General features: G+C 32.8%; 10 protein-coding genes, 1 long non-coding RNA gene and 1 pseudogene across 16 annotated transcripts; 6 read left to right on the forward strand and 6 right to left on the reverse strand.

Annotated features, from left to right (window-relative positions):
• Nucleotides 1–5,983: 5,983 nt before the first annotated feature.
• Nucleotides 5,984–8,155, forward strand: LOC130817677 (uncharacterized). Its single transcript, XR_009043844.1, has 3 exons — nt 5,984–6,581; nt 7,355–7,428; nt 7,839–8,155. It is a non-coding gene; the product is annotated as an uncharacterized LOC130817677 (long non-coding RNA).
• Nucleotides 8,156–18,386: 10,231 nt separating this feature from the next.
• On the reverse strand, nt 18,387–30,809 carry LOC130817482 (sucrose nonfermenting 4-like protein). Of its 2 annotated transcripts, XM_057683209.1 has the most exons (13): nt 30,102–30,809; nt 29,922–30,009; nt 27,477–27,659; nt 26,923–27,048; nt 26,757–26,816; nt 23,433–23,522; nt 21,821–21,955; nt 20,734–20,878; nt 20,473–20,646; nt 19,439–19,502; nt 19,268–19,337; nt 18,857–18,974; nt 18,387–18,765 (listed from the first exon to the last, which is right to left on the reverse strand). In XM_057683209.1, exons 1-13 carry the CDS (start codon nt 30,227–30,229, stop codon nt 18,674–18,676), a joined length of 1,473 nt encoding a protein of 490 aa, XP_057539192.1. In that variant the 5' UTR covers nt 30,230–30,809; the 3' UTR covers nt 18,387–18,673. The 2 variants fall into 2 exon arrangements, with proteins under 2 accessions (XP_057539192.1, XP_057539193.1); XM_057683210.1 differs by lacking the exons at nt 29,922–30,009; nt 30,102–30,809 and adding an exon at nt 28,010–29,906.
• A 2,087-nt stretch (nt 30,810–32,896) lies between these two features.
• LOC130817504 (cyclin-SDS-like) lies at nt 32,897–39,599 on the reverse strand. Its single transcript, XM_057683241.1, has 7 exons — nt 38,631–39,599; nt 38,361–38,531; nt 37,085–37,251; nt 36,569–36,697; nt 36,299–36,479; nt 35,739–35,783; nt 32,897–35,254 (listed from the first exon to the last, which is right to left on the reverse strand). Exons 1-7 carry the CDS (start codon nt 39,444–39,446, stop codon nt 35,222–35,224), a joined length of 1,542 nt encoding a protein of 513 aa, XP_057539224.1. The 5' UTR covers nt 39,447–39,599; the 3' UTR covers nt 32,897–35,221.
• Nucleotides 39,600–39,778: 179 nt separating this feature from the next.
• LOC130817505 (cyclin-H1-1) lies at nt 39,779–50,626 on the reverse strand. 2 transcript variants are annotated; one of them, XM_057683242.1, is made up of 14 exons: nt 50,387–50,621; nt 50,261–50,311; nt 48,901–48,949; nt 48,695–48,813; nt 48,538–48,611; nt 48,158–48,278; nt 47,593–47,661; nt 47,433–47,474; nt 46,447–46,524; nt 43,090–43,148; nt 42,902–42,986; nt 41,983–42,071; nt 41,806–41,899; nt 39,779–40,601 (listed from the first exon to the last, which is right to left on the reverse strand). In XM_057683242.1, exons 1-13 carry the CDS (start codon nt 50,444–50,446, stop codon nt 41,830–41,832), a joined length of 966 nt encoding a protein of 321 aa, XP_057539225.1. In that variant the 5' UTR covers nt 50,447–50,621; the 3' UTR covers nt 39,779–40,601; nt 41,806–41,829. The 2 variants fall into 2 exon arrangements, with proteins under 2 accessions (XP_057539225.1, XP_057539226.1); XM_057683243.1 differs by lacking the exons at nt 39,779–40,601; nt 41,806–41,899; nt 41,983–42,071; nt 42,902–42,986; nt 43,090–43,148 and adding an exon at nt 43,156–46,030 and having other exon boundaries at nt 50,387–50,626.
• A 4,696-nt stretch (nt 50,627–55,322) lies between these two features.
• LOC130818613 (zinc finger BED domain-containing protein RICESLEEPER 2-like) lies at nt 55,323–56,315 on the forward strand. Its single transcript, XM_057684778.1, has one exon. It carries the CDS (start codon nt 55,323–55,325, stop codon nt 56,313–56,315), a length of 993 nt encoding a protein of 330 aa, XP_057540761.1.
• A 7,867-nt stretch (nt 56,316–64,182) lies between these two features.
• On the forward strand, nt 64,183–68,061 carry LOC130817631 (CAX-interacting protein 4). The gene is made up of 3 exons (XM_057683457.1): nt 64,183–64,371; nt 65,341–66,328; nt 67,738–68,061. The coding sequence occupies exon 2, from the start codon at nt 65,360–65,362 to the stop codon at nt 66,311–66,313; it is 954 nt and encodes a 317-aa protein (XP_057539440.1). The 5' UTR covers nt 64,183–64,371; nt 65,341–65,359; the 3' UTR covers nt 66,314–66,328; nt 67,738–68,061.
• A 1,095-nt stretch (nt 68,062–69,156) lies between these two features.
• LOC130817632 (40S ribosomal protein S15a-2-like) lies at nt 69,157–74,155 on the reverse strand. Its single transcript, XM_057683458.1, has 3 exons — nt 73,895–74,155; nt 69,645–69,805; nt 69,157–69,421 (listed from the first exon to the last, which is right to left on the reverse strand). The coding sequence occupies exons 1-3, from the start codon at nt 74,022–74,024 to the stop codon at nt 69,323–69,325; spliced, it is 390 nt and encodes a 129-aa protein (XP_057539441.1). The 5' UTR covers nt 74,025–74,155; the 3' UTR covers nt 69,157–69,322.
• A 1,185-nt stretch (nt 74,156–75,340) lies between these two features.
• Nucleotides 75,341–77,993, reverse strand: LOC130818105 (probable methyltransferase At1g29790; annotated as a pseudogene).
• Nucleotides 77,994–99,888: 21,895 nt separating this feature from the next.
• On the forward strand, nt 99,889–105,761 carry LOC130817767 (uncharacterized). 2 transcript variants are annotated; one of them, XM_057683644.1, is made up of 4 exons: nt 99,895–100,088; nt 102,069–102,585; nt 102,697–102,824; nt 103,588–105,761. In XM_057683644.1, exons 1-4 carry the CDS (start codon nt 100,086–100,088, stop codon nt 105,337–105,339), a joined length of 2,400 nt encoding a protein of 799 aa, XP_057539627.1. In that variant the 5' UTR covers nt 99,895–100,085; the 3' UTR covers nt 105,340–105,761. The 2 variants fall into 2 exon arrangements, with proteins under 2 accessions (XP_057539625.1, XP_057539627.1); XM_057683642.1 differs by having other exon boundaries at nt 99,889–100,088; nt 102,069–102,824.
• Nucleotides 105,762–112,296: 6,535 nt separating this feature from the next.
• LOC130818097 (F-box/kelch-repeat protein SKIP4) lies at nt 112,297–115,049 on the forward strand. Of its 3 annotated transcripts, none has more exons than XM_057684135.1 (3): nt 112,297–112,420; nt 112,878–113,387; nt 114,362–115,049. In XM_057684135.1, the coding sequence occupies exons 2-3, from the start codon at nt 112,894–112,896 to the stop codon at nt 114,957–114,959; spliced, it is 1,092 nt and encodes a 363-aa protein (XP_057540118.1). In that variant the 5' UTR covers nt 112,297–112,420; nt 112,878–112,893; the 3' UTR covers nt 114,960–115,049. The 3 variants fall into 3 exon arrangements, with proteins under 3 accessions (XP_057540118.1, XP_057540120.1, XP_057540119.1); XM_057684136.1 differs by having other exon boundaries at nt 112,304–112,420; nt 112,863–113,387; XM_057684137.1 differs by having other exon boundaries at nt 112,302–113,387.
• A 1,640-nt stretch (nt 115,050–116,689) lies between these two features.
• On the forward strand, nt 116,690–129,243 carry LOC130817601 (E3 ubiquitin-protein ligase JMJ24). The gene is made up of 14 exons (XM_057683404.1): nt 116,690–116,880; nt 117,700–118,313; nt 119,776–119,918; nt 119,998–120,097; nt 120,221–120,353; nt 120,452–120,506; nt 120,672–121,356; nt 123,265–123,594; nt 125,051–125,443; nt 125,537–125,609; nt 126,457–126,542; nt 127,126–127,245; nt 127,334–127,404; nt 128,740–129,243. Exons 2-14 carry the CDS (start codon nt 117,768–117,770, stop codon nt 128,837–128,839), a joined length of 2,835 nt encoding a protein of 944 aa, XP_057539387.1. The 5' UTR covers nt 116,690–116,880; nt 117,700–117,767; the 3' UTR covers nt 128,840–129,243.
• A 10,160-nt stretch (nt 129,244–139,403) lies between these two features.
• On the reverse strand, nt 139,404–143,241 carry LOC130818024 (psbP domain-containing protein 7, chloroplastic). Its single transcript, XM_057684048.1, has 3 exons — nt 142,609–143,241; nt 141,633–141,849; nt 139,404–139,851 (listed from the first exon to the last, which is right to left on the reverse strand). Exons 1-3 carry the CDS (start codon nt 143,015–143,017, stop codon nt 139,539–139,541), a joined length of 939 nt encoding a protein of 312 aa, XP_057540031.1. The 5' UTR covers nt 143,018–143,241; the 3' UTR covers nt 139,404–139,538.
• Between the last annotated feature and the right edge of the window lie 938 nt (nt 143,242–144,179).

The following is a 144,179-nucleotide window of genomic DNA, read 5'->3' on the forward strand; positions in this document are numbered from 1 at the left end:
TATTTTGTATACTATTAGAAATAGAAAAATAATAAAAGTTGGTTTTATTTTAAAAAAAAAAAAGCATATTAATATTCATTGTTAGTAATTGCGAAGAGCTTATTTATTTTAAGTAAATTACCCTTGTTCGTTGTTAGTAACACTGAAAAAAGTATTGGATGACTTTTCTTTCCTAGTCATTCAAACTAGTGGTTGTAATGTTGAGAGTAGTTATTTTGTTAGTTCTTAATAACAAAAGCAAACAAGAAATCTAATACTCCCTTCTATTCAGCTTAGGTGTTTCATTTCCTTTTATGGTCAAGTCACCTTAAATGTCTCATTTCTATTTTTAGCATGCATTTTTTACTATTATATACTTAGTACTTTATCCTATTTTCAATTATACTCTCCATTACCTTTACTAATTTTCCCTCCCTTATAATTAATCAACATACTTAAATCCTAATTAATAACCACCCATTTACACACTCCCTCCTAGGGCTGCACACGGTCCGGTCTGGTCTGGTTTGACAGAAAAATCAGACCAGACCAGAAATTCCGGTCTGGAAATTTTTCAGACCAGACCGGACCAAACCAGACCGTTCTAGAACGGTCTGGTCTACGGTTTTTTTTTTTTGAAATTTTTTTAATTGAATGAGAATCTAAGATAAACGATAATTTGTAAACAAAATACATCATCAAATCCAAAATACATCATCATCAAATACATCAGCAATATCCTCCATCAAATACATCATCAAAATACATCAGCAATAGACCCTAAACATAAACCCTAACAATTTTTCCAATCAAATTACTCTCAAAATGCTCTAAATCGCATAAATTTCACATAATCAATCACATAAATTTCAATGCATAAATTTAGAACCCTAATTCGTCCATAACCAATTAAACAATCCAACAAAATGTTGATTCTTCCAAATTCCAATACTGCAAATAAACAGAATAAAGATTAAGCAATCTTTTTGAAGGAAGTTGAGATTATTTCATTTAACATTCAACTGATAAATGGTGAGATTTCAACTGATAATCAATCACATAAATTTCATTTAGAACCCTAATTCGAATTTAAACAAAAACTGATAAAAAGAACCCTAAAAAATCAAAAAATCAATCAATATACTTACATTACGAGATTCTACACTTGATTCCGTGGTGAATGGTGAGATTGAAGAATGAAGATTGGAGGAGGAGCGTCGAAGCCTCGAAGAACCACAGAAGCAGAGCGTCGTCGATGGGTTGAAGCTTGAAGAGTTGAAGGAAGCGAGGAAGAAGAAGAGTCGATGGCGTCTCAGACCTGGGCTGCTGGGCACTAGGCAGGATGCGAGGAAGAAGAAGAGTCGATGGCGTCTCAAACCTGGGCAGGATGCGAGGAAGAAGAAGAGAGGAGGATGCTGGGCAGCTTTTGCCTTTTCTAATTTACGGCAGCAGGAGAACTAGGAAGAAAATGTTTGCCCTAATCCCTAATATTAGAGTTTATTACGGTTTATTGGTCCGGTTTGGTCTACAAATTTAAAAACCGGGACCGGACCGTAAACCGTTTAAAAGAAAAAAAAACCGGACCAGACCATTCAGACCGTAGACCAGACCAAATACTTAAATTACGGTTTGGTTTACGGTTTAGACCAAACCCTGTTCAGCCCTACTCCCTCCCTTTATAACCCTAAAACCCTACCCATTCCCCATTCCCCATTCTTCTTGCCGTTTTGTGATAATCCTGGGTTGAAGCTTCACCTTCTTCCTTATCTTCTTTCTTGTTCTTCTCTGAAAACCCTAAATTTGGGTTGAAGGTTCACCGTCTTCCTTAATTTCTTCTGTGTTGTTGTCTGATAACCCTAGATCTAGGTTGAAGCTTCACCTTATTCCTTAATTTCTTTCGTGTTGTTCTCATGGCGAACTCTAGTTCACCTTTTAAATCCCCCCTGAAAAATCCTAACTCGACAATCAACTCACCCATGAAAAACCTTAACTCGCCTACTTCTTTACTTCTGAGAATCCCCAAATCTCCTTACAAATCGCTTTCTAAGATAGACTTTAAGGGGTTCGATGATGAAAACCCTAGATCTGGACTGAAATCGTTTGAGGAAGAGTCTTTTGATTACTATGATGACTCAACTTCTGTTGAGACTGATCCTAAGTGGGGAAGAGAACTTGACTCTGAAGGTGAACCGATTTATACACCTGAGCCTGATATGTATCCTGATCGTGAATATTCTTCCATTGATGCTGTTTTTTCGAATACTGATTGTGAAGAAGAAGATTGGCTTGATAAGCTAGGTCCTTTCTCAAGTGAGTTTCTGTTCGTGTTGGTGCATGTTCATTTTGACTGATGATGATTTTTAATTTAAACGTTTTTGTATGCATTTTATTTCATTGCTCTGTGATCTGAAAGTGAGAGCATATTTAGCCACCATAAAATCGAACAAAGGGGGTTTGGATTGTTTTCCAACGTTTAATGCACAAAGATGTTCGATTTTCTACTCAATGATTTCAAAAAAAAAAAAAGTTTACCTGAGAGTACTAAAACAACCAAATTTTTCATTAATGTATATTTGAATAAAAATGTTTCATTGAAAACAACATAAAATTTTTGTTGTTTGCATCTGAAACATCCCATGTTAAAGATCCCAAAAATATGTCCAAAGTCAAAAGGAATTTACATTTCACACATGTTGCTGTGTTGGTTAAGGTTGTGTTGGCTGATCTTCTGTGCTGTTGTTGCTTTCCTCTGTGTCCCAAAAAATTTTGTTGGTTGCTGTTCTTTTGCTCATATGATGATTTCTGTTGCTCATGCTGAAATTCGTTGAGATTGGTTGTTGTTGTTTTCTGATATTTCTACATTCAAATCCCCTTCATCAATCCCCCTGCATAGCCAATGAGTTCCACAAGCTTATTCATTTTTTATGTACTTAGCTTTGTGAATAAATATTGAAGTGAATCAACAACCAATTGTTTGTCAATACTCAGGTAATCTGGTAAAGTCCCTTCCCTTGCTGCCTTTGTTTTGTTCATGTGAGGAATGTGATAGTCAAACCCCCCGTCTTTTCATGACCTCTATTATACAAGCTTGTAAAGTGATGAATACAAACCTTAAATATTGTGGACTTAGATTTTGAAATGCATTATTCACAGCCCTAAGTAATTCTTTAACATTGTAAGCAGATTTTTGATATTGCAAAGCTTGAATTGATCTAAAAAAACCTAGATCTAGCACGTTCATGTCAGGGGAATTTGGAAGTTGTTGCACTAATTGTATATTAAATCCATCTTTCATTGCCTCTTCTAAAAGTTCTCTGTCATTGTGTGCTATATGCGGTTTGGCATTGTCTTGTTGAATGTAAATATGCTTTGACAATTCTGCAGGCCATTTTGCTCTAATGGTTGGCAGCACATTAGTGATAAGCATTGCTCTAATGTGCTCTTTTTTGATTGATTGTATTGGTTTTGTTTCCAACTCCCCCCTTTTCCTGTTCTTTGAGCTTCTTTTTGCTGGCTCCTGTGTAATAAATGGCCAAATGCCTATCTTACCATCAAAAAAAACATCACCTTCAGTTGTAAATATAGGCTTTGTAACAGCACACATAAACATGATTTTTGGTATGAACCTTTTTGATTAACATTCTCTATGTGGTTCTACTTCACCGGGAGCTAGATAATAACTCTGTGTCTCTCGGGTTAGATAGAAGTGTTTTTCATCTATGTGAACAACGTTAGTATATGGCTTAAACTTGAATGCATCATTTTGTTCATCATATTCACATTTAGATAATGCAAAGCTTAACCTGTGTAACTTGTTGTTTTCATTCAAAGTCGGTTTGATTGCGTTTGTGTGCCTTCTTATGACTTTGTTCCTCTTCCACCTACATACCGTTGATTGTGACACTTCCATCTGCTTTGCTACTGAATGCTGAGTACCCTTGAGTTCATATTTGATGGCCTTAAATTTTTCTTCATCGAATTTTATTTTGTTTGCTGCTTCTCTGCCCCCTCTCTTACTGTTGAGGTTAATGACTGTGGTGTTGTTTGTCATCTGCTTCTTGACATCATTCCACAAACGTGTGATTGTTTTCCTACACACTTGAAACTCATTCGCAAGTGCATTGATTGTGCCTAGCATTGGTTTGCCCTTCTTATTTAATGCAGACAGCAGCTTCTGCATTATGTGTTCTCTTTGTTGTGTACTTAAGTTTTTTGCAGGAGCCATTGTTTTAGATGAATGTGTAATAAATGACCATTGTCATTGTCTATTTATGCTTTCTGTTTTTTCATGTAATGATTGAGTTTTTATTTTTGTTGGACATTTCAATTTTGGCGCCTTATTTCTGTTTTCTCAATTTATGCTGTGCTTTGAAAATTTGGTTGAATTCATGGCGGCAGACATCAATATGAAATCTTGCTTGGCGGCAGTTTCTGATTTCCTTTTGAATTCCTTATTTCTGGACATTTTAATTTGGGGTTTCAAATTAATTTGGGTAATGTGATGATTTTTTTTTCATTTTGAAAATTTGGTTGTTTATAAATTGGAGGCTATTTAAGAAATTATTAATGCATTTTTTTGGTAATTTGAAAAATCTGAAGTCAATGATCGCAAAAAAATTCGCACTCACATGATCAGTAACGACTGCAACTACCCCGAAGCTGTTGAAGAATTGAGAAGGCTCTCGGAGATACCGTAACTGATGTATTTAATTTTTAGTAATCTTGAGAAATTTATGTAATTTCCAAAAATTATTGTAAACGTAGGACTTAATTATGTAATTCAGGACTTAATTATATTATCGATGTAATTTTGGCGCAAAAAAATTTCAAACTTTTGGAGCCAAAAAAATCAGCTTTTAAATTGGGCTAAATTGGTGGGAATCATTAATTCCTTAATCCTTACAATTAAAAACCCATAATACTACTCTCTCTCCTACCCTTAGGGTCCCATTTTGACTTTTCTTAAAATCCGTGAAAAGTCAAATGGGACACTTATCCTGCATAGGAGGGAGTATTAAGAATTAGATTGTTTAGCTTCATACGATCCTAGCTCCAGTTTTTTCTCTCAATTGCTATATAATACAATTGTGCAGTGAAATTAAGATATATCTATAATTTTTTAATTAACCATTTTTGATAATTATTAAGTTTCTTTAATTATTAATTTGGATTACCTTTGTTACTTAATTTGATTTTTTATATTCTTTTTGTTTGGATGTCAAAGAATGATATTAATGGAGATAAGTGCTATTGAGATTATGAAGTTGAACATGATCGAAATTGGAGCGACTTTGATCTAGTATGTTATTTGTTGTGTGTGCTTTTTACATTGAAGAAGTATTTACCGTAAAATTATAAGTGATCACTTCAGCTTATAATTAGTTATTTTAATATTGTAAGCAGTTACTTTATGACCGTAAGTGTACATTGAGTCTAACCGGCCGGTCTAAAACACACCGTAATATTGTCTCATTTAAAAGTTTGTGAATTTGGTTTCTTACGAGAACAAAAGGCGAGTAGCTAAAAATAAATTAAGCACACAATGGGAGAAAAGCCTTTCAAATTTTGAACCCACATTTAGGTTTTTTATTCTCAAAATTGATTCGCTACCCACCCAAATACGCTAAACAACTCTACTAATTAAACGGACGAACATTATAGATACCAAATCAAATAGGAAATATCAATATTTAATTACGATGGAGGAAACTTCGTTTTCAGGGAATGTCTATAACATTTGAGGAATAATATTGTAGAATTGGAAAATTGAAAACAGATATTAAAAAAAAAAATAAATAATACTATCTCCTATTCTACCCATTAGTCGCATTTAGTTTTTTACACTTGTCGAGACAAAAATTTAACATTTAATATCTCTAATTATTCTTAATTAAAAATTATAAAAAATTGATATTAATAATTTTTGTATTGAGACGAATTAAACAAGATCTTACATAACTATGTTTTAACTTATAAACTAATAAAATACAAATTAAGGGTGATAAGTGAATAGTGAAAAAAATAAATGAGACTAATGTATAAAATAGGAGGTAATAATAGAAATCAGTTTTATGCTTTCCACTATTCATCATCTTCTTGGACACTAATATTTTTCAAATCCTAATTTCATGAACTTCAAGAATTGAAATAACTGCTTTCCTCCTCAAACCATTTGAAACCCATGCCTCTCATCCTGTTCTTCGTTGTCTTCGATTTTCGAAGGAAGACACAACCCTAACCCCATCTTCTTCATCTGATTTCGAAGCAACAATGTCCTTATTCATCTGATTTCGCTCCTTGTTTTTCTCTCTTCAAATCTAAATACCCTTTCAATTTCTAAGTTTCGAAACCCAAAGCAGCCGACTACTTCCTTCTCTTGATGAATCTCATCTCCTACCTCTGATGCTTTAAACAATCCTCTTCCCCATTTTAGTTTTGATTTTCGAAATCCACCATTGTACCACCTCTGCAAGGTTCTTGTTCCTCAAATAGGACACATCAGGGTAAAGCAAGCATTACTCATCTTCTACCTCGAATTTTCGCAAGAGACACAGCAAGTCTTCCCTCCAAGCCTTCGTTCGATTCTGGCGAAAAAGGAGCAGGTATAATTCTTTTCTGTGTTCTTTCTTTTCTTGCTTGGGATTTTCGAAGAACAAGGCTCCTCCCATTCTCTCCTCTGATTTTCGAGCAATAGCCATGTCTGTATCTTCTATGGCCGAATGTTTATAGCCATACCGTAGCTATATTACATTGTTTTGGCTTCTATTATCTTATTTATTTTGTTTTGTGTTGATTATTGCTGGATTCTTGGAGTATCGTGGATTGTAAGTTAGAGTATCTATCTTTGAGGCAAATGAAAATCTCTATTTGAGAATAAAGATGGTAGATTCAATTTGAAGAGATAGGATACATGACATCGAGATATGAGTTTTTGTTAAAAAATGTGGTATATTGGTGAAATATTAAGTATTTTGATGTTCATGATTGAATTAGGAGCTTCTTGTGAAAATCATTAATGGTGGGATAAATATTGGTTGTGTTATTGAATACTTTGATATTCTTGAAGGGATTATCAGATTCTTTGAGGACTTTTGAGGGTTGGTTTTGAATGTACACGTTAAGTTTAATTAAAAAATTATAAAGAATGCTGAAGGTGAGTAATCTTTACAAAATATGTAAACAAGTTAGATCGCGATTATAATATTTTGATGACATGTAAAGTGTTTAAGCTTGGAGTGCACAATCCTTGTATGATTAGAAATGTTAGAATATAATCCATGAGTAAGTTACGGTTTTAGGAGGAGATGTAATTGGTATATGTTAGTATTATAGCATCGAACGCCTTTTTGTTGATGTTGTGTTTGTTATGCTTCAGGATTCGACCTAGTTGAGGAGCACTTCTAATCGATAGCTGTGATTTAGATTCGACTCTTTGAAGCATATTTTGCAGTGAGTAGTAGCAGTTCCTTAAAGGATCTGGCCAGACTACAATTTTGAAATTTTTTTTATTAAAGTTGGTGAAATTATATTGTTGAGATAAATTTGTTATGAATGATTATGCTGATATTGACATGGTCAATGGATCGGGCTTACGAGCTGGTCATTGACGGAGTGGTGGGGCATTGTCTCCTATTCCCTATATTTGAGGTGAATTGTCATTCAAATATTGACTAGCCTCACCCGAGAGTGACATAACCTTAGGGTTATGGATGTTCCTCTCAACTAGACTCTCTGTGCGCATATAGATCTAGGAAATTGATGTTGCTTTTAAACTTATGATTTGAATTACTGTGTTTTGTTGTTTGGATTGTTACTTCTCATTCAATTTAACCTGACCCTCTGTTGTTTCCATCTTTTAGACTGTTTACAGATCGAAACCGGTCGGGAACGATGGGTTAAGCGGTGATGGTTAGAGTTACTTGGATATTAAAATGAGCTGAGTACATGAGAATTTGTAGTGTTGTATTAGGTTTTGATAAATGTATGTTGGACTAGATTGTATTAGTTATGTTGGACTTTCATAGTGGCTTTTATGATTACTTTGTGTTTTAGTTAAGTGTTTAGTTTGAGAATTAGCTGATACAGCTATGTCATAGAACTGGTGATCTCTTGCACAATTTTGAATTTTAAATTTGAGTTTCTTGGGAAATAAACTCCGTGATGACCCTGTTTACTCAGTCAAACGGTAAGTAGGGTTGTTACAATGTCATCACTAATACTAAGGATTTTAAGTAACTATGTGAAGAGACTAAATTAAATTAAAATATAAATAAATAAGAAAAATTCAACATATTAGTAACCAGATTTGAGGAAATGAAAGTAATAGCATTTTTTTTAATGTTTTTTTCACATAGTAACGATAATGTTTTAAGTTTATAAAAGTGGTAGCAAATTTCAATAAAAAATGTTACATTTCATTAATTTTAAGTTATTTTTATATGTTTTCCCTTTTTTACTTTCATAAATAAAAGAATAAAAAATTAAAACCCTTCACCCAATCATCCCCACTACCCAACCTAACCCGTCTCAACCCAGCCATCCCCACTACCTACCCAAACCCTATCTCAACCTAACCAAAACCCTTTTTTTTCCTCCACTAGACCTTTCATCCTAGCTAAAAAAGATGTGCGCCCTATTCTTTTCGATAACCACCCTAACCTGACTAACTCTCAACCCACCCTCATCCAACCTATCACCACATTATTTATTCATGCGGTCACCACCTAAATCATAACATATAAGACCACACCTAATATGTGGGTTGCATTTGATGGAGGCTAAAAATCTTGCTCGAACGTTGTTGAGGCTAACGACTGTGGTCGCGGTGGTTGGCATCGAGCATCTGTAGGTAGAGCTCGATTAGAGTTGGACTGGGTGGGGAATGGGATGTTTAAAGGGTGGTTTGTAAGGTATATAAGGGTTAGAGTTTGGACCGCAACATACACTACAAAAAACTATTGAATTGACGACACAGCTTTTCGTCGCCATTGCATAGCTAAATGATGAAAAAGTGACTCTGGCGACGGGATGGCGAGGGGATTCGTGGTGGTCGCCTTATCGTTCGTCGCTAACGTCAAATTGGACGCCATTTCGTCGCTATATTTTTTGATGAAATTGGTGACCACCCAGCGACAACATGTCCATCGCCAAACACGTGTCTCTTATGGCGACAAGCTGCTCCTCGCCAAAAGCTATCGCCAGTGCTGGCGACCAAATAGCGACGACATTTCCGTCGCCTCTTTGGCGACCAATCTCTGATAGCCATCTTGTCGCCTGCTGTTTTGCAGCTTTTTTGCAGCCGTATATATATATATATATATATATATATATATATATATATATATATATATATATATATATATATATATATATATATATATATATTAATATATAAAAATTATAATTATATATATTTTGTATTAGTTATAATATTAAAATAAAAATATATACACATAAAACAAATAAATTAAAATAAAAGAGCTGAAATATTATATAAAAAATTGAAGTTTATTACAAAGTCACAAAAATTACAAATATTTTAATCATTCATTGAGGAGGTGGAGGAGGGGGTTGATTCAAATTGAAATGCGATTCAAGGAATTTCATAAATTGTTCTCGTTCTCTTGTTATTTGTTCAGTCATCCTTTGATGATAGTCATAGGCTGTCTGAGCATTTCCTCTTCGTATCGATTCCAATAATTGATTATTAAACTCCATTTGCTGGGCTTCTAAATCCGCAAACCTTTGTTGTATAATGGCATCATAATCAGGTTGTGCAGGCTGAGAAGCCAGAATATCCGTTGGCTCAGGAGGATAAATATTTTGAGAGGCGTAACCAACCCCAAATACCTCTTTGGTTTTTTTGTTTTTTTTTGTTTGAACCGCTTTCTACGTTTTTAATAGCATCCAACCAAATTTGACTTGGGTCGCGAGTTGGATGCTACTCCATCAAAGAACGATATTCATCCTTCAATAAAACAAAGAAATCAATTACCAATAAACAAAGTATTAATTGATACTAAAATTAAATAAATAAACAAGTTTAAAAGATTATTATGTTAACTTTTTTTGACTTGCTATTCGTCCATTGGGAACAATCTCCTGTTTCATTGTCAAAGACCCCATGTGTTCGTGTAAATATTTCATAGGCCGTGGGTCTTTGACCTTTTGATTGTTCCTGAAATATTTAGAAAAAAAAACGACTTAAAACTAAACAAAAGATAATAAAAAAATTAAATATAATACTACTTAATTGACAAAATACTCACCAAATCCCGCATTGTTCTGGCGTGCGGGATTGAGCCACCTATATGGGTGGCTTCAGCTTTGTCTCTTCCTCCACGTCTATTGGAGGAATTCCTAGCCGAAACGGCTTTATTATCTGGGCGTTCCCAATCCGCCTTCCATCGCGCCCAGGTCTCATTATCGATGGAAGGAGGTTTAAATTCAAGCTTGCTTTTCAACGTCCTACGCCATTTGAAAAGCATATCCGCATAGCGCTTTGCGGCTTTTTCCTCCCACGACCTTCGAACGAAATGTTCGAGGCGAGGGTCCCATTTGTATTGTTTCTAAATACATAAATGTTTCATCAAATAAAATACTTAAAATAATTTATATATAACAAAGTCTAAAAATAAACAACAAAATAATAATTTTACCTTAAATTCATTAAAATAAAAATCTTTTGTGTGTTTTGTCACACCCTTCCAACTACTACCTTCGACATCTTGCCTATAATTGAAGGTAGCCCTTATTTTGGATGCAATGGTGTTTCCGGATATGGGATTAAATCTTACAATAATTAACAAAATTAGTTTATATTAAAATTTTAATATTGAAAAAATATTAATGATAATAAGATGATTAAAATATTTACTTGTTTATTATTGGTAGCCATGGAAGATCCGGTCGAGGATCGTCTCCATCATCCTCTTCCATATTTTGCACGGAATCACTTGGAGTATTTTCACTACTCCCTTGAACTCGGTTACTGTTGTCTTCGTCGTTATTGTCGTCGTGGCTACTCGACAAATTATTCAAGAAATAGTTGCTAGCCCAATCATTAGGGTCGCTGCTCATTTTGCCTATAATATTTATTTCAAATCCTAATATTATTTTCAACTAAAATCAATCTTATCTATAACATAAAATGTCCCAATTTTATCTACGTAATGAATTTTTTCATCTCAAACTAAACATTACTACATATACTATTAAAGCAAGTCGAAAATTACATTTAAAAATTACATTAGACATGCTCAAAAATTCGAAAATATTAAACAAAAAAAAAATTCGGAACTAGATAATAACAACATATTAAAAATAAATTACTCTATAATTCAAAAGTTACATATTAAATAAAAAAAATCTAGAAAAAAATATAACATAAAAGCTGCTCGTAGTTGGAAATTCTCCTTTCTTGACACATCAAATGTACAAATACCCTCCTCCCACAACATATTCAACTCTTGTATTAGTGGTTGAAGATATAAGTCAATGTTGTGCTTTGGATTACTCGGCCCAGGGACAATCACGGTTAAGAACATATACGGCTTCTTCATGCACATCCATGGCGGAAGATTGTACGGTGTTAAAATGATAGGCCACGATGAATACTGTTGACCCGAACTTCCAAATGGGTTAAAACCATCTGTACACAGACCAAGCCGCACGTTTCGAGTCTCCAATGCAAAGTCTGGATGAATGTCGTTAAATGTCAACCACGCTTCAGCATCGGACGGATGTATCATCTCTCCATCCTTAGTGCGGTGCTCTGCATGCCACCTCATATGCCTAGCTGTTGCCTCTGAAGCATACAATCTTTGTAATCTGGGCCCTAGGGGAAAATAATGAAATTGTTTCCGCGAAACCTTATCACCCTTACTGTTTCTTCTCCATCTAGAAGTTTCACAAATGTAACAGCAAGTTGCATTCGCATTATTCCCCCAATATATCAAACATCCGTTAGGACAACAATCTATCTTCTCAACAGGTAATCCAAGAGCAGCTATTTGTTTTTTTGTGTCGTAGAAGTTGTTTACCATCGTATTCTCTTCTGGTAACACTTCGTTCAGAATACCACAAATATCGTCGTAACACCTCTCAGTGAGACGATGGTCTGTCTTCAGGTTTGTAAGTCGACCAATAATAGACATCTTCGTGTGATTTTTACAACCTTCAAACAGAGAACTATTTACAGAATTTAACATTTCAAAAAACTGTTGACACTGTGGGTTTGGATTTTCGTCAACGTGTACTGGTGGTTCATTATCCACTGACTCTACATTATACTGTGAGGGAAAAAAGTGATGGTAATTGTCTGGAAACACACTAGCTACTGCATCATGCACCATCTGTGAGTATGAATTTGGATTGTTTGACGATTGCTCTCCGACTTCCGCTACAACATCAGATGTTGTTCCTATCTCTGTGTTCTGATGATATTTCCACTCATAGTAATTTTCAACAAACCCCCTTCTCATTACATGTTCCCTTACTTCATCTGCTTCCTTAAAACAACAATTTTTACACTTTTTACAAGGACATTTTATCTCAGAACTCATGCTTTGTGAACGAGCAAAATCTAAAAACTCTTCCAACCCTCTCATAAATCTTAAACTAAACTTTCCATTTTTTCGTCGGTTGTACATCCAACTTCTTTCTTGCCTAGAACTCATTTTTAACACCTAAATATAATATTATAACATAATTATTCAACTTATCAATAAAGTAAGTTAATGACAATAACAATATATGACAATAATAATATAATTATTCTAATAAAAACTACTAAAGCAAACTAATGTAAATAAAAATAAAATATAAAATAATAAAAAATATAAAAACTCAAGAAAATAACAATAAAAATTAAATAATAAAATTAAATCAAGTAAATATAAAACTCAAGTAAATAACAAAGAAAATAAAATAAATACTAATTAAATAATAAAATTAAATCAAATTAATGACAATAGAAACTAAAAATAAATAATAAAAATAAATAAAACTAACTCATATAAAAAAAAAAACAAAAAACTCACTAACCTCTTCAAATTCTTTAGCTTCCAAAATATACTACGATACACAAGGATCAGTTGGTTATTTATAGAATAAAATGGCGACAAGACAGCGATTACAAACTCATCGCCACTTTTGAATTCAAATTCAAAAACATGGCGACCAAAGGGCTACCAAACACTATATCGCCTGCTTTATGGGAAATGAAACGTACGAAATTGGCGACGATTTCGCGACAAACGGACTTGTCGCAAAAAATTTAAAATCAAAAACAAAAAGGAAAAATAATATGGCGACGCCGAAATCGGTCGCTAATGTAGTTTTTGCTTTTGCGTCCCAGCTTTCCCTCGCCTTGTCGTCGTCATTTTGCTTTTTGCTTTTGCGACCCTTCTTTTCCTCGCCATGTCGTCGCCACGGGCGACCAACTCTTCCCCTCGCCATTTTTCCATCGCTAATTCAAGAGTTTTTTGTAGTGATATAACATGTGGTAGATAGGTTTTTTTACATTAGTGAGTGGTGGCTAAGTGGGTGGGGGTGGGATGGTTTTTGTTTCTATTTTAATTTAAAATATATAAAAAAGGAAAAAAAAAAAGAATTTATTTGTCTTTTCATTTATTTATAACAAATATTTAACTAATTTTGTTATGTTCTTAAAAAATTAAAACCTTATCGCTAACATATGAAAAAAAAACCTTTAAAAAATGTATCACTCGTTTTTCTCTAAAACTTGGTTACAACCATGTAGAACTTTCCAATAAATAATTAATTTGAACTATTATCCAAACGAGAAAGCTCACTTAACCCAACTAGAAGCCTAGGCGAAAAACAATTACTCCCTCCATTTTCTTATGTTTTTCACATTTAGAATATTCCACTTTGTGGAGAGAGAAATTTAATTAAGATTTTCGAGCATATATAAAAGATAAAATATATCCATGTAATGTCTCGTTAGGTTCGCCTTAATGTATACTTTTAATAAAAAAAACCTTAATATTTTTTAAAATGCATATGTAAAAAGAGGCTTAAAATTTGATTTTTATTATACATTTTTATAATTTTTTATTTTTAAAAATGTCTCAATATCTTAAAGATATTGAGGCATTTGTAAACATATTGAGACATTTTTATCATCCATGAAAGATAATTTTTTATAACGCATATTTAAAAATAAAAAAAATGGAGAAAGTATCATTTAATTCTCGCATCTCAACTCGAGCCCAAAATCAAAGAAAATTCGCATTGACTTAACCTGCAAAATAGATAACAACAATCCAAAATCATTGAGGCGCTGCTAAACTATCATTTTCGATCATAAAACACATAATAAAATTATCTCTAGTTACAAATAAATTTAAACAGTTATAACCATTAATTCTATATATGAACCACTTTTAAAATCACGTCAACTTAAAAAATAATAAATAATGCCTTTCTTTGCTGCGGTTTTAAACCGCAACATTTAAAATAGACCATTTGCTGCTATTATTATTGCTTGGGGTCAAAACCGCAGCAAATGAGGTTTTTTCCACTAGTGTCTAAATTTTACTTAGTCAACAAAAAACCCCACTATAATATGTACTCTGCATTATGCAGAACACTGAACGTGTTCTTTACCTTTACCTTTTATCATTAAGGTTCTTAACAATATATGTGACAATGGTAAGTATATAGAAAAGAGATGTAGAAATTTAGTTTGGTTGGAGTATTGTAGATGAATGGATAAGATGCAATGAGAAGGGTAATTGAGAGTGTACGCCCAAAGGCAAACTTTTTTTAAGGCGGGATGGAGCTCGAACAAGTTGAGCCTTCTGAAAATTATTCTATTTGCTTATAAATGGTTATATTTCATCAAATATGTAGTATCGGAACTAACAATTCAAGAAAAAATGTAATTTCTACTTACATATAAAGAAACACTAATTATATTAAATAATAATTCCGTAAAAAAAACCCTACTTAAAGGTCCAGAGTATATATATCCCCAGCATGTTCTAAATTGTCTTTCGTATTAGTGGCTTGTAAAAACCTAAACAATGTTGAATAAAAAAATGACTAGATCATATATAAGCAAGAAAATAAAGTACACCAAAATTGTATAAATGACACTTATATATAGGAGAAGTCGTCATTGTGGGAAAAAATGACTAGGTCAGGTATTCGCTGTTATTAGTAGCAAAGAAGAGAAGAAAAAATTAATAATGACCTTAATTGTTGTTACTAACAACAAATAAAGAAACACTAAGTCATGAGTTAAAAGAACAAAAGAAAAAGAAATTATGTCTGTTTGCTTTTTGTAACCAAGAACATTCTATTTGTTGTTTTATTGTCCCTTCAATCGTTATGACATTATTTTTCTTTTGTTTGCTGTTAGCAACAACGAACAAAGCCATAGTAAATTTTTTCTCCTGTTTGCTGTTAGTAACAACGAACACTAGTCTTAGGCTCGGCCACAAAGACACTTAATTTGAAAATTAAAATTTTTCAAAAGTTGTTTTTTAATTTTTGTAAGAGTTTATCCAATTTTTCGTTGTTGTTGCCCCTATGCCCGAACACTTAAGGAATTTTTGAAATGGATAAAAGAATTTATATATATAAAAAAAAGCACGAAATAAGTCAACAATTAACTTATTTCAGAAAATAAGCGTCTAATTTCCAAACCTGAGGTTTAATGCTGCTCGCAGTTATTAACTGCGAACAGGTGCTTACTTTTTTAAAAAGGCAGAGAAGCTGTTCGAATAGGGCTGTTGACTTTTTTAACCCTGTTCGCAGTCACTAACAGGCTCATTATGCTCGATAGTGTTCGCAGTTAGTAACTGCGAACAACACCAAACCTCAAGTTTGAAAATTAGACGCTTATTTTTTGAAATAAGTTGATTGTTCACTTATTTCGTGCTTTTTTTTTTTTTTTATAAATTAGCTTATCCATTTCATAATTTCACGCTTAAGGCGATAGGCTTAGTGGAGGATTAGACAATGACAAAGAAAGGGCGAAGAAGAGAGAGAAGGGGGGGGGGGGGGGGGGGGGGGGGACCAGCAGTGTTAAACTTTGATCATGATTTTTCATCAATCTATATTTGAAAATATATTTATGTGAGATTATGATAGATTCATTTCAATATATATATATATATATATATATATATATATATATATATATATATATATATATATATATATATATATATATATATATATATATATATATTCTAAATATCAATTTTTTAAAATTGTTAAGAACTTACAATTAAAATTACTTGACTTTTAAGTTTGTATTAGAATCTGCGCAAAAAATGAATGAGAAAAACAAATGAAAACATATATAATAATTTATTTTCACAATATTTATTATCTTCTATTACGACTTAAAATAGTAGTATTAGGTGGCCATAGAAAATTATGTAGAAAAACACTTAAAGGAGAATGTAAGCTTTATTGCCATAGAAATGACTTAATGCTATTTTTAAAATGATAATTTCATTTAGAAATCAAGAAATAACTCAAAAAAAAAAAAAGAAAATTCTATTTTGAATTTGAGTCAATTCAACCATTATTTTAAAAATAGTTAATTGTTGAGAATTTAAAAAAAAACGTCTTAAACCTTATCATTCTCACATTTTTAATTTATATTAAAATAAAACATTCATTCCCAACAATCCAACATAACCTATTATAAACTCATTTCTCAATACCAAACAAGACTTTTGGGTTTAAAGAGTGGAGTATAAGGACGAAAGGAGGTCAGGAAGAGAGTGAAGATGAAGGAAGGAAAAGAGACGAGGAAGATAAAGGAGGTGAGGAAAAGATGATGATTGACGAATAATAAAAGTGAAGAGTTAAAAAAGGCAACTAGCAAAGAAGAAAGGGCGTGGAAGAGGGGATGAAAAGTAAATGGTCTTTTTGTTTTTAGAGCAAAGATAAGGATTTAGAAACATAGGTCAAAGGGAAAATTAGTTTATTGCGAATCAAATTTATATTTATAAAAATCAAACCTAAACCCATATCCATATTTCAAATAAAAGATCCATATTCAACTTGAATTATTTAGAAAATTTGAAAAAAATAAGATTATTTAACAACTTATTTCCAAAAATAAGCTTCGTGAAAACTTTATTCCCAAAATAAGCGTCCGTACATCCAAACTTAGGATTGGTGTAAAATCGTTGTTACTAACAGCGAAAAAAAAAATATAAGCATTAAGTCGCTGTTAGTAACAGCGACCTCTCGAACTAGGGATTATTAGGCACTCTTCGTTTCGATGCAATCTGTTCATTGCCTTCCCTTAAAAAACTAGCTCTTGGGTATAATTTTCTTTCTGAAAACATCACAGAAGATATCAAAAATTGTACTCAAATTAATACTTAGATTTGGGTAACAACAACTTTTCTAGTTTAATCCCTGATTTTTCCAGTTTAACCCAATTGAAATTCTTATACTTACAATTAAGTGGATATTTTGGGGTTTTTCCATGGAATTCTTTCATTGGAGATAACCCTTTTGATATTACTCCATTTCCTAAACAAATTCTTCAATTAATGAATTTAAATGTCTTACTTCTGTATAATTGTAGCATTTCTGGGCAAATTTCGTCAGAAATTGGAAATTTAACAGACCTAATTGATCTTGAATTATCACAAAATTTCTTATCTGGGTCAATTTCATTAGAAATTTCAAATTTAAAAAATCTAAAGTACCTTAAAATCTGGAGAAACAATCTTACCGGAATATTACCATTTGGGTTTAGAAATCTGACAAATTTGGAGCAGAGTATCAATGGAAGCATAGTGGATTTGAGTAAGACTACAAGGGAAAAGGAATGGAGAAAATCAACTTAGGCTTTTCTAATTTTTTTTTTGTTTTCGCTGTTAGTAATAGCGATTTAACACCAAACCTAGGTTCGGATGTACGAACGCTTATTTTGGGAATAAAGTTTTCACGAAGCTTATTTTTGGAATAAAATTGTTAAATAATCTTATTTTATTCAAATTTTCAATTATCTATAGGATCTCAAGCCTTAAATTAGCGTTAATCTGAGTCCATATAGGGCCCAAGATGATCACCAATGCAATGCCTAGCCCCAACGCCAAGATGATCGTTCTTTTCTACCCATTTCTTTCTACCCATTTCAGACTACGTCCATGATCTCGACGCATACTTTATTTGACATCATCATCAGCAAACACGCTGTTGCATATTTTCTGCTCATTTTGTTTTGATAGCATAACAAGGATAGCACATAGCGCAAAGTAGAAACACAAGAACCAAGAAAATTTCACAAACCGAACTTGTCAAAGACTTGAAATAAAGCCCGCTTTGCTAGACCGTGAAATGAAGGGTAAAGTTGACACTTTCATGTTACTTTCCTGTTCGTAAAGATGACATGAAGACATTAATAGCCAATGCAAAATCAACTGGACCTTGACATAAATTCTGGTTATAAAAAGGAGGAAAGGTGAAAATTTTCAATCTCTTTAATTTACAAATTCTTTTTTTTCTTTTTTTCTAGCCCTATATCCTAAAAACAATGGGGATCGAACCATCTACGCCCACAGGAACAATCAAGAACCAATGCAACTAATGAAGCCATCTGTCACATGTGAAGGCATGGCAGAGTAACATGGGGTGTTTACATTATGAATGAATTGGCTTCAAATTTTCTATGCCAAGATCAATTTGAGCGCTAGCCAAGCAAAAATCTGAATACATCGCTTAGCGTAATAATACCTTGGACACGCTTGCTACCAGCTTCCACAATTACAAGCCTCCTGACGCCTGAGGACAAGGATCAACAGCAAAAAAAAACCCTTAATATCAGAAGTACGAGCAGGAAATAGATCATCAAGTGAACATGCAGTACACATACCTGGATTTGATAGCCGCTCCATGATCTTGTGCAAGGGGTCTGAGGACAAGCACATCTGACATCTTTGTCCATTGAATACTCCACAAGGAGAATTAGCATCTTGTCCTAATTGAAGGGCCTGTATTGCAATCACAATTTACAAACAAGGGTGTAAGAGAGAAGTGCAATCTCAACATATGTTTGTTTCAATATATCTAATATAAACTTATTAAAGATCAGAGGGTGCACCACTCTCGATTTGAAAATTTATTTTCAGTGGGCGATAGCAGAACGAGGGTGTAAATTAGAGATCATATGGGCCACGGCCCAAACATCTAGTGAGATGATCTTGTAAATTACCATCAATTCTATTTGTAAAAATTGACTTAACATGGGAAATGAAAATGCTTTACTCCATAGCCTTGCATTTACCTGATGAATATTCATTTCATCAAGACGAATTTGTGCATACGCTCTGTCTTTTGCTAAAGAAGTAATATCACTGACAAAACGAAGGAAAGATTAGCAAAGATTAGCGGACACAAAAAAAAAGCCATTCACAACTGGATAAACTGTCTAAAGTCAACAGGTAACATCGGATACCTCCTAGAATATATATCCAGAAGTGAGTCACTGTCATCAACAATAGGAACTGAACTCACGTCCGCTGTAAAATGACCACAAAGCTAGCATTATATAGTTTTAGCAAACAAGAGATTTAAAGAAATATTCTCTTCTTGTACAAGATATAGAAACAAGTCAGAACCTAAGTAGGTCCATGATAAAGCTAAACTCAAAGTTCTGGAGATTCTCGCTGTTCTTTTGTACAGTGGCGGACCTATGTAGGCGCTTGGGGATGCCAGGCCCCACCATAGTATGTACTCCCTCTGCCCCCTTGAATAAGCAACACTCACTTTAACAAATATTTGGAAAGTGATGCGGTCAATTAAATTGTGTAGATAGGATTAAAAGTGAGAACGTGACAAAACATTTGTGGATAAAAATTAAAGAAAAGTGGTAAGGACATTACTCAAAATAAAAATATTGCAAAGTGAAACATTGAGAACTAAATAGAAATGTCGGCAGACTCATGAGAACCGAGGGAGTAATGTTAAACTGTTAAATATTTCAAGTGAAAAAATGTCATAGCCCCTCCAAACTTTTTGGTTTTTGTCTAATTATCAGTCGTTTCGAGAAATCTCGGATTTATCAAAATGATTGATAATTAGAAAAAAACAGAAAAATTTGGAGGGGCCATGACATTTTTTACTTGAAATATTTAATCGTTTTACAGTTTTTCTTAAGATATTTAGTAAAAATTAATCCCTCGATTCTTATGAGTCTGCCAACAATTTTATTTTAGTTCTCATGTTTCACTTCGCAATATTTTTGTTTTGCGTAATGTCCCCACTACTTTTCTTTAATTCTTATCCGCAAATGTTTTCTCACATTCTCACGTTTAATCCTTACAATTTAGTTGACCCCACCACTTACCTAATATTTGTACAAAAAGTGAGTGTTGCTTATTCAAGGGGACAAAGGGAGTACGTCTTATCAAGGGTAAAAGTCTGGGTCCACTACTGTTTGCACACGAACGATCCACCCCATTCAAGCATACAACAATAGGAGGCAATCACCTTGCACGAGCAAAGACAGGGCAGCAGCAAGAGTAGCATTTTGTCTCAACATTGCAAATGGCGGTCGACTTGATTCCCCAATCTTGGGAACCCAAGTACCTAAAGGAATTGAACAAATTGGTTGTTGAAGAATAGGCAAAGAGCTACTAGAGTGTTTGAAATGTCTGCAAATACCTGGAAAATAGGACAGTGAGCTGTAGGTAATAACAATCTAAAATGCAAAAAGGAGCAAAAATGGTGAGATGGGGACCTGAAACTTACACTTTAGTATCCCAGACAGAGAAGCAAGATGTAGCAGCTGCGGGAAAGAACCATCTGGTGATGAGGAATTTATAATTGGAACAGTGGATACTCTGTTTTGCAAAATCTTCATAGCGACATCTTTCAAGGAATCATATGGTCCAGCCTGCACATTAGAATGCTTAAACGTCAATCTAGGTAAATAAGAATGCTAGACCACCCAATTTAAGGGAAAAATAAGATAGACTATAAAACAGAGCACATCATACTTGCATTTTCTACTTCAAAAAAAAAAAAATCCATTCTTTCAGGGAAAAGAATGACAATTGTATAAAAAGAAAAAAGAATCAAATAATCAGATATCGATTATAAGTGGGAGATGAGACAGAAAAGCAGCAAAAATGCGCAATAAAAAAGCAACCTGATGATTTGTATCTAACCTGAAAGGCAAAGCACAGAGGCCATATCACACTTAAAACATAAAAAGTTGACCATAATTCAATCAAAAAAATGGAAACTAAAGTAAAAGTAACACAATTCCCATATTCAGGGTAAGGAGGACAACTGCTTACTCAGATTTCACAAAGACACAGGCCAGAGACACTATGGTATTACCACATCACCACTTGGTAATTTGGTAGTTGACCAGTGTGCAGATTTGATGTTTGGCATACAAGCCACAAATCAGAACCTGAACTATCACTGACATACACAATTTCTTGAATATGGAAGACTCTAATGGTCAATGATCAATGATCAACATTACAACCACTAATACAAACTCAAAGCTACTGCCAAATCTGAAAAGAGAATAGCAAAATTCCACGAAGCAGACAACCCAATCATAATAACATAGACCAAGAATAAACAACCAATTCTGTTCCACAAAAAACATACATTAAGGATTGTCTAAAGTCTTGGACAAATTCTCTAATAAGTCCTTTAATTACTGAATCCAAAATGAATATGCTTGTTGAAAACAGTTGGCCAAGAACAACTGCAAACCACAGTTAAGCCACATGCTTCAACAAAAAACTGTTTATAAAAGGGAAATCTACAAACCAGATTATCAGAGCCACCTTCATAAGCTCGAGGCAGCAGCACTTACATTTATAAGCTGTCTGGCATACGGCCTCCCGCTGCCCTCAGTTTGTCTATTGTGACAAACTTTTCCATCTTTCCATGCCAAAATTGTATGAGTCTCTAACTCCTCTTCTGTCAAATTTGAGCCATGATTCCCAAGCTAAAAATTGTACTTTGTTAATCAGCAGAAGCAACAAACACAACCAGATCTAAAGAGCTAAATCAACAACAGCAAACTTAATAAACCTATCATTGCAAGCATCAAATAGAACAATGCTTTGCCAAGGATGTACAGAAATATGTGAGGGGATGTATCAAGAAAACAGCTAGTCTAGTATTTAGAACATACTAAAATACTTCCTATGTTTCATAATGTCTATAACATTTACACTTTTGACACAATTTATTGTGAACTTTTAATCATACTCTTTCACCAAATATATAGTATTAGTAACATAGTTAAGAGACATCTTGTTAGATTCATTTCAATGTGAATTTTCAATAAATCAATTTGTTAAATTTTATTTCTAATGCACAACAATTACATTACCCCAATGCCCCTATGTGCTACGAGGAGAGGGGGTATGATTTCATTTCATCACCCAATGCTGCTTAGTATATGATAATGTGTAAGATAAATATTGCAAGACTTTCATAAAAAAAATGTATACAGTACCTGAGATCCAAGGAAAAAAACTTACTTTCTCCGTTTCCTTTACTTTCACATTTGCACCCAAGTACAATAGCACACAAGTTAAGATACCAGAAAAATAGTAGAATATTTCAATATTGCCCTTACTTACAATGACATTAAGAATAAACGGTAGGAATTAAAAAATTATATGTGGAAAGGATCATCACTTTTGTTTGAAAGTGGAGAAAATTCAAAATATCCCTTGCTTATTTGTCATTAAGCAAAAAATGGGCCACAAAAATAAATTAGTGAAGTTAATAAAAGTGGTTAAAGAAAAGGGTGCAAATAAAAGAGAACTCAAACAAGAAAAATGGTGAAAGTTAAAAAAAAAATTAAAAAAAAAGGGGGAGGAAGTATATCTTAGATATATTGTATGCCAAGTAGGATAGGACCAAACACCTCATTAAGCAAAAAAAATTTGAGGCAAAGGAAATAAATCACAATCGAATGCAAAGCACATCAAGTAATTATTTCAGAGTTCAAGAACGAAGAGTCTCTATATGTCATGTAAAGAATCCAGAAAAAAAAAAGCTTGCAAAACACATCGACAAAATCCAAAGGACAATTTTTGTCTGTCCTCGAAATTTAGTGAATTCCTTATCCTCCTCTTTCTCCCACATTGGTTACCAGCAGTTGCCAGTTAAGCACCAATTTCATCACATAACAGTGAGACATTAACATTTTAAACGTTTCAAAGTTGATTTATCAAGATGACTAAGCTTACACAAATCCCACAAGAATCATTACCAAAGAAGTAGCATCACAAAATTAAGGTTGATTTGTGCATTTAATGGAAAATAACGACAATAATAATTAGTTGTCGTGATTCATGAAAAGAAAAGAGAAATTGTCAGCAAAAAAAATCATCTAACATAGATGGGCACATTTAGCATTGGGGCAAAAAGAAACAAGTGAAGATGTCTGAAGGTAACTGTCCACATACCTCTCTCAAAATTAAAATGAAGTCAATGGCACTAAGAACTCCAACAAAGTGACCCTTGCCAAAATCCCACAAAGGAGCAGCAGGAACTCCCTGCAAGTAGATTAGATAAAATTGTAATCAATTATGTATAAAATCAACATAGAAATTATCGAAGAGCATAGGGTATGAAGGATCCAAAGTAAAACATACACATAAAAGAGAAAAGAGGAAACAAAGAGACTAACAACTAAAGTATTATTGAGCACAACAAAAATAGTAAGTGGTGGCCATTACGTAAGCTCTGAGATTAATGGAGAAGATAAGATAAGAATACATTACAAGGGGTAAGGTGAAAAAAGAAGGGAAAAGGCAACTTCACTACAAGGTAACCGGGGAACTTTTTTGTCAAATGTCCAACGGAAGGTAATGTAAGCTTTAGAGCACCTTAAAATGACACCCAAAAAATGAAAAGATAATAAAGTAACTATTTCCATTTACATTTAAGTTTTGATCCATTTTTCAAATCACGTCTACTCTATCCATGAATTCAGAATGTAGGTGGAACCATGGAACAAGTGCATTAAATACTTTACTCTATCTGAAAAAGAATGCCTCTTCGTATAATACAAAATGAGAAATAATTGTTGACGAAAAACGTTTTTTTTTAATTCTAAAACTCTCTTCTTAAATCTTTTTATAATTCTTTCTTTGTGAAGGCGTACTCCTTCACAGGCTCGAATACAGAACAGAAGAGGATCTACTCTGCCAAGGGAGACTTGATTCCTAGACCTCTAGACTCTAGTCATTCACTTAATTTTAATTACTCCTACTATGGAATTGCTAAAAAATACAAATATTATTCCTTGGTTTCTTCAACTCACTTGAGTGATTGAACCCCGCCATCAGGTCAGGACCAATAAAACACTGCCAGAATAATATGAAAAACACACCTGATAAAAGCCAGAAAGAGATGCAGATTTGGTAATTTACGGAAAAAAATTCAACATAGGGAGACTTAGTTCATAAGGATGCTCCTGATAGTGCCTCATTATCAGAAAACACAAGGTGAATCCCTAAAGTCCAGCTAAGGCATTAAGGTGCAACATGAGGTCCAAAGGAACGGGGCAAGACATGCATGCGCAATAAGGTTACTTCGAAAAAGTGTTTTCTGAATATCAGCCAGGAGGATAAGATGGTACATATGTTGTGCATAGTGCTCAGTGAATAGCAGCTGGCTGGCTACTCACAGGCAAAGTCTTTGATTATGCTGCCACATCAAGGATTTATTCAAATCTTATTGGTTGTCTTGGAAAGCAGACTAAGAATTTTGCAGACATTCCAACCCTACTTGAGTGCTAGACCAAAAACCCAATATATTAAACTTGAGTTTTATGGACCTTCCAACCCTACTTAAATCTAACATTCTTCAATGAATTTATGAAGCATAGTCATTAGTTAAGTCCAATCATTAAATCTAATCATAAATGTATTAGAGTAATAAAAAAGAGTCTCTCTTATAAATCTCCAACATTATAGACTTGCAAGGATACCATAATTGATCTAACAAGAATTAAACCCACTGCTTTAAAAAAGAAACAAAAGAAAGCAAACTCCACAACAGAAAGCTGCCTTGCAGGTGGGCCACTTCACAATAAAGAAGGCCAATGACCCTAGTCACCCTGTGATGTGTCCACTCTTCTTCTAAACGAGTAGACCTATCCCAATTCCCTATACTTGTATAGCTTAATACAAAGGAACAATTACCAACACCAGAATTTGCTGAAGCCATTAGAAGAAAACAAGGCTTATGATGGATAAAGAGCTTGAAGAGTTTTTGTCACTATTCCCTCTTTTTGTATATGAATCACAGCCCTTAGAAATAATCGTTTAAAAATTGACTTCACCATATCTGCAAGCAATCAAGTTCCATCATTAATCAGCTACTTTCACAATTCTTCATATAATTGCATTTGAATGGCTGCTTTTGATGAACGTTCTCCCAGAGATATATGTATGACACCATAAACTATTCCAACCTACGACCATTTCCCACCTTATGTTTCCTTCAATGGCTAAAACAATAAAATACATGTCTATGCCCATAAGCTAGCATCTTTCTGATGTTGGTGGTTCTTTTGACATGCCAATGGTAATTGATCTCTTTCTACATCTCGTCTCCAAATTTACAAAGAGACAAGTGCCACACTTTTTCAGATAACAGTCTCCCCACGTAAGTCATCATTTTTGGTAATTTTAAAGTACAATTTTTATATATCTTCAAGTTCTGGCGTTTGCTTCTGGCAAGGCAGCTTCACGTAAGTTTTCGGTTAGTAAGCAGGCATCATCCATGGCGCGAAGCTAGCTCTTTCTTAGCAGCTTTTTATTATATGCTCACAAATCAAAATCACAAATCTCTTTCTGCATCTTTTTTACAAAGTTACGAAGTAATACAAACACTTTACTTGTATTTAGATAGTTTTCAGAGAACAGTGTTCCCTCCCAATGGTTTCTAATTATTTTCAACATAAATTTTCCTTCATCCAAACCAAGAGATATGTTGTAGAATATATATAGGAGTCTAAGAATAGAACTTTGGCTGAGTAAATAAGAGAAATATAGTGCAACTTAAGACATAGCTCCAAAGATAGAAAGAACGGAGTTTTTTTATGAATAAATTCTAAATTAGAATAGAGAACAAGCCATAATATGATTTCAGCTAAAATTAGCAATTAGATTATTTTATACAAGATGAAAATGGATTTATTAGTCAACCCTTAGAGACCTCACATGGAACTTGGAAGAGGGACTCCATCTTACTCCCTTCATGGTATTAAATATCAAACTGAATGTTCACTAACAAATTGTATCATGCCAAGATTAGCATTTTTATTTTAAGTATTCTCTACATACAAGATGATCATTGAGACTATTGTCTTGGTTGAAGATTGGCATTAAATACAACTAAAAACAACCGAACAAAGTACAATCTTTCTAAGTGACAAGTTCCCATGCTGATTTGTTTTGGTTCATGAAGCTAACCCCATATTGTTGGAATCAAGACTTTGGCATTATTGTTGATTCTACGGGTACATAAACAAATATAAGAAGCTTTGAACATAGGGATAATAATACTAATGAATGGCCTTGATCACACTAATAATGGTTGCTCAAATCCTCTTTGCAAGAGAAGTAATCCATACTTACATGTCAGAAAAGTTTGATTGCAAGATGGAACATGTAATTTCAGTATTCAACATTTAAAAACAAACACTGCTAAGTCATGGTTTTAACGATTATTAAAAATATCAACATCTTCCCAAGAACAGCAAAAGGGATATATCAAACCTGCTCATAAAGAATATGAAAAGCTTGTTTAACCGGCAAAGTAACATCCAAAGCCACAACCTACATTGACAACACAGGCAAATTTTAAACAGAACTCATGTTAACTGGAATATGCAGATCTCAAGGACAGAAACTGAGTCTGTTAAAGAAGGGGATAAATCCAAACCTTGCCCGACTCTGGAAGTAATTCATATGCTGTATGTTGCGATAAAAACAAAGATATACGATGACGAGAAATCTGTACATCAGCCTCTGAAATTCGCTCCCGCAACATTCCATCAGGCGATGCCATCTGCTCAAATACATTGAATATACAAAGGAACTCACAAAACTCATTTGTTTAAGAGCTAAAAGAGAAATGGAAAAGAGGATGATGATCTCATTATAATATAAAAAATTTGCACCCTCCTTTTCAAATCATTGAATACGATGAAAGATCAAAACTGTCGAGCCCTTAGGATAAACAGGTATGAGAGAAAGGACTATGTTTTCCATCAAATCAGATCAAAAAATAAAAAGACATACCATAATTCTAACTAACAGTAAGAGTACAGTAAACAAGTCCCCCCTCTCTTCTCCCAACTCCACAAAAAGGAACATAAATCAAAGATTCCTCTATGAAAAAGGAAGACATAGAGCCAACATTTTAATTACAATAAGCAGCATTGAACAACTGCAGAAGTAATAAACTAGTAATAGAGCATTAGACATAAAACTTACTGGACGAACAAATGTGTTCTCGTCCACCTCCATGTTGGATCTACCAGGAGTGTCAGAATTAAACATAACAGAACCAATATCAGACTCCCTTGGTATACGCACATTATTGACAACACCATAAGCTCCACTCACAAAAGGCTGATGTTCATCATAACGCCATTCTCCATCAACATTAAATTTGTACTGCATGTAAACAGACAGTTGGTGGTCAATTTTCCATGAAGATAAAGTCTAAACTTGATTTATGCAACTTAGATGGATAAGAAAATGAGTGCAAGAAATTCATGGTATAGACTATTGAAACATTTTGATTCATTTTAAATCAACTTTGACAAAATGCTCAAAAAGAACTATCACGACAATTCATCGGGTTAGCTATCAATACAATGCATATAATTACAGCCCCATCACTGGTGAGCGAATAGTATACACTCTAAAATTAAACTAATTGGAGATATGAATACTTATTATCATGGATATGAAGTAAAATTTTAGATAAAACAACCAAAGAAATAAGAATGGTGAGAGAGGACCTGCAGAAAAACAGCTATGTTGTAATCACTTCTCTGATCTTTCTAATAAGCACTCACCTCAAGTACAACCTAAGCAGAAGTGACACTTCACTTGCAACAAATGCTTGAGTGAGTAAAAGAATAAGCATGTCACGAAGTAAAGCCCAATTAAACAAAGGGAAAAGAGGGTGAGATGCAACAGGTAATAATGTCGGATGAAATGAACTAAACAACTAATCATATTGCGTTCCACCATCAGCAATAGTAGGAAAGGAGGGACGAAAGCAGCCATTGAAGAGAAAATATACAGCAAACACGGAAAAAAGCATGCTCAACAGTTTATAAATTATAACATTCATAAAAATCACTTCATTGCTTACACTAATGTTAAAAGTAATAATAATAAGGGAAATTATCAATGGTGCCCTTGTACTATTGAAAAATTACAATGGTACCCAACTGCATTTCAGTGGTACCCCCCAATTATATGCTAATTACAACCGTGACACTATTAATCAATTTTCCGTTAAGTTGCCGTTAAATCTCGAATGACTTAACCATGGTTAGGTTCTTCTTCTTCTTCCTCCCTTTTCCTGCTCTCCTTCCATGGCAGCTTAGTATGGAATCTAAGAGACGGATACTCCTTTCTTCAAACCTTTAAGATGAGCTTCCAGTATTAAACCCCCCAATTATCTCACCCAAAAACTTCATAGTTCAAGAAAAAATTAAGAAAAAGCTTCCAAATTACAAGACAAGACAACTCCAGCATAAATTGAAAAATTCAATAATCTAACTGGGTATATTATTGGGTATTCTTCAAATAAAGTCTTGGCTTTAAGTATTGTAAGTTTTGTGTTTTACAATGATACTCTTTCCGTAACCAATTAAATCCCTTCTACTTTGCAAATGTGTTTTCAAGAATTGGAATTTTATAATCTCAACCCAGAATTTCGCTTCTTTACACCTCAAAAATTCCCCTTTTTCTGATTATCAATCCATTCTAATCAACACAAAAACTTTCTTACTGTCATTTGATTTTGAAAATCATCAAAATCATCACAAAATTTAATTCATTTGAGAAAAATCAACTCAATTTTCTAATATCTTTTCAATGGTAGCATCAAGCCATGGATTAATCTGCTTAAATTTTGAAACTACAAATCAAATCCAAATCCCATACCCTCAAATTTCGGGTAAACCCCAAATTATCTAGAATTAGTCTTGAATTGATTGCTGATTATTGGGTGTGTTTCTATATGCAGCAGTATGAAGCTAATTTCCAGAAATTTAATGCCGAGAAAGAGCTTGTACTGGAATTAGGATTACACTGAATTAGAAGGAATTGTGGGGTTTTGTAAGTGTATTTCTAATGCAAAGATTCAAAGACTAATTCCATACTAACCATGGAAGAAGAGCTGCCATGGAAGAAGAGCAGCCATGAAAGAGAAAAGGGAAGAAGATGAAGAAACTAACCATGGTTAGGTTAAATTCCAAATTTAACGGAAAATTCATCATTAAGGTTACGGTTGTAATTACCATATAATTGGGGGTACCACTGAAATGCAGTTCGGTACCATTGTAATTTTTCAATAGTACAAGGGCACCATTGATAATTTCCCTAATAATAAACAATCCAGAAAAGGTACAAATGATATACTCCAAAAATGAGCACAAATACAGACCACAATGACACTAACATCAACCCAAAATATTTTATCTGCTTGCACACATCAAACGCAACCACACCAAACACTATTCTCTCAAACATAAGCCCGTCCTTAAATGAAACTCACATTCACCAAATTATAAAACAATCTGGCCAAACGATTCACACTACATAACAATTCACACATCCCACACAAGTTCAATAATAAAAAAACAATTCCACAATCAAGCAAAAGCAGTAAATAACCAATTTAAGCTCAATAGTGACCTGATGATATCCTGGTGTTAAGTTACAAATAACTTGAAATGCAGTAGGAGTCCCCTCCATAGGAGACATAAGTATATGCTCAGTCCACCTGCATAAACAACAAAGTCGAAAGGAAAACATCATGATCAATTCGCAATCAATAAGTACACCAAAAGTACATTTAAAAACCAAAACTCTTACCCAGTAAATGAACCACTTAAAAAAACCCGTCTTCCTCCATGAGGCCAAACAAAACGAGTAGGAAAAAATATATTTCCAGGAAGTCCACTGTTAGTATGAGTACCAGAATCCGGATTCGATCCAAACATTTCCAAAATTTAACCTAAAGTCGGCACTTTTAGCTGAAATTAAATCCTAAATCTCAAAATTGAAACTAAAAACTCAAATTACGAAAATACAATGTCCTAATCTCTAACTAATTCATCGGTCGATTCAACAAATAATTGACCCAAGCCAATACCTAAAATACAAAAAATAAATGATATGATTATCCATCAATTCAAAGGATCAAGCTAAAAGAACCCTAATTCCAAGTACCGGAAGAAATCAAGCGAAAATGTGTACAGATTGCGGATAAATTCTCACATCAAAGGAGATTAAAAATCCCTAATCTTGAAGAGAGAGAAAGAAGAGAGACAATATGTAAGCCACCAGATAATCCGCTGAAGAAGGAATAAACGACGGTGGATATAAGACGGAAAAGGTTTATATATTTTTGGGGGGTTGAATTTTTTTTTTTATATCTTTAAAAGGCAAAAAAAAAAAAAAAGAGGGAGAGAGATAAAATTGCGGCCGGCGGCGAAAGAAAAATACAAAAGTAACGGAAGAAGGAGATGGAGATGATGAAGAAAACCGATCTCCCGTTAGAAAAAATTCTTGCTAAATTATGAAAATAAGAATAATTGTAATAATAATAAAAATAATATGTATTTTTTTTGAAGTAATATGTGATTTGTTTTTGAAATAATAAAAAAAAATATAGAAGTATTATCATGTAATTTAATAAGTAACATAATGAACTTTGGGCAAATTTTTTCATTCTTTTCATTAGTTTTCATTTGTGTAAAATTACTGTTGATAATAATAATAATAATAACAATAATAATAATATAGAAAATTATCATGAATAATAAATCTTTAAATATTTTTACTACAATAATATCAACTATTAATTAATCATAAATAATAAGACATTTGAAAGATAATTCTCCTTAGCATCATTTGACTTGTTAGTAACCTACAATTATATGTCAATGGTCAAAAATAAAATGGAAAAAAAATCTCTCATTACCCTCTAACAACTTCACCACCACAATCTCATCTACCTTCCTAGCGTCAGCCCACTATTTTCGGCGACTTACCACCACAATAGTTCCCCAACCCTTAAGAAAAACGCCTACATAGTAAAACACCCTAACCCCTTAACTTACCCAACCCGTGAAAACCCTAAAACTCACCCACCTCTATTCCTATTCACACCTGCAATTAACAATCGAGGGGAGGTTTTGCTATTGGCGGCAATGGAGGAGAGGGTTTTGACGATTTGAAACCAAGGGGTTGCAATTTATATGTGATGGTGGTTGGATGGTGTCTTGGTTTCGGCCATGGGGGAGGATGGTAGCAATCTCAGGGGTTGCGATTTGCAGATGGTGGTGGTTGTTTTTTTTTTTGGTTGGTGGGGGTATTGGTTGTGCTGGGGTTGGGGTGGGAATCGTGGGGACATTGGGCCTGCGATGGTACATAGTAGGGGTAAGACGAGGGGCGAGATGAACCAGATGGTAATATGGTACAGAGGTGGGAGAAGAGCGTAGGGAGTGGGGAACTCAACTCAAAACTGGTATTATTCATTATTAATAATCAATAGTTGATATAATTATAGGGTTACATAATAAACAATCTACAATATACTCAATAAACTAGTTGTCAAATGACAATCATACAATATAATCAAATAGTTGTCAAATGACAAAAGTCATGTTTACAATGTTTTGCCAAATCATGAACTAGTAGTATGACATTCTGTTTTACATAAGATTTCATGTCTGCATAATTTCAAAAACTGTATAACCTTATTAAGATATGATTGGAAGTTTTTGCACCAATAACAAGCAATTTATGTAAAGTTTTGGAAAATAATTTATTACATCAATATAGATTTATATTATTAAAAGTAATTATTACCCCAAATCAACCTATGAACTAAAATAGTTGTACTATTTGTAATACTTTACAAAAAATAATAATCACATCATGCATTGTTATAGAAAAAAAAAACACTTTTGAATTACTTTTATCAATTTATAGCCCATCTCATAAACTTTTATCAATTGGTCAAATGACAAGGGAGATAAATTGTATTGTTCAAATGTTTTTTCGTGGGGTGTATTGGCCATAATGCTTATATAGGAGTGACTATTATATGTCGTAATGAAAGAGGTAGATTGTATTATCTCGATGAGGTGCCTCAAAAAGGTAAGCTTGCTTATGTACCTACCAAACAACAATTATAAATATAGCATCACTGCATCAGCGGTTAAGAGATTCTTTCTTAGGGTATTTAAAACATTTTTTTCCTCTCTTAAAACCTTGAAAATGTCTTTAGAGTGAGAAAACTTATGTGCTTGCCACAAGTTATAAGCCGTCATATTTATCTAGCTCATCTCATTCCGATAAACCTTTTGTTCTTTTATTCTGATGCACGAGGTCCTGAATTTAAACACATGTTTTTTTCTTACTTTGTGTTATTTATAGATGATTACTCGTGTTAGTTTATTCTTTAAAACAAAATCTGAAGTTTTTAACGTATATGTCAACTTCAATAAAATGATTTAAACCTAATGTAATACACAAATTCACATTCAAAAAACAGATATTGCGCGCGCGGGGATGGGATAAGGGGGTGGGCATATTAATCTTGACATAGAACATTTCATATCAACAAATGGCCTTATCTATCAAACCTCTTGTTCAGATACTCCACAACAAAATGCAATATACAAATGAATGAACAGTATCCTTCTAGAACTAGCAGAGCCTTATGAGCGAATATAAAGTGCTAAAGCATTTTTGGGCTGAAGTCATTGTTATCTCTAATCATCTCACAAATTGTTTTCCCACAAAGAAACTTAAATAAAACTCTTCTTGACTCACTTAGATCCTCAATATCCATCCACCTATTCTCTTTATCGCCCCGTGTCTTTGGAATCACGATGAATGTCCATCTTCGAAAACAAAGTCAAAATAAATTATAGCTTATGGCAGTCAAGTGCGTCTTTGTTGGGTATCGAACAAATCAAAAAGAATATTGATGTTTAGACCCAATCCATAACAAAATGTGTAGTGCTATGGATTGTGATTTCTTTGAAAATTTCTACTATTATCACCACCTTAATTCGATATCAGGGGGAGGATTATAATAATGATCTAAGCAGGTTGACATATTCTTTAGAGTTTGTTGGGGATCCTCAAGAGTAAGTAGGCAACAGCTTTACAATTGTCTCTGCTAATGTAATACTTTCTTCTTTTCATAGCCACCTAATTTCTACTTCATTTGATGAGAACCCTACTATAGAGGAAAGGATTGTTGTTAAAGTAAGCCAGGAGGTTGTTGAGGAGGAAAGAAAAGTAGCTGAGGTAAGCTAGGAAGTTTGTTGAAGATGTTAAGCATACTGATGACTTTGTGTCACAAGTACTTGAGAAAACTGAAAATTAAGCATTTAAGAGGTGTTAATTACCTCCTTAAAGCACAAGGGGAATTCTCCCCCGCCAATATAATCCAGAAAATATATCCCAACGCTTTAAGTATCCTTTTGATCAAATTCAAGAAGGAAATTTATCAAAAACTGTAATTGCCTTAATACTACTTTTTATTCTATTGATATTTCCAGAAGCACAGAAAATTCTCTTAAAATAAAAAATGGAGAAAGACAATAAAGGAGGAGGTCGTTGCTTTGGAGAACAAAATATGAAAGAAGTGCACTCTTCCCAAAGGAAAGAAGATCGAGGATGCTAGTAAAGTTTTACCTTGCTGACGATACATGTGATATGTACAAATCTTGTTTTGGTAGAAAAGGCTACACTCCATAGAGTGGACTATTCAAAGACTTTCTCTTCTGTGGAAAAAATTGATATAATTCGAATTGTGTTCTTTGTTGCGTATCGAGACAGACATTTTAACCAATTTGATGTTAAAAATGTCTTTCTTGCAAAAGAAATTTAAGAAGTATACATGGAGGCACCCCAAGGTTTCTCTCACGACTTCAAAAAAGAAGGTGTAAGCTTAAGAAAACCGTATATGGGCTAAAACAATCTTTCAAAGCATAATTTGAAAGATTCATTGCAGCTATGAAGAAAAGTGGGTACAAACAAAGTAATTTAGATCATACATTGTTCTTGAAGCGAATTATTAAATCACATCATCATAGGAAATGATGCAGAATATGTTACAGAGTTGAAAAGAAAGTTATATTGGGATTTTGAATGAAAGATAATGAGAAACCTAAAATAATTCCTTAGTATTGAGGTTATAAAGTCAAAACAGGCTGAAATCCTTATTAGTGGGAGGAAATATATTATTGATCTTCTAGCAAATACATGTATGCTTGACAGTTGAGACGCCTATTGTAAAATCATAAACTACATATTATCGAATGAGCAAAAGTAGATGATAAGGGACAATATCAAAGAATGGACTTTGTAAATCAGAATGCTATGAAATATAATTAACAAAAACTCTTTGTTGCTTTAATTCTTTTCACTACTCCCATCTTTAAAGTCATCAAATTGCAAATTCCACATGGCACACTCATCATCAAATTGTCTCAAAAGCACAAAGAATTGTACTACAATACAACCATTGTACAATGATTAATAATCATCAATGAATGGCAACTAACTTCCTCAAAAGGCTTTCATGCCTTCGGCATATAAAGCTTAATCAACCATCTTTTGAACAGGCAAAATTTGGGTTGCCTTTGTTGAAATTCCATGATGTACTATCACTTTAGACTAAAGAATAGTTGGTACAGTTTTCAAGAATTATGAACACAAAAATAGTGTCGTAAATGAGGTTCTATAACATATATTTGTGTTGCAAAGAAAAATCGCAACTTCTTTCTCGTATTCTGCTAGACTTTGGCTGGCAATTCTTTAGTATACTTTCCGAAAATTGGGAGGATGTACATAAAAATGAGAGCGACTTTTATGTTGTTGGAAGAATGTTGAAATATGGTAGGTTCATCAATTCATGGGTTGTGTTGAATGTTGATGATGAGTCTTCTAATCAAGAATGGGCGACGTTTTTAGCAAATGTACTTGAGCAACCATTCCAAGCTCTGTCAGTAAAGAATCATATCAACCATTTTTACAAATTACATGAAAATGATTCATAAATTGGTTGTAATAGAAGATTTGAAACAATGAACAAGGTTGAACAAGCACGCTTCGCTCACATGGTGGGTACTCCACCAGATGATCTCCAGTTATGGGTACTAATCCGGCCACCATGTGAGCGAACCTTAGCTTGAGGAGGATCCCCTTTCACCCCACCTTCCAAGGATCTGATTGGCCAGGTTAGTAAAAGATGATGTTGAGCGTCACATGTGATACATAGTTCGAGACTATTAAGAAATGTGTCACATGTGATGGTGGCTCCCATCTTTGATCTTACCCTCTGGATTCACTGGAATGTGAGTTTTACCCATGTAGTCCAATGTTTACGACAAAGGAAATGGGTGGATTCCTTGTATCTAAAAAAAGCCTAGCTCGAGCACAACTCAATTATAAATAATTTGGGAAACAGAAACTTTATGTTGATACCTGAACGCATTCAGTTAGATCATTAACTTTTGTTCTGACATGAGCCTGCAGAAGATTGAAATTATGAGAGACAATTGTAAATCAAGACCCATGTCATGAAGTGAAGGCTGGCAAGTAACAACTAGAACATGTACGTTGTACATAATACGTATATCCTTTTGGATTAATTATTGGTTCTCTGAATTTAAACTCAAAATCCATCTTCTCCAAATGGATGAAAAACAAAGGCATGTCCACCCTGTGATTAAAGGATAAGCCTTATATAAGAGGGTTGAAGCCTTGAAGAACAATTTGAGCAAAGGGGAAATGGTGTACAATCTTGCTTGTCAAGGCATGCTCGGTGTGTCAGTAGCAAGAGATATTAACAGTTTGAGGAATAATCCAAAAGGAGAATCAGGTAGGGTAGCGATAGGCCGATAACTGTGGAATATAGATGGTAGACATTGCTCTCATTAAGAAGCATTTAGTTATGATCAAAGACAAAACAGTGTATGTAATAATCTAAGTAGCTAATTATCAAATTATGTCATTAGGTGGGGAAATGGAGACAAGTTAGGTACCTGCACAACTCGTAAGCTGGATCCACCTTGACTTACGGAGAAGGAGACCAGGAGTACCAATGCTGCTGCTACTGTTGAGGGCCAAAATCTGAGATGCCTACAGTCAAGCAGAGATAGACCGGCCAAATACTTGGCCTTTCTTTCCATCTCTTCATCAGCTGCTGCAGCTTTTAGGTAGAACCTGAGAATATTTCATAAGGTTGTTAGTTGATACATTAACTGCAAGCAACCTAATGCAAAATTACATCAGTATGAGCATGTCGTATGTACCCAAGGAAAGAGTAGGTAGTTGGAGAGATGCAGTGGAACTTAAGAACCTCTAGGATTACCCATTCCATGGCGACAACTTCATATCTGCAGTACACATTGCATCCCACATAGAAAGATTTTTGTTGGACACTGAAAATTAAACAGGTCTTGTAATTAGTCTAAATATGAGATTCAATCAAGAGGCCCATATATTTTCTGGACTCAGTAGCAAACAGATGCTGCTAGCTGGTAAAATAGTACAATGAATGAGAAAATGAGCAAGATTCTGAACTAAGAAACCATAAAGTCTAACAGACTAGGACACTAAGAAACTCTGGTTCGAGTACTTGGATTATGTTGATGTAAAATATGTTAGTTTTAATAACCAATATTACTCATTATCTGCCTCGAACACTAACCTGAGGCTAACACAATGATAAAACTGGCACGGGTACAAAGTACAGAAAAATTCAACAAGAGACTCAGTTATATGTAACCAAATCCAGCAAATGAGTTTTTAGTCAAATTTGTCAATACCTGTTGTAAGGCTGGTTCTCTTCGATTCTGATGGCAAGGGTGAGGCAGGCTATGCCAAGAAGTTGTAGGTTCTTCCGACTTGTAAAAAACCCTTTGGTCAAAAATCTATCAAGAAGACGCACAGCAAGAAATGTTGTTTCACTCTGGAGATCCTTTTTTCTGGATAGCTGTTCGTTCAAGAAATAATTGTTGAAATACAGTCAGTACTTCCACACAATTCAGCAAATCGAATAGACGTTACAAACGACATGAATATACTCCCAGCTGACTAGACTTGCCAAGCCTTTTAAGGTAATTCAAATCTCTTTTTTAATGAAATATTTTAAGACCTTAGGTAGATGCATTGCAACCAGCGGAAAAACGCTTGCTTACATTTATCCTCAAAATCTAAGATTGTCCCAACTGACTTCATACACAATAAGGTTGAGATCATTTTTCCAATTAGTTTCTTATTAGTTATGCTACTTCATCTGACTTCAAACACATCACAAAACTTAGCGTAAACGCATAATAATTTAGTATAATACTTTGATGAAAAAAGTTCTAGGAAGGTCTCTGGACACTCTGAAGCGATATTGGCACCCCCTTTATTCCTAATATGGGTCGGGAGTGTCAATATAAATTATCAGAGTGCTAATTAAAATCAATTCCCACTACGCCCATAAAAGTCATATTCTATCTTACAAAACTAGTTACGCTTTCCAATATTTGGTCTCGTAAATAGTTCCACCATTTTTATTTAGTCGGCACTGTTTGACTTTTTCATTATTTACATACACCATCTTGACTTTCATTTGAAATTTATATTTATGATTTTTTTCATTTGTGATTTTATCCAATGAAAACATAGTCACATGGAATCTTCCTAAATTTCATCATAAAATTTATTTTCATAATATATACATTGTAAAACTTCAAAATATTGATTATTCAAAAATTAATGGCTTAAATTGTGCAATGACAAGCATGAGACGTGAATAATAAGGTGTAATAACTAAATCAGAGAGGAAGTATAAATAACAAACTTTCACATATGTAATGTTAAAACTAATCAGTAATCATATCAAATGAAATGAAAGTAGTACTACTAAACTTGAAGAAGAGAACTAAAAAATGAAAAAAAGAGACCTATAGAACTCAGTTATTTACGTGGATCTTCGATATGCGACAGCTCATTTAACTACACTCATTTTGCTTACACTATACTGGCGTCAACAACTGATGCAATAATTTAAGCCATCAGTAATTAACTGTTAAATCAAACAAAATAACTCACTTCAACAATCCAATTAGCCATAATTAACCGCTGCTCAAGGATTAATCCTCCATAATCAGTCGCAAAATCGTAGTCTTCAATGTAGTCTCTCGCTTTTGTTGCTTGATTTCGTTCTCTATTTCTCAATCGACGGTAATTCTCTTCATCTTCTTCACGTTCAAATTTCCAAAACTATATATAAACATGCAATTCATCATCAATCTGACAAATAATTGAACAAAACGTGTAAAATTGTTGAATAATGATTAATTAGATCAAATTAACACTTACAGCAAGTTCATCAGAATACTGATCATCCAAAAGAGAGGATACTTCATAATCTGAAGAATCAGAGCTAATTTGTGAGAATTGCTGATAAATCTCCTTGAAGAGAGAGTAACAAGGAGAAGTTGAGTCATCGCTTGATTTCTCAGAAAATTGACTTCCGGAGAAAGAGTTCAACCACATAGGAGTATACTCTTCTGTGCAGACATCGAACTGCAACACTTCATCACTGGAGAAAATCTCCGATTGAAGCTCAGAGACATTCGTCGCTGATGAAACCTCGTATTCATCATACGAAAAATTTTCACTGCATGCCAAGTCAGAGCTTACCATCCCAAGGATGAATTCATCGTATTTACTTTTCGATGTTTTTTGCTCAACAGTAGCCGTTGTACTCGCTGGAGAATGTTGAATTGCAGAGAACTCAGTCGGAACTTTATCATTTCGGTTCGACTCTGTTTCTGCGACAACAACAGAGCAAGATTCTACACAGGAGTGCTCCGACACAGATACTTGAGCAACTTCCTTCTTGAGCGACAAATTCGGAATCAACACCACATTTTTTCTACTAAACGTTGCTTCTAGAGGTAAATCAGCGGATTCAACTACCGTATTGCATGAAACTTGATCGCAACTCAAATTAAAAGAAAAATTACGTTTGAGACAAGCATTTGAAGTCGTGGAATCATTGAAGAGAATTGGCGATATTTGAGTTCGTTTTTTGCGAGGAATTTTCGATCTTAAATTTTTTTTGAAAAATTCAGCAGAATCAATACTAGCATGTTCAGTAGCAGTAGATTGATCAGTACTCTTGCGCTTCATGTTAGAGAGTTCAGATTTGAATTTTGAGATTTGCAGAAAGAAGAATTAAGGTTCAGAATTTGCAGAGAGATGAGAGAAGAGAGAAGAGAGAGAAGTTGAAGGGAAGGGGAAGAACAAGGAGAAGAGAAGGAGCAGAAGAGAGATAGTGGGTGTTTTGGTTGAAGCCTTGAAGGTGGTTACTGGTTAGAGGTAGTGGGTCCACTTTCTCAAAGTATTAACGGACAACTATTTGTTTTTGTTTAACTAACTTACTTTTTTAGTTTATATTACATTATTATTGATATTATTGGGGGAGAAATTTGAAAATTTGAGCTCTAATTGTAATTCTTTTTGGTGTTGATTAATATACTTCTATTTAGTAAGTCTAAAACACTGAATTAGTGCTTGTCGCTTATTGCCAGTCTTAAATTTAAATATTTATTCTTTTTGCCATATGACTTTTTTATATTATTTTAATAGATTTTGTAATAAAAGAATAATTTCAATGAAATATAATACATTGCACTAAGATTATGAACTACTAATTTTATGATAAATTTAAAGCATCTAACATGTAACTTGTTAGATGCTATCTAATTAATTTTGTATTGACAAATTCTTTATTAAGACGGACCATCTCTATTAAATTGACCAACGTGTATATTGGTCAGTTTCATGGTGAAACAGTTTCATATAAGATAAGCACTGATCGAACAATTATAAATAAAAAAAATATAGCTAATTGAAAGAGAAAAAGGGATTACATAGGATATAATCAAGAGTACATTCCTTTCAATACTTTTTCTTTTCCACTTTCCAAATGTAGAAAGTAGTTTAAAAATAGAAATATTGAAAAACTAAGAGTCCTATGAAACGAACAAAAACGTGAAAGCTAAATAAAGAATGGAAACAGAAAACTCCAAGTAAATTCCATTAAGATAATAACTGAATCTGTGAATCTTTTACATGAAGATTCACAAAAGTAAATACCTCTGTTATCTTCAAATGATTTTTCTGCTGTTCTTATCCTTCTGTGTTCTCAGCCAACCAAAACTTGAGATCAAAAAATGGCCTAATGCCTTGGAATAGATTGAGGCTTCAGGATTGTGTGTTCATATCACTCCCAGCATTTTAATGGCTAACTTGCTGAATCTCGTCTATTCTTGAATATATCACCTGAAGATGCAAACACCAACTATGTCGGATTGTCGGTTCGGTTACAAAGTATTCATGGCTAGTAGGGTCTATTATCTTCGATTTATTTTAATTTCAACTCAGGTTTTCACATCACATTCGGTTAACTTGAAGATGTTCTAACAGGTTTAGTTCAGTCCGTTTCTAGTAAAACCGATTCATATACAAATATGGGGAGAACAAGCCTCTAATGCCGTAGCCTATAAGGCTTTAAGCCTGCACAAATTCTTGTGAGAGACGGTCTCTTTGAGAGACCTCTCTAATTGGACCGGCCCAATACATATTTTTTAAAATTTTATAAGTAGGCATTAAGATTGATGTAAGTAGACATTTAAGATATTGATAGTAGGCATTAAGGATACAGCATGTAAGCATTAATGATAGTAGGCATTAAGAATACGATAAGTAGACATTAATCTATAATGGGATGGGCTTGAGATATGTCTCTCAAAGAGACGGTCTCTCAAGAGACTAGCTGTTAAGCAACTCATATCCGTTTATGAAGATGGTCAAAGCAACGAAAAGGAAAATGAAATCTCCATCTTTACTCCTTAGTCCCTCTAGGATAGCAGCAAAGAGGTAGAAATGTGGTAATTAATGAAGAGAGGGAATAAATTGTGTGGATGAAATTAAAAGAGAATTAAAATTACAGATGAAATTAAAAGAAAGTGGTGAGTCATTGTCCAAAAATGGAAAAAGATGCAAAATGAAAGGGACAATCCAAAATGAAAAATGATGCTAAATGAGAGGAACGTAACGCAAATTTGATGAAGGTATCTCAAATTTGTATTAGCCTAGGGCACATTTCCCGTACAAGAAGAGGTAGCAAGAGATTTTATCGAAAATTCTACATAACACGATGTGTGACATGAATTAGATAGCTAAAATAGCATTGCTGTAAACATATCAAAAATGATAAATTAATAACATTACTATCCTAGTCAGGACTACAAGAGTTTGTGTTATTCTAAGTTCTAACCTCACGTAGTTGCCGTATGATGTTGTTTTACTCAAAGATCATTAAGATATTGGGCTCTTCACAAAACATCATAGATATTCACAGATGATATAACTTGATCATATAAATACAAAAGGTCTTGTCAAAAATTGCAGGCAAATAAAGAATCAACGGTAAGGCATCAAACACAGAAAGGCAGAAACCATAAGCAAAACAGAAAGACCTTACCTTTCTTGAGGATTTCCCTTAGACTTATGACATTTGCATTTCTTGTGGATTTCTTTTAGACTTGTGCTTAGATTTTTTGTCCTTCTTCTTACTCCTGAAAACATTCTTCATCAGCTACTAAGCAGAAAAAACAGCCAGAAACCCATTAAAAAAAACTAAAAAGGATGCAGAAGATACTCGTCACGAGATCCAGCATCAAGACAATATTTCAGCTTCTTAGCAGCACGTTTCATCTCCTCGTCATCACTTCTTTTAAATCTGTTTATCTATGTTACGAAGGGAAACAAGAAAAGGTAATGCCAAATATTAAAATAAGTGTACTGATAATAAACATGAAATGAAAATAACTGCAACAGAAGAAAATTAGTAGGCGCATCAGAAAATACTCCAAAACTATGATCAATGCATTATGACTAGCCAAAGATAAATGTGCCATCTCTTTTAGTAGGGTATACAGAAGCTGACTTTTTGTCTCTTTGAAACAGTATTTTATAGTTCACCATCAGATTATATATGCAGCAGGTTAAGGCTCGCTTTGCACCTTCGTAAATAGGCATTATCTCAAGCTATACTGCTAAAAGAACCCAGTCACCTTAATCATCGGGGCATTTAAATTCTGGATGTTGTCATCTATATTAGGCAGCCATGTGCCTTCATTGCGGAATCCATGATCAGTATGCCATTATAACATACACCATGTTAGAGAAAATAGAATACATGGTTAAATGCTCCCGTTGGCTTTTTGTTCTTCATGTTTCGAACGAATATCAAAGAGTTCAAATGATACATATGAACAATGAATGGCTACATTTAACAATACAAGAAGAAAACATTTATACATTTTGACTTCATTTATCTCACGTTTCCTCCAATTTTCTGCTAAATTTTAATGAGCAATTAACAGAAGCTTATTCTACTATGCATAATAAAACTTTTCACTCAAACTCAAAATTTCACTTTGTTACCCAATCACCAAATGATATCAGAAGGCTTGCAAGAGGGAACAGACCATTAAGTCAGTGATAGTTAAATAAATTACTCAGGCTAAAGCATCAATGTTGAAGTATTTAATAATTGCCAAGGTAAATTTCTTTACCAAATCCTCTATGGCGTTGAGGGCCTGATTTAGCTCAGACATAGTGTGTGCCGAATTTTGTCGAGATAGAATGCTCTGAACATATCTGCATGGAAAGTGTACATTTCTCGCCCAATCATCATCAGAAACGTATCAAATAAAACAAAAACCAAAACCTTGTGTACTGACAACATAAGCAGTTTTAATACCTCTCAAAATCAAGAACTACAAGCTCCTCATTTGCTCTACGAAGCACAGCCAATGCCAACTACAGAAATAGCAAGAAATATTTAAACTATAACAAGAATGATTTAAGAACCAGAACACAGCAAAATTCTCTCACCCACACTCAATCATATTCGTATAAAAAAACGCGGTCGCGGATGCGTTCGCGGAAACGGTCACGATGACGCGAAAAACGGCTTTAATGGAACAATAACACGAATCGCGGCCAACGCGGTGTGAAGTTTTTGAAAAAAAAACACATAAGGGGAGTTTTGAACTCATTATTGCATTTTGTTGTTGAACTACTATTATTATGCAATAATGTACCCATAGCTACTACGTGAGACAATTGCAGTGGATGATTAATTAACTTTTCAGTTAGTTATTTTATTTAACTTAAAATTATGAGTAACTATAGTTTAATGTGATTATCGATAATTAAAGCTAATAGGTATTAATGAAATTTTAACGAGGAGATTAGAACATATTCTACAATTTAGAGAGATGTTAAAAGAAACTTTTCTATAACCTCTTTTTGACAAATAACATTATAACGATGAAAAAACGGGCATTACACGTTACATGGCGGTCAACGTGGCATTTTGACCGAGAAAATGAACTTCTCATGGAACAACCTTACAAAACATAATACAATGGCCGTTACATAACGTAATATTCGAGTTTTTATTCCATGGTCATGATTAAAAAATATGGCAATTAATAAAATTCCAATAACATCGCTTATCTTAGTGTCCATATAAATAATTAATTAATAACTTAATTACCTATTTACAAAATAATAGGAGTAAAATTACAAATATCAATATTTTTAAGAAAAATTAAGAAATAAAAGAACACTTCATAAGTTCAAAAATAATTTAAAGGACTACTTAAAAAAACATTTTGAAAGAAAAACAATCAACCTTTCAATTAGTCAAAGCTTAGTAAAAACAATAATGGATGACTGCTAATATTAAGCTAGTATCAAGAGCAATAGTGGATGATAGCTAGTAAAAAAATAGTGAATGACACTCCACCCACTTTTTCAGTGTACTCCAAAAAGATATTTTTATTCACTTTTCAATTTGCATTCTATCAAAACCCAAGATTTCATCATCCTCATTCGTGCCTTTCAAGGTCAGCGCTAGCTTCTCTAATGGAGAATTGCTTTAATCTTGCCCATAAAAGATGAAAATTCATCTGTATTAAGCGAGATACACCGGTTCAAAACGGTAAAATCGGCTATCAAAACCCGGTTTGCCATCACCGGTGTTCTGAGTCGCGAATCCTCACGACTCCGGCACGGACGTTTCTGACCGGAGACTGGAGGTCCGATCCACGTTTCACGCTTCATTAATCTAGATCCTATGTGAACTCAACAATGAAGTTCTACGAAGAGTCAAAATAATGCTTGATGCTTATGTGTATGCCGATTGCTTGCTCATTGTCCCACGTGTACAATACATAACTGCTTATTCACCAAGGCTAAACTACTCACCTAGCACAGCTATGGGCCATGGCCAGAACTTTGCTGTTGCTCATGTCCAAACCATCCTTATTGCTTGCTAGCCAAGCTATGTGCTACTACTCGGCGCTCTTGCTTGTACTCTCCAGGCACTGCGCCAAGCATAAAGATGCTTCTTGCTTTCTACCACAAAACCTTGCTGCCCTTGCCTTGCCAAGTACTCACACTTGCCAACTACCTCTTGTTGTTCTACCATCAATTTTTTCTGGCACATCATACTTATGTTTTTTGCTGAAAAGTCCCATGTATTTGATGGCTCCATCAACACTTCTGATGACTGTTTTGCGCCTAAACCCTCCATGTCAACCTTGGAGATAGTTTTGCATTTTGCTTGAACCAGCAGCCATTCCCAATTTGTGTCACTATTTTTTAACCACTATTTGGGTTCAGATCAACTGTACCCAGCACACAAAAAACTAGTTGCTAGTTGGCTAGTTGCTAAGGGAAGACTAATAGAGGTTACACCCTACCCTCACTACAAACTCTGATTAACTTAGACCTCACTATTAAAGACATTGACACGCCATCTCAAACCAAGATTTCAATAGCAAAGATCCAGATTCATTAAATTGATGATGAAATTGCTGGCTTGAAGCAGTGGAAAGAGGAGTAGAAAATATAAATGTCTACAAGAAGTCTTTTCGGTAAAAAGGTCTTTCTAATAATGGAGCAAGCTTTATGATTTCAAGAAATTATAAGAAACTCAAATAAGTATGTATCACTAAGTTAAGACATGTCTGACAAGAAAATAAATGGAATTGGAAGAGGAATAGGTAGGCAAACAAAAAGTACAGAGATGGCTTCACAAAGTTCACTAAAGTTGGAGAAGTCCTCAAATTCTATTTCATTTTGTACATGTAGTTTCTTTTTTATGTGTGTGGGAGGGTGGGGGATTTAAAGGGCCAACTGACCGAGAGGTGGCAACTGGCACCATATCCAAATAACGCTTCAAGCAATTTTAGCTCTTGCTCCTATTTATATATTTCTCTTAGTAATGTCATCCTAAAGAAGACATCCTCCTAAAATTGAATAAAACGTGAAAAGTAAGGAAAAAAATACACAAGTTATTAGCACAGGTTAAGCTGCAAAGCACATAGCCAGATGCTGCTATCTTGGATGGACTGATTGCAAGGTTTTCGATAAGGAAAATTCCATAGATAGAAAGCATTGTAAACAATTTTTCTGTAAGCTCAAACTTCACTAAATAAAAACATAGTGTTTAGCAAATCTTTTGTAGTTTGTACTTGTAGCCAAAGGTAATAAAATTATTTTAAGCATCCTTTTGCTGTTGCTAGTGAAGGGGTAAAAGCATGGTATAAAAACAAGCCAGCACCACACCGCGCCAGCCCTGTTGTAAAGGCTTTCAAAAACAACGAACCAATGTTTTCCGCGCTGTAAAGCTGTAAAAAATCACGTTTTAGGCCGTATCAAGGATAATTGTACAATTTCCACCAAAATTTAGGCTTTATGATAACTACATCGTTCATGTCAAAGCATCACCGTTCCTTTACCGTCATCATTACTACATTTTTACACTATGGGCAAGAGTTAGCTCAGATTGGATATCTTGCCTAAATTCAGCTTCTAAGCAGATAACCAAAAACTTCTGAAACATTATTGTTTACTTTAACCGCAATAATCGTAAGCCCTTTTTTCCACTCGGAAAAAATGATTTGAGTTTATGATTATATCGGTTAATCAATAATGTTCCTTTACAACTACAATTTCCACAAAGGGAGGAACCATTTCCATAAAAGTTCAAAGTAAGATGTACGAATATTGTCGTACAACAATTATCCTTTATACAGAAAAATACCTGACCCGGGGGGAATAAAAGTGGTGCATCTGTAAGCATTGCCTTATCAGCTTCAAACACTACTCTTTGATGTAAATCCTGCATATGTAATAAGATGCCAAATACAACATCAACACAAATAGGCAGAAACCAAATAAAGGCTGACAACAGTAAGAATACATATGAAGCAAGAAAGACAACATAGAATCACCAATATTATGGTAGCCCTCAACCAACATTCTATTACCCCAACTAGGTTGAGTAACCTTAACCTTGCAAAAACAAAAAGGTTGTTTTCGATTGACCCTTGTACGGTAGCCCTTAACCATTACACATTAAGAACTATGACAAGATTCAGAGAGCTTTTGGCTTAATGCAGATTGAAGCAAAGAAAATAACAATAGTAAATCAAATAATTTTTTTAGTAATGCTGACATAGTTTATCTTGTACAATCTTAGGATGAAATCATATAAACATCGTCAAAAGAGTGGAAGCAGTAAATCAGAATAGAACGTAAACATATTCAAGGGAGCGTATTGTGGTATTGCTTACAAAAAAGAAAACAATATAATATAGTCTTCATGAGAAAATTGTGAACGCACATAAAAGAAAAAGTAAGTCTCAGGTTCTTACATCTCCAATATATAATATCATCAGTCGAAATTTGTATACCCTCTTATCACAAAAAGCTTTCCAAACAATCAACACAACTCTTGAATAGGGTAGGCCATCAAATGACCAATTCAAAATATATTTGCCATAATTAAGTTCAGGCACAGAACACCACCTCCAAACATTATGATACACTTCGCTCAATTAGGTAACAATCAATAACTGTTCAGGCACTAAGCACCACACCCAAAAAAAATCAATATTATAAGAACATAACAATGAGACATCTTTCAGTAGTGCCAAGAACAAATACATACATTGAACACAAGAAAAATCAGAAAATTTAACCAAGAAGTATGCTTCTCAAAGCAGTAATGAAGTAAGGAAAAATTACCTCCAATAGGTCAACTTGGCCGTTTGTTGCATAACAAAAATCCTAGGAAAAAATAATCACCATGTGAAGATTTCGAATTCAAGTGCAACAACCAAAATTTAAACTCAAGAAAATGTAAGATGAGAACAATTCACATCAAATAAACTGCAATTTTACATACCTCCATATCATTAATAAACCCCTCAATGGACCGGTATGGAGAATAAACAATAAGATCAAACCCCAAACTCTGTGAAGATACACATTTATTAGTGAAATTATGACAAGGAACAAAAGAATAGTGTTTCTATGAGATCATACGCAACTTAGTTTAGTAGAATAGAGCTGATAGGGGGTGGGGAAAGGGGGAACAGTACCCTCTGTGTTAGTCAATCCTAAATATGGCCCTCTGAATGTCTTTTTCACCTATGGTTTGGGCACTATGATAACTGTAGAATACAAATCAGTGTCGGAGGATCCAAAACAAAATTTAAAAAAAGATATACGGATATACAATCTATACGATCTGGATTGAAAATTAACTAAATCACTACTACAAGGGATCACAAAAAAGTTTGCGCAATGAGTCCTCATCTGTCCTATGTATTGGGGTAAGAAAGTATTTAGTGAGATATGGAAAAACTAAAGGGACGAAGGGAGTACACTCAAATCAAAAGGGCACCAATATAAGTATATAACTACAATATTAGACAAATTAACTTACAAAATGATATTTTTACATATACCTGAAGGACTAGCATCTCATTATCTAAGATTATTCGATGATCCTGCTGGATACCCTTGCCAAGCTCCTCAGCTGAAACATGATTCTCCTCTATCTTACAAGCTAGATATATACAAGTTAACCTACATATATTCATAATTGAATCAGATATAGGATCACCAAAAGAGAAGACAAACAGCAAACAACTCTAAACCGAACAGTGCTGCTCATTCCATCACTGACAATTGAAACTGTTTTCAATGGTCAAATTCGTTAGTCATACCAAAATAGGGGGCAAGTAAGACAAATAAAAAGAAAAATGATAGATGATCAATTGATCATTATCCTACACACTTGCAAATAGTAAGTAGTACAAACAAAGATCCAAAGCGATCTTCTTACATAACAGATTTTGGATGGTGCTCCATGACTGACCAGCAAAGATAGAACCTTTTATAGTATGTAAGTGCAGTAGCCTGTAAAGCATAAACCATAACAATGAAGAATTCCACTATAGTAGCTTGAAACCCAACATCAACCACAAAACACACAAACTCACTTGGATTTTATGTGGAAACTTGAACGCTCCACATACTTCTTGAATCTTGTTTTCATAATAAACATGTAGAGTTTTTTCTTCTTCAATTTTGAGTGGCTTTACACGAGACTGCTTGACACCTACATTAAGAAAAGATACAAGTAATAATGGCATGAAAATTAAGGAAAAAAAATAATCAACAAAAGCCAATGTCACTAAAGCGTTACCATTAGAATCGGGTTCCTTGTGGCTCTTATTCTCCAGATAAGTTGTTCCCTAATTCATGAGTATAAAATAAACCATTACTTTTTCTTTGGTACAAGAGAAGTTAATTGCTTAATATAATCCAATAAGAACATGAAAGTGTCAACTGAAAAGTTACTACATCCAAGAGCACCAATTTACAAAATTTGCAAATCGTATAAACAAAATCAAAATCACAACCTCATCCTTCAATGTATCATAAGGGGTTGTGACTTGTGAATGCAATGCATTTCAACAGACCCCTCTTAAACCTCAAGTCATTAACACCAATTTGCAAGAAAATACAAGACTATAACTTTGCATCATTGTCTGTTAATGAAAAAACTATCAACAACAAAGGGGCCAAGCTACCAAGGCAAGCCAGGACAAGGCTCCCTGACTCAACATTTCAACCTCATATTTACAATGGAGTATTACTTAACAAATTGTGACTATTAGACTAAACATAATTGAACAAATAGCAATTAAACTAGAATTATTGTCAATCACTTTAGTATATGCTACTAGAAATTTGATACAACAATCGACGGCATTCCTAATTTCAATTGCTTGTAAACTCGAGTCAAGGCTAACAAATTTAAAGTCAGTTGTTATATGGGTGACTTGAGTAGTTGTGTTGGAAAACAAGATGACTCAAACAGGAAATTTGAAAACATTGAAGAGAAGTTGGAGAAGCAGTGGCTTGAACAAGTATTGAAATGTTTGTTCTTTAAGTGGCTTGATCAAACGAGCACATGGCACGGTCGTTCAAACACAATGTCAACGTGAAGGTCGACATCTAATTTGCAGCAGCAAAGATTATTTATTTTATATTCAGTTATAAATAAACCCCCATAGACTCCGGTTAAATTTAGAAAGGTAAAAACAAAAACCCTAGCTTCAACACATCAAACTCTTATTATCTATCTCTAATGCAATTCTTCTCTAATGAGAATCTTGTGCTCAATAAACAAAGTACCCACCAAGGAGATAGTCCAAGACTCCTAGTCTTGTGAACCTTGGTAATTTTTGTTAGATTTTATTGATTTCTTTATCACTTGCATACTTGTTTATTGACCTTCGTTCTTTAGCATTCAAAATCCGCTGAAAACACTCTACCCCTGGTTTTATAATACGCTTCCAAAACGTTGTTTGTGATTGAGCAACTAAGTTGTCAATCATTCACATCACTTGAAAACATAATCATTTCCCAATGATTCGATATCCCAAGAAAACATGCTACAAAAAACAGAAATAGACTTGCTACAAAAAGACCTTAAAATCATCATTAATATTGCAGGATACAAAATTGAAACATAAATTTATTAGACATAACATAATTACCTTCTCTAATGATTGTATCGCTCTTTGATTTGCATCTTTGTATTTCTCCATCTAATTAGATAAAAAAATCAAACTAACATAGCAAAATTTACAGAAACTCAAAAAATTAGGTATAGTAAACGGTACCAGCTTTTGTGGGGTAAAAATCCACTTATTTTTATGAGTAGATGTTTGGAAATCCGCCATTTTTACACGCCAGTTAAGCAGTGGAAATGGAACGTTTTCAATGGAGGTTTAACAATGGTGGTGATGATGAAACGATTTGATGGTAGAAGAATTCGACTGGTAAATTGAAGAAAAGAACCGAGGAGATGGGGCAGTGGAACTACCGCGAGGAAGGAAAAATTTTAATAATTAATGCTTAAAAAAGCAATTCCTATTTCCAAACAATTTGTGGTTAATTGTTTGTTGATAAATTATTTGTTTTTTAAAGAAAAATTAACATTAATAAATTATTTTTTCACCTATTTTCCTATGAATAATTATCTTTACATTATTTTTTTAATAATTTGATCCTTGCTATACATCTATATTAATTAATAATAATAGAGTGTGTTGGTCTACCAGCTAACAAAAATAAAAGTTGGATTATTCATGGCGAACAAAGGGAAAAAGTTGAATGATTAGAAAATAATCTAAAAGTGACAGACAAGTAAAAAGTTGGATTATTAATGTCAATTTTTCTTTTTAAATATTTGATAAATTAATCGGTGAATTAAACGTTAAAATGGTAAATTAAACATTTGAGGGCAAAAATTGGATGCTACCATGTGGAAAAATCTTACAAAATGATGAATTAAACAGAAATTAACAAGAACTTGACGGAAAATGTTACGGCAGTTAAATCGTGTATAAATTGGACGCTGCCATGTGGAAAAATCTTACAAAAGTGCTACTACTGGCGTTTCATAAAAACTAGAATGCTATCATGTGGAATTTTTCAAAAATTAAAATATGTGGAATTTTTCAAAAATTAAAATTTGTGTCTAATGTATTTAGATCAACTTAAGACTCTACCCAATCGAGATTCAACCTATAAACTCTGACCCGGTTACCAAAAATGTCAAACTATAACCAATTTTATTTCAATTTATACATATCCAATCAATAGTCAAAACAAGCCATATTTCATTAAGAGCCCTGATCATAACCCATGAGTCCATGACCCATTATAAACCTCTATTTTTGACCCATATTCAACCTAGTTTAAAAATTTTGTTCGTTTTTGATATCAAATGTGTTTGGATCAAGGGTATTAATCTTATAAAAAAATTAATATGGGTCTAATCTTTTCAAACTAACTTGATTCATAAAAATTACAATATACGCACTATAAACTTTGATCAAACTTAAATCTTACCAATGACTTATTTGATACATATTAATTTATTATTCTTGTTTTTGACCTAAAATTGTAAAAATAGTGCAGTAAAAACAAGATTAATAATGGAAGGCAGTTTCCTTAGCTTTGATCTCTTGTTTCTTTTTTGTTTAACCTTGTATATAGGTTGATCCAGTGTATTGTATGAAGGCTTTCTTTCCTTATGCACATGAAGAGTGGGATAGGGAAACCCTTCATAGAAGGCGGGTCCAACTTTCATATCAATGCAAATTGGTTGTTTGGTCCTTTTTGTTTTTGACTATCTTGTTTTGTTTTGGCGCATATATATATATATATATATATATATATATATATATATATATATATATGATTTTGTTTCCCAAAAAATTTAAAAATTCATTTTGACTCTTTGACTTTGATCAGCAATAGTGAGTTTAATTATGAATTAAAATTTTTCAAATTCTACTAGTATGAGTTTTGGTTGAATGGTCAAAATAAATGAATTTGTCTAAATGCTAGATCTGTTTCTCAAATTGGATCAACACCATATTGAATGCTCATGAATTCAAAAAACAAATTCTTACTTGAGACCGTCTTTATAAAAGACGTGTCTTAAATGGGCTGGCTCATTATTAATAGAAAAAACAACTACCAGAAAAACGTGCGCAGTGTAATCCTATTTGAAGTTGATGTTATAACCTACCGAAGTTCGTATTATAATCTATTAGAGTTAGTATTATAACCTATTAAAGTTGGTATATCCAAATAGGTTATAAGACCAACTTTAATAGGTTATAACATCAACTCTAAATACCAATTTTAATAGATTATAATGTCAATTTCAATAGGTTATAACACATACTTCAATAGGTCATAACACCAACTCTAAATAGGGTCAAACGAGCGCGTCGATTTTTAGATTTTTCTCTTTATTTTTAATTGTTGGGCCTGAGCCTAAAAAACCATCTCTTGTAAATATGGTCTCTCAGGAAAAACGCCGTTCAAAAGATATGATGTTTAACGGTTTAATTATCTTATTTTTTTGGCAATGTACTGTTCAATAATACATGACAACTAATTTTGCGGAAAGAACTTATTTGTTAAAATAGAAATTGAAAAATAATAATTAGTTATTTGTTTTTCCTAAAGCAAAAAACTAAAAATGGAAGATGATACTATACGAACCCAACATATATTATTTGGTAAAATTACTTGTTAAATTAATTATTAAGAAAATGTAGGCAAATAAGTTAATCGTTAGCAAAAATAGCTAAAAGTTCTTTTTTTTAAGCAAAGTTAGCTTCTTTTTTTTTTTTAAATGAACCTAGATCATATTATAAGTTAGCTTTCCTATCAACTTAAAAATTATTTACCAAATAAATTATAATTATTTAAATAACCAATAAACTAAAAGTTTAAAATTAAGTTGACAAAAAATCAATCATCAAACAAAAGAAAAATTTTCAATATTCCGTTATTGTCTACAAAAATTAAGTGTTAGATTCAATCGGATTTGGGTTTGATATATCTGGTCTATTGAATCATCGATATTAACCTAGACATGACACGATTTATGACCCATTTTAGATCCATTAATTCATATTCATCGCATAAATTCATTTTATATTTGTTTTGTGTCATAAAATAGCAAAATTTTTGAGTAAAAACAATAAAATAAAAATATAATATATTTTGAATCTTTAAACCCATATCAACTAGTATGTCTGATTCTTGTCAAAAATTTTGTGAACATTATGAATTTGTTTTTCTTAAAATAAATGGTTTCACGTATAAGTTTTGACTTGATTTAGACTCTGCACGTAAATATTTTTATAATTGTTAGATTGATAATATTTGAATTACAAAGAATACAATGCAGAGAAATATTAAATATTATATAATTAGATAATTGGAGTTGTAGAGGGAAGAATAAACTCAATTGTTACTGAATGTATAAGCCTATATTTATAGTACAAACTAGAGCACAAATAAATTGTTATCTTCCTAAATTAACGATATTACAACTTAAGTAAAATGAAAACAAAATAAGAAATAATATCACAAAATAATTACAATGATAATTTTCAATATAAACAAAGATTATACATATATAATAATATGTACTTAACAAAATTAAGAACAATATATAATTTGATATCAATATTAATGTTAGAGTATATAACATATCCTGGAGCGTCAACCATAACGTAAGAGGTCACGGGTTCGAATCTCAACCACCCCTCATTTAAAGTGGAATATTCAGCGCCTATGCGCATCCACACTTCTAGCCCAATGGGGTCTCGTGTGAGGGGCGTGTTAGAGTATATAACATATCCTGGGGCCTCAACCATAAGCTTAAGCTTTTGGTTGAATTGGTTCCTTGATAATATATCACTTAATACGCCCCCACAAAAGTTCTTCAATATTTTCTCTTTATAATTATGTTTTTATGTTCTTTATTCTTCATAACTTTGAATTATTTTTTTTTGGAGCATTATCTTCTTTGAATTTTTGTGGAGTTTTATCTTCCTGATAAAATTTAGATTTGTTTGATAGAAATTGTGGCTTTTGTTGAGTTGATTAACCAATGTGGATTCTAATTTTGGGTAATTGTGGGGTGAAAAATATTGAATTTTTTTATTAAAAGCATATGTCTTTGTATATTTGTTTTTTAAGATTGTAAGTTGGTTTTGGATTAATGGGTGAAAATATGATGTAGATTCTGATTGGATGAATGGGTTTTTAAAGTTGGATTGATTTAATTTGATTGCTGTTTACAAGTATTATACGCTTGGTTAAACTTTGTTAATTTTGAAGTTTTTGATTTTTGAATTGTGGGGTAAAAAAAATCCTTTGATTACAAATGAAATCTATTCAAATTGTTGAAAAATTTTCAAAAAAATTCGTATATTTATTGTTGTTCCATTAGACTCTTAATTCTGAATTCGTCAATGTGGGTAGTTCGGGCACAATATTTAAAAATGTTAAAAATATAATAGTTCTGTAATAGTAAGTAAAAATAAACTTAGTTGAGTTACTTGTCTAGTCACCTTCCACATATAGTGCTCCTGTTCAAACCATTTCATTAGCCTTAAATTATTAACTACTTTGAAAAAATACTCAGAATGATCCAATCTTTTACTAGCTTCCTCACAATAATCTCAATTTTTTATTAAACATGATTAATTCTAAGTCCAACTATAGAGAGTGCTTGGTAAGAATTGCATGAGTACCCCATTAGCATGGTTGAGCACTATGGCTTCAGGAAGTACTCTAAGACTTTACAACCTGGTTTTAAAGTACCGTGTCGTACCACTACTAGGAAGGATATAATGAAGAGATATGAGGATGAGAAGGACAATATTCTAGCTTTGTTGAGGAAAGTCAAAAGTCGAATTTCATTAACTACGGACATGTAGACTGCAAGTAATCAAAGGAAAGGCTATATGGCAGTCACTTCACATTTCATTGATAATGCGTGGAAGTTGCAAAGTCGAATCATAAGGTATTACTATCAACTACTAATTGTACTTATGCTAACATACTTTACTTACCTATTTACTTCTGATGCAATTATTTTTTTTGACTAGGTTTCTTTATGTCCCTGCCCCACATAATGCCAAGGTTCTTGCCGATGCATTAAAACAATGCATTCAATCATGGAACTTGGATTTGAGATTGGCATCTATCACAGTAGATAATTGTACGACTAATGATGCTATGATGAACATCATAAAAGACTCTTTCCCATATGGTTCTCTACTTTTGGATGGTGAGTTCTTACATATGCGTTGCTGTGCACATATACTTAATCTAATTGTTCAAGATGGATTAAATGCTGTAGTGTATGATGGAGTTAATCGAATAAGGAAAAGTGTTATGTTCTGGACTAATTCTGATAAGAGAGTGCAAAAGTTTGAAGGTGTAGCTAATCAATTAGCCTCCGGTTACAAAAGGAAATTAACCCTTGATTGTAAAATTCGTTGGAATTCAACATATGAAATGCTTTGTGTTGCTATTAATTATAAGGAAGTGTTTGCTGTTTTAAGTGGTCGAGAAAAACTATACAACAACCCACCAAATCCTGAAGATTGGGAAAAAGTTGGGAAAATATGTGAGTTATTGGAAGTGTTTGCTAAACTTACCCTTGATTTCTCTGCCTCAAAAACTCCTACAGCTAATATTTACTTTTCTAAAATTTGCAAATTTAAAATTACTCTATCTACTTGGCTTTCATCTCCATATGATTATGTTGTGAAGATGGCGGAAGTAATGTTAGAGAAATATAAGAAATATTGGGATAGTATGAATGGTTTGATGGGAGTTGCAACTATAGTTGATCCTAGGTATAAAATGGCTCTTATTCGATTTTATTTTGCAAAGTTATTTGATAAATATGAGTATGATAGAGAGGTTAGTAGAATTAGCAATCTATTAAGGAGATTAGTTGATGAATATGAGTCTAGGAGTGAGAATAATCAAAGTAAGAGGCAACTATCTTCCAATTTAGCAAGTGGTGGGAGTTCTTGTGATGATGTTGATATGGAAGAGTTTGCACAATTTCTAGAGCGAGACAAAAATCAAACTTATGAAAAATCTGATTTGGACAAGTATTTGGAAAATGCTAACATACCACTTGAAGATAATTTTGATATTTTAAATTGGTGGAAAACAAATGGAAGCACATATCCCGTTCTTCAACAAGTAGTTTGAGTATTTCTATTTCTACGGTTCCATTCGAATCAGCTTTTAGCACAAGTGATAGAGTTCTTGATCCTTATCGTAGTCGACTACTACCTCAAGCCATTGAAGCTTTAATGTGTTCTCAAAATTGGATTTGGGCTGCCCTCAAAAGTAAGCATTAATCCTATCAATATTGTGTAATTTTTTTGCATTGATAAATTTTGGTTATAAAAATATTTGTGTTTGCAGATTGTGGAGAATTCAAAGACAAGGATTTTGCTAAAATTGTTGGAGAGTTGGAAGAAGAATGCGAAATGAAATTTGATAGTGATGAAATTATTCTGGATTGATTTACTTTAGATGATTTTGAGTTGATGTTGAAACTTGAAATACTTTAGTTTTAGTCTTTTAGACATGTATATTTGTTTGAGACTCTGATTATGTGTTTGTTTGAGACTTCGGATATATGTTTGTTTGAATTGAGACTTTGAATATGTGTTTTTCTTTGAGACTTTGGAGTTCGGATATGTTTTATGGGTTTTAAGGCCCAAATAATTGAAAATAAATATGTGACACAGATGGGTATTAAGCGGGGATTTGACGGGTGGTGGGGCGGGTAAAATGGGTATTAGACGGGGATGGATACCCAGATGGGGATGGAGATGAGGATGGTATTAGGTACAAACCCAACGGGGCGGGGACAGGGAAAAAAATTATACCCGCCGCGGGGATGGGGATGGGGATGGGGATTGATTTACCAGATGGGGATGGGGATGGTAAAGCCAATACCCGCCCCGCCCCGCCCCGTTTGCATCCCTACCTGTACAACAAGTCATTTTGCATTAAAAAAATAAAAAAATAAATTCAAAATTAAATTATGAAAATTGAATAAAATTTTAAAAAGAAATTAAGTGAGTTTATTTTTTATTTTAACTTTTAATTTTAAATTTTTTTGATTCTCTATTTTATTTTTCTTTATCTAATAATTAATCTATAAAAGCAGTCACTAGCAACAAAATTGAAATTATTAAAATTGGATTATTCTTGATAATTTTTTCTAAAGAATATAAGAATATTGAATAATTTTTCTGTTATTTTCTCTGTATGATCTCAAGTTTCCACACGACTAACAAGAAATAAGGGGATGAAGACATGAATTTGTTATTATGTGTACCCAATGACACTAATTTATCTATAAAAAAAATCAACGAAACTAATTAAAGATGTTTAATTTAATTTCTTAATAAGATCACATTTCCTAATACTACATTTGTAGTAAAAAACAAAATATAGATGCAAAAACTAAAATTAATACAAATTATTACATGATATTTTGCAACTGGATTAGTACTTATTTTGCACCAAAACCTTGATGTTTTTGATGATTTTTACATAAAGGTAAAAATAATTTTAAGTAAATCAAAACTAACAAAAGAAAAAATTTTTATTATGGTTTTAGGCCGAAGGACTAGATGAGAATTGAATTTGAAAGTTTACGTGGGAAAAATGATACTTATTAAAACTGAGACAATACACTATTCTCACAAAACTGAAGATATAATATACTCGGTTAAAAAGTACGCGAAATTGTCAATAATAACCAAAACTTTGTTTGAGTCGCTGAAAATAAACCCACTTATTGTTTATTTTTAAATAAACTCACATATTAGGTATATTTGCTAAAGATAGACCCACCTAATGTTTATAACCATCTTCAAATCTTTGTAAGTCAAGTAATTAGGAATCAAAAATTCTTGTGAGAGACGGTCTCTTTGAAAGTTTATCTCTAATTGGGACTTGCCCATTATATATTTTTTAAAATATTGTAAGTAGGAAGTAAGAATGATGTAAGTTGACATTTAGATATTGAAAATAGGCATCAAGGATACGGTAAGTAAGTATTAAAAATAGTGTAAGTAGGCATTAAGAATACGATAAGTAGACATTAATCTTTAATGGGCTGGACTTGAGATACGTCTCTCAAAGAGACCGTCTTTCAATAGACTAGCTGATTAGGAATAGGGTTAATTGTCAATAATAAACCAACCTTTGCCTAATCCACCGAAATAATTTCACCTATTATTTATTTATAAATAAATCTAATAGTAGTTACATTAGATATGCTAAAAATAAACGGACCTATTGTACGTTTATAACCATTTTTAAAGTTTCTTTATAAGTCAAGAATTAGGTTTTAAACAATAGTTGGGTTTATTTTCGGTAATTATACCAAATAGGTGGATATATTTAAAAATAAATAATAGTAAAGTTTATTTTAAACGGATAAAACAAAGATTGATGTATTTTTTTTTAATTTCTCTTTAGAAATAAACAATATTTGAGTTTGTTTTCAGTAATTATACAGAATATAAGGATTTATAGGTCAAATAAACAGTTATTGGATTTATTTTCAGTCAATAAAGCAAATATTAATTTATTTTTGACAATTTCAAGGTACGGTAATAGTAACTTTTACCTTATTTTTTGCAGATAATTAATATGGTTTTCAGAAAGGGCTTTTACCCTTGGGATCTATAATTCTAAACTCCAAGCTAGGAAAAGGTAAGCTTATTTTGATCTTTTTCATCACTTCCACTAGCTATTATTTCTTCTGTTGATCTTCCATGACAATTAGTTGCTTTCTCTAATTCATTATTTTACCAACATTTGCTATTGGTAGAAACCGGTCTCATTCATCCACCATCTTAACTTAACTTCACTTAACTACAACAAATTTGAAATATTGATCTACTAATTAAGTGTTTTATGTTTTCTCAATATTGTTTGTTCGTCTCTTTATAGTTGTGTCACTGTATTATCTCTCCATTCATCTCTTAAATTTATTTATTAGTTGATATATAGTTATAGATTTATTTACACGGTAAAACTCTCAAATGCTCATCTATGTTATAATGGTGGATAATAAATTATTCAAGATGGGCCCTAAACATAAAGGGTTTTGAAAGTATAAATTTCTTGAAAAATCATCTTTATAAAAAAATAAAACCCATATATATATATATATATATATATATATATATATATATATATATATATATATATATATATATATATATATATATATATATATATATATATATATATATATATATATATATATATATATATATATATATATATATATATATATATATATATATATATATATATATACTTTATTATTTTCTTAATTTGAAAGAGGTAGAAAAAAAGGTAAGAAAACAAGGAGGAACAATTACCTCAAGGTGTTATACATACACTATCAAGCAACTAGGCTAAAAATATATACTTTGTACTTTATTAGGGCTCTTTCTCTTTATATAAGTCCATTAGGGGACTTAATTAATATTAAAATAATAACTAAAAAATCAAAATTAAAATTCATTAAATAAAAAAAATAATTGGATTGGATATAAATTAAAAAAGCCCAAAAAGCTTATCTCCCGTTGTACAAGAAATGGTCCTTCAAATCATCTTTTCTCAATTCAAATGAAAATTAAAAATGCTTTCTTTGGCATACTCAAATGAACGTTGGACATTTGTCCAAGCTATCATATTTAGTAATGGTTTTAAGTAAAGACTACAAACTAAAAAGGCACTTAAGTGGGAAGCCCTAGTGTAAATTATATATATATATATATATATATATATATATATATATATATATATATATTTCATTCTATTATATTTGTCACTAATATTGACATTTCTTCACTAAATGTATATATCACTATTAGTTACATATATTTCAAAACGGAGGTAATATATGTACCTAATTAGAAAGACTCTGAATAGTTAATACTACATAACTAATTATTATAGATTTAGATTTATAATTTTATAACCTTCTCAGAGAATTAGAAAGACTTTTTTTTTTTTTTGTGTAATCTGGCGATTATATTAAGTCAAGGTCCACCAAAGCTTGAATACCCGGTGAAAAGAAAGCCATATAAATTTTATCATGGTAAAACACCGTTACATCTAGCAACCAAATGAGCTACAGTATTATTACTTCTGCGAATAAGGACTACATATAAAGCGAGACAAGTATTCACTATAACGAGTGATACTACCATAGTTAAAAATGACACAGAGAGCTGGGACATATTATTATCTTTGCCTTCAAAAACAGCCAATGCACACACCAAAATCAGCTCCTCCTCTTTAGCGTGTGACAGCAGCCATAGAAACAGCTCAACAAAGGAGTCTTTCAATTATTGTATTTTTAAGATTTAAGATTATTACTAATGTTTTCATTATATTGTAACTTGACTAAAAATAGTATGCACAATTACTTGTGGAGCTCTAGAAGATCACTCTATCAAATTTTGATAAGATATTGCATTAATTGTTGGTTTTGTATGGATTTAGTGCACATTAAAATAGCGTGTAGTAACATTAGATTTGAAGAATATGAGTTACGAATTGTGGCCAAATGTAATGAAAATGAGATTGAAGACTGTAAATTCGAAATCGACTATTAAAAAGTGGTGCAAAATAAAAATATTGCTGAAGACATGTTGAAAACAAAGGTGTATGAAAAAACAATTTGTGAAAACGTTTTTAAATGGTTTGGGTTTTCTATTAGTGCCATACAAAGAAATTTGCAACTCTATTTCTTTTTGTTCTTTTTATTTGCTTTTTACACAGTTTTCAACGTAAATTTTAAACCTGAATATCTCTAAATACACATAATAAAAAATTATAAAAAATACATAATAAAAAAGTATATATTAAGACAAATCTAATGGGATCTCACATGAATATATTTTATCTTTTAAATGTGTCCAAAATATTATTTAAATTTCTCTCTCTTTAAAGTGAATATTTAAAATGAGTATATTATTATTATTATTATTATTATTATTATTATTATTAAGAAAAAAGATATTATGACTTCTATGACAGTATCAGTATGACACTTACTTTATCCCTATCTTTCTAAACTTGAACCTCTTGGACCGTTTCAATTACAGATGATGGTCGCAAAAGTTAATTGTTAATTGTTTTTTTTAAATTATCGTAAATAATATAAATTTTTGTTAATTTCTATATAATAATACTAATTTTTGATTAATCAGAAAAAACACCTATTTAGTAGGATTTTTTCTAGAATAATACCAACTTTAATTTATTAGCTAATTTACCAATTTTTTTTGTTATTTAAATTCCTATAGTTTGATTTTTAACATGTTAGAGATATATATTCAAAAAAAAGACCCTTTAAATTGGTATTTTCTATGGTTAATCAAAAGTTGGTATTATTGTAATTATTGTAGGAAAATAATAAGTGTTAATTTTTTTTTTGAGTAACTTGAGGTTGATTACGTTCTAAATGAAGAGGTACCAAAATGGTCTTGTTAGAGGAAATCTTTTGAATAACATGACAAATAGGAGTAGCATTTTTTATTTGTTTGTGAATTTAAAATCAAGCAGGAAAATTTGGGAATCACTTGAGAAAAATGGAGTGGATGATGTAGGAAAAAGTTATTATGGATAAATGAATAAATTTAGAAATGATTGATGAGTATTGCGGTCATTTAGCAACGGTAAAGTGGACAATTGTCTAGGGCTTCAAATTTTTTAGTGCTCAAAAAATATATTTTTATATATAAAATTGATATTAACAAAATTAAATTTAAGTATAATTTATATTTTTTGCTATGTAATAGTTTAAATTATAAGAGTTTTTTTTATAAAATAGTTAATATTTTATCAATATAAAACAAAACCAAACTTTAAGAGGCCTTTTCATTTTTACTCTGGGGCCTAAAAATAAATAAGACGGCCCTGATTTTGTGAAGGTTATTATGGAGGTAGTCCACGAGTATGAAAGCATCATCTTTGATATCCTTGGAGAAGGTATGTAAATGTGTAAAACTATTCAAATTAATGTTCTTTTAGAAAAGTTATTTTGTAACACTCCGGCCTTTTGGACCGTTGGTGACTATTCATGGAGATTGTAGATACTCTCACAAACCAACACAAGTCTTTTCAGCGCACTTTGACCTCACTCGCGCGCCCTGGAAAACTTCGCAGGAGATCACCCATCCTAAGATTGCTTCTCACCAAACACGCATAACTGTGAAATTCTAAACAAATGGGCTCCTATGAAAAGAAGATGCACGTTGTTGATATGAGTAGCTTATCAATCCCTTTTCAAGCTAAATTCGGGGTATTACACTCACGCCCACTCGGGAATACAACGTCCTCATTGGATCGTAATTTCAGGATCTTTTCCCCCGCTAGGTGCACTGAACACAATCAGCCACGGTCGTAGGGTTGCTCTGATACCATTTGTAATACTCTAGAATTAGCTTGAAAAATGATTGATAGATTACTCTGAGTTTCAGGTGGGTTCGAATTGACCCAACGAATTATCATTTTAATTTTTCATGGGTTAGCTTAAAAAAATCAGTGGAATTTCATATTTAACCATTGAATTTGAAAATAGATAAATCTGTTTTTTTTTAGAAAAATTATTTACCATAGCATCTAGTCAAATCCAATAAAATTCATACGAACAAATAATAATTTAACATAAAATAACATTAAAAAGTCTACAGTGCATGATTGATGATACTACAAAAAAGATATTCAAATGACTAAAACATAATACAACAATTCAAATATTAAGAGTACAAAAGTAAAAAACATGTTAAATATAGAAATATATTAGCTTCTTTTTTGTTTGTGTGCCCAAATGGAGAAATTTTACCCATTTTTTTGAACAACCGCTCAATCCAACGGGAAAAATCCGACCTTGACTGGATTGACCGTTGTTTAACGAGTTGTTAGGTTTAGTCATTTTTCGAGTCCTGATAAAAAAATTAGGGTTTTAATTCAATTTTTTAGTCAAGATTTAAATTAATTTTTGAATGAGATGAAATTTTTTCAAGTCTAGTCCTAACAATTCAAGCTTAAGACAAATAGCACTCAAAGTTACATTTATCCAATATTCATCAACTTGTGGAATTATTGCAAACAAATAAATTCAATATTTTATATTTTCTATAAAGTTAGTTTTAAATTTGACACTTTAAAATTATTTCTTTAATGTCAAATCAAACACAATTCGAAATTCAAATCATCTTCTATACAAAAAATTCAAATCATCAATGCAAATCCAAACGTCACTATTGGCCAATGTCTACTAAATTATTAATTTGTTTAGCAACCAACAAAAACAAGTGTGAAAATAGATAATTTTGAACAGGAAATTGGCAAAACGCAAATTCTTATTTGAGACAGCATTATTGTGAGACGCTTTTCATATATGGGTTGAATAGGTTATTAATACAATTATTAGCATATGAACTACTTGTTTTAAGGTTGTCTTACCGAGAGACGGTGTCTCACAAGAATAGCTCACTAACATTTGTTTCTGAAAATAAACTCAATTATTGTTCATTTTAAATTAACCTCTAATTCGGTATAACTATTGAAAATAAACTCAACTTTTATTTATGCTTAATTATTAACTTACAAAGAAACTTTGAAAATAATATAAACAATAGATGAATGTATTTTTAACAAATATAACTTATGGCTGAGTTTATTTAAAAGTAAATAATAGGTATATTTATATTCAACTAATTTATTATTTACAATTTCTCTATTTGAACGAAATGATGAAAAATTAAAGATATTATTAAAAGTCGCCGCCTTTTTCATTGCGTCATCATCCTTTATATATTGAATTTTCAATTTGCTTTTAATGAATTTCATAATTCTATCTCACTTAATTTTTTTTTAAAAAAAAACCCTATAAACTTAAAATTTAAAGGCATTTAAATAATTTTACCATTAAAAAAATAACAACACAATAAAAAAAGTGAGTGCATTTAAACATTGGGAATTAAAAAGATAATTATATTTATTTCGTATAAATTCTTGTCCAACCCTTTTCCATCAATATTTACTTCCTCTTTCAATTTCTGAATCGAATTGGGAATAAACCCTCCCCGCTCCCCGTTTCGTGATCGTGAGCATCTTCAAATAGCTCCTCTTTCTATTTCGTCAATTATATCATCTTTAACCAATCAGTTTAAATCTTCAAGTGATTCTTGCTTTTCGGAATATTTAGGTTGAGTTCTATTGCCAATTTTAATCACAATTATATAGTTTTCTGTTCTGATTTTGACTTATCTCATGTCGATTTATCTTTTATTGCTGTTTTTCTGTTCTGTTCGTGTTTTTGTGTTTTTTTTTTTTTTATAGATTTTGTTGTTTTTGTATGTCGTTATTGATTTTGGATGAATTTTTGTGGGTTTTTTATCCGGCCGTTTGAATTTCAATTTTCGGATAGGAAATACTAAATTTATTGTCTTTGCCCTTAATCTTTAATTGTTTACCTGTATATCAAAGTAGTTGATTTAAATTTTGAAATCTTTATATTGTTTGCCTTTTTTTTCTGCTTAAATGTGTTAATAATTGCGGGTGGAGAAATTGTCCGAATTTCTAAACTTTTGGAGTAATTAAACAAAAGATCATTGGTATCTAAATACTTTTTTTTGATATGTAAACTGCGGAATTGAGTTGTGAATGTCTTTTAGTTTGGATTTGTTTAGCTGAATGACAGCAAAATCTACAACATATTGCATTGCCCTAATGCACTAAAGTGGTTGAGTTATTATGCTTGCAGCCTTACCCTTGTAATAACAAAGAGAATGTTTCTGTTGATCCTTAATCACAAACTGTTAAATTAGGCTGGACTTATTGTGAATGCCAGCATATTAACGGGGGAGACAAGTGCACACACTTCATAAGCCAAGGAGATATATACCATCCCAAAACCATATGGCAATGGGAAGAAGGTCTCTAATAGCTTATAAAGCGTGCACACAATTTTCAATTTATCGATGTGGGATAACTCATCCCAACACAAACACCATAGACAGCTACAGATTTGTATCTATCAATTTTAGCAAGTTGCATATAGTAGCCCCAATCTGTATGAGAAAACAAGCGTTAGCGGTAGCTTCTGCAGATTCCCCCCCCCCCCCTCCGCCCCTCTGTTATTTCTGAATTCTAAACGTGTGTCTGTTGTTTTCAGAGTTCACTCCTTTTCCAAAATGCCGGCTACAGCAGGTCGGGTTCGTATGCCCGCTAATAATCGGGTGCATAGTAGTGCTGCCCTTCAGACTCATGGAATATGGCAGAGTGCTATCGGCTATGATCCTTATGCACCCACGAAAGATGATACTAAGGCTACTTCTCAGAGCAAAAGTGAGGCAGACCCTGAGAATGCTTATGCCAATTTTCAGGGTTTGCTTGCATTAGCACGTATCACTGGTTCGAATAATGATGAGGCGCGTGGTGCCTGCAAGAAGTGTGGACGTGTTGGGCATCTTACTTTCCAATGTAGGAACTTCTTGAGTGTCAAGGATGATGACAAGGAGGAAGACCCAGGGGTGATTCAGGCCAATATCATGGCAGGATTGAAAAAAATCAAGGGTAGTGCTGGGAAGATGAATGGTAAAGCTGCTGTTGAGAGCTCAGAAGAGAGTTCTGAAGTTGATGATGAAACTGAGAGCTCTGATTCAAGTGAGGATTCTGAAATGGAGAGGATTATAGCTGAAAGATATGGGAAGAAGAAATCCAGCAGCAAATCAAAGTCTGCAAAAAGGAAGAAGAATTTCTCAGATGATGAAGATTCTGATTCTGGCAGGAGAAGAAAAAGGGGCAGGTCGAAGAAGAGGAGGAGCGGGAAAAGATCTGGGAGCGATTCAGATGATGAAACTGATGGTTACAGAAAGAGGAGAAAGGAAAAGCGGAGGAAGAAGGATGAGTCTTCTGATGAAGAAGAGGAACGTCGGAAGAGAAAGAGTAGGAAGGAGAAGAGGAGGAGGAGGAGCCATCGACATGCTGATGATTCAGATGAATCTCCTAGGCGGCATAAGAGAAAGAGCAGGAGGGCCAGATCACCTTCTGATTCTGATTTCAGTGACTCAGATGATTCCAGAGTTGGAAGGCATTTGAAGCGTTCTGGCAAGAGCCAAAAACGGAAATATGAATATGATGAGTAGTGTTGTTATATTCAGGTACTGGTTTCTGTGACTAGTCTGTTGTGATCCCTGTATTGAATGCTGCACATTTTTTTGATCTGTCCTGGATTTTTAATTGCGTGTGCTTTCACTTGAACTAGTGCTATATTGAAGTTAGTAATTCATTAATCATCTCCTATGGTATCTTTTGTGGTTACTCTATGACTGTACTACAAGTCTGCAACTTATATACATCAATTGCCCTTGTGGAAATAGTGTTAGGCACTTTGCCGTACCTTAAGAATAGCTTTGTTTCGTCTATGTACTCCTGAAATTGCCTGATTATCTGTTTTTCATCGGGAAAATGTGTTATCTAATTGGGTACCTTACTAACCTGTGCCATATATCTGTGCTTTTTATTTCATTTTGTTTGGGCAATTGTATAGCAACTTGTGTTTTCTGATGATGTTTTGGACATCTTTGCTTTATTCTGATGAATTTTAAAAGAGTCTTGTACATGTGAATTGAGATTGATGGTTTCAATTTGACCCTTGACTAGAAATACATCATAAAATTTGCTTCAATTTCACCAATCTTGAAAATTGTGACTTTTCTGGGTATATGTTAGCATTGTTTGTTTCAAAATAAAGCATTTCCAAGCATTCTTTGCGTTACATTCAAATATGGATGTTATATCTTGTTTTTCATGCTCACATGAAGTTTCTACTATCTACTTCATACATGCTTTCATTCTATTTCTCTGACACTGGATCTCTAGAGAATCACCTCTTCTTGTGATGTTAGCCATTATATCTTTCCACAGTTCTGCCCGAGAAAAATAAAAAATATTACTCCCTCCTATTCATATCAAATGCCTTGTTTTGTTTTGCACGATTGTCAATGCTCTAATTAAATCCTAATATCTCTAATTGTTTATAATTTAGTTAATAAAATTTACATTAGGACGACTCAAACAAGATTTCACTTCAAATGGGACATTTGATGTGAATTTGAAGGAGTGTCAAATAAGGAAGGGGAAGGGGACCGTTTATGTGCAGAAAACCTGTTTAATGAGCATATATGTTTTATTGCACCTGTCAAACGAGCATATATGGCCATATATGCTATGTATGCAACTGTTTCGTCTACGTATGAACCACTTTCCTGGTTTCCTGCTATATGTAAAGCATAAAGGTATCTGGGATTCATATTGATAATAGACATCTCTTCTGAGTTCAGATACGATGTTAATTTTCATCAGTGGTTGGCCGATATACTTTGTTTCGAACTCGTGTTTTTTTTTTTTTTTTTTTTTTTTTTTTTTTTTTTGTGTGTGTTAGTTTGGTTAGATGATAGTCTTCTTGATAGCAAGTTTAACATGTAATACTGTTTTGATCTTCATGTTCTCTGCTCGTTTGCTCGATGTGGTATCAATCCGATAATTGGTGGTTGTTTAACATTTGCAGGGAATGGTTTTATGCAACAGATCATCTCAATGGCTACTGGAATGTCATGGCTGAGCAACTGATCAGTGTGAAATACTTCTATGTAATCGCGGTCGCTCTTCAATATTGCATGTTCTGAGAAATGGATTTTAGAAACCCTATCTTGTGTATTATGTAATGTCGAAACTCGAAACTCGAAACTGGTGACTTATGTGTCCTTCAATGTTTCCCTTTGTATTCCATCACCATGGTGACTGATTATGACTTGTAAGTTCTCAGTTGTCATTTTTTTTTTACCAGAAAAAGCGAAGAAAAAGGCAAAAGTAATTGTTTTGTTCCGTTAAATGACTGCTTGGGATTTGGCAAAAAAATATGTACTTCGATCTTTTACTATCGTGAGGATTGATAGTCCTGTGATCCTATCCTGTAAAAAGTTTCAGGTCACATAAATGGGTTAGAAACTCTAATCAAATTTTAACCTGTTTAATTAATTTGTTTGGAAATCATAATTTTAACTTGATTTATAACTGATCAAGTTGATTTTATTTCGATCCGTTTAACCTGTTTAAAGTTTTTTGTTTTTGTTTTATGATTTTTAATATAGATTATTTTATTTTTAGGCCATAATTTTAAATCTTTATTTTATGAATTATTTATTTTGCATTTTCTATGAAAAGTAGATACTAGTTTTTTTAGATTTAAAAATTAAACCTTAACCTAACTTATGTAATAGATTAGGTCGAATCGATTCATTTTTAATTGGATCAAAAATCTCAACTAAAGTCAACTTATTCAGATTAGGTCCGAAATGAATTAGCAAGTCCAATCAACTTTTATCGAGTCTAAAGATAAAGACCAAATAGTAAAACAAATTAAAGGAAATACAAGCGGAGTATAATTTATAAATTACAATCTTAAGTGTAAATGCACTATCTTAACTTCAGTGTAATTTTCCATTAATAATTTTAAAAGAAACAATATACAAACATGACTTTTAGTTTCATAATTTAACAATTAAAATTGAAGATTGTATAATAATAATTGACCTTTAAAGCCAAATATGTGAAAAAATTCCACTAAGTTATCCAATTAAATTAGGAAAAATTGATATTAATAATCCAACCTTTAACTCATCCGCTATGATTAGTCTCACCTTTAGATTATTTTTTAATAATCCAACCTATGCCCTTAATTTGCAAGCAATATAACCTTTTATTTTATAATAATTCAACATTTGCCCTTAGTTTACTTTTAGTATACCCTTAAAGTATATAACAACAAACTAAGAACAAAGGTTAGATCATTAAAAAATAATTTAAAAGTGGAATTATTCAAGGTTGGATTATTAATATTAATTTATCCTTAAAATTAAAGATCGTATGTTTATGAACCATCTTAGCTAACCCAATTGTGTTGAAAATAAATAAAGTACTTGGGAAATTTACTAGAGTTGGTATCCTAGTTTATTGTAGTTTCGAGCATGGAGAAAAGTAGTCAATAATCATCGTCCAAAATTCAATCTAGTGCAACTTTTGATACAATTTCATACAAAAATTCATTTGCACCGTTCAATTGACAGCGGAAAAAGTGACATAGAACTCAATCATCAATGAAAGTAACCGAGAACTTGACCGCCTACATTTTGTTTGAGGGCATCTTCGTGGTCCAGGACGCCATTCGGAGTCGTAATTACAACATAACCCCACTGCATGACAAGCAAAAGGAGCAGCCTTAACAAAAACAACAGAATAGGAGAAGAAACGAGAACTTATATGCTCCGCATGCTCATTTGATCAATCTTGTTTCTAGGTGAGACTCTAACGAGGGTTAGATTGAATCCTCTTTGCTATGTCGAGTACGACGCAAGGTAAAGGAGTGTTCCTCATTCTCTTAAGAAAGAACAGTTTATGGAGCATGAAAGTATATACCTGTCGTGTAGGAAGAATTCGCAATCTGTATTGTTCAATTTCCTTTGCTTTCAAATCCTGTCTGTAAGTAAGAGCTCTGCAATCATTTACCCGTCCTAGAAGTTCCACGGTTATGCTACCAACTCTATGTGGATCGTGAACTTGAAAGTCCTTGATATACCCTGCAAATAAGATGACCTTCTTAAAACAATAGAGCCACAGTACATTCAATAGCCAGCCAACGGTACTCCAACATGCAAGGAAATGGTGCATCAATCAATGAGTGAAATCTTTCAAACATTGAAGAGCAAAATGTTGACAATTTCCAAAAAAGGTATCGAAAGTTGACTACTTGAATAGAGTGTAAGTATAGCGGGTCATGTTCTCTTACCGTAGTCATGGAAACCGGACGGAAAGGCAAAACGAGATAGCTACCAAACATCTACACTTTCGAGCATGGTGGAGAAAATTTTATGTTACTACCATTGAAATCATGCGATATCGAGTACAACGATACAAAGCCACAGTTAAGAGACCTATGAGCTTGATCGAACTAATGGTGAGATAAAGCACGCAGAGTATGCATGGGAATCAAGACTTCTTTGAAGGTGGGCAAGGGGGTCTTTGAGGGTGTGCGAAGTGATCGACCGCACAGGGCCACCTCTTTCTCCCGTATATGAAAAAGTTAAATCAAAAAAGAAATATAAATTTATTAAATAAAATAAATATATTTACTATAAATAAGGCGTAAAAATGAAAGTTTTGCACAGGGTCCCCAAAATTTTCAGGACGGCTCTAGGTGGGCTAGTCTGGGTTGATGTCCGCCCAGGATAATTCTCAAGGAGAGAGCACTAAGCACAGCTAGATTGAAAAAACTACTTAGGTTCTTTTGGGATGGTAGATCTGGCAAGTGAAATTTATCTTGTTGAGGTAAATTCTTGAAATAGTTTGCTCATACTCCACTAATATAGGCATCAAGAAATTCATAATTGCAAGGATGCATCTTCACTGAAGTGCAATGGTGGCTTGATATTGCCAAAAACATAGACATGAGATTATTGTATCTAAAGGTTCTCACATCAGCTTTGTTTCTGTAGCTTTTTTTAATTTCTTTTAATTTTTATCAAAGGAAAAGCTACAAGAGATTAGCTTGCAACAGACTACAACCCTTTATTTCTTGTGAATACTTGGAGAAGAAACTAGAATAGAAATACAAAAAACAGGGTAACAGCAAGAAGAAAGTCTCCAGTAAAGGATGCAATATTTGAAACACCAAGTCTAGGAAAAAGTAGTGTCAGCAACTCAGTCTTATGCATCTCTTTCTGGAATTCACAAATTTCATTTATTTAGTGTCACAAAGTATGTGCCTAAACTACAATATCTTGATTTGATGGTTCCAACACCAGAATTTGGGTAAATAAATGTTGCATATACTTCAATCTTTAGAGAATTCTCATTGCCCTCTTTGTGAGGTAGGCAAAATGAAAACTTGAGTGGCTTGATATGGGACTGTTTGGAAGTATGTAGATAGAAGTAACTGATTGGTACACTTGCATGCTAGGTTAAGGCATGAAAATGGTGTTAATTTGATAAAGAAATTTCATAAATTTAGCTAATTGTGTCAATATTGAATTACATAGGTAAATTTGAGAACTTAAAGATACTTGGTGTTGCAAATCCATTAGATTCTTAACTTGTACATTCGGAACAATTTTATTGGACATTTAAACTTGAAAGTCAACATTAAAGTCCTAATATCCGAGCGTCAAGCTTGTAACTACAGCAGATTAAGGTTCGCTCGGATTAAGTGCAAGTATTTAAAGAAGTAAATAAAAGTCAAAGTAGAAAAAAAAGTTAGGTAATTAAAGGAATTTGATTATTAGAGAGATGAAAGAATTGGTTTAAAACTAATGAAAAATGGATAAAATAAAAATTAGTTCTCTCATCTTGTTTTACCCTAGGGGAGGGTGGGGAATTCTTTTCCTCTAAATGAGGAAAATCATTCTCTTTTTTTATTCATCTTTTAAATTTACTTCATTCTACCTCTTTCACAATTATTTTAATTACTTCATTAGTATCTCTAATTACCTTTGTCCCATTAGTTTGACTTTTTACCCCCTTAAAATATTTACTCTCAATCCAAGCGAGCCCTTAGTGGAAAATGCAAGGTAACCAGAGAGACCTAAATTGTTCATTTTAAAAGATAAATACATCCCATAATTCTTCTTTCTCGATTTGTAAAACGTCTTATTCTCCTTAATAGTCATGACTCTGTGCACCTTTGCTTACCTGTTCTACACTACCTTTGTTTCCAACTCAAATAAACCAAGACAACTTTCTTCCAGAATCTAATTTCACTTCTTCTATAAACTCAACCTAACACACTTTGAAAACACATTCCAGCTGAGGTGAGAGCTGAGAAAACTGCTATAGAACAGTAACTACTGCAAGAAAGGGATCTATAGTACAGCTTCAATGAACCTCAAACGTCTTTTGTAGAGACTTGGGCATTTGGCCTGAATAATATGGAGAAAATGGACAAATGGCGGGTGAAATGTCATCTATGAAATAAACATGCTTAAATTATGTATCTCCCATAAATGCTTGAGCTGAGGAATCAAGGATCTCATACCACAAGAAGCATGTGAAAATGGCAGGAAGAAAATCCTTCAATATGTTAGTATATTATACTAGTACTTATAAGCATTGTTACATGGAACAACATTCGGTTAGGAACGGGGAACGTGAATGGGAACAAGGAACCCAACTTTGATTGACTCGGGAACATGTGAAAATGGCAGGAAGAAAATCCTTCAATATGTCAGTATATTATACTAGTACTTATATTATACTAGGCATGCGATATCGTTCTACTTTGGGGTCTATATTGGGATTTATAGCAGATGCTTATAAAATGAAAAATTGATAACCATGCTTTTGTTCCAAAAGGATGACCTCAAAAGTCAAAAACTTAAGATAGTAAAAGGTGACGAATCAACCGCCCAACTGTGCTCATTACAGGTTGCTTCTACAACAGCAATTGACATTACCAATGTTCCACAGATATTCAGAGTGGAACAACTGAAAAACATGCACTATTAGCTCATCAGAGCTGAACTACTAGGGTTTTTCAGGACATGACTTGATTTTGACTTACAATCCAGTACAGATGGAATGAAAAGCTGATATGGCCTACTTAGATATTATATTCCCAACTAATTTGGGTCATTCTGAATCGCTTCCTAATTGATTACCGTTATTGTTGCTTACAAATTTAAAATACCCAGAGGTACTCAAGTTCATGTGAACTTACAAGCCTCTTGGTGAAATACAATCTAGGAACCATCCTTACAGCTTCTTTCTCATACACCACATCATCGTGCACAAGTGCGGTCAATTTAGCGAACTAACTTTTGTGGTTGGATGATTTGCTTCATAACGCCAAGCTCAGAAGCCTCTATAATATGGTCACGATACGGTAATGTGGGCAATATTTTGCACAACTTACCTCATTCAATCAAGGCTAATCCTCAATGTTTCAATGCTGACATGCAGCTAGTTTGGTAGGATTCCAATTACGAACTCAAACGCGAAAAAATGACTCTATTGCTTATAGAAAAGCAATCAGTATCATTCAAGAAAACAAGCAACTTCTCTCTGACCTTATTCCATTGATCTCTCAACATTATGTTTTTTGATCTTCAAAATAAAATTTTCATCGCAGTAAAGACTAAGATTCACTTGTAAAGTACAACAGAAACTCAGAAATGATCCATTAAAAGCTCTATATATACTTCAAAATTTATACCCATCAAATAAACAACATACAAGCAAATCCAAATCAAGATGCAAGCAAAAGAGCAACTTGACGGATTAACTTTGGTATACACAAATTACCCATTACTTATAGAAGGAATAAAAAATTATCAAATCATACGCAAATATATTATTTATTCAAATCATATACTTCAAAATTATTTGATTTTTATTTTGAATTTTCATTCCGAAATTGTAAAACAATGTTAAATCCTTAACAATATGCTTAAACATAAATAACACTAACAATTTTTACCATCAAATCAACAACATAAGGGGATATCCAAAATTAAGATGCAAACAAAGTAGCAAATTGAGGATTCAACTTTGATTCACACAAATGACCCATCACTTATAAAAGGGAAAATAACTAATCAAATCATATAAAAAGAGATTATCTAATCAAAAAATATTTATAAAAAAAAGAATTGAAAGGAAAGGGAAAGGTAAAAGACCTCGAGTTTTCATGATGTGAAGGAAGGAGCACATGACGGTAGAAATGGGCTGGAGTTGAGCAGTAGCTTTATTTCTCTTCTCAGCATTAACAATGGTTCGAAGTGCATCATTGAGAATTCTTCTTCCCATTTTTCTCTCTCCGTCCAACAATGGAAGATTTGAGGATGGTGACCTAGTGAGGGTTTACGAAACTATACGACTACAACTCTACAAGGGTTTTTCCGGTTCCCTTAATTTTTTGATAATGAAATTTTAAAAAGACGAGTAAAAAACCGGATGATGAGAGTACAATTTAGGGAAAATTGTTATAAACAGATCATTTTATTGCGATTTGCTTTTAAAAAAATAATTTATTGTTTATTATAAAATAAATTAATCTAACTTATTTAATTGTTGAGAGCATAGTATGATGACGTGCATTCGGTTATTTATGTCAGTAAAATTAATGTTAACTTAACAACAAATTGAAGAGATGAATGTCATAATCAACTATCCAATTCGATCTAATATCCTTCGTTATTTAAAAATGATAAGTAGTTTTTGATTATGTTTTGATTAATTTTTTAATATGGGTAATGAAATTGAACGGTAAAATTTAGATTATTTGTATTTACAATTATTGAATTTTGGCATATTGGTTTTTTATTTTTCAAAACTTATGTTCAATTGATTGTGTTTAGGTCCTTTTAATGATACTTCACCTAACACACCATACTAACCAAATTACTAGATTTGAAGAACAATGCGATGCCATAAAAGACTTCATATTTCGTCGACAAATTTCGCTGTTATGTGATGAAGATTGAAAATGGCAATAAGAAATATGGAAGAAGAGTACGATTGAAAAATGGCGAGAAGAAGAATGAAAGCTTTTAAAATGGTTAATAATGGTGATTAATGACTTAAAATGTGGAGAAACCGAACTTTAATCCCTAGATATAGACAATATTTTTAGAGTTAATAGTGGTAAAATTGAACTAATCACAACAATTAACACCCATTAAGTATTGAGAATGATCATAGGATCAGGATTGGATTTTGTATCACTTGGAGAAGTATCTAACCCTCCTCTACCCTCAGACTACACTGTAATTCAAAAAAAGAATGATTATAGGATGACTCGGGTCCAACCATAGTGTAAAAACAAGGTTCATCACATCACATCGTTGTCCGCATTGTAAATATTTTCAAAAACAAAAAACCCACTTTTGGGACGTATCAAATCAAGCATATCTTATAATTTCGATTGATATTTAGGCGTTTTGATAACCACATGACTCTCGTAACTACATCATCATTTCGTTACCGCAATCGCAACTGTTAACGTATTTTACGCTCTAGGTCCAACTATACCTAGACTTACACCCACTTTACTGGTGTTTAACAGCAAATAGGAATCCACTGTCTGGTAACTAGCAATTGATTGCAGCACTCAAAAGAAAACATCCACAAAAGAAACAAACTGATGTATTAGATCAGGAGAAAAACTACACTTTACATCCACAAACTTTTTAATACATGGTACTAAGTAACTGTAAACAATGAACAGAATGAGGATCGAGGAACGAGGATCGATTGATGAAGCAATAAACTCATGGGGATCTAGGCGGCTTTTCTAGTAAAGCCGATAGATAAACGCCATCTTTTGACTCGGGAGATACAACCCACATATGCTTCTTGTACCGAAACTGCAAAAACATGTACATATAATCATCTACGTCTTTTCTATTACAGACGAATTTATCTATCCACAACAAACCCCCAGGTCTTAAAACCCGATCCCAGTCAAATAACACGAAATCCAAGAGCACCAAATCGATCCACCCATCAAAGACGTCAGTAGTGTGAATCAAGTCCATCGTGTTTTCAAAGAATGGGAGACGTTGATTTGGTGTTATATACAACGGAACTAGACCTCTGACTGCAATCACTTCGCTGAACGGTGCACCCACGTTCAGGGCAGTCGAGATAATAGTCACGTTTTGTTCCATCATTCGTGCAGCGAAGATTCCTGTGCCTACGCTGTAATCAAGGCCTATCCGAATCTCCCCTGGCTTGACCGCCAAAACATCAATGATGAGAAAATCAGCAGCAGAAAGTGAGCTCTCGGTCACCCATCGTAGCATTTCGATTTCCATCTCAAAACATCCAGTACACTCGGTGTAAGCTCGATTAGTATTGTTGCTTGATAAGCACTTAAAATCATGGCATTTGTAGAGCTTCCATCGGACATTTCTTCCATCGGGTAGTGATTCATTGATGGGGTATGGCTTGAGGTATAACTTGGAGGCTCGTGTTAAGCAACGCCTTCGAGGCAAAGGATCACATCCGTGAAGCATAAGCTTTTGAGCAAGGTTCCAATCATCCTTACAATATGAACCTACATCATAGTCCATGTAGTCTTCTAGTTCTTTCTTCATTAGAACACAAGCATGGCCTATGGTATTGTGTATCGTCTTTGTTTCAAAAATATTCGGTTTCCTATTCTTGATCACTTTCGGGGTTATGTACTTTCGGATTTCTTCAGCCATAAAGGATGTGTTTCCTACATTTTTCAACTTTTGGTAATCGGATTTGTCTAAGAGCAATATGAGCATCAGAAAGCGGCTGAAGAATCTGATCGTCCAAGTACTTCCTGAACTCTAGCCTTGAAATGTTAGTTTTCCCGAATTGATATTTGTCTTTCTCCGTCTTTTGCAACTTTGATTCAAGCTTGTTTTGCAAATCATCCATCTTCTTAAGAACTTCCTCAATGAGATCTGACAATGACTCGACATTGAATTCCTCGAAAAAATCCTTTGGCCCATAAAACTCATGACAAATTATTTCACTAGGAACGAAAAATCGAGCAAAGTGGAATCTAGCTAAGCTACAAATGCTCACAATCACAATAAGCCCACCCAAAAACAACCGGAGCCAATCTATTATCCAGGCCAATCTCCATTTGGGATAGCATGATTTTGCCATGCTCAATATTTTGAATGTGAACCCCTAACACTAGTTAAGGCCTTAGGGTAGAATAAAACAAAAAATTTGAAATGTGTGCGATGAGATGAAAAGATATACTAAAGGTGAGACAATGTTCGTTCTCGTTTAAATCATCATCATCATTTGAACCGGTGTATCCTACCCATAGGAAACTATCAACACCCTCAACTCATACCCAAATGTTGGTTCAAGGTTCAAAAATGTCACAAATTCAGTGGAATAAACAAAAATAACAAATGAAGCAAATTCAAAGGCACAAACAAGTATTATTCAAAATTCAGAGTCAAAAATTATGTAATACCAAAATCAACCAAATATGAGGTTTCTTATGATTATAAAAATCATACTATCAAAACCAAAAAGAAACCCAAAAATGATATGATAAATACAAGTTTCCCTGTTCTATGAAAACCTAATCAGACCACTCAATTCACAAAAATCCAATACTAAAAATTCAAAATCAATCAATTGATCAATTTAGATCCAACAACAAATATGAATAATGAAATAAAAATAACCAAAATATACCCATAATTTAGCAGCATCAATACAACATTTATGGGGACGGAGAATCGGGTTTTGTCTCGGAACATATGTACCAATGGCACTACTGCTTTCCCATTTACGATCTGGCTCGGGCTACCCTGTACACATTATATGAAACATTTAAAGGATTATCACATTCACCAAGATAAATCTCAAAATTACAATTGTTGGAAAAAATGTAGACTTGGAGTGGGATATAAATAAACCCATTTTGCTTAAACCTGACAAAAACCCTAAAATGAATTTCCCAAAATATTCTTTTAGTTGCTTAATAATTGAGAAAATGAAAGCTGTAAATAATAAGTATTTCAGTTTTCTTCTCTTATTGAATTGGGGAAAAAACATGAAATTTAAAGATCAAACAATTGGAATTATACGAAAACACGTGAGAAGAAAGCTTAGAAAATTTCACCAGCTAATTTGAGTCATTTAATTACTCCCCACTTGATAGAGTTGACTTGGAGAGTTGATGTGAAAATGGTTCACTCGTGTGGATATATAATACTCGTGTGCTTGGACCCACAAATTTACGGATCAAGAGCGTTGATTAGCATATACACGAGGTGAGATTTATTGTTTTCCAAGATCATTTGGTAGGAAAAAGAATTAATCACTCAATATATATGCAAATTAACAACTTACTATTTTATCGATATGTTCTGAAATCTTGTCTAATCTCCAACAAACAATTACTGCCCACTTGATAGCGTTGACTTGGAGAGTTGACAATTAAACGGGTTGAAGTTCTCCATTGTTATGAAATTGAGAAAATGAAAGCTTGAAGTTGAAATAATAAGTACTTCATTAAAATTTTTGACTTTTTCATTTCATTTTACAATTTTTTTTTTCTCAAATACAAATTTCCTTGGCATTGTTGGCCAATTTGCGTTGCAATCTAATATGGAGTACTAAAAAAAATAGTAAAATGCCAATTGTTTTCATTCTAAGATACTTGTTATTTAGATTTTTTTTATTGGATATAAATTTTTAATATTGGCTTACGTGGCAAATAAAGTTAGTTAACATGTTATTTTTAACCTCTTAAAAATCATAACATATACTAATTGACTTACGTGGTAAATAAAGTTGATTAACATATTTTTAACCTCTTAAAAATCATAATATAGTACTAACAAGAATGTAAAATGTCAAATGTCTTCATTTTAAGACACTTGCCATTTGAATTTATTTATGGATATCAATTTTTGATGTTAACTTATGTGGTAAATAATCATAACATCCTTATACTTAAAAACGTTAGAAACTTACCAATTATACTTAAAAACTTTAGAACTCACCAACACTATTATTTAAAGTCTTTAACCTAAGTTAAAGATATCTCTATCGAGATTACTCATTGTACTCACTGACAAATTTAAGTTTTAAATCTTGGTCAAGACTAATTGTAATGAAAAATTGTTGGAAAAGTTCAAGCATTAATCTCGGTCGAGACTAATCCAAAAGAAATTCCACTGCCAAAGTCAAGATTTACCTTCGGCCGAGATTGAATTCATTAGGAAAATAAATTTCCATGCACCCTTAATTTATTTGGCAAACCTTTAATAAGTTGCACTATGTATTATTTTTCAGTTTTTTTTATTAGTTTCTATGAAATGATTCTGATTTATGATATTTACCTAATTTAACTTTAAATTCGTTTAGGAAAATAAATTTCCATGCACACAATGATCAATTATAGTCCTAATAAATTAATTTAATTGGCAAAACTCTAAAAAGTCATCAAGAATTATTTTTTATTTCTTTTATTAATATTTATGATTTATGATTAATGGCTTATTTATATGGGGGTCAAAGTAAAATTATTAGATAAAATTTAGATTAGTTTTTATCTTTTTATTAATAAAGTTGTCAAAATTATCTATAATATAACAAGTAAAAAACTGAAAATTTAAAAATATAAGTGCGGTCAAATAAATAATCAGTTATTTTAATTACTATTTTCTAACATTATTATATATGATCCTTAATTAATATGTTTATTTTTGACATCAATGTGAGGGGAAAAAATGTTCTCCATTATAGTTGAAAGAAAAGCTGAAAGAACTAAAACTTCATTTAAATGAGGGCCGTTTTTTCGCCTAAGACTTCATATTTATCACATACCCATTAGTTCACTACGTATGGTAAGAAAAACTGTTTATACCCGTATCCACCCAGTTGCCATATACATTGTTCCAATTGAAGCGAATACAGTACAAAAATTTGTATAATTAAAACCCGTATAATTTTACATGCATGACATTGTACTCTTAATTGATTATGATGTGATGTTCTAAAATTTACGCTTCTCATTTGTTTGATCACAAATAATTTTTAAATGATAAGGTCTCGTGGTGATTGATGAGATCATTCAATTGGGCTAAGCTAAGTACATTTAAGTATGTTAATTAAAAATATGCTAATTATATAGATCCGTTTCATAATGAGACGATCTCACAAGCTATTTGATATGTTTATTAATTTTGCTATACCCTATCTCATTTATTTTCGCGCTTACACGTGTATATTTAGTTAAACTAGTGTAGCTTTTGTATGAGTCAAATTAAACTACAAATACCACTTAATCAAAATGGTCGGAATTTTGTATTTTGGCATGATTCAGCAAACTTTGATACTATAGCGGCTGTAATTCGCAAAAAATAAACATTAAGGCTGTAATTTGCAAAAGTGCTAAACTTTAAGGCTGTGATTTGCAAATTATTCTTTGGATTATGAATTTATGATAAATTATATTAAAATTAAAAAAAACGGCTCTCTCTCTCTCTCTCTCTTGTTTCTCTATCTACCTTCCTCTCCTCCAAGGCAACTCCGGCAAGGTATTGCCCACCCATGGGTCGAGGTAGAAGGCGGCCACGGAAACAACCGCAGCGGCGAGGGCAAGGCTCCAAATCGTCTCAGAGGTCCTCTACTTCTGGTTCGAGTGCACAGCAGCAGCAGTCTCAACCAAGGACTCTGAATCCGATGACAACTTCGGTGAACGCACGCCTGGTGGAAGTCTATCATTCGGATTCCTCAGATGCTACTACTGGTCCCTTGGCTCAGACTACTACTAAAGGTAATTCTTCTACTTCTAAGCCTGTTTAAATCTTGATGGAAGATGTTATTGATGAAATACACTATTGGGAGTTAGTTGTTGTTTGTTTTGTTCTTGGTGCAAACCCTCCTCTCCATGTAGTTGATGTGTTTGTTAAACGAATTTGAAAAGACCTTCCTATTGATAAGGTTGGTATGGTTCGCAAGGGCATTTTTTTGTGCGTTTTCAGGATCAGGAATCTAGAGGTCTTGCTTGTGATATGAATGGAGTCCTTTTTGACAAGAAATCCTTCATTGTGAAGCCATGGGTTCCCAATATGTAATATGAGAAGGACAATCTGTCTAGTGTTCCCATTTGGGTACGATTCCCTGGCTTAGATGTGAGGTATCGGGGTGTTTCTAGTCTTACTAAAATCGTGGGTATGCTTAGCCATGTTCTTAAGCTTGATGGTGCCACTTCTGATTAGGGACGCTTAATGTATGCTCGTGTTTTAGTGGACATTAACTTTGTGAAGGGATTTTGTGATGAAATTTTCTTTGAAAATGAACTTGGTGAACTTACTTCTCAACGGGTTGAATATGATTGGAAGCTTGCTTGGTGTGATAAGTGTAGCTATTTAGGGCACTCACGGGAAGCATGTTGATCAGTTGTTGAGGTACCACACTCTGATTCTTTGGTTGATCAAGAAGGGTTTCAAAGGGTGCAAAGGGCAAAGGGTAAAGCCCCTAGTCAGACTACTGCAGCTCATAATGCTGCTCCTACTCCTAATACTCCTACTGGTCATATTGCTTCTCGAAACACTTTTAATCTATTGGAAGATATCCCTAAAGAGCATTCTGAGGTGCCTTTGGTTGTGACATTTGGTTCAATAAACAGTGCTGGGGACTTGCCCCATCAGTCAAATGGGTAGCATTCTTGCTTGAAATATGAGGGGACTAAACAAGCGATCTAAACAATTGGAGGTTGCTCGATTTTTAGCCTCTAATAACATTAACTTGTTTGGTCTCCTAGAAGCTAAGGTAAAGGGGGAAAATTAGGATCCCTTTACCATACTCTTTTTTCTAATTTGTATTTGTCTCACAATATGGCTAATGGAAGAATTCTCATTGGATGGAAAGGTTCATACTCTGTTAATATTTTGCTCTGCACTGATCAACTCATGCATTTGGAAGTGAAACCTTTGCTTAGGGTCGCTTTCCTTTGCTCCTTTGTCTATGCTGCTTCAATGAAGAGCTCCAGAGAATCTTTATTTCAGTCTCTTGAGGGGATTGTTATGTCTGTTACCAGGCCTTAGTTTATTCTTGGGGACTTCAATTGTACTGCAAATTACAATGAGCATCTTGGCCAGAGGGTTCGTACCCAAGAGATTCAACCATTAAGAAATTGTATGATGACATGTGGTATCCATGACTTGAAGTCCCATGGTCGCTTCTTCACCTGGACAAATAAACAGGCTGCGGATAGGAGGGTCCTTAATAAGGTTGATAGAGTTATGGGTAACCTTCTTTGGGATGACTCTTATCCGAATGCTATGAGGTCTATTTTCTTCCTGAGGGGGATTTCGATCACTCCCCTATGCTTGTGCAATTTTTCAACACGCCTAGTGGTAAGAAACCTTTTTTTTTAATCATTGGACTAATGATCCCTCTTTTATGTATATTGTGAAGGAGTGTTGGCATTTCAAGGTGATAGGTTGGATGAGTTTTCAGATTACTTAAAAGTTAAAATAGTTAAAGCTAAGGGTATGCTAAAAACAGCTTTTCAGGAGCCTAACCAGGTCAAACATAAGAGATTTGAGGAGGATTTTTTGAGTGTTCAGAATTAGCTTCACCAAAACCTAATGGTAAACACCTGGCTAGTGCTAAACATATTCTTACTGCACAATATAGATCTGCAAACCGGGATTATAGGGAGTTTTTGAAACAAAAAGCTAAAATATCTTGGCTTAAATATGGTGATGAGAACACTTTAGTTTTTCATCAAAGCATCAAACAAAGAGCAATTCATAATAGAATTAATATGCTTTGCATTAATAATGCTATTCTTACTGCTCCTCAACAAATTCAAGATGCTTTCTATAGTTTCTATTCAAATCTTTTATAGTAGGATAGGTAACAGGAGGAGAATTAATCTTGGTATTGCTTAATTTGGTCCTAAACTTGATCAGAATCAACAGAACTTACTTAACATCTCTTTCTCTGGTACTGAGATCAAAGATGCTATATAGAGAATTCCTGATGGGAAGGCTCCTAGGTTAGATGGTTTCAATAGTAAGTTCTACAAAGCATCTTGGGAGATTGTGGGTCTTGATGTTATTCTGGCAATCCAAATCTTCTTTTCAATAGGAAAGCTTCTCAAAGCCTGGAACATCAACTCAGTCACACTGGTGCCAAAGGTACATTGCCCTTCACATCCCAGTGGTTTTCGGCTTATATCATGTTGTCATATGCTTTATAAATGTATATCCAAACTGATTTGCTCTAGGCTCAAGCTTGTCCTTAGTAGCCTTATTGATCCAGCCCAAGGGGCTTTTATGGTAATAGAAGTATTATTCACGATGTCTTACTTTGTAAAGACATTGTTAAGCAGTATAGTAGGAAGCATGGCTCCCCCAGTTGTTTGCTGAAAACTGATTTGAGAAACGCCTATGATACAATGGAATGAGATTTCATTAAGGATATGCTAGTCGCTCTTGATTTCCCTTCCCACTTCATTAAAATAGTTATGAGTTGTATTACTTCTACTAAGTATTCCCTGCTTCTGAATGGAATATTTATCCCTTCTCCTTTTTGTCTTGGGTATAGAATATTTGTCTAGAATTTTGAATCATGCAGGTGCAGAAGGTCTTTTCAAGTTTCATCCTCGGTGTAAAACCATCAAATTACATCACCTGTGTTTTGTTAATGATCTTATGTTGTTTCGCAAAGCTGAGGTTCTTCCGTGTAGACTTTAGCTTCTTGCATGACCCCTTTCTCTAAGTCCTATGGCTTGACTGCTAATGCGGGTAAATATGCCGTATATATTGTTGGTGCTTGTCCCATCGTTACACAAAGGATTGTTGAGTTACTCCACTTCCCTCTGGCTCCCTACCTTTCAAATACCTTGGTGTGCCTATATCTCCGAAGCATATAACAAGTTCGGATTATGATATACTAGTTGACAAGATGACTAGTAGAAAATTCGCTCATGGCACTCACAGCATCTCTCTTATGCTAGGCATCTTCAGTTAGTCAACTCTGTTTTGATGAGTATTTACTCATATTGGTGCCAAATCTTTATTCTTCCTAAGTATGGATCAAGCAGATCAACTCGGTTTGTCGATCCTTCATTTGGCATGGCACTAAGGAGAGCATGAAGCCTGGTAATGTCTGCTGGTCTAGCACTCCCAAGAAAGAGGGTGGCTTAGAAATTAGAAACTTGGAGCTATGGAATTATGCTGCAATTGGTAAGTTAGCTTAACATATCTATGTTATGCAAGAGTCTCTATAGGTTAAATGGATTCATGGGGTATACACTAACGGTGGCAATTGGTTGGTCTACAACTCACCTCCAATAGCTAGCTGCAATATGAGGAAAATATGTCAGGTTAAAGATGAACTCAAGCAATGGATATCCCAAGACGCATACTCTATTGATAAGGTCTACAAAGCTAATTTTTGCCCTCAACCACGAGTATAGTGAGATAAGATTGTATGGCATAGATCCTTAGTCCCTAAAGCCTGGTTTGTCTTATGGCTTTCCATGAGAAATAAGTTGAAAACCAAATCTAGACTTATGAGCATAGGGGTGACTCAAGATAACCTATGCCCAATTTGTGATTTTGTCCCGGAAACAGTGGAGCATCTACTGTTTAACTGTACTTATAGTGCTAATTGTCTTATCTTACTTCAGAGCTGGCTGAATGTGAAGATTCTTATGAGAAACATTTGGAAATATCGAAGATGGAATGTTTCCAAGTTGAGAAAGCAGGTCATTATTGCTGCTTTTTCTCGTCTTGCATATCATATCTGGAAAGCCCGCAATGATGTACTTTGGCTGAACAAAGTTCCTACTGATGCTCACACCCTACAAAGTGTTAAACAGGAAATTCAGAATCGTCTTCTAGTCTTACAGCTGAAGGGGACTAAATTGGATACAAACTGGATCCATAGTTTATGAGCTGTCGCTTTGTATTTTATGGCTTTGATCTTATTTAGGTCTTTTAGTGATTCTGTATCTTGAGCTCCTTCCTTTCTTTATGCACATGAAGAGTTTTGAAGTGGAAACCCTTCCTCGAAGGTGGACCCCTTTTTCCATGTTGATGCAAATTAGTTTGGTTGGTTGCTCTAACTGTTTGTACGGTTTTGTTTTGATCAATGAAATTTCTCAATTTTCAAAAAAAAAAAAACTATATTAAAATTGCGTATGAGAACATGGTGATTTCTTATATATAAATCAGTGGAACATAATTCGTTAGTTAGTTCGCCTTTTTGGATTCGCGATTCGCTCAAAATGGTTCGAAAATAGTCTAAAACCAACCATAATTCGTTTTTTTCGATTCGCAATTCGCGATTCGCAAGGCCAATTAACTAATCATGTGACATTGATATGAATCAAGTATTCGTTGCTAAACTACGTTGTTTAATCTCGTGCAATCGATCATAGCCCGTTTTGCCTTAATGCTTATATTCTTGTTTTTGATGTTTGTAGGACCAAAACCTGTATAAAAAAAATCTTAGGTTGTGATCACAGCAAGGATTTTATATATGGATAATCCTTGTGCAAAAGCTTTAGGTGCTAAAATTCGGATATATCAATATGGATCATTCCTATCGAATCATGAATGTTTGTCTCCAATTTCATATACCCCTCTTCAGAACCAAGAGACTCAAATTGACATGCAGGATAATTTCAATTCTGCATCCTTTATCAACGTGAAGGTGAGCTTGTTGCATTTAACCCACTTATTCTTATTATTAGAGAAATTATCAACGGTAGGTAGCCTTAAGTTTTTGCAATTTATTAATGGTATTCTTAAATTTTTTCGATTATTAATGGTACCCTCGTATCATTGAGCGTGTTACAACCGTAATATTTTCTAATTTTTTATGTACAAAACTGTTAAACTCTTTTTTTTTCAATTTAAAACACTAAAATATTTATGTTTTAAATTGAAAAATAAAGGAAAAAAGGAAAAATTTAACGGCTTTGAATGGTTTTGGACGGAAAAAATTTAAAAAGATTACGGTTGTAAGACGCTCAATAACACGAGAGTACCACTGATAATCGGAAAAACTTAGAGATACCATTAATAAAGTGCAAAAGTTTTGGGATATCATTGATAATTTCCATTATTATTATTATTATTATTATTATTATTATGATTAATGTTAATTCCTTATTTCGGTAAGGCAAAAGATTCCGATCAGCAGCTGCTAAAACTGTTTTGAAGGAGGCAAATGATCTTAAAATATTGCTGGTCGTATGAAGGTGTGTTGCTTGTAACCAAAAACTTCTAATTAGTCACCGTGATTAAATCATTACAAAAAGACAAAAAAAATAATAATTAAAATAAATAAAATCAAAAAAAAATTTAAAATAACAAAATTCTTACCCTATCAAATCTCACATTAACCTCGTAAATAACCGTTATTTACTAAAATTTTATCGCTTATAACAAGTGATATTTTTTTTCTCAAACCTTGATCATAGATTCCTTTAACAATTTATCTTACTCTTTATTTGGTTTACACTAGGCTACCGGGTCAGGCCTAGAAAGTACTGGTATATTCTTCCAAGCGGCATTAAAGTTTCTCCATGGAGCATCCTTGTTAGAATCTTACAACAATGAAACTACAAGTGGAAAGATGTCACCAAACGAAGCGTATACCATAGCTGCACGGCTATAAAAGGACTCAATAAGCTGAAAACTGACATTTATAAATAGCATAACTAATATATAATTTAAATACTATAAATAACAATGTCAATGGAACTATAAATATTTTTTCAATTTATTTATTATAAATTGATAAATGGGAATTTAAATAATTTTTAGTAGTAGAAATAGATCCGGCCAGGCTTTAAGCCAATTTTTATTATAAAGGGCTCAATCCGGCCCGGCCCATATCTACTTAAACCTGACACGGCCCTTATCTAGCCCATTTAACATCCCTAATTTTGATATTGGACTTCTCATAGTTGTATTGTTTGTCCACTGCAGAAAATGTGCCCGCGAATACAAAAAATGTAATGACATGGCCTCTGCTGCTTTAGCTTACAAATGTATGGAGGTCGCTCATATGAGAGTTGTTTATCGCAATGACAACTTGAATCAAGCCGCCATATATACAATCAGAACGGAAAATCAGGATATTTCTACTGGAAGCAGGTCCAACATTATGCAGCTGTTAGACTTTGTACGTGTTTCTTAATATTTATTTTAAATTTCCAATAGAAATTTCTGAAATATTACAGACATCGCTGATGTCTACATTTGTGTGCTTCCCACATACTCTTAATGATATTTCAGTACTTGATGGATTTAATCAAGACTAGGAGTGTTTAATAGACCGGATAAAGATCGTGTTGGGCTCAAATAAATATGGTTACGCCGGAAAGGGCCTAAAATGAACTTAAAATGGGTCGGACTTTCAAAGCCCGCATCGGCCCAACCCAGCCCACTTTTATTACTAAATATTATTTTAATTCCCATTTATCAACATATAATAATTAAATTGAAAAAATATTATAATAATACTATTGATATTGTCATTTATAGTATTTAAATTATATCTTAATTATGGTATTTACAAAGGTCCTTTTCGATTCTTATTGAGCTCTTTTTATAGCCCGCTTCATATTTCCTGATGATATATTACATGAAGATGTATGAAGAATAGATGGTTAGTTTTGTCATTTTGAGATATACTCATTTTGATATATATACTCCCTTTTTCATTTGTAAAATATTATTATCAGAATATATCAGAAAGTAAAATAACAAGAGATCCTTTCCTCTTCCTTCTCTATTTTTCTCTATTCTTTCTCTCAAAATCAGAATTCCATTGTAATTCTTCTCATGGTATCAGAGCGGGAGTTCAAAGATCTTCAAATCTTTCGATTATTACAGTGAAATCCGTCTTTGTAGCTTCAAATTTCTGAATATTTCCACAAGAAATCTCTTCTTTCTCTTCTGCCTGAAAAATGACGACAAATTTGTCAATTGCAGTTACTTCTGATCCAAATTCGCCTTATTATATCAATCCATCTGAGAATACGGCCTTACCTATTGTTTCTGAGAAGTTTTCTGGCGAAGGTTATGGAGAATGGAAGAGAAGTATGGTAATTGCACTCGCGACGAAAAATAAATTAGGGTTTGTTGATGGAAGCTTGCCAAAACCAAGTGAAGATGATCCAAATTGAAGTGCATGGAAAAGATGTGATGCTATAATCATTTCTTACATCTTGAGATCCTTGGAAAGTTCGATTGCTAGGAGTGTTTTGTTTCTAACTTCTTCTCAAGAAATTTGGAAGGATCTTGAGGAGAGGTTTTCTCAGACTTCTGGACCCCAATTATACACTTTACAACAATCTTTAACAGATTTGAAACAAGGCCAAGAAACTTCAATTACTGAATTCTTCACTCAGATAAAAGCTATTTGGGATCAAATCAATCAAATAAACCCATTGCCTTCTTGCACAAGTGCTGGATGTACTTGTAATTAAACCTTCATGAAACAACAGCAAGAAGAAAGGCTGGTACAACTACTTATGAAGCTGGATAATAAATTTACTGCTGTAAGAACTAATATCTTGATGATGCAGCCCTTGCCAACCATTTCAATGGCATATAAACTTCTCATACAAGAAGAAAGACAGAGGTAAGCAAGCTTAATTGATGAAGAATCAAGCAATAGAGCTATGGTATTTGCTGCAGATTATAAAAGGAACTACAAGAATCGTTTTCAAGGTTCTAGGATGACTTTTCAGTCACCTAATGGAAACAGATTGGTGATAGCAGGGAAGACCGGAAGAGACCTTACTGTGAACATTGTAAAATTCCTGGACATACAATTGAAAAATGTTTTAAGATCCATGGGTATCCTTCAACTTTAGCTAAAGGAAAAATCAAAAAGATGACAGCAATAGCTCAAATGGAAGAAAGAAATGAGGAAATAGCAGAACATATTACTCATATCTCCTCAGATCAATTCAGCAGTATTCTTAAGGCTCTACAGACTCAGGAATCAGATAAGTCTCAAGCATATGTGGCAGGTACATGTCTCTTAACTTGTTCAAATCAAAAATGGATTGTTGATAGTGGTGCTACAGACCATATTTGTTCAAATCTAGATTTGTTCAAGAATTATAAAGTATTCAATAAAAGTCCAAACACAATTACAATTGCTGATGGTAAGCAAGTGACAGTTGAACACATTGGAAATGTGCTTTTTGATAATGGTATAGAATTGCAGAATGTTTTACATGTGCCTGGGTTGAAGTTCAATTTGATTTCTACTAATAGATTATACAAAGATTTAAAATGTGAGATAGTTTTTACTCATGATAAATGCATAATTCAGGGGCCAACTTTGAGTCAGTCAGTGGTGCTTGGTAAATTGGTATCTGGGTTATATGCTGTTGATGATAGAACTTTGGTAAAGTCAGGGAAGATAGAGACTCAAGAGATTGCCATTGCAGATGCAGCTAAGGTTGGTAAAATTGCTGATGATGCAAAGCTTTGGCACCTTAGAATGGGACATATGCCTTTCAATAAGTTGCATCTAGTTAATTCTGTTTTTGACAGTAAAGTAGGAAGTCAAGTGATTTGTCAAGTGTGTCATAAGGCTAGGCAAACGAGAAAACCATTTCCTGTAAGTTTGTCTAAAGCTGAGAAATGTTTTGAATTACTTCATATAGATACGTGGGGTCCATATAAGAATAAGACTCATGATGCTTTTAGCTATTTTCTTACCATTGTAGATGATTTTTCAAGAAATACATGGACATTTCTTATGAGGAACAAAACTGATGTTGTGAATATTATTTCTGATTTTCTTATTTTCATTAAGACTCAATACAGCAGTTTAGTGCTATGCATAAGGAGTGATAATGCCAAAGAACTATGTGAAGGGGATATTCTACTTGTTTACAGAAAATATGGGATCAACCATCAGAAATCTTGCCCTAATACTCCACAGCAAAATGGAATTGTGGAAAGGAAGCACAGACATTTGTTGGAGACTGCAAGAGCATTGTACTTTCAGTCTAGAGTTCCTATAAGATTTTGGGGTGAATGTTTGCTAACTGCTACTCATATTATCAACAGAATGCCATTGAGTTCAGTAAATTTTGCTTCTCCATACGAATTGTTAAATAGAAAGAAACCAGATCTGACTCATTTGAAAGTGTTTGGTTGCTTGTGTTATATATCAACTTTGAAGACTGATAGAACAAAATTTGATGAGAGGGCTTCGCCTTGTGTTCTATTAGGGTATCCACCAAACCAGAAAGCCTTTAAGGTGTATGATTTAGAGACAAAAAGAATGGTTATTTCCAGAGATGTAATCTTTTATGAGAAGCATTTACCTTTTCACTATGAAACACAGAACAACAACACAAAATATCCCATTTTTCTTCCCATAAACACACATTTAGATATAGATATGAACTATCCAATACCTGAACCATTCCAAATTTCTCCTGATAACCTGATTACAGAACATGATTCAGCAGCACCTAATTCCTCCAAACCCTCAAACACTTCAGCTCAACAAAATATACCTAACATTGTTCCTTCACTCAGACAATCAGATAGGCTAAAGAAAAGGCCTGCATACTTAGATAAGTATGTGTGTACAATAGATTTTTTGAATGATCATTGGTGTAACAAAGTACAATTTGATACCCTTCCTTCCCCAATGAAAGTACTGATAAACAACATGTCAGAAATCTCAGAACCCTCTAGCTACTTAGAAGCCTCCCAAGATACAAGGTGGATAGCAGCCATGAACAAAGAGTTAGATGCTCTGGCTGCCAATGATACATGGGAGCTGGTGCCTTTACCAAAAGGTAAGAAACCCATTGGCTGTAAATGGGTTTATAAGGTGAAGCTTAATGCAGATGGAAGTATTGAAAGATTAAAAGCAAGGCTGGTTGCACAAGGTTTTACACAAAAATATGGAATTGATTATCTTGAAACTTTTTCACCAGTAGTTAAAATGGCCACTGTAAGGTGTTTATTAGCTTTAGCAGCAAGCAAGAATTGGAATTTGTATCAATTAGACGTTAATAATGCTTTTCTACATGGAGGACTTACAGAAGAAGTCTATATGAAAGTTCCTCAAGGAGTTGACAATCCAAACAACTATGTCTGCAAACTTACCAAGTCTTTGTATGGACTTAAACAAGCTTCACGGCAGTGGTATGCAAAGTTAAATTCTGCACTACAGCATATGGGTTATAAACAATCTAAAAATGATTATTCCTTGTTCATCAAAGATGTTGTTGATAATATCACAGTAGCAATTATATATGTTGATGATATAATAGTAACAGGATCAAATGAAGCAGAAATTTTATTGTTCAAGAAACAATTACACTCAATGTTCAGTATCAAGGACTTGGGAACACTGAATTACTTCTTAGGGATAGAATTCAGTCACTTGCAGAATGGTATTGTGATGACACAAAAGAAATTCACAAGGGAATTGCTTCTTGATTGTAACATGGATGTATCAAAGGTGGCTAAAACTCCACTCCCTGCAAATGTGAAACTTATGATTGATGATGGAGACTTGTATGCAGATCCAACACATTACAGAAAAATAGTGGGAAAGTTGAACTTCTTAGGTCACACAAGACGAGACTTATCCTTTTCAATACAGACGCTGAGTCAGTTCATGCATCAGCCTAGAGTTCATCATGTCCAGGCCTTGCATCATGTGCTGCGATATGTTTCACATACCTTGGGTCAAGGAATTCTTCTATATGCTACTGATCAGTTGACTTTAACAGCATACTCAGACTCTGATTGGGCAGCATGCCCCAATACTAGAAGATCAGTAACAGGTTATGTATTGTTATTGGGCAAATCTCTAGTGTCTTGGAAATCTAAGAAGCAATCAACCCTTTCCAAAAGCTCAAGTGAAGCTGAATATAGAGCTATGGCTTCAGCATCTTCAGAGACAACTTGGTTGGTTAGACTACTTACAGAACTGGGTGTAACAAATCTACAACCAGTAACCTTGTATTGTGATAATCAAAGTGCTATTCACATTGGTAAAAATCCTATGTTTCACGAACGTACCAAACATATAGAAATTGATTGTCACTTCACTCGTGAGAAAGTTCTTGAAGGATTAATTCAGTTGACATACACTCCTTCAGCAGATCAACTTGCAGATATCATGACCAAAGCTCTAGGATCATTACAGCATAACAAATTGAAGTCCAAGCTAGGCATGTATCCAGCTACAATCCCTAGCTTGAGGGGGGATGATGATATATTAGATGAAGATGTATGAAGAATAGATGGTTAGTTTTGTCATTTTGAGATATACTCATTTTGATATATATACTCCCTTTTTCATTTGTAAAATATTATTATCAGAATATATCAGAAAGTAAAATAACAAGAGATCCTTTCCTCTTCCTTCTCTATTTTTCTCTTTTCTTTCTCTCAAAATCAGAATTCCATTGTAATTCTTCTCATTTTCGTTTTAGGCTCAATCCATTTTCAGCCCGACCCTTACAAAGCCCTTCTGAAAATGGGCCGGAAAAGGGCTAAAAATAAGAGTCCCGCGTATCAAACACCCCTGGTCAACACCTAATCTGATCAATTGTATATTTTTTTTTTCAGAATTCACATGATGTTTAATTTGATTGTAAATTAATCTAGAGTCTAAGAGAATCAGTTTTACTTACAGACGCATTATATAAATGTTGCAATGGAAGCTTCTAGAAAATCACAAGGTGCTTTTGCAGCTGCACGGCGAATCATTACACAGGCAGGAAATGAAAAGAGCAGTTTTTGTATTAAGAGTATCCATGATTTCAGTTTCCACGACGTTGATGCTTATATACATCTCGTACGCCTTGCATTGGAGTCGATCAATCCTTGATATTTAATTCAAAATTATATTAGGATAGCTTCTAACGCTCCGTTTTGTTTATTTATATACTTACCGTCTATTTATTTTGTTTATTTATATACTTACTGTCTATTTATTTATTTATTTATCTATTTATGTATTTATTTATTTTCTTAAGCCGTGTTATTACCTGTGCAGTTTTTTATCTGCAAGTAGTTGTTCTCTTGTGAAAATGTTATCACTCATCAAATCCGCTTTATGTGGCGCTCTTACATGTTTGGGGTAAAACCGATTGGTTTTCTCTAGTACTCCTTGTGAAGGGAGTACGGGTATGAATTGTCCGTCACTTTTCCTCACGCAGACCCTGCTTCCGAGCGAAACATTAGGTATGATGATATTGTGATTTTTCCCAACTCCCAAATCTTAGGGTTGATTCCTCTATTTTAATCTTTTGTTTGCAATATTTTCCACACAATACTCTTTTGTTCTTTATAATTTAACTATATCATTTTTTTTTTATGTGATTTTTTATTTATTTATTTTTTTTTTTTTTTTTTATTTTTTATCAAACTCTTTATGTTACCAATTTTTATATTGGCTATGCATCACAATTTTCGTAGACTCTTTATGTTACCAATTGTGCTTGGACCATTTTGAGAAGGCACCCTTAAGAAATACTCCTATAATTATTTAACAATATGTTATAAATCTAAAAAATAATTTTTCCTTATTAATAGAAAAGTTTGGAATCTTGGTCGAAAAATAGCATAATCACTCCATGTCAAACCAATTCTTGGCAAAGAATTACACGAGAAAATATTTATAAAAAGTTGAAATATAAATTTTCTTTATTTTGTAATTAAATACTTAAGGGGTGTTTGATATGGGAACATAAAATGTAATAGAAAGGGAAATGATAAAGAGGAATAAGGGTAAGGATAAGAGTTGTAATTATATGTTATTTGGTATAACAATATAAGGGAAACACTTGATCATTGAAACACTAATAAGAGTAGCAAAGAAAGGAAGACAACAGCTACATAAAAAAAGGAAACTCTTACTTGACATAAATGGATGATAACAAAATAAGAGTATTCATTACCCTCAAGAAAGGGATTGAGTTTACCTAATATTATACCAAACACCCCTAAAGAGTGGAGCTATTAAACAAATATAGATGAATATAGGTAAGGGTGAAGGATAAAAATAATAAACCAAATCAATCCAAACCATAAATCCAAACCGAATAAGAAATATGGTTTGGACTTATTAAAATTTGGTTTTGAATTTTGAAAATCCGAACATTTTGGTTAGGATTAGATTTGAACCTACTAAAATACGAAATCGAAATTTCAAACCAAATTAAAATAGGAGCTTACTCTTTACATTGAGCTAAACTACTAGATGAGTAAACCTTGTTCAACCTTGTTCATCCCAGCATGCAAAAAAAAAGACTTTAATTGGCGATATTAACAAAGAAACTTAAGCGTTCTTACGACAAAAATAAGTTTTTATTCCATAGTTCAAGTTTCGTTTTGTCATCCGTATTTTTGCAATCATAATTCAAGCATTTTTTGATTTACTATCTTAGTTTTTCTAATTTGTTTGCAGTCTAGATTTGTCATTTAGTTTTTGATTAGGGTACGTGTTTAGGGTTAGGGTGAAGAATCTGATACCATGTTAAGCATGTAAAATGTCTGCTCCTCTACCTTGCTGTGCATCTAAAAAATATATTTATAGGTACATGAGATTAGGGCCTTAAATAACCCTACTTAAATTAGGCCCAAATATATTTACAAGGCTAAAAAATACACTAGCTCTTATTCTAATAAATATACGGCCTAACAAATTACGATCAAATTTGAATTTGAATTGATCAAAATTCAAAAATTAAATTAAATTTAATTTGGTTTGGTTTCATGAAGTTTCATTCCTAAACATAGGTTTGAGTTTGTTTGGGCTATAATCTAAGATATTTGATTAAGAACTTAAATAGCACATGCATAATTACAAAGGTGAGTGTTGCAAACATTTTGAGATTAAGTTAAAAGCTCAGCAGCTTATTTTTATTATTTTTTTCTTTTATTTTGACTTTTTGCATACAGTATACTAGATATGCTATTGATTAACATTAGTTTTAAGTAGGGGTTGGTAAAAATATCCAATTCTAAATATTTGATATTAAAAATCGAATGATTTATCTGATTTTCGAAAATTGAATAATTAGGACAAGATATTTAGTTGTTAAACTGAGTACTAGATTCAGATTGGGTATTTGCAGACCGGATATCTAATTTTCCAATTTTTATTTTATAAAATAACTTTGTTTAGTTTGCTGAATATACTAGTATTTACGGTTCTTAAGTCTCAACTACCACTAAGTTGCACAATTAATCTATATTGATTAATTTGGATTTTTGAAAACCCTATTATATTCCCAAAATAATTTTTTTTCAAACTTAAAGCAATAAGCATGATTAAAAAAAAGTAAAGTGAGGTTAAATATTTACATGTAAATGTTTTTAAAAAAAGGCTTAAAAAATCAAACATTTAAACATCAAGATCAAGCAAATATCCGAATTTTCATATATAGATCGATTCGATATTCGATTTCAAACATCTCTAGTTCACTAGAGTATGGGAGGACTAGCCAAAAAATGAAGGAATAGGGCAAGGGAGGTGACCGTGTTGTTGGTGGTTGAAAGGGTAGAGGAGGGAAGGTGGGGAATGGTTTTTTAGTTTTTCTTTTTTTTATTTTTTTTTTTATTTTTTTATGTTTACTTGTTATAGCATGGCAGGTATAACAAGTTAAAGGGGTATATAGAGATCAAATGCATAATAGAAATAAAGATTATTAACCGTGGACGGCATATTGAATTTTTGACGTCTATTCATTCGTAAAAAAATTGTATAGATGAGATGAAAAGATAAGTTAAATGTGAAATGATTATTGAAGAAGGAATTAAAGGAAGAATAATGTGAGTCTCGATAAAAAAAATATAAACAAGTCTTGGGAGTGACCCTCTCATATTGAGACCAATAACCAAATCGACCCAATAATAATTTTTTGCCATACGCAATTAGTATTTGATCAATTTGAGGTCATGATTGATACTTATAAGGTCAATGTTGATTTCTTTTATAAATTATAATTGATCATTTAATTGATCACTTTATATGTAATTGATTACTTGAAGGTTTAAATTGATTATTTTAATGTTAAAACTGAAGACGTTAAATAACTAATCCATTTAAGGTTATAAAATTGTAAGTAGACATTGATCACTTTGATGTCAGAATTGATCACTTTCAGGTCAAAATTAAAAATTTTTATTGATTTCTTTTAAAAGTTATAACTGGTCATTTAATTGATTTGATCACTTTAACATTTGAATTGATCACTTTAACGTAGAATTTTAAATAATTGATCCATTTAAGGTTATAAACTTGTAAGTAGATATTGATCACTTTAGTGCCAAAATTGAACATATTTTGGTCAAAATTCAAATTTTTTATTTTAATTAATCCATTTAAGGTTTAATTTAAATAAAAATTGATCAGTTTAATGTAAAAAATTGATACTTTTAAGGTCAAAATTGTTTTTTTTTTTTACATTTTGAAATTCGGACCATTTTTATTTTTCAATTTTTAGCTTTTATGCCGATCCATATGGACAATCCGATACTCACGAGTTTATGTGAAATAAAAATGAGATAAATCAATTAGACAAATTAAAAAAAAAATTAGGTTAATCGTTTAGAAGAGGGTGTTATTCTAGAGTAAGTGCAAGACTAACTATTCTAAAATGGCAACAAAGAAGTAGTACACCAATTAGACTAACACATTATGGTCATGGTTTTCTCATTCTTGTTTAAATCTAAATTGTCACTTCTCATCCTCTCTCATTCGACCAAGTCACGACAATTTCCACCTCCATTTTCCATATTATTTTTATTTCTACATAAATCCTCCCCAAGTTATTACTACTACTTATTCATTACATATTATTTTATAAGATGATTTCATCGAAAAATAATTTTTTATAAAAATAAGTTTTAATGAATTATTTTTATTTTAAGTATACCCTTATTTCACATCCAACTTAATTATCACCAAAATAAGTTATTTGATAAATTAATGTTCTCTTTAGAACTTTACCCATGTTTGGGGAGATTCATATATTAGATCTTACAAAATTAGACTAACTTGCCTTATAAAATAATTGTTCATAAGACTTCACTTATACGCTTGTTAATAACATAGACTTAGATTACTTAAAGTTTGCTAACAAAATTTCTTAAAACATTTCATCCACTACATTTTGAAAAACTCCTATATTTAGGATGAGACAAGTTTATTCAAAGAGTCTAAATTCAAAAAATAACTGTTTTACTATTCAAAATGTTAATTTCAACATCCAAAATTATATGAGAATTAAAAGTCAGTATTTTTATAAATGAAATTAGACTAATTATTTATTGGGGGAGTATCTCAGTGTGTGTATGTATTCCTTTTTGCCCTTTGCTTGAAGGGATACGAGTATAGTTTGTCTGCTATCTTCCTCCCTCCTCGAATAACTCCAACTTGTAAGAGATATTGGGTTGATGGTTATGATTAATTTGACTAATTATTATTTAGTTTAATTTAGAACAACAAAACTGTCTTAAATGAAATTTTGTGATTTTTTTTGATATTTATCTCTATTTGATTCCATTAATATTATTTGTAGGAGAAGCTCTCAAAGAGACGGGGAGAACAAAGGCAGTCGCGCTAGACAACATCCCGATTGAGGTGTGGAGGGGTTTAGGAGAAGAGGACATTCGTTGGCTGACTAACCTCTTTAATATTATTTTGAGGACACATAAGATGCTAGAAGAATTGAGGAATAGCACACTAGTACCTCTGTTTAAAAACAAAGGCGATGCGCAAGTATACTGGAACTACAGAGGTATCAAACTTCTAAGCCACACAATGAAATTGTGGGAAAGAGTGATAGAGGGGAGAATTAGACAGGAAACGGTGATTAGAGAGAACCAATTTGGTTTTATGCATGAAGGTCAACCATTGAAGCAATTCATATTTTGAGGAGACTGATAGAGAAATATAGGGAGCGAAAGAAAGATCTGCATATGGTGTTCATTGACTTGGAGAAAGCGTATGATAGCATACCACGATGTGTCATCTGGGATAGCCTCAAGGCTAGAGGTATTTCTTCAGTGTACATTGAGGCTATACGGGATATGTATGACAGAGTTTCGACTAACATTCAAACACCGGTGGGAATAACAGAGCCTTTTCCGGTTAAAGTTGGACTACATCAGGGATCGGCTTTAAGCCCTTTCATTTTTACTATCATTTTGGAAGAGATTTCTAAATCTATTTGGGAGACGGTTCCGTGGTGCATGATTTTCACTAACGACATAGTGCTGGTAGCAGAAACTAGTAAGGAGGTTAATGATAAATTGGATGAATGGAGGGAAGCTTTAGAAGGTAAAGAGTTGCGCGTTAGTCGTACGAAAATCGAGTATTTGCTATGACTTTAATGGGACATCACCAGTAGGTGAACTAGAGGTGTTCATTGATGAAACATTTGTTAAAAGTACAACCAAGCATAAGTATTTGGGATCGATAATTCAAAGGGATGGGGAGATTGACGGAGATGTAAATCATCGTATACATGCGGGTTGGCTCAAGTGGCGAGCAGCCATCGCAGTGCTATCTGATAGGAAATTCCCAAGCAAGTTAAAAGGAAAATTCTACCGGACGGCAATCAGACCTGCTCTACTATATGAGACCAAATGTTGGCCTGCAAAGAAGATTTTTGAACATAAGATGAAAGTTACATAAATGCGTATGCTGAGGTGGATGTGTGCACACATTAATGGATCGAATTAAGAACCAAGAGTTTAGGGACAAACTAGGGGTAGCTCCTATTTTTGGAAAAATGCGCTAAAATAGATTGAGGTGGTTTGGACATGTGCAAAGAAAGATTTTCGACGCCCCTGTGAGGAGGGTAGAAAGCATTATAGTAGAGGGTAAGAGGAGTCGAAGAAGACCCAGGAGAACTTGGGATGAGCAAATAAGAGTTGACTTGCATGAGTTAAACCTCCTCAGCGGACCTGACTAGGCATAGGGGTAGTTGGAGGCGCCATATCCATGTTTTAGATTACTGATGTCCTCTTAGTTTATCTTATAGTGCTCTTGACCTCTTGTTTTTTCCGTTTCCTTTCTATTAATTTTTTGTTTTAAATATTTTGTAGTTGGTTCTACTTTTTATTTTATTTATAGGCATTTGAGTTATCTTCCTCGTGTAGTTACGTCTCTTTATCTTTCTCGAGCCGAGGGACTCCTTTGGCCGCGCTCTCCTTTATGGGTATGAGTTGCCGCCGTCCTTCCCTCCCCAGACCCTGTCCTTAGTTTTTCTAAGAGCGGGACACACTAGATAAAATGATGATGATGATGATGATTTCATTAATACCAATTTATATGAAAACTCGTCTTGTAGGAGACCGTCTGACTTTGAGACGGATCCATATAATTAGCCTATTATTCTAATTAATCACTTTGACATTATTAGTGATCCCTTTAACACACTAAATATATATATATATATATATATATATATATATATATATATATATATATATATATATATATATATATATATATATATATTCAGCCTAATAAAGATAATTACAATAGATTATCTCCTTTAAGATTTTGTGTTTATATATGAATAGTATCAAAATTCAGTTAGTCTCCTGACAGACCGATTTTTTGAGCGACGTCTCTTAGGCCCAATCTATTAAAGCTTAATTAAACAAAATAAAGATTATAAACTGATTAATTAGACATAATTTCTCAAAAAAACCGTCTCTTCTTATGATCAAAATTATATTACTTACAAACACAAAAAATCCCATCATGCCCATTGTATTTAAATCTATATCTCCTAACTTAAGTTGAAAAGTCCTTAAAGTCCAAAAACACAATTGGTTACCAATCCATAACAATTTACATACATGGGTTATTTTTGACATTTCCTTAAAAATAAACAAAAAATAATTAGTCTCCTGAGAGACTGTCTTTTTGAGAGACGTTTTTCAGGCCCAGCCCATTAGAGGATAATGTCTACTTTGTGTACTTTTAATGTCTACTTATCTTATTCTTAATGTCTGCTTATAATATCTTAAATGTTTACTTACTTTATTCTTAATGCCTATTTATAATATTGTAAAAAATATATGATAAACCGACTTAATTAAAGATAGATCTTTTTAAGAGTATTTCTCTCGTAAAAAATTGTGAACAAAAAATATTACTCTAAAATAAAAACTCCATCTCATTCTCTCTCTAAAAACTCGTAAACACAACACAATACAATACATCTCCTCCTCTTTCTTTCTCTTATTTCTCTCTCCTCCTACACAAAGAAGAGGACGACTTTGGCTCCCTTATTCTTCCTCGACCCACCCCTTCAAACAAACTTTGCTACTTACCAAAGCTTAGAACTCTCTTAAATTTTTCATGGTATAACTTATTCATCTCTTCCTTTCAAGTTTTATTTTTATTTTTTGCTTTTTGGGTACTCTTTTTTTTATTATTTATCTATTTTTTTGTGTTTGTTTTGGTTTATTTTGCCTACAAGAATTACTTAAGAATCATAATCTAAAATACCCACTTCTTCAAATTTGATTCATCATGTTTTTATGAAGTTTTAAACTACTTTAATGATTTGTTATAGTCAATGCAAATGTAAACTGTTATGCAAGTATTTTCGTTTTTTTGGGTATTGTTTTATGGTTGTAAAATAGTGTAAATGTAAGTGTTCTTTTGAACTATTTAATGGTTTTTTCTTCATCTTTAGTAAGATTAAAACATGGATCACGTATTATTTCTGCATATTGATGGCATTTTTTTCTTCCTGGGTATTGTATGTTTGTGTTCTTATTCTGCTTGTTTTTATACAGGTAAGTTTTGTTACTTCTTAAGTGAAATTGTATTGTAGTATTTACTGTTTATTGATTGTTAATTAATGGGTTTAATATGTTCTTGTTGATGGTATTTTTGTTTGGTGAAGTTTCGTTCCATTTTTTGGAGATTTAATGGATCTACAAATGCTGTTTCATGTGTTGATGGTAGGTGATATCGAAATTTATGATGGGTTTTGGTGGAATTTTGATTCTGAGTTTTCATTTAGGTTTTGTTATAACCGTTTTTTGTTGTCAAATTTGTGCTTTTAAGCAGAATAATTCTTTGTTTGAGGGAGTTTTTGGGAGGATGGAGGAGAGAGAAAGCTTAGCGCATCGCCTTTCGGGTTTTGCCATGGACTCTAAGGTTTGAATTTGAGGTCTGGGACATGAGTAGATTTGATATAGGAAAAAATTGTTGGTGATAATTAGGTTTTTCTAAATGATTAAATCCAATCAGAAATAAAAACTGAATTCTATTGAAGTTTTGTGAATTGCTTGGTGTATTTTTAAAAGCAATGTATCCTGATTTATCCCACACATCCAAAGAAATAGGTTTTGATTCGATGTCAGATTAGAGTTCTCAACATGAACATCCTATTGTTATCGATATGAAATGTGTTTTTCGATGTTTATGAATAGGTGTTGAATCTGCGCTTGTTAGTGTTATACGGACTCGGGTACTGATGTCAGGTATTGGTACGTGTCCAAGTGTAGGATACCTTAAAATATTCAATTTTACGCCTAAATTGAAGTGTCAAAGTGCCATACTAATGTCCGAACATCAAGGACGGTACACTGGTACGTGAAGTAAAATGAAGAGTCTGAGTAACATAGGTTCATGTTATGTAGATTGATTCCAAATTACTTATATCTAGGAGTGATTGAGCTTTGTAAAAAGCTGCATATAGTTGTGGATATGATTGTGAGAGATTATAGATGGATTATTAAAGGAGTTTTAATGTATATGATTGAAGCTTAAGTGATAAGTATTCAGTTTTTACATCATATCCTAATGCATAGTGGGTCGGTATACGAGGATTCGTATTCATTATAACGCTCATTTGGTAGCACGGCATTCATCCACAATTGAAGTACTTTTGTTTCCTGGCCACATTTTATATATGGTTCGTTATCGCTTTTTGGAGATTGCTTTGAGTTTTGAAACTTGATATAACAGAAAAAAGTCCATTCTATTCCTTAAATATGTTGGATTTTAGCCTACCATTGCCATTCTACCTTAGTGATTCACTAAAATTAGCATTTTTCAGTTAACATATACACACATGCGCTCGCACACACACATACACTTATCAAACAAATGGGTATACGCAATTGGATAGATCATCTTAAAGGATTGTTGAAGTTGCAAATCCTAGGCGCATTAGTATATTCGGAACATCGCCCACTATTGTTCCTTTCAGTTCATGTTTGTTAGTTGATTTACTGTAGTTTATGTATGTTCTTGCACTTCTTTGTTTAACATTTTTCGCTATTCATCTAATAAGTATTGAGCTGAAGCTGATACCGCCTTTTGTAGATGGACTCAAGTCAACTGGTTGAAGAGGATAAAAGTTCACCCGAAACATCTTCCGATTCCTCTCTTTCCCCAGATTCTCCTGACACTGATGACATATTTGGAGAACCATTGGTGCATCCACGAGTTGGTAATGAGTACCAAGTGGAAATCCCATCGATGAAAAATGAGTTTGAACTTGTCCAATTGATGACGAATCCACTTGATTCAGAAGGGGCGGTTATTGACTCCTCTCGCTCTTTTCTAACGGGTCTCCCTTTACAAGTGATGTGGATTACAAATCAGGAAAATCATGTCAAAAAGAGAGTAGAATCACCTAATAATCCCAATGCAGTTTACACAAATGGGGTTGTGGGGTCTGAAAATATCGTCAAAGTAAGTCAGATTTGTTCACTTAACGACGAGCCAAATGTTAAAGTTGATACTTCTATACAAACATACTCCCTCGTCCCTGGTCAACCAAGCGATTCCTGGAGTGATTTTGAAGCTGATTGCTTCCTACTTGGATTATATATCTTCGGTAAGAATCTCCTTCTGGTGGCAAGATTCATGGAAAGAAAATCGGTGGGGTCATTACTGGTGTATTATTATTGTCGATTTTATGGGTCTCATAAATATTATAAATGGGCAGAGTGCCGGAAGATGAAAAACAGGAAATGTGTACTTGGACATAGGTTTTTCACAGGATATAGGCAGAATGAACTCTTTGCCCGTTTAGCTCCTTGCCTCTCTGAAGAATCCAAAACTAAATGGTTGGAGGTATTACCCCACTTTACTGCTATTTCGTTTGACACTTCTACTTGAATGTATGTACAAGGTGTATAGTTGTATGGAGTCTTTATCCTTCTCAATTGTTTGACCTTCAAATTGAGAATGGCATCATATTCCGAACAACAGAGAGGGATACGGGCGACAAAGACATCAGAAGATACATGATGATGTGGCACAATCTGATACTAGAAGAAATGAATTAATGAAATACTCCCTCCGTCCCTCTAAATTTTCCACACTACATCTAAAAAAGTCTCACTTTGATTGCATAATGTAGCAAATTCAAAGAGACAGGGAAGTATATATTTGCTAATGAGAGAAAACTTTAACTCTTTTATTTTCCTTAGCAAACATTAAACTAGAAATCTCAGCATTCTAGTTTATTGAATCTCTTTCTTTTAACTTTCTTTTACATTATCAAACATTTTTATGGGCTTGTATTCTTGTAAACATCGATTGAAAAAGGTTTTTAACTAGAAGTGTTCATTCGGGTCATCGGGTCAATTTCCAGGTGTTTCGGGGCGGTTCAGAATCGATTCTTGTGTCCACATTGATTTTTATATCATTTTAAATTCATTTTAAAGTCGGGTTCAATTTCAAAGTCGGATAAATATCGGATCATCGGGTCTATTTTGAACACCTCTATTTTTAACGATGTTGTAAACAACGATTATATACATGTTTGTTCTTCACTTATGCATTAATTTCTGCTCTTGTTGTTCGTAACAAGGATCTATTGAATTATTTTCAGGTTTCTAGGTCTTTTTTTGAGGGAAAGACAACAGTAGAGGAGTATGTCTTCTCTCTCAAAGCCATAGTTGGACTCCATGCTTTAGTGGAAGCTGTAGGGATCGGAAAGGGGAAAGAAGATCTCACGACACTCATCTTGGATAACACAAAGAATAACCAGTTATTCATTCATCGGCCTGAAATTCCTTCAGGAAAAGCATGTTCTTCTCTTACGTGTGCTGAGATAGTGAAGTATCTAACAGGAGACTTTCGTCTAAGCAAAGCTCGATCAAATGATCTCTTCTGGGAAGCCGTTTGGCCTCGTTTGTTAGCAAGAGGATGGCATTCTGAGCAGCCTCGTGGTGATGGTTATGCGGGCTTGAAGAATCCTTTAGTTTTTCTTATGCCCGGAATAAAGAAATTTTCCCGCAGGAAGCTTTCAAAGGGGGACCACTACTTTGATTGTGTCAGTGATGTTCTCGCAAAAGTTGCCGGTGAACCTGAGCTTCTTGAGCTTGAGGCCGATGACACTACGCCTAGCATCTCCAAGGTAGAAAATGGGTGGGCCATAGAAGTGAAATCAGAGGATGATCAAGATGTTTCCGACCATGAACGCCATTGTTACCTCAAACCTCGTATTTCCTCGGAGATTTCAAATCTTTTCAAGTTCACCGTAGTTGACACCAGTTTGGCTAATGAAGATAACTCATTTAAGGTGATCGAACTGAGGAGTTTACCTGTTGAGGCGAAAAGATGTTCTTTTAGAAAAACCGATGCGCGATTGGAGGTAAATTCTGATACTATGAGGAATGGTTTTCATAGCTCAACAATTTTGACTCAATCCGAAGAGTTAACAAGTAGTAATGCCAATCTACCGAAAGACCACAAATCAAGAACCATAAAACATCAATTCAGTCGTCGTATAAAATCTGGGCTAGCGAGCTGCTCGGGTCAAGCTACAAAAAGACGGAGGATATCTTCGTCTGTTGACGGGGAGTTGACCTTTGTCTTGAGCTTACCAGCAAGAATTAACAAGCTTAAGATTAAGAGTAAGAACGGTGCTGCTGCTTCTAAAGCTGTGAATGAAAAAAACTATGTTTCTTCTAAGGTCGGTGAGTCTGATGTGAAAGTAATAGCTGTGAAATCTTTTGAAGGCGATGCTCCTGTCGAGAAGACTTTATCGTGCGAATGTGTTACTCTTGTTAGTTCTGATGTTTTTCGGGAAAAAGAAAATCTACCCGATAAACCAAAAATTGATTTAAACTTGCCTCAGGTTTCTTCTGAACCCGAGAGTGATGGCAATGCAAAGCTAGAAGAAAGAGAAAATTGTGCCTTCCAACAACCTGATGGCGATAAGGCAGAGCCTTCGGTTGCTCCCAACTTGAGCACTTCTGAAACTAATGAGCCAAAAGTGAGTTCCAATGTTGTGGGGCCCACCTCCCAGGGTGGAGATACGTCAGATCAGCCGCCAAGAAGACAAAGTACCAGAAGTCGACCACTTACTACCAAAGCACTTGAAGCTCTTGAAATCGGGTTCCTAAACCCTGTAAGGCACAGTCGAAAACGCTGCCCATCTACATCACAAGATCAAAAGCCAAAGCGTTCTCGTCAGCCACGCGGCAAAACCACCATGGTCCCACCAGTTGCGGAATCCAAGATTGCGGATCCTCTAGGCTTTGCTATCCCTCCTGAGAAGGCAGCTATGACTCGTGAATCGCTACAACTTCCGGAAACTTCCTTTCCTTCAGCATCATCATCAAAGATGTTTACATAGTCAAACACTGTCAATCGAAGAGTTTAAAGTATGATTTTAGACTGAAAGTCGTCATGCTCGAGAATGCCATAATTCATAGCTACTCAGTCATGACTCGTGAACATTGCTGATACTGTATATACGGCATACAAACGAAACTTGTAGGTTGATTTTAGAAGAGTCGGTTGTGAGTTTGCGGATAAGCGAAGCGCCAGCAACGCTGAAAGCGAAGCTGGAATATTTAACACTCAACAACACACTGTTTCATAGCAGCAATTTACTGAGCTGAAGCCAAGAATGTGTTTGTTAATACCTGCTGATTTATAATTCACTAAATTTCAGTGAAATTTTCCTTAAAGTTTTTCTATAACTATTCATTTCTTTTGATATTGTTGGATTCTACTACATTATGGCTCGATGATTCGTGTTGCTGCTTTCGTTCTTCTCGGTTCTGATTTGATCTTGCCCATTGGCATTGCCCATGAACTTGGTCAATCGAAACATTAAATTTTTTATACTTGTATTTTTATTTCGGCTATAAATTGTAGTTTCTTCTTTTACATCCTAAAGAAGTAACTTTTGACTTGTTCAAATATCGTTTCTATTTCTAAAACGGGAAGTGTTACAGTTTAGCCGAATTTTTGTTTTTTCATTGGCAAACCACTGTTTTTTTCCTAAATTATCAATGGTACCCTATGTTTTTGCACTTTATTTTTGATATCTTTGTATTTTTTCGATTATCAATGGTACTCCTAGCATTTTATGCTAATTACAACCGTAATATTATTCAAATTTTTGCCGTTAAATACTTTTAAAAACAAACCATAGTCAGTTTGTTATTTATTTATCGTTAAATTGACTAGGGTTTGTTTTTAAAAGGATTTAACGGCATGATAACTGCAAAAACTTGAATAATGTCACGGTTGTAATTAGCATGAAATGTAAGGGGTACCATTGATAATCGAAAAAACACAAGAGTGCCAAAGATAAAGTGCAAAAATATAGAGGTGTCATTGATAATTTTCATTGTTTTTTCCCGAACATGGAAGATGTTCCTATTTTCAATGGCGGTCACCACTTTCACGTAAATTTTTCCCTCAATCGGACCTTTCTTGGTATATAAACACGGGTATTACATCTAAATTATCCTTTCATAACCCTGTCTTCTTAAAAATGTTTTCTGTGCACCCAAAATGGTTAAAATATTTGTTTTTGTCCGTAATTTCATAATTGATAGCCATGCTTTTATTACTTTTGAGTTTTGACCCTTTTGTTTCTTCGTAAAATATTTTACTAATAGGGAAGCTACTCATCACATGTAACACTCAATGTGACATGTAATCAATTTCTAACAATCACCCTATAACAAATTAACCCTACACAAATTCTTATAAAAGACGGTCTTTTTGAGAGACCACTCTAATTGGGTCAGCCCATTATATATCTTGTAAAATATTGTAAGTAGGTATTAAGAATGATATAAATAGATATTTAAGATATTGAAAGTAGACATTAAGGATACGGTAAATAAGCATTAAAAATAATGTAAGTAGACATTAAAAATAAGGTAAGTAGACATTAATATTTAGAAGCTAGACTTAAAACACATCTCTTATAAATACGATCTCTCAAGAGACTAACTATTAACCCTATACCTTTGTTACACTATAGTCTTCTCTTAGATATAATCGCTTAGGACAATCGTTCTAAATTCTCGTTGACAAAATAATTTAATTACTTGTATATCGTTTGTACATGGTTTGTTCATGCTTCCCTATCCCTCTCTTTTTGGCACCATGCTCTACAAACACTTAAATATTCTCCCAAGTAAACTCCTCAACCACAAATCTACATATTAAATTCTATACAATAAAATTCCATCCTACTCTTAATTAAAATTCATTGATTGTCTATGTTATCCTCTTATTCCCTCTACTCAAATGAATAAGCTTCAATCAACTTCTACTCCTTGTGTATTTCTTGTGTATCCTCATGATCATCGTGGCTATAAATTTTATGACTTTTTATTTAAGAAAGTTATTATAAGTCGACATGTTTTATTTTATAAAATTTAATTTTCCTTCTCCAAAATTCAATGTTCCACATCTCAAACTTATGATTTCTTTGACAATGGTCTATCTCTCTATCTATCTTACTTTCTCAATGAAACTCAAAGCAATGATGAAAAATTGAAAAAAAAGAGTTTTTTTTTTTTAATTTCGAAATAAATTTTGAGAAATGTTAATTCCTAAAATAATTGTCTATGTGTTCGAGCCTAAAGTTAGGGTTTTTCATTGTTACTAACAGCGTTACCACAATTTTATTCGTTGTTGCTAGCTATTGAGAAAAAAAAATTTCATCCACCCTTAATCTGTTGCTTTTCCCCTGTGATCCTGGGGAAATAGAAGATTGGTCTGGATTTTGTCATTGGAAAAACATTGATTGATTATTTTTAAAATTTGAAGTAGTTTGAGGATGAGTAAAGTTGGAACTTTGAATATTATTTGAACTTTGTGTTATATACTGCCTTATCATGATTTGAAACGTATTTATAAAATTTGGATCAAATTGAGGATTTGAATTGGAATTGAATAATATTTGGATTTTGTGGATTATTTGTATTTTGTGGGATATTTTAATATGGACGAAAATATGAATTTTAAAAGTTGTTTGGATTTTATGGATTATGTCCGTGATAAGGATTATTATTATCCATAATTCTTATAAAAGTTTAGAGTAAAATTTAATTGAAAAAACATAAAGCAAAACAAATACAAAATTATAAGAGAATTATGGTAATTAGAGAGAAATAAGAAAAATAGAGATTTTAAAATTGCTGAAAATATAGCAAAAATTGGTGTCCTTTTATATATAATAAAAAATATGACCGTCGGTATAATTTTTTTATTTGTATTTTTTTAAAAGCTGAAAAAATTAAATTATACTTCCTTCGTTCCAAATCAGTCGTAACTTTAGCAAAAATGACACTATTTATTCATTACTCTTAACTTGTGGTTAATTTTTAATCTATAGGTTAAAATATAGTCAAGTGAGATCTTGTTTGATTCGTCTCATTCCAAAGATTATTAATATCAAATATTTATAATTTTTTATTATTTATAATTAGAGATATTAAGAATTAAATTAGTATATTGGACTGAGCGAAAAAATAAATGTTGCAATAAAATTGAACAGAGAAAATAATGTATTAAAATTTGAAAAAACCAACATTTGCATGATGTTGCCGGGTGGTAAAATTTGAAAAAACTAAATCATATTGCATGTTTCTATTTGTAATTTTAGACGCCAACCTGAATTGGGGAATTCTATTTTAATTGGGACCTCAATATGTAGGAGAATAAGAGCATGGGATTGGAACAACAATTCGTCCCTATTTTTATTTATGAACCTATATTTAGGATCCATTCAGATGCTCTAATATCTAGTAGAATCAAGATTTAGAAATTTTGGGGCATTACTATTTGTCGCCATCCTTTTTATTTTATCGCTACCCCTCCTAATGAAATTACGAATTTGCCACTAAACTTTAAAAATTTACAAATGTGCCATTGGAGTTAATGACTTTTCATTTTTTTTAATTTTTTTTATTATTTTAATTTATATTATTATTGTTATTATAATAATTATTATTTTTGTTATTATTATTATTATTATTATTATTAAACCACAATAATAATAATAATAATAATAATAATAATAATAACAAAAATAATAATAATTATAATAACAATAATAATAATTATTTAAAAAAAAAAAAAAAAAACCAGTCGCACAAAACGTGCGAGTGGTTTTTTATTTTTTTATTTTTTTTATAATTTTTTTTTTTTGAATTTCGACTTATAAAATTTCTTTTGTTTAATTAATTCATTTTTTAAGTTATTTTTATTTAAATAATAATAATAATAATAATAATAATAATAATAATAATAATAATAATAATAATAATAACATTTAAAAATATAAATTAAATATAATAATTAAAACAAAAATAATAATTTAATAATAATAATAATAATAACAACCACAATAATAATAATAATAATAATAATAATAATAATAATAATAATAATAATAATAATAACAAAAATAATAATAATTATAATAACAATAGTAATAAAAATTTTTAAAAAAAAAATTTTAAAAGAAAGAAAAAAACCAGTCGCACGGTCGAGTCGCACGTTCTGTGCGACTGGTTATTCCTTTTTTTTTAAAAAAAATTTTTTTTTTTTTTTTGAATTTCGACTTTTAAAATTTCTTTTGTTTAATTAATTCATTTTTTAAGTTACTTTTATTTAAATAATAATAATAATAATAATAATAATAATAATAATAATAATAATAATAATAATAATAATAATAATAATAACATTTAAAAATATAAATTAAATATAATAATTAAAACAAAAATAATAATTTAATAATAATAATAATAACAACCACAATAATAATAATAATAATAATAATAATAATAATAATAATAATAATAACGAAAATAATAATAATAATAATAACAATAATAATAAAAATTTAGAAAAAAAAAAAAAACCAGTCGCACAAAACGTGCCAACTGGTTTTTTTTTTGTTTTTTTTTTTCTTAAAAAATTTTTTTTTTTTTTTGAATTTCGACTTATAAAATTTCTTTTGTTTAATTAATTCATTTTTTAAGTTACTTTTATTTAAATAATAATAACATTTAAAAATATAAATTAAATATAATAATTAGAACAAAAATAATAATTTAATAATAATAATAATAACAACCACAATAATAATAATAATAATAATAATAATAATAATAATAATAATAACAAAAATAATAATAATTATAATAACAATAATAATAAAAAATTTTTAAACAAAAAAAAAAATCCAGTCTCACAAAACGTGTGACTCGACCTAGGTCGAGTCGCATGTTTTGTGCGACTGGTTTTTTTTTAAATTTTTTTTTGAATTTTGACTTTAAATAGTAATCATAATAATAATAATAATAATAATAATAATAATAACAATAATAATATAAATAAAAATTTTAAAAAAAATTAAAAAAAATGAAAATGAAAAGTTATTAACTCCAATGGCAAATTTTAAAATTTTTAAATTCCAGGGTCAAATTCGTAATTTCATTCGAAGAGGGGGTGGCGATAAAATGAAAAAGGTGGCGACAAATAAGAATCGGAAAAATTTGTTGTGGGTTAGTAGTATTGACTATTGAGTATAACTTTCTATTTTACACAATGCCCTAAATTAAAGAAAATTTAAAACAAGTACGCGAAAAAATATATAAAATTTATATAATAGTATGCTTTACAAAATAATTTTCAAGATAAGCAGTTTTTTTCCAAAGTTGTGATTTGGTGCTGTTCGCTGCTAGTGACAGTTAGCGAATAAAGGCTGGAAGTCAAAATAAGTCAAAGAGTTTGTTCTCTGTTACCAACAGCGAACAAAGACTTTGATTATTTTAGACCTCCAGTCTTTGTTCGCTGTAAATAACAGCGAACAGATGCGAGCTAAAAACAGCAGATTTTCTTGTTTCACCAAGTTTTAGCTTTGTTTGCTATTAATAACAGCGAACAGACCATTTGTTTTTTTGAACCCTTTGCCTTTGTTCGCTGTTCTCATGTTTGGGAAAAAACTACATATTTTGGAAAATAGTTTCAAAAGTTGGCTATAATGTGATTTTTTTTATATATTTTTGCTTATTTATTTAAAATTACCTGACACCTATCTTTTTAATTTTTAAATTTTGTAATTGACCACTTTTAAATTATAAAAAATTTCCACGTAGTAACTCTGACATATTAGATTTTTCACCTAGTTGGCAAAGTTTTTTTTTAAATTCCATATGGTAATCAAGTTTACCTCATTGGTGCTCCATTTTCAAAACTTTGGAAATAGGTTATCTTTTCTTAATCATCTTCCCTCAATTCTCAGCCCTAATTATCTTTACTCATATTCCCTATTTTCTCTCAAGTATTCAATCCCAGATTTTACTTTAATTTCCCCAATATAGATTCAATTTTATTTTTTTAATTAAAAATTTGGTATAATTCTTTTTCCAATAGATTATTCTAGTTTTAAAACCTGTGTATATACTCCTTACTTCAGTTCTTTTGTTAATACTTTCTTTATCTTTTTCCTATATTAACCATATTTTAATTAAAAAATAAAACTGAATATAAATTATGAGAAATTAGGGTAAAATCTTAAATTAAACTCTTAAGGGAAATTAGGCAAAATGAGTGAAGATAATTGAGGATGGGAATTGGAGATGAAAATTGAGGAAAGATGATTGAAGGAAGATAATTGAGGAAAATAATCTCTTTCCAAAGCTTTGAAAATGGAGTAACAACGGACATTGGAGAGGGAATGTGTTTTGTTTAGTTGGGAATGCTATTAGTCAACGTTTTACAAACTTTTTTACTAAAAAGGTCACGGAGTAGTATTTAGGTAAACCTTAGGGTTACCGTGTGGATTTAAAAAAATTTTTGCCTATCATTTGAAAAACCCAATACCTCAGGGTTATTACGTGGAATTTCTCAAAATCAAGTGATGATCTTTAACGCACCAAATGTATATGCGTTAAATCAATAGAGATAGTCTCACCATGAGATTGTAATTTATAATAAAACTAGACTACTTAATAAAACTAATTTTAACCTCCTTTGTCCCTCATATTCAAACTATTAGTCTCATTTAACATTTGATGCTGTACATCAATCAATTTTAACTTGTATTTTTATTTTTAAATTATAAGTTACGTATAACATAGTTAATTAAGATTTTGTTTGATTCGTTTCAATACAAAGATCTTTAATATAAATTTTTTATAATTTTTAATTATGCACAACTAAAAATATTAATAATAAACTTATTGTATTAGCAAATGTGTCCAGTCAAATGAGACTAATAGGTTGAAAGGAGTCTTTTGTAAGCTAAACTAAACCAGCCGTATGTATTTGTAACTGCTAACTACCGAAAACTTTTGTCTCAAATATTCTTCCTAAGCTGCTATGAATCCCTCATTGGCTTCGACAATCGAAGAACCCTCGAAATAATGAACAACTGATTTCATTCACAATCGGTCAGTAATCAATATGATTTAAATTCCTTCTTCTTTACTCTTTATTTTCAGATTTCTTTCACTTTAATTTTCCCCTTTTTTCTACGATCTCTCTTCATCATCTATTAGTTGTAACAGTTTGAGTATTATCTGGTTTTAGGGTTTTCGATTCCCAATTTTAAATATTATTCGAAATTTACCTTTAAATGATGCTGTTATAATTGTAAAATGTTGACTTGCATCCAAAATGCTCCTATAATCTTTGATTTGGTATGCGTTGATAGTTTGATTCAAAATTTATGATTCCAAACTAGGGTTTTCTGTGATTCACATATCTCAGAATTCAGAAAGCGCATTCTTATTGATGATTGGTAAATTATGTGATTTGGAATTTTTATGTGCATTTTAGCAATTATTAATTATTAATTGAAGATTATTTTGGGGTGCTCATAAGTTTTCTTAGAAGTAATTTTTTCAGAAGGATACACTGTAATATGATTATGGTTTCATCAACAAGTAATGCTAGCTTATACAACGATGCTGAATTGAGTCATTCGTCATTGATACATGGACTTCCAGATGACATTGCCTTATTTTGCTTGGCGAGGGTTCCTAGGAAGTACCACAGTGTTCTTAAATGTGTTTCCAAAAGGTGGAAAAACTTGGTGAGTAGTGAAGAGTGGTGGGATTATCGCCAAAAGATTGGTTTAGGTGAAACTTGGATATATGCATTGTGCCGAGATAAGAGTACTGATCAAGTTAGTTGCTATGTGTTGGACCCAAGATTGTCGAGACAGAGATGTTGGAAGCCTGTTCCTGGTGTTCCGCCTTGCTGTTTAAAAAGAAAAGGAATGGGGTTTGAGACCATAGGAAAGAAGTTATACTTCTTAGGGGGTTGTGGTTGGTCTGAAGATGCTACTGATGAAGTTTATTGCTATGATGTTGCCATGAATGCTTGGGATGAAGCAGCTTCTATGTCAACTGCAAGGTATACATTCATCCTTTCAGTAATGTATTTTTGTTTAACTGAATGTATGAGTTTTTGATTGTAGATCATCTTTGAGGATATTTGTCATCCATTCTTCTGTGTAGGATTTTCGATTCATACCCAAATCACACCTCTCTTTTAACACTTTGTTTGGATGGAGGGGAAGGAAGGAGAGGTTTTTAGTGGGATGAAAAATCCTTTGTTTGGATACCAAGTGGGGAGAGGGAGAGATTTTGAGGGATAGATAATCATGATTGTAAAGTTTGTGGTAGAGGTAGAAAAACTCAAATTGTTGGCTTGCTAACTTGACAAAACTCTATCCCTTATAAATTACATACATCTTACTTAATATTCTAGAACTCAAGTGTTACATCAAAGAAAACGCATAGTTTTGCTTCCAAATCTTTCAACTTTGGAAAAATTTTGTTATTAATAATAATAAAAGGACAAAAATCCTTTCAAATCCCCTCCCTTCCTTTCCTTCTCAACTCAATTTCTGTTCAAATGAGGGATTTTCTCCCCCAGCCATGCCTTTATTCATATCCTTAATAAATATTTTTTGTTCCTCTCTCCCTTCCTTTCCCTCCCCTTCCCTCCTATCCCCTGCTCTTCCTTCCCCGTAAATTTCTATCCAAACGAAGTGTAAGTGTTGAGCATTATGGTTTGTCATTGCAAATATCTATGAGATGATATTTTTTTGAGTTTGCTGTCCAATTGTTCATTATAAACAGATGGCATCTTGGAATTTCTTCTTATCTTGTATAATGTAAGTATGAAACATAACAATAGACTTGCTTGATGATAAGATCAAACAGTTGTACTTGCATTTTGGAATTTTGCCTGCTTTCTACAACTGCAGCCAAAGTTGAACATTTCATGCATAATTCACTTGGCTACAAGCTCACACTCTTGCTGACTAATGTGCAATTCAAAGAACATGGGTTGTAGACCTTAATATCTGGTTGACTCTTCAGGTGTTATTTTGGCTGTGAATTCATGGATGGAAAGATTTATGCTATCGGAGGATATGGTCTAGAGACAAGTGATCCACGTTCTTGGGATACTTATGATCCTAGTACGAATTCATGGGAATCGAATTCAGACCCAAACATCATCCTTGACATAGAGGATTCCATGGTGATGGATGGGAAAATCTATATAAGATCTCGCACTTCAACCATACCACCCCATGTATATATGTCCGTCTATGATCCATCGAGTGGCATATGGCAACAAACCGACACCGAAATGGCCTTGGGTTGGCGAGGCCCTACAGTAGTTGTGGATGATACCCTCTATGCGTTGGATCAGAGCTTGGGAACCAAGTTGATGGTGTGGAACAAAAACATGAGAGAATGGAGTCTGATATGTAGACTCTCACCTCTCCTTCCGAGACCACCTTGCCAGATGGTGGCTATCGGAAGCAATATCTTCATAATTGGCAAAGGGCTTAGTACCATTGTTTTGGACATCGACAATGTTGGTAATGTGGATGGAGTCACAGCAAGCTCATCTATACTCAATTCATTTATTGATTGTGATGTGATTAGTTGTAAATGTGTATCAATCTAATTTATTTTTCTGTTCTTCGTTTGTGTTTCTGTACTTGAGTCATCGTGTGTATATTAATCCAGGGATAGCCCTGAGGAACAATTAGTTTCATTTTGTGTGTTTACTGCTGCGTAACAAGTATGATCCTTTCTAACCAAAATCGTTTTGGTTATAACATCTCAGTTACCCCTTTCTGTCAGTTCCTTTGAGTTTGGTATATTTGTCACCTTGGTTCATTCTACTACTAGATCTTTTTGTTTAGATAACAAAATTTAGAAGTGATTTGAAAGAAAGAGATTTGGGGCATGCTTGGATTGGGGATAAATATTTAAGGGAGAAATAAAGTCAAACTAATAAAATGAAAGTGAATCGAGCTGTATTTAAAGTAATTGAGATAGTTGTGAAGAAGGTAAAATGAAAATTGAAATAAAAATAATGAAGGAAAAAGAAGATGATTTTTTTTATTATGGAGGTAATACATTCCCTCATTCTCCCCTAGGATAAATATTTACCCCACAAAATTAAGAGCTTTTTTCATTTTTTATCACTTTGCAATCATTTTTCTACCTTTATAATAATTAAATTTCACTAATTTCTCATTTATCAACTTTATTTTCTTACTTTGACTTTTTTTCATCTCTTAAATATTTACACCCAATACAAACATGTCCTTAAAGGATCTAATTTCGTTGACTTTGTTAATAACCTAATCTCACTAGATTTTGGTCACCAAATATTAAAATGACGTGTTATACTCTTATATGACCTTTGACTCTAACCCTTAATCCCAACCCAATTAACCCGAGTCATCTACTTCTACATTATTATTATTGATTGATTGAAAATTGCAGTAAAGTTATGGAAATTCTTAATTAATTAGTTGATAAACACATAGCCCCGATGGTCTTTTATTATTTATGTAGACAAACTTTCAATCAATATTAAGGATCAAAGTATTAATGATCTAAGATCCATTTAAATCTTATATTCTTTGAGATCAACTCGTTTGTTACACTTACCATACACTTACATTAGTATAAGCTCTATATCTCAACTTTCAGCTAGTCTGCTGAGAAATCGTCTCATTAAGAGATATATTTCAAGCCCAGTCCATTAAAAATTAATGTCTACTTACGACCTTTTTGGTAGATGGTAATAAACGACGGTAATAAGAATGAAAAATAAGTGTAATTTTAGTTGAAAAATCTTTTGACTACCTTAATGGCCATGCTTGTCCAACTTCAATCATCTCATTTTCTTCATAAAATTCATTTCAATGCGTTACCATTGGGAGAGGTAGTATTAGGTGGTAATTGAAATTTGTAAACAAAAAACTTTTTTTGTGATCAGAGTTTTATTACCATGGGAATAATATGAAATTTTTGATGAAATTTTACACTATAAATCATACCTATTACCATCATTAATACTACTAACCAAATGGGCTAATTTTAATGCCTACTTACATTATTCTTAATGTCTACTTTCAATATCGTAAATGTCTACTTACAACATTTTAATATTTACTTATTATATTTTAAAAAATATATAATGAACCGACCTAATTAAAACCGTCTCTCACAAGAATTTGTGCTCAACTTATTTGTTATTCAATAAAAATCCACATGCCACATACACCCCCAAATACACTACCATGTCATATTAATGGGTCCCACATTTTTCCATGTCACCAATTAGTGATTCATTATCCCATCACAAACTCAATATAAAACAAAGTGATCAAAGTATAACCGAACCTTTGCAATACTAGAAAATCTACTCGTGGTGTAGTGACCAAAACGATTTTTCGATTTTCAAATTTGAGAAAATTTTCACAGTCGTAGTCTCATATACGTGAAAGTACAGACTGCGGCACACCGGCCACCTGAACTCCAGAATTTTTCTCCCTGGTTTCCCTATTCATCTTGAATCCCTCCCACTGGTAATTGACAGAATTTAATCCCTAATTTGTTTATTTTCTTCGGTTGTTCAATCTTACTTTTTTTTTTTGAGGTTTAATCGACCTATAGTTAGTTCAATTTAAATTCGGGTTTAAGAAATTGAATCAGATTGCTCACTTTGCCAGTGGTTAATTGATTTGTGGACGTATATGTTCAATTCAATTAGGTCAGCTGATAAGTCGGTAAAATTCAGTTATGAGCATTTTTTTTTTTTTACCCCAATCGCCCAATTGTTATTGCAGATTATATGTTTTGTAATAAGTCAATGAGAATTTCTGTGACGCGAGATTGTGTTGTTTCTTGGGACATGTTATACATGATTGATATAGTGGTATGACTTATTGAACTTTTTCATTTTTTGACTTCTTACTCTTATATTCGATTGATTACATGATACATCCCGTTTTGAAGGTCCTAGTGTCGATATTATGTTGAAATTTTAAGAAAATCATAATAAGTATTTGTGATGTGAGATTATTTGTAATTTCAAGAAAGGAAAACATTATGCAATTTATGGAGATGGTTGACATCAAGGTATAGTGCACAATTGTGTATGAGATCAACTTCTGAATGTAGCGTGGTGCCATGATTATTTTCTAGGCTTTGACATTGTTCATCAATTGATGAGGTTTTGGTCCAAAGCAATGCTTTCTTGAATACCTTACAGTATTAGTTCCCTTTACCACTATATTCTTGGATATAGTTGCTGGTTGTGTTTCCTGATTAAGTTAAAAAAAAACGTTTGTTTATTAGTATTTGGAAGCATTAATATTGAGTGTGATGATGATGTATGCTTGCAGGTTTCCCTTTTTTGGCTTATAGTTTATGGTATTAATTTATTGGCCTTAGCATTTACATAACTATTGGAATGGAAGTTTTACGTTCTTCCCTCAGCAACACGGATGATCATGTGGGTATCCCAGATGATTTGCGTTGTAAGAGGTCGGATGGTAAACAATGGAGATGTACAGCCATGTCTATGCCTGATAAAACCGTATGTGAGAAGCACTACATTCAGGCGAAGAAGAGGGCAGCTAATTCTGCTTTACGAGCTAGTCTAAAAAAAACAAAGAGGAAGCCTGCTGATGAAAGTCTGATTTATTGGGAGAGTAAGAGTGATGACAAGGATATGTCTTTTGCAGAGGCAGACGTTGAGGCTCTTCCACTGCCAAGTTTGGCTAAAAATCCCAAGGATAGGGGGGTGAAGAATCAAGTCCTTTGTTCTCCTGAATCTCCATCAATGAAGAATTTGACAATGCTGAATTCATTGAATTCGGATGAAGATATGCAGACAGATTTGGATTTTTTTGATGAGAGTAGAAGGCCGTACCAGGCATCACCTTCGTATGCAATAGAGTTCTCAAGGAACGTGTCACTGAAAAGCCCTGATAATGGTGCCATGGCCACCAATGAGGTAAAAGCCACTCATATTTGTTTATTATTTTAAATGTTTATTGTAAATGATCAAACAGAGAAATATATATGTTTATTGGGATTAATTACTTTAGCCGATCCTAATCTTTTGGGATTAAGGTTTCGACATTGTTGTTATTGGTAATGGTAATGGTAGCTATCTTTTTTTTTCACCTTTTTATAAACGAATAGTGGACAATATCCTTTTTGAAAGATAATAAAATGGAAGTTTTATAAGAAAAGATCATTATTCCATCATCAAACATTGAGATGAGGCTTAACTGGACAAGACAGTATTATTTGTCAGTATAATAATATTAGTGAAACTGGTTATAATTTTATTGCATTTGGTAGAAAGAATCTCATGCCATGGTGGCAATTTCTGTGGCAAGTGGTGATAGATGGTAATGAAAGTTTGATAAGACTAAAAGACCTTGTCCATTACCATGGCATTTGCAGGAAACCTACCTTACCAAATTATTGTATTTGCATTTGAAGATGATGTCAGATTTAGTGGATTGACATATTCGAGATGATGAGGAATAAAGTTAGAATATGTAGATGAAAAGATTTAGCTATTGTTGATAGAGAAGTACACAAAATGTAAGGATAATGAACAACTTTCAAGAGGCTTGTTGTCTCCCAAATGAACGTAGAACTCTTACAAAACACTCAACAATCATATACATTTTTCTCTACTCCCTTCCCTATTTATAACATTCTTTGATTTTCATCTTACTGTCTCCTTTCAAGGAATCAACTAATTTCTTTTGTTGGCTACTCCTAACAAATTATTACGATAATAATATAGATGCATTGCCGTTACTGGCATTCATTGTTTGCTTTTTAAAGGGGCTGCTAATCTTAATACAAAATATCTAATATTAACATGTTTTAGATCCTTCTCGTGCTTTTTCTCTTGGTTTCTTACCTGTTAGATACTGATACAAATTTTACTGGTTTTTTAAACCTAATTCTCCACTCTTCATTTTTGGAGAGCTAGGACTATAAAGATGTCTTGTCAAGTTTATCAACTAGCTAAGAATATTTTCAATATATAAGAAAGTTCACTATAAAATTCACAATTTGAAATAGTGACTAAGGGCAATGTCTCTCTTCTCGGGTAGGGTATGTGTCTTAAGTGTCATACTCGAAATTTTGTGAAAATTTTTTTGGTTCAAATGATGTTTCAGAGTCACATCACTATTAGAGTGTCAAATATCCGACACAGAGTCCTTGGGGTAAAATGAAGTGTTTTAGCGTATTAAGTCTAGAATCTTTTCAAATCTGACAAAATGCGAATGATTTTTATTCTAAAAATGTTAAATTATGTTGTAGATAGAAATATCGATCATATCATGGGAAATTATTATTGTCGGGATAATATTGGGGTATTTCTACTATGCTCTACTTGTGATTTTCAGCTTCTTAATCAAAGTAATAAATTCCATCTTGCTTTCTAGGTTCATTCTGACACCAGCACTGATTCTCCTAATGACACCAACGGACCTATCTGCCATCAGTGCCATAGTAGAAGCAAAAGCTCAGTTATTTGGTGCCTTAAATGCGACAGAAAAGGGTATTGTGGTAGCTGCATCAGTACATGGTGAGATTGATATTTTATTTATTCTTTGATGTTTGTAGTCTATAATAAGCTAGTGTATGAATAGTCACTTTTGTGTTAGGTATAATAATATCCCTTTGGAGGAGATCCAAAGAGTTTGCCCTGCATGTCGTGGCTTGTGTAATTGTAAGATGTGCTCCAGGGTAGATAATTTGATAAAGGTATAATGTCAGTATTTTTCCATCTATGATGTTTCTTGGTGTCACTTTTTTATGTGAATAATCATGGACATTTTTTATCTTCTCTATTTAATGTGTAAGACTACTATTACTTTGTTGTTGTAGGCAAAAATAAGGGAGATACCTGTACTGGATAAGCTGCAATACCTTTATTGTTTGTTATCTTCTGTGCTTCCTGTGGTCAAGCTGATCCACCAACAACAGTGTGCTGAAGTGGAGTTAGAAAAGAAGCTTTGTGGTAAGAAGCATAATGTTCTAATTTTTTCACTATGTTTTTGGTATATTATTCTTGCTTAAGTAACTTCTATTTTTCTTGACTATGCATGCATTCTTCAGGAATTGATGTAAACCTTGAGAGGAAGAAATTGAATGCAGACGAGCAGATGTGTTGGTACTCATGCTATCTCTTGAACTTTGGTTTAATAAAAAAATCTTTCAAACTAGCGTGTTGTATGTATATTTGTGTGTGTAATGTGTATGTATATGTGTTTCTTTCATCATTGTTCATGCTATATTTTATATGATAATATGAGAAGCTGAAAGTGTTTTCTGCCAGTGATTGCTGCAGAGTTCCGATCGTTGATTATCATCGTCACTGCTCAAATTGTTCGTATGATCTTTGCCTTAGTTGTTGTGATGATCTTCGTAGTTCAACTCTGGCTGAAAGAAAAGATGATCCGGATGATACTTATAGCTCTGAGAAAAATCAGTTGGGTGAGATTTTTAAAGAACAAGCGTCACCAAACCATAGGCTTTTAATGAGTGTAAAGATTCCTGGCTGGAGAGCAAGTAAAGATGGCAGTGTACCTTGTCTTCCTCGGGAACATGGAGGTTGTGGCTCTTTTTTATCTCTTCGGCGAATTTTTAAGATGAATTGGGTCGCTAAATTGGTGAAAAATCTAGAGGAAATGGTTAGCGGTTGCAAGGTTAAAGAAATTAACATTTCTTTATACACCAGACAAATGAACTCTAGGCTTCTTGAATGTGCATCACGCAAAGACAGTGATGATAATTTCTTGTATTGTCCATCAGTTGAAGACATTAAACATGATGGAGTTGTTTACTTTAGAAAACATTGGGGGAAGGGTGAACCTATCCTTGTCAAGCAGGTTTGTGATGGTTCATCAAGCACAAGCTGGGATCCCATGGTTATTTGGAGAGAAATTTGTGAATCTAATAAAGAGGGGATGACTGATGCTGGTGGAGTGGTGAAGGCGATTGATTGTCTAGATTGGTCCGAGGTATGATTTTTTAATTGAAAAAAATTGAATGTCAAATTTCACCTTTGGGTGGTCTGGTTTTAAATTCTCTCTTTATTTTTTTAAAAGCTTGCATTTTATTTATTTTTGGGAAATCCCATATTTAATTATATCTTCCATTAAAGTTCTAAATGACCTACTATGACTTTCGATTACACTTCAATTAATCAAAGACTCTGTGCTGATCTTGCTCTGATCCAGATTATAACTGAGTCACTTCAATTAATTAAATGTTTGTTTTGAAATAATCATATTATTTTTAAGGCAATAATCAAAGCATCTATTGCTCTGATCAAAATTATAATTGTTTGAGCTGCTTCATTAGCTCTTGATCTTGCTCAAATCCACATTAAAGGTTAATCATATCTATTTTCTTCAAGGAATATGTAGCTCCTAATGCTGTGCTGATTGAATAAAAAGTGTGGCTGCATGCAATAGATGCTAACAAGTTCTGATCTTAACCTGTGAAAATTCTAGTGCTTATTGCCTAATTTTTTAGAAATATATCAACCCAAGGAGCCACACTTCATAGAAAAGCATATAAGACCATAGAGAGTGACAACCTATCAAAAGTTTTGCCTCCTTGCATGACTGGAGCTTCCCTTTGCATGTTTAGTACTTGCAACAAGTCAAGAACATCACAGTTGAATCACAAGAATGGACAAAACACTAACCATATGTAATATTTATATTACATCTATACATTCATACCTTAAGTCAAAAACTCTTTGATAATGAGAGTTGTCAGATAAATTTCCTTTTATCTGTGCATACCCAAAGAGTCATGGCATACATGGGACTAACCATAAAGAAGAACATGCTCAAGTCTATGCATATTTAAAACAATACAAAATCAGCTTTCGTTTAGCACTAATAGTTGTTGAAAATCACCCTTCATCATAAACCAATCAGAGAAAGATGGTTGTTAATAAATATGAACAAGCAATATAGCCATAAGCCACCACAAAGAATTGAGATTGAAGAAAAATGAAGCTAATGTAGCTGCAGTTAAGGAAGAGCAATTGAGCGCAGTATGTATTTGTTTCCACGATTGGCTTCATTGAAAAGAATGTGGAAAGCATGAGAAAGCATACAGCAGTGAGCAGACCATGTACAGGCACACCAGCATAGTGAAAATAGCATCCACAGAAGCATTTGCTTTAGTATCAAGCATGATGTTATTGATGCTGGTGCTAAACTTCAAAGCAAAGGCACAAGCCAGGAATATAATGTTTATGACAGAGCTCAATAAGTAAAGACATAGATTAAGTATGTACAAATTTAAGTAAAGAAGGAAGCAAAATGAAAGGATGAAGATCTGTGGTTAAAGGTCTTTACTCACATGAAGATCTTCATCACCATCAAGCGTATTCCGCATATCGAGCATCCTCTATGTTGATGGCTGTAGAAGATTTAGGGGGCAGGAAAGGATGAACTAGCTACTTAAGTTTGAAAAATCTCCGCAACCTGAGTTGATAAGCCCTGGTGTCATCAAATATTGTGGTTGACTTGGATAATTTATAAGGGTGTGAATGTGAAACTCTTTTTCCCCTCCTTTGTAACACTATAGCACAACCTCCTTGAGCTAAGAGATGGTGTGTATTTTTATTTTTCTTTTATTGATTAATAATCATGTTTCATACTTTGGTAGAAGTATGGGGTAGAACTTTTCTTTCCCTCTGCACCCTTTGGTTTCCTGTTTATGTCTATTTTGTGGGTATTGTGACTGGAAGGTAAAGAGAACTTTTTGGTAATATTTTTAGACGTGCGCATGGAACTGTGATTGCAAATTTAACATGATTGGGGATTCCTCCCACCCTCTCCAGTCTTACATAGTTGGAGTTAACCTGCTTTATATGTTTGACAAAATCTTACTTGTCCTGATGATAGGTTGATATAGAACTTGGGCTATTCATGAAGGGATACTCAGAGGGGCGCCTTCGTGAAAATGGTTCTCCACAAATGTTGAAGCTGAAAGATTGGCCATCACCAAGTGCATCTGAGGAGTTCTTCTTGTATCAAAGGCCTGAATTTATTAGTAAAATCCCATTTCTTGAATTTATTCATTCCAAGTGGGGGCTTTTGAATGTTGCTGCTAAACTGCCTCATTATTCCCTGCAAAATGATGTTGGACCAAAGATATTTATTTCATATGGACTATCTGAAGAGTTAGACAAAGGTGACTCAGTGACTAATATCCATTTGAATATGCGTGATATGGTGAGTTTTCCATTCTCGGCTCGTCTTTCTCGGTTTAAGTTGAAGCATATTGGTGTGTTATTAATCTGATTAATTTGGAGCTATGGAAATGAATCGTGAGTTTTTGTGTTTTGTAATTTATTTTTAGTCTTTTATCATGAAAATTTGTACTCATATAAAGTAAACATTGACGATTTCATGAAACCTACCCTTCTTGTTAGTGTACCCTGATTCTCTCTTTAAGATGAGGCATACAACACATAATTTTATGACAGGTGAAGTTGGTACTCGGCATTATATATCTGTTGTCATGGCAATAGATCCTATGTTTATGGTCAATAAATTTAAGATAATTGTGTCCCGATGCTTTGTTTTTAGTATAAACAATTTTTTACTTTGGCCCAGACTTCTTATATATCATCTTCATAGTTGATGAATTTGATAAAAGCAATTTTCAGATCGGCCTTTAGGTTCTGAAATACTAAATTTTACATTTGAATGATAAATATTAATATAAGTTACAACAATGGTCTTAAAGGATATCGATTTTGGAATACTTGAAAACTGATGACAATTTGGTAGCCCCTAGTCTCACTCTTGTATTTCAATATTCTAAAACTTTCTTTAGGGATTTGATGACAATTAGCCCCTAGTGTCACTATGATTGGATATAAGATCTTCAATGAATTTTGAAACCTAGTGGTTCTATGTGACTAGAAATATTTTCCTTTCTTAAATTTTAATTTCCCACATTTCATATTTGCTTCATGAAAAATACAACTTGAGAGAGCGTTGTAAGCGTAAACTTGTAATCATAATATGTGGAAATAAAGGGAAAGCAATTAAATGACTAATTAGAGTTTTAGCATATTGTTTCACTACAAAAAATTACTCATGTTCTGTATATCTATTTTAGGGTATGGATCTTTTACTATGTGACAAGATCATAAACTTTTCTTAATCTACTTCTGTTATTTGATTGAGCTACTCACTTCACAACTTCCTTCTCTTCAGCGGAGGTGTTTCACATCAAAAGTCTTGAATCAAAGTTTATTACCATCAAAAATGTATTTTGTTTTTTAAAACCTACCTAAAAAGATTATTTCCTTATATTGTGCAAGAAAAAAAAAATCTTAGTATGAATTGCTTTATTTTTTGTGGTGTACTCTTAACACCCATTTTTTAAGATTAAGGCTTTGCTGCTTTCCTGCTTGGGCGGTGTTGTGTGATGTACTTTAACGTTACTTCAGTTTTCTGGCACTATGCTGTTGTTGTGTGGTGTAAATGAATTTGATGTAATGTTCATTCAATGATTGATTAAGTTGATGGAAAATAAACAGTCAAAAAGGAACTTTCAATGTTCAAGAACTGTGTTGAAATTTCAACCTTGGTCTTGGGACTTTAGTTCTGTTCTTCTAGTTCTTTGTTGACTTTGAACTTGAAATTTTCTCTCGTTATTTGTGACTGTTTCTTTCAGGTATACCTCTTGGTGCATTCTCATGAAATGAAAGTTAAAGGCTGGCAGCAGGAAAGCATTGACAAGACACAGAAAGCTAGTGAGGAAACTATGGAGCAAGATTTTTCTGAATATAAATGCAGGGACCTGAAGGAAAAGGCGACACTTGGGTCGCCCTTTCAAGGAGATGATAAAAGAGATGTGAATAGGGGTAAACTAGACATAAATTTAGATGAGCAAATAGAAGATATTGAAAGCAGGACATTGGAGCGAGAACATGAGCACAAGGAAAGAGGATTGCTTTCTTCTGACACCCTTCCTGGAGCCAGTTGGGATGTCTTTCGACGGGAGGATATTCTAAAGTTAATTGATTATCTAAGATCTCATTGGCCGGATTTTGGAAAGTCTACTATGGTAATTAATTACCTTATGAGAATTTACTTTATAATTGAAATAATTTTTTCTATAATATAATGCGTGTTGCTAAATTAATTCCCGGAATCTCAGGTTACGAGCCCTCTTTTCTGTGAATCAGTGTATCTTAACAGTCACCATAAAAGGAAACTAAAGGAGGAATTTGGTAGGACTGCTTATTCATTTTGAATACTGTAACTCTGGGTGTTTGTTTGATTTTCTATATTAAAAAAAAAAAGAAAATTTCCACCACATAATATTTAATTGGGAATAGCTGTCGATGTCATTGTATCTTAATTATTCCCTTGTGAATAGATTATTTTGAGGTCTGATTATCTCTATTTTTCTCTTCCCTGATGTAATTCATGATATCTCTTATACTTGATGACTATCTATCTCTTATTTTTTATGTGTGTGTGAGTGCGTGCACTTCTGCTATAGTTTGGTATATTTCTGGTCTCCCTTGTATATTTTTTCTCCATATTTTTTATATCTAGGAACTAGAAAGTAGAATTACTACAGATTGATGTTGTGTCTTTGTTTCTTTGTGGTGTGTTAAAGTATTAAGGTTCCAATTGATAACCAAATAAAAAATCTTGTTTGAATGTATTCTACACTTCTACTTCATTTATGGCTGATTTGGATTGAAAACTGTATCAATCTCACGTCTTTGACAGCATACATGCTGCAACTCGTAAATAGTATACTCAATTCTCTGTAGTTTGCACGTTTATTTCCTATCCACTTGGATTTTCTGCTCTTCTCTTGAATTCTCTTTGTTCATTCATTTTGAGGGACTTGTTATTAGTGCATCTGATGTTGCTGGTTTAGATGTTACTAGTGGTATTGATCATCGTACAAGTTTAGATGTTCAAGTCTTTATAACATGGTTTTGTGACATTCTAACTATATTTCTAGTGTGGTTTACCAGATTCTTCATATTGCTCGAATGCTTATCATGATTTTGTTAACATCAACTGGTTCATAAAATATCTCTTTTTTCTTTTGTCTAGGAATTGAACCATGGTCATTTGACCAGTATTTGGGCCAAGCTGTGTTTGTCCCTGCTGGATGTCCATTTCAAGTAAGGAATCTTCAGGTGAGTTCATTTGACTTTTCGCTTTGGCACTAGTATGATTTGATGTGGTTATTCTCATTTTTTCTGTTTATGTGCAGACCTGAGAAGTCACTATGGTTACCATACTTGCTTTTGCATGAATTGTATTCTCAGTCCTGTCTTAAGTCAATGTTTGTTATGATGATGTTGTTTGTTAGCTATTAGTAGCTTGTGCTTGAAGAGAATATACTTTAACTTGACATATGTCTAAGTTTGTATTCACTCATATCCAATCATCTATATCTCTTCTGAGTTACCTGTTTATAGAACTGTATTCAATTTATTGTTAGAGTAATAAATCATAGAACTAAATTGATTGGCACATGTCAGTTACTTTCTTATGCCAATAAAAAAAAGAGCACAATTTAAATAATACTCAAATTTGAGTTTGTTATTTATTTTTATTATGTACTAGACAATGTATATACCTGATCATCAGTATAACTATAATTTTTAATCTTGCGTCTGTTTCTCAGGGAGTATTTTTTTCATGGTGTTCTTAATGAATTGTAATTTTTTGAACATTACGTGACATGGTTATTATGTTCATTCTTTGACTTTGCAGTCCACAGTTCAGTTGGGTCTTGATTTCTTGTCTCCTGAGAGCTTAGAGCAGGCGTTGAAATTGGCTGAAGAGATACGTTGTCTTCCAAATGATCATGCTACAAAGCTTCAAATGGTAGAGGCAAGTGAAATCTAAGCCCTTTTTTGCAGTGTTGCCAATATAGTTGCAAAACCTCTTGCTAAATTTTTCTTCATCTTTTTTTTCTCAGGTTGGAAAGATATCACTGTATGCAGGTAGTTCCGCAATTAAAGAGGTGCAGAAGTTGGTTCTTGATCCAAAGTAAGTTGCAATATAAATCTTAGAATTACACGCGCGCACACACGCATACTAAAGAGCAACAACAACAATGTCAAAACCTTAATCCCAACAATCTGCGGTTTGCTACCCGTTACACAGACCAAAACAAATAAACGTGGAATATCGTCTTTAATAAAGTTTATATTTTATTAGGTCTCATCTAATACTTATCACAACTAAGAAATCAATTACAGTGATCATTTGCATATATCTTCTTCCATCATGTATTCTACGGTCTACGCACTATCATATGCTCCAGTAAATCCCAATTTTTTATGTCATGTTGTCACTCCTATCCAAGTCGTCTTTGGCCAACATCTTCCTTTCCTATGCTCCTAAATGTTCCAACCTTACACTTTTTTAGCTGCTGCAATTTTCGGTTTTCTTTGCACATGATAGACCAACGTAAATAGTTTCTCTCAATTTGTCTTCAAATACTGCGACTCCAATACAATTTTTGAATTTCATCATTTTAAATTCTATTCCTTAAGATATGCATGTTCATCCATTCCCCCACCCTCCTACAATATTCTTTTCAAAAAGTCCAATACATAGTGTAAAAATGTGGTAATGGTCGTGACTGCGGTTACGGATACAATGATACAGTAACAAGGGTGATGTGTTTGTCGTACCGCTTAATTTTGGCCTTAGCCATGAAATAAACGCTGAAGCCATTATTTTCTTTCATTTAACTCATTTTCTAATTGATGCTATGCCATTATTTTCTAATTGTTGCTAATCGGAGAGATATAATAAGAATTCATCTTGTTGTTGGTATGCCATTATTTTCTAACTGTTGGCGAGCAATTCTTCCCTTCTCAATTTTCTTTCATCTAAATTCTATTTGATGAATTCATTAGCTTAAAAACATTAATTTAAAAAGAAAAAAACCGTAGACTAGACCAGACCGTTTCTCTAAACGGTCTGGTCCGGTCCTGATATTTATACTGGTCTGGTTTGAAAAATTTTCGGACCGGAATTTCTGATCTGGTCTGATTTTAGTGCCAAATCAGACCAGACTGGACCGTGTGCACCCCTACTCGTACTTGAGTCCAGGTAACATAGATTTTAAATAGATACAACAATACTTATCCTCGGGTATTTTCACATCTTATTTGTTCCATATATCATATTAAAGAGCTTAGTTAATTAACTCGATCTCATTTGCCTTGAGCATTTCTAAGCCTTGACATTATTTTAATTTTAATTTCTAGAAGTTGTGTGTAAATGATGGGCTAATTCAAGTGTTTGTTTGTAAATCTTGTATATTTATCTTTTTTCTGTGTATTAATCAGCATGTGTCATCTGTGTGTGCAGGTTTAGTGCTGAGTTTTTGTTTGAGGATCGTAATCTAACTGCGATGGTTTCAGAAAATCTGAAGAGAATAATGAAACAAAGACAAGTTGTCTGCTCATAAATCAACATAATTTGCTTATCTGAACACTTCTGCTTTCTATTTTATATTGAATTCTGAATTTCCTACATGGTTTTATGTCTGAATCTCCACGAAATAGCTGTCCCTTTTCTGAGGTTAATCAAATTAGGGTAGAGCGCATACACGGGAAATGTATTTATTAGTTCTTGCAAAGTAGAGAGGGCTAATTACAGCTTTTTTCTATCTCACTTAATCCCTGCATGATGCCATTGTATTTGTATTTTTGAGGGTTACGCTATTTTAGTATTAAAAATTTCTTGTAAATAGAACATATTTAACGACATTTTCTTACCTTCTAATTGTGGTTCTAATTTTATGACTTAGATAATAATAGTTTTGTAGACAATGGGTTTACCTTATTAAAATTTTTATTTTTTCTGTCTTCATTTTAACTTCATATATACTGTTGGAAATTGGAATGGGTGAAATTGCAGGAATTAGGAACTAAATGAAAGAGGTTATGTTAAATTGTATTTGTGAATGGCAAGAGGTGGTGGTTAATTGGTGAAATATAAGAAGAGAGAGAAAGAGAGAGAGAGAGAAGTCATACGTTATGCTGCAAATGAGCTTAATAATTAGTAAGTGAAGTGAAGTGTTTCCTATGGATTTTCTTGTCCTTTAATCCTTTGTGTTAATGCTTGCTTAACAGAATTAGTAATACATTTTATTTTCAATTCTGTTATGCCATATTAGGAAACGATGATTTCATTTGGAAACTTAAAATTGGCTAAATTCTATTGTTTGGCAAATTAAAAATTTTCAAATTTAGATTTGGATCAAATTCTACCATTGTTTTTAAAGCAGTTGAAGTTGAGGATTTGAAAATGACTATCCAAACTTTGTCATTTTCAAATTCTTCATTTATGATTTCATAACTGAAAGGAATTTAAGTTGTTAGTTTATTGCTTGTTTAATTATAATTGTTTCAGGATTTTGAGAATTGAGATCTTTAAGTTGAGTTTTTAGTAAAATGCTAAAATTCGTTATCGAAAATTGATTTGCTAATTTTCAAACCGATTTGAAGCCAATCAAATCTTTTTGAGTTAGTAGATATTGGCATTCTAGTTGGTGCTATGCGAATTAGAAGAGAAAACCACTTTTCGATTGCCTGATGTTACACATAGCTAATTTCATATTCTTTATTGGCGTGAATTTTGCAAAATAATTTCACGCTTGGCAGTTGGCAGAGCTAATACAGTGCAAATTATAACAAAAGGGCAGGATTCCTATGATTATGAAACATGGCTTTACTTTTAATCCTTCCATATGCAAGATTTAAGGCTTTTGAGCCTAGCTTGTGAAGGCTTTTGAAAAGATCAATATTTTAAATGGACGTATATATTTAGAAATGTTAGTGGACATATATCTTGAAGAAAATTACCTAGTAGTAGTTCTATATAACATTGTTTACAATTAACTGAAGTTTCTTTTTTCTGTATCCTTTAATAAAATAGCCACACAATACAAGTTAGTCTTTCTGTTTCTGCCTCTCCAAATTGACAAAAGATGTTAGGAATTCTGTCTTATGAACCCATTCAAGCCTTTTACCTCCTATTTAGTTTACTGCTCTACCATGTTCAGTTACTCATGGTTTGACTTGATTTATCCATCCCTCTTCTTTTTTCCATTTGCATTTCACTTCCAATTTCTTTTCATCTACCAACTTTTACAACTATTAGCTTCTTGTGGCTCAATGGATAGAGCATCCGCATATGGAGTAGAAGATTTGGGATTCAACCCCCTACTGGACGCAGGTATCAATTGGAGGATTTCTTGACTGCGCGCAACTCTCTTTACTCTCTCCGTGGAAAACGGGTATGATTTCTCTGCATCTTTCAGGAAAAAGAAAACCCCTATTCGGACCCTGCCTTGTGCGAGTATCCTTTACCTTTTAGCTTAGGTACATAAAATTGTCATAATAATGATTTTGCTTCTTCGATTTTGCCTCCACTTGTAAAATTGATCCCACTATTATGTGTATTGAAATTCATCCCTAACTTATAGACCCTATTCTGGATGGGCACACTGACCATATTACTAATATTTTATAAATTGAAAGCCCCATTCAGAACGAATATCATTATAAGTGGAAACCTTATTCTTAACAATTATCCCAGTTACAATCCTACTATGATCATTGGAATATGACTAATGACCAACTATTTGTCGACACGTGCCAACCTAGGAATATGGAAAATAATGCAACACCACCTTCAATTAGTTGCTTGAACACTTGGATGTTTCAGGAAGGATTCTTGAGATTTTATGAATATTTTTTTTCCAAGGACATTGACACAAAAATATTTTAGTAGAGAAGACGATATTGGACAGGCCCCTTTTGAAGTATTCACTAAGGTTTCCGTCTATTGCAAGTGCTGCCAAAATAATACCTTGATGTAAACTTCGTTCATTTTCGATGGGGGGCGGAAGATTTTATTGTCTGATGATCGATGAGTTATAAAATGACTTATTATTTTATACACTTATTTATGTAAAGTTGTATATGGCCACATGGATCAATTATTATCACAATTTACAAGGGTAATATTGCATACATCCATCATCAAGTTCCTCTAAAGTGGGAGTCTTTCAATAACTTGAGATTATAGAATGTGATATAAACTTCAACAATAAGCATTAGGTGACTGCATAAAATGTGTTATATATTTGTTTGTAGTTCACTGCAGTCACCATAGAGTAAAAATACGGTAAAGGTCACGATGGCGGTAACGAAACGGTGATGCAGTAACGAGAGTGATATGTTTACTGTAATGCCTGAATATCGGTCAAAACCAAAAGATATCCCTTGATACAGCTCAAAATACGGTTCTTTAACTCCTTTACAACGCGGGGAATTTTAATTCGTTGTTCTTAAAGACCTTCACAACGCGGCCGATGCGATGATGTTTTTACACAATGATTGTTGCTATGTAATGGGAGTAGGATTGAACAAAAGTAACCTTTTTCAAAAGTTTGTTAACAGGAGTAGGTTTATTTGAAAAAATTTCAAACTAGAATGTTTGGTTACAAAAGAGTGATACAGGCTCACCCAGCTTATCAAATTACACATGATTTTCTGGTTTGTATTATTAAACTTGAATCCTCATCAAGCGCATGATTAGTTTAGATTTTGTAAGGGGTTTGTTCAGTTATGTTTATTGACATGCTATACGATATGGACAAATGATTTTGAAGTGAGACTATATATACCTGCCAGTGGATTAAACCAAATTATTTGATCAAACCCTATAATATTCTCTCTCGGTTCTTTTACTTATTTTGTCTGCCCATAGGCGAAGCCATACGGGGGCCGGCGGAGGCCTGGTACCCCTTGTCGAAAATACGATCTTTTGTGGAGTACAGGATCGATAGAGAGAATAATTTAATAATTTTGTGGAATGTTATAATATTATATATAATAGTAAGATAAGTAAACAAAGATAGATTTATTTGAGAGAAGACTTAAACAAAAGAAAATTACAGGATGCTTTCTTCTGAGAGCTAAACACTTAATTTATACACAAAGGAAGATATAAGATGTAATCTGCTCTTCCAATAAGAAACTAAAGAGAAAAAAGTAAATAGTACAAACATAATTATTAAAGCTACACTATAATATTGTAGAAGATGCTTTGAATTACTGTTAAAGATGCTTTACTGTTGAAGATGCTTTGAATTACTGTTGAAGCTGCTTTACTGTTGAAGATGCTTTGAATTACTGTTGGATATGCTTTTGATTACGTCATTGCTTACGTTTGTGCTTCCGGATGAATTAATTTGAGTTGTTGAACATATGAATTGAACTTTTGTGAACTCAATATTAAAAGTCATATGGATCTTGAGCAAATGGGCCACCAAATGTTAGATCATAAGACTCATTTGAGAACTCCGATAAAATCTCATCAGAGGACTCTTCTGATAATATTTTCTTTGCATATTGTGGATCTTCAAGAATCTTTTTGAGAATGGCTTTCTGGACTTTAGATAATGAATCTGAATTTGGACTTTCTACTTTGGGGTTTTTATTGTGTTGAGGAGAGTTTGAATTTGATGTTGCTTTTGAGGGTGAAGGTTTGTTGGTGGTTGATGGAGATTGGTATTCCATTTTTATACCGGTTTGAAAAAAGGAAATAACATTTTTTGTTGAACAAATTTCTAAGGTAAATTTGTCCCACCATTTAATTTTGAATTCTTTTATTAATGAATATGGATATGGATGTGGAAGGTGTTGTTTGAGACAATAACTCCAACATAGAATCCATGGAATTTTAAATTCTGTATGAAACATGACTGGAGTTTCATAGGCTTGATAATTTGAATTGGCAATAAAAGTTGTGAAAACCTCATTGCATTCTTTTGGATAAATTTGAGGAGTTGGTCCAAATAAATACCACCAATGATAAAACCACATGGGATATTTCTTTGGACAATATTTGTCAAATATAAAAAACCATGAATGATCAAATGGTCTGAATAAAAATGCTCTATACTAGACCATTTTGTAATCATAGTATGAGTAATTTTGTGGGGAAAATCTTTTTGAAAAAATTCGTTCTGCATAAGGGTCTCCCCATTCTGCAGAAGAAATAATTTTCTTAAAAATACATTTTGAATAAATTATTTTTTCTGAAGAATCCTTGATATGTTGGATTTCAACAGAGTTTGAATCTACTAAAATAAATTCATAAAACCTTTGAGTTTTAAAACAATTTTCTGATATCCATTCGCAACCTTTTGGAAAAGTTTTCTAATTGATTGAATGAATAATTTTTGGACTTTGAGGAATTGTAAAATTAGTGAGATATACATTTTCTATTTCGGTTTTTGTAATGTACGCAGATTTGGTAAAGCCTTGTGTTGGTATTTTTGTAGTTGGTTCTTTTTGTTTTGAATTTGGAATAATATTTTGTGAAGTAGGCTCTTGAACAATTTGTGAATATGAAAGTGGGGGAAAATCACTTAGCTGAGTAAATTTGTTTGAAATGGATAGAGTAGTTTGAAGATTTTTGGAGGATGAAAACTGATTTTGTTCTGTCTTGTTAGGTTTTGGATCTGGTTCCATTTCGTAATCATCTGAACTTTGGAACCCTTTGAGTTTTTCTTGCTGATTCTTCTTTCTTGGCATTGTGATGTCCCTGTAGAAATTCTCTGGTTAAGAAATCAGGGTGAGAGTTACTTTCGCCTCTAATATGTTCTATTTGAAAATCAAATACTGATAAAATTGCTTGCCATCTTGTAAAAATTTGTTTAGAAACAATATTTTTGACATCCTTTTCTAGAACCTCTTTTGCAGATTTGCAGTCGATCCTTATCAAGAATTTTTTGTTGTAAAGATCATCTTGAAATTTTGAAACGCATAGTACTATAGATTAAATTTCTTTTTTAATGGTAGAATAAGTTTTTTGAGGTCCGAGCCAGAGACCTGAATGAAATCTAACTAATTGTTCTTTTGTATCTATTCTTTGTTTTAATATGCCACCATATCCTATTTTTGATGCATCTGTTTCTACTATCATGAATGCAGATGGATCTGGAATGCCTAGACATGAAAGTGATTTGATTTTTTGTTTTAGTTCAATAATAGTCTTAGTATGAATTTTTGACCAGGGAGGCGGATTTTTTTTAAGTCTCTGAAAGAGGGGCATGCAATTTTGTCTGAGCTTTGGGAAAAAATCTGATATATAATTCAGACATCCTAAAAATCTTTGTAGCTGGGTTTTGTCTTTAATTTTGTTAGGGAATTTTTCTGCAAATTCTAAAGACCTTATAATTGGCTTGATTGTTCCTTTATAAATGTCATGTCCCAAAAATCTAATTTTTGTTTGGAATAATTTCATTTTAGTGGCAAAAACTATTAAACCATTTTTTTCCACAGTGTTTAGAAATATATGTAAATGTTTGAAATATTGATCAATACCATGAGAAAAAATTAAAACATCATCTTTATAAACAATTATGAATGAAGAAAATTGATTAAAAATATCATTTATTATATGTTGAAACTCAGAAGGGGCATTTTTTAGTCCAAAAGGCATTACATTCCACTCATAATGTCCAAATGGTACCGTAAATGCAGTTTTATACCTATCTTCTTTAGCAATTTGTATTTGCCAGAAACCAGATTTCATGTCAAATTTTGAAAATATTTTGGCTTTATATAAACGATTAATTAAATCTCTTTTATTTGGGATTGGATATCTTATCCATTGAAGAACCTTGTTTAATGGTTTGTAATTAATAACTAATCTAGGAACTCCTCTTTCCTTTTCTACTGCATTCATAACATAAAATGCTGCACAGCTCCAAGGAGATTTAGATGGAGTTATTAATTTTTTATCTAAAAGAGTTTGAATTTCTTTCTTGCAGAATTCAAGATACTTAGAATTCATTTGGATAGGTCTAGCTTTTGTAGGAATATTTTTCTCAGAGAAATCATTTTCATAAGGCAACGTGACAATATGCTTTTTTCTATCCCAAAAGGCATTTGAAATATCAACACAAACTTTTGATTTAAAAATATTTTCTAAATTAAAAATTTTTTGTTGCAATTTTGATTGTTGTAATTGTTCTTCAATTCTTTGAAAAGAAATTTCTTCTTTTAAAGAGGAAATTTGAAATTCTTTTTGCTTTATTAAATTTATACTTTGTATTACTGAAGAATTTTGTAATAAATTAATATCTTTTTGTAACATGGGACTTAAAAAAAGAAATGATAATTGTTTTCCTAAAATTTTTGTATGAACACCTTTGTCATCAACCCAAAAGGGATAAATTTGTGTTAAAAAGGGGGTACCTAATATTATTTCTTCTTTAATATCATTAATAATAATGAAAGTATTAGTAAAACTTTAATTTTCATTTATGATTTTTCCTTTTGAAATCTTATATTTAATATCCATGGGTGAATTATTTGCACTATATAACCAAGTTTTTCGTTTTTTCATAAAATTTAGTTGGGACTAATCCTTCCCTTAAGCAGTTCTGATCTGCTCCACTATCAATTAAAGCTATATAGGTTTTTTGAAAATCTCCGATTTGGAACGTAACTGGTGCGTACCATTTTGGAAAATTAATTTTATTAATAACGGTGATAAAATCATCATCATTTCCATTAACTTTCTCTTTTCCCAAAGAAAGATTTTCTTTGTAGATGGGGTTTTCTAAAACAGATAACTTTGTTTCAAGTTTGAAATCTTTGATTTCTAAATGCTTTAAACTATTCTTGATAGAAATGATTTCTTCTTTGATTCTATTTATTTCAAGTTGAAGATCTTTGACCGAAAGAGTTTGATTCCTGATAGGAATTAATTTTGAAGTCTTTTCTTTGGAAGAGTATTTTTCTAATAATTTTGAAATGTTGAAAGGTTCAATTTGAGGAATTAGAATACTTTCTTTGTTTTTAGAGGTAGAGGTTTCACCCAAAACCATAGTTTTAAGTTTTAGAAGGGTTTCTCTTTTGATCTCTTTATCTTAGATTTTGTCAACGAGATCAAAAAGAAATTCTACATTTTTCTCTTTATCTGTTAAAACATTAATACGTTTGATAGGAGAGGAAGAAATCGAAGATTCAGAATCAGAAGTTTGCTCATTAATTTGTAAAATTTCATCATCTTCCTTTTCTGAAGAAGAAGAAGAAGAAGAAGTAGATTCAGGAGTTTGTAATAATATTTTGGATATTTTATCTCCTAACTCAGAGTCGTTAATAAATAATTCTTGAATTTTCTTCTTTGTGGTACAAGCATTTGCTTTATGCCCACGTTTTCCACACGAATAACAAAAGATTTTGAAAGCTTTGTTTGATTTTCGGAAATTTCCGAGATTTTTCTTACCTCGTTTCTTTTGATAATAAGAAGGATAAGAATTTTTATTTTTATCTTTTGCAAATTTAGAAAATTGTTTTTTAATTTTCCTTTTTGTAGAGGGAGTTCTAATAGCTTCCATTCCAAATGCTTCACAGAAACATCCAATTTCTTTTCTAGATTGTTTCTTTTCAGAAGTATATTTGGCTTGAAGTTTGAGTTCTTCACATAAAGAAAGACCTTCCTTTTTAATAAACGCGAATAGTCCTCCATAAGTAGTATTATTAAGAGCTTGTTCTTTATCTATATCATGTTCAACTATTTTTCTAAAAATTCTTTGAGCAAATAGTTTTGGTAGCCCTGATATAAATTTTTCTTTCCAAAAACTTTGATTGCAATCTTGTCTTTGTAAAACATAACTAAAGAAGGTATCTTTATACCATCTATAGTCACTTAAAGTTGGACAACGTAAATTTTGTAAAATCGTTTCTCCAGAAGAAAGAGTTTGAGTAGGGTTACCGACAAAATGAAAGGCAATAACTATGATTAAAAAATCACAGCAGTCAGATTTTTGAAAGACATTTCCTTGATCATCCATGATGTCAGTAACATGATTCAAAATTTCTAATCTGTCTTGCAAAGTGAGAAGATTATCCCACTAGTTTTTTAATTGCCTAGTAAAACCTGATATAATAAAACCAAAAATTATTTGTTCATCCAAAGGTTTTGCTTTGTAGGCTACAATAGACATTCCCATATTTTGAAGAGTATTAAGAATTTCATAATCAGATTTGCCATCTATGTTCCATTCATGGATCATATCTGGAGAAAAGGATTTGGAGGTAAATGTAGACCTTTCTTCATATTGAAGATCAATAGGAGTCGGCCTAGGATAATAGTTTTTTGTAGGGATACTTTTCCAAGAGGATCGTATTTTATTAATCTGACAAGGATCATTATCAGATTCTTGAAATTGCTTTTCAACTTTTAAAATGATTGCGGACTCAGAATTTTCTTCATCAGAAGATATCTCTAAACTTTGATATTTACTCAAAACCTTAATATGACTTGGACTGTCAGCTAATTTTTGTAAAGATTTTTGAATTTTATCTAACACTGCAGAATTAGAGCTAGAAGAAGTAAAACCATTTTTTGCAAACATTTGAGTCATAGGTATAGTTAATCCTGGTGGTTTAAAATGCGGTGCAGAAACCTTATCAGATCCTAATGATGTAATTGTATTAGGAGTTATGGACCTAGAGGTTTCCTTTTGTAAATTATTAACCTTATTTGAAAGTTGATCTACTTGTGTAGCAACGGTATGAAGGATTTGATTTGTAAAATTGTTTTGATGATAAATTATAATGATGTCTTCGACATTTGGAGTTTTATCTGCTTGATCTACTCTTCCTTCTTTAAAAGGGCTAGCTTTTATTTCACGATCATAATAGGGAAAAGTAATATTTTGTAGTGGTGGATGAACTGAACTAATTGTTTGTCCATCTTTTAAAACCCAATTTCTTTGAAGTTTGGTTTGTATAAATATGTGATTTTGAGAATATGGATTAACAATTCCTTGTTTTTCACAAAACAATAAAAACCATTTAAAAAAACGGGATATTAATTTGAAGAGTATTCATATCTTTATACCATACATCTCTTATTGTGTCTTTAAAGGAACGAGAAAAAGATTTAAACCAATCTCGATGTTCAGTATTGTGAGAGGAATTAAATTCATCTCTTAGATAGTTTTTATCTATTTCAAAATCTTTAGTAATTGTATTGATAGAGTCAAAATTTTGCATATCAGACATTGTGGGAGATGCAGGTCTAGATGAAGAGATTTGAGAAGTTTGAGAAGCATTTGCTTCATATTCAAGAATATGAGATTTATATCTAACTTTGATTGGTTCAGAAATAATTGAAGTTGTTTTTTGGGGAAAAGAAAAAGATTTTCGTGGATAATTGGAAGAAGAAGTACAAGGAGAACTAGATAATTCTCTCATAGACCCAAACCTTATAAGAACTTTATTTTTGTCTTCCTCAATACATTCTATTTCTTGTCTTATGTTTCTAGGAGGCATTGAATTCGAGAATTGAAATGTCTCAGGAATAGAAATTTGATCCCATCTCAAGGTTTTTGCTGTAGAAACTGTTGATTTAGTATTCTCAGCATGAACCTCTATAAAAATAGTTTCTTCATTTGAAGAATCCTCATGTATGAATTTTGGATTAACTGTGAAATTCATTAATCTAAAATAAACACAGAAAACAATTGCAAAATTTCTAGCAAACTCTTTAAATTTATTATTTAAAATTTGAATATCTAAAATTAATGAAGATAAAATTAATACTAGTATATTATATAATTTAAAGAGTGCATAATTGTAACAAAAATTACTATTGGTCAATGATTGGGATAATATATTTGTAATCTAAGGTTAATGGACCAAACAAATTTGAACTATTATTTTTTCATGGACTAATAAATTTTATTTATACTATAATGTCATTACTATTTATATTTAATAATTGCACATTCATCCTTTTTAGTGTGTGTTTATATTTTTACTATCTTAATTTTAATAGTGTTTTTTTTAGACTTAGAAGACAAACAAATGGAGTTAAAAACACTTAGTTTTCTTTTTTCAAAAGGGGTAATTATAGAGACTTTTAACTCTATTTGTTAAATATAATTTTTGCTATGATTCAAGTTCATTTTAGTCTATTTGATTTTAAAATTGTCATAGTTTAATTAGTTTTTATGTAATAAATAATTTGCTAGTATATCGACAATTTAACCCTCTTAATTCAAAATCCTGACTTCGCCCCTGCGTCTGCCTGTTACAACATGTTTTATATGACATACTTCCATGCACATTTTATGAACTGAGACTAAAAGAATTAGCAACATTGTAGAAATCTTCTTTCACTTCTTGCCATGCCGATTCTGGGGCTTGGGCATTGAGTGTGTATAGTCTTCCATTTTGGGCACAACATACCGTCAAATTATGGCGCTGAAATGTGGGGCTATCAACCTTGAATTCCAGCTCATAATAATAAATATTTTTCGAGGAATCCATTCTGAGGTTCGATCTCAGCAACGTAGCCTTCACATCTGGGCGTCGATTGGGGGCTGTAATAGTCCTAATAACAGCTTCTCCTACCTCTTTTGGTCCACCAAATGCTTCAATCCTGTGAACGACAATTACATGAACCAAAGATTGGAGCTTGCTGTAATGAGTGGTAAATTGCTTTGAGATCTAATATTATATTGTTTTTGATTCATTAAACTACTAGATAGTGCCCGTGCGATGCACGACTTTATTAAAATTTCTGACATATTTGTATAAACTAAGATTTTATAATCATTTAATAAATAAAATTGAAAAGATTTTATTAATGATTGAAAAAAAAGAAATAAAATATATGGTTTTCTAATACATTAAATAATATAAGTATATAACTTAAAAAGTAAAAAAATTAATCAATATGAATAATATTATAGTCATAATTACAAAGTAGTAAAGTCAAAAATATAAACATTAGTCACAATAACATTGAAATCATTATTGAGTTTTGGAGAAAAATTTTTTGTTAAGGTTGTGACACTTAAGTAATTTTATAAAATGATTGATGTCATCCGCATTTTATTTTAATAATAGTTATAGATTATAGATAAATTTTGGATTCACCACTTATGTTGTAGTGTGTAAATGTTGATTGTCAAGGTGGTGGTTTCTGGGACAGACAAAATTTTCTGATGCTAAAAGTTGTGTAACTTTATTCTAAATGTATTTACCTCTTCCATTGATCCTGAGGGACTTGCAGTTTTAAAGGCTTTTGGTTGAACCTATGATTACCAAGTTATAACAAGTAGAAAAAGTTGTTGATGATACAACTAAAAAATAAGCTCATTGCAAATGGGGATAGAATTTGTGTGAAGAGGGGGGATTCTAGTTAATGTATTTAAGGCCTTCTAGGCTGAACCATTTTTCCCGAAACAACATTCAGTTTAGTACGGGGACATGAACGGGAATGGGGAATGCTACCTAAATTGACTCTGAAATAATTGGGTACGAGATACATTGTGCATAAAAATATATTCAATAACAAAAGAAAATCAAATTGAGTTTTTTGCTTTAAAAATTGTGTAAGTGTTTCTTTTTTAATTTTTGTTTTAGGTTTTATTTCTTGAATTCCTCCCTTCTTTCTTCTTTGATCTTTAAATGGAGGCCAGAATGCCTTTGAAAAAGGATTGCTAATCAGGATGACACCTTGAACGATTTAGGTAGCGTTTCATGGCGGTTTTAAACGGACGTTCTGGGTTGCGGAACTTGGATATGTCCCACATTCCATTTTTTTATGGGTTGAACCTTTCATCTACGTAACTTGGTCTCCTCAAAAGTGTTGATTCAGATGCAATGTCTAACTTTTCCTAGGGCTAGCTTATCAACCCACTTTCAGCAAAATGACAATTAACACAGTTACAGCTGAATAAACAACTTGTCTCTTGAAAGATAGTCTCTTTGAGAGACGTATCTCAAATCCAACCTATTAAAAGTTAATGTCTATTTACCGTATTCTTAATGCCTACATATATTATCCTTAATGCTTAATTACCCTATTCTTAATGTCTACTTTCAATAATTTAAATGATTACTCATATTGTTCTTAATGCCTACATATAATATTTTACAAATTATATAATGGGCCGGTCTAATTAAAGACAGTCTTTGTGCTGAATAAATGGATCAAGATATCCTAGATGGTAAGGACATCTGAATATCTGTGCATATACACGCTGACTTTCCCCCCTCCAAAGTCATAACTAGTACCTAATGCCGTTATTGACGGTGTTCTTTCAGAATGTTTTTGGTACTGAGTATTTTGTTCTTCATTTATCCTTTTATATGCTTAAGCCTCCAAGAAATGGAGAGTTGATACTACTAGACATGTGCGTCGAACTTAATTACCTGAAATCCTTAGAAACTGGTGAAACAATCACACTGATGTTTAGCTCACCAGTCGAGCCTGGTGGACCAAAGGCTATGACTGGTTCATTCACATTCCTCTTCCGCCTCTTACCAGAGTTTAGAGGAAGGGGATCCAGTGATCTTTCCTGTTCTGCCCGTTCTGCTGCTCGATACACTAATGTCTGGTCGGCAACCCATATGGCCGGATATATGAACTCTGTTGATATCCACAAAAAATTTCAGCATCTTCATCGGTCACTGCTAGAGGTGTTCAACGGGTCGTGTAAAAAATTTAGGGGATGGGTAGGGGCAGGTTATGTCAAACGTTAAATAGGGCGGATCGGGTCAAAGTCCATTTAAATTCGACCCACTTCGACCCGATTTTTCAAAGTTCATAAAATACTCCCTCCTATTCACCTTAAGAGTCTCATTTGACTTTTCACGGATTTTAAGGAGAGTCAAAAGTGAGACTCTAAGGGTAGGAAAGAGAGTGATATTATGAGTTTTTAATGTAAGGGAGGAAAATTAGTATGGGTAATGGAGGGTATAATTGAAAATAGAATAAAGCTACTAAGGGCATAAAAGTCAAAAACTCATACCAAAAATAGAAACGACACAATTAAGGTGACTTGACCATAAAATGAGATGAGACACGTAAACTGAATAGAAGGGAGTATTTTTTCTTTATGGCCCATTATATCATTTAAAAATATAAAAAAAAAATAGTAAATTTTTTTTGCAATTAATTCTTATAATTATCACACCCTTTACACCATACCCGTATTAACTTGACCTGCCAATGACCCGTTAAAAATGCAATCCGACCCTTGACCTGTTGGATCGACCCGGCCCGTTGAACACCTCTGCTCACTAGCAATATAAATTCATCTTCTATCAAATTAAGATACTATTCGATTCTGTGCTTCTATTTACTTTCAAATAACATATATAAAGCTGTAGTGGAAGATTTGCTAACCAAATCCTTCATTTGGTTGAATGCAGCGACTATATCCTCCAATTGGATAAAGCACATCCAGCTTGAGATTTCGCCCGGTTTCCGGTGAAAGTCCAAGGAGGAAGCTTGTGATTCCAGTGAAATTAGCTCCAATTGCTACTAACGAGGCTGACCCAATACCTAGTAAAAGCCGACGTTGGAACGGTAATGCGAGTGGTGCAAATTGTTCGGCAGGTGATCTTCCAAACTGGGTGTCATTGCCTTTCCTGTCTCCAGAAGATTGTGTAAGATATAATCTATGAAGTTTAGAAGATGAAGTAAAGCAGTGGTAGGAGGCTGGATGGAATAGCACAGATTGTGATCTAAATGTTGACAATTGAATAAATGAAACCTGTATTTTCTGATTTATGAAGCGTAAACCAAGTTCCATTTTCACTAGCTATTGCCTTGTAAGTTGTAACAGAATAGATAAGCTTATCTAATATTATTGGCTATCATTTGTTGTAGTTTTAGGTTTGACTGTTTGGATCTCGAGAGGGGGAGATTTCCCCTCTTGGTTTTAGGCAAGGGATATTAAGGATTTGTGTACTTATGATCTATTAGGTATACCATATACCGTATATAGATTTAGAACAAATGCTAAAATATTTCATCCTATTTGGCCTAAGCGTCTCAATTGACTAGGAATAATTGGGAATATATTATTTTTATCATTACTATTTCGAATTGTGCTTGTATTGAGACGAATCAAATAACATTTAATAGACTATGTTAAAACTAATAGATTATGGATAAGATACAATTTAAGGGGTCGCTTGTATTTAGAGTAAACATTTAAGGGGATACAAAAAGTCAAACTAATGTAACAAGGTAATTAAAGATGTAAATTAAGTTATTAAAATAATTATGATAAGGTAGAATGAAAGTAAATTAAAAAAGATGAATAAAAAAGAGGTTAATTTCCTTCATTTGTAGGTAAAGAACTCCCCCACCATCTCCTAGGGTAAATTTGTACCCTAAAATAAGGGAACTAATTGTTATAATCTTTATTTTTTAGAGAAAATTACTTAAAACTACCTTTTTTATACACTACTTTGCAAAAAACTACCTTTTATAATTTTTTTTGCAAAAAACTACCTTTTATAATAGTTTTTTTTTGCGAAAGACTACCACTTAACGTTTTTTAAGGGATTGACCGTTTATTTAAACGGTTGACCATCACGTGACTTGCACGTGATATTTTGAGGCTTATAAACCCTTCTTCTTCACTGATTTCTTCAAACCCTAAGTCTTCGAAAACCCAAACTCCTTCTTCTTCATCTTCGTTTCTCCCTTCTTTCTTTCTCCTTGATTTGGAATAATTAATTCAGTGAAGCAAGCCAATTTTTTTTGGAATTAATTTGGAATGTCTTCTTCTTCTTCTAGCGAAAATTCAAGATCTGAGAATTGTCGTTGTGGAGTTCCCTTTGCAAGAAGGGTTTCTTGGACCAAGGAAAATCCCGGAAGAAGGTTTAAGAGTTGCGTTTTTTATGATCCTGATACAAATTGGAGGGGATGCAAAAAGTTTGAATGGGTTGATCAACCTGAAATGG

Source organism: Amaranthus tricolor, chromosome 7, assembly GCF_026212465.1.
Source record: "Amaranthus tricolor cultivar Red isolate AtriRed21 chromosome 7, ASM2621246v1, whole genome shotgun sequence".
Taxonomy (NCBI): domain Eukaryota; kingdom Viridiplantae; phylum Streptophyta; class Magnoliopsida; order Caryophyllales; family Amaranthaceae; genus Amaranthus; species Amaranthus tricolor.

What these genes read in the sequence shown, in the direction of transcription:
- LOC130818024 (XM_057684048.1), bottom strand. Translation starts at nt 143,017, where the DNA reads ATGGAACTTGGTTTACGCTTCATAAATCAGAAAATACAGGTTTCATTT. An exon ending in TCAACCAAATGAAGGATTTG is followed by an intron (nt 141,850 to 142,608) that starts GTTAGCAAATCT and finishes GGATATCAACAG; the next exon opens with AGTTCATATATCCGGCCATA. An exon ending in CCAGTTTCTAAGGATTTCAG is followed by an intron (nt 139,852 to 141,632) that starts GTAATTAAGTTC and finishes TGTCGTTCACAG; the next exon opens with GATTGAAGCATTTGGTGGAC.
- LOC130818097 (XM_057684135.1), top strand. Translation starts at nt 112,894, where the DNA reads ATGATTATGGTTTCATCAACAAGTAATGCTAGCTTATACAACGATGCT. An exon ending in GCTTCTATGTCAACTGCAAG is followed by an intron (nt 113,388 to 114,361) that starts GTATACATTCAT and finishes TTGACTCTTCAG; the next exon opens with GTGTTATTTTGGCTGTGAAT.
- LOC130817504 (XM_057683241.1), bottom strand. Translation starts at nt 39,446, where the DNA reads ATGAAGCGCAAGAGTACTGATCAATCTACTGCTACTGAACATGCTAGT. An exon ending in TGGCTAATTGGATTGTTGAA is followed by an intron (nt 37,252 to 38,360) that starts GTGAGTTATTTT and finishes TTGAACGAACAG; the next exon opens with CTATCCAGAAAAAAGGATCT. An exon ending in GAGAACCAGCCTTACAACAG is followed by an intron (nt 36,698 to 37,084) that starts GTATTGACAAAT and finishes TTTAATTTTCAG; the next exon opens with TGTCCAACAAAAATCTTTCT.
- LOC130817631 (XM_057683457.1), top strand. Translation starts at nt 65,360, where the DNA reads ATGCCGGCTACAGCAGGTCGGGTTCGTATGCCCGCTAATAATCGGGTG.
- LOC130817632 (XM_057683458.1), bottom strand. Translation starts at nt 74,024, where the DNA reads ATGGGAAGAAGAATTCTCAATGATGCACTTCGAACCATTGTTAATGCT. An exon ending in TCACATCATGAAAACTCGAG is followed by an intron (nt 69,806 to 73,894) that starts GTCTTTTACCTT and finishes TCTTATTTGCAG; the next exon opens with GGTATATCAAGGACTTTCAA. An exon ending in GAATTCTTCCTACACGACAG is followed by an intron (nt 69,422 to 69,644) that starts GTATATACTTTC and finishes CTTGTCATGCAG; the next exon opens with TGGGGTTATGTTGTAATTAC.
- LOC130817505 (XM_057683242.1), bottom strand. Translation starts at nt 50,446, where the DNA reads ATGGCGGATTTCCAAACATCTACTCATAAAAATAAGTGGATTTTTACC. An exon ending in CAAGGAACCCGATTCTAATG is followed by an intron (nt 48,814 to 48,900) that starts GTAACGCTTTAG and finishes TTCTTAATGTAG; the next exon opens with GTGTCAAGCAGTCTCGTGTA. An exon ending in TTTTATTCCCCCCGGGTCAG is followed by an intron (nt 43,149 to 46,446) that starts GTATTTTTCTGT and finishes CTATTTCTGTAG; the next exon opens with TTGGCATTGGCTGTGCTTCG.
- LOC130818613 (XM_057684778.1), top strand. Translation starts at nt 55,323, where the DNA reads ATGATGAACATCATAAAAGACTCTTTCCCATATGGTTCTCTACTTTTG.
- LOC130817767 (XM_057683642.1), top strand. An exon ending in CCAAAACTAAATGGTTGGAG is followed by an intron (nt 102,825 to 103,587) that starts GTATTACCCCAC and finishes AATTATTTTCAG; the next exon opens with GTTTCTAGGTCTTTTTTTGA.
- LOC130817601 (XM_057683404.1), top strand. Translation starts at nt 117,768, where the DNA reads ATGGAAGTTTTACGTTCTTCCCTCAGCAACACGGATGATCATGTGGGT. An exon ending in GGGTAGATAATTTGATAAAG is followed by an intron (nt 120,098 to 120,220) that starts GTATAATGTCAG and finishes TTGTTGTTGTAG; the next exon opens with GCAAAAATAAGGGAGATACC. An exon ending in CAAAGCTTCAAATGGTAGAG is followed by an intron (nt 127,246 to 127,333) that starts GCAAGTGAAATC and finishes TTTTTTTCTCAG; the next exon opens with GTTGGAAAGATATCACTGTA.
- LOC130817482 (XM_057683209.1), bottom strand. Translation starts at nt 30,229, where the DNA reads ATGTTTGGATCGAATCCGGATTCTGGTACTCATACTAACAGTGGACTT. An exon ending in TTAAGTGGTTCATTTACTGG is followed by an intron (nt 30,010 to 30,101) that starts GTAAGAGTTTTG and finishes TTGTTTATGCAG; the next exon opens with GTGGACTGAGCATATACTTA. An exon ending in TCTGTCTGGGATACTAAAGT is followed by an intron (nt 20,647 to 20,733) that starts GTAAGTTTCAGG and finishes CCTATTTTCCAG; the next exon opens with GTATTTGCAGACATTTCAAA.